This window comes from Pseudorasbora parva, chromosome 17 (genome assembly GCF_024679245.1).
Source record: "Pseudorasbora parva isolate DD20220531a chromosome 17, ASM2467924v1, whole genome shotgun sequence".
In the NCBI taxonomy this organism is placed as follows: domain Eukaryota; kingdom Metazoa; phylum Chordata; class Actinopteri; order Cypriniformes; family Gobionidae; genus Pseudorasbora; species Pseudorasbora parva.
The window spans coordinates 38,583,285-38,727,463 of record NC_090188.1 but is presented as its reverse complement, the minus strand read 5'-3'; the positions used below and the strand labels follow the sequence as shown (position 1 = coordinate 38,727,463).

The 144,179-nt window shown below is 38.5% G+C and overlaps 5 protein-coding genes across 5 annotated transcripts in view; 3 read left to right on the top strand and 2 right to left on the bottom strand.

Moving 5' to 3' along the window:
* lrrc1 (leucine rich repeat containing 1) overlaps nucleotides 1-26,569 on the bottom strand; it is a 72,355-nt gene extending 45,786 nt beyond the window's left edge. The window contains exon 1 of the mRNA XM_067421369.1: nucleotides 26,029-26,569. Coding sequence (XP_067277470.1) covers nucleotides 26,029-26,187 — 159 coding nt within the window. The 5' untranslated portion in view covers nucleotides 26,188-26,569. The remainder of the gene's footprint in view (nucleotides 1-26,028) is intronic.
* Nucleotides 26,570-33,377: 6,808 nt separating this feature from the next.
* On the bottom strand, nucleotides 33,378-51,607 carry eloal (elongin A, like). Its single transcript, XM_067421592.1, has 11 exons — nucleotides 51,184-51,607; nucleotides 46,762-46,818; nucleotides 46,545-46,657; nucleotides 45,831-46,449; nucleotides 44,404-44,506; nucleotides 44,153-44,314; nucleotides 43,971-44,068; nucleotides 36,640-36,820; nucleotides 35,234-35,357; nucleotides 35,048-35,151; nucleotides 33,378-33,649 (listed from the first exon to the last, which is right to left on the bottom strand). Exons 1-11 carry the CDS (start codon nucleotides 51,253-51,255, stop codon nucleotides 33,588-33,590), a joined length of 1,695 nt encoding a protein of 564 aa, XP_067277693.1. The 5' UTR covers nucleotides 51,256-51,607; the 3' UTR covers nucleotides 33,378-33,587.
* Nucleotides 51,608-52,363: 756 nt separating this feature from the next.
* klhl31 (kelch-like family member 31) lies at nucleotides 52,364-61,989 on the top strand. The gene is made up of 3 exons (XM_067421591.1): nucleotides 52,364-52,587; nucleotides 55,213-56,415; nucleotides 58,402-61,989. The coding sequence occupies exons 2-3, from the start codon at nucleotides 55,241-55,243 to the stop codon at nucleotides 59,132-59,134; spliced, it is 1,908 nt and encodes a 635-aa protein (XP_067277692.1). The 5' UTR covers nucleotides 52,364-52,587; nucleotides 55,213-55,240; the 3' UTR covers nucleotides 59,135-61,989.
* Nucleotides 61,990-64,376: 2,387 nt separating this feature from the next.
* Nucleotides 64,377-105,372, top strand: gclc (glutamate-cysteine ligase, catalytic subunit). Its single transcript, XM_067421010.1, has 16 exons — nucleotides 64,377-64,813; nucleotides 70,383-70,495; nucleotides 74,371-74,553; nucleotides 81,301-81,414; nucleotides 83,884-83,942; nucleotides 84,485-84,621; nucleotides 84,715-84,789; nucleotides 86,113-86,229; nucleotides 89,903-90,041; nucleotides 93,943-94,055; nucleotides 94,178-94,270; nucleotides 98,420-98,524; nucleotides 98,723-98,804; nucleotides 99,218-99,330; nucleotides 99,442-99,562; nucleotides 104,483-105,372. The coding sequence occupies exons 1-16, from the start codon at nucleotides 64,664-64,666 to the stop codon at nucleotides 104,662-104,664; spliced, it is 1,896 nt and encodes a 631-aa protein (XP_067277111.1). The 5' UTR covers nucleotides 64,377-64,663; the 3' UTR covers nucleotides 104,665-105,372.
* Nucleotides 105,373-108,454: 3,082 nt separating this feature from the next.
* On the top strand, nucleotides 108,455-133,485 carry elovl5 (ELOVL fatty acid elongase 5). The gene is made up of 8 exons (XM_067422627.1): nucleotides 108,455-108,872; nucleotides 110,838-110,902; nucleotides 114,475-114,662; nucleotides 122,859-122,936; nucleotides 126,369-126,540; nucleotides 130,682-130,806; nucleotides 132,453-132,587; nucleotides 132,676-133,485. Exons 2-8 carry the CDS (start codon nucleotides 110,845-110,847, stop codon nucleotides 132,793-132,795), a joined length of 876 nt encoding a protein of 291 aa, XP_067278728.1. The 5' UTR covers nucleotides 108,455-108,872; nucleotides 110,838-110,844; the 3' UTR covers nucleotides 132,796-133,485.
* Nucleotides 133,486-144,179: the final 10,694 nt, after the last annotated feature.

The following is a 144,179-nucleotide window of genomic DNA, read 5'->3' as shown; positions in this document are numbered from 1 at the left end:
CAGTAGAAATAAATGTAGAGGTTTCCAGATCAAATAGCCGGCAGATACGGCTGGGCTTACACAGTCTAGACTTCCGGTACAGTGCATGTGTGAACCGAAAAGTACCAAATGCAATCAAACAGTTAACAGGCTTGTTTTATGCGCAGAAAAGACTTTTAATCCGAGTTCCTAAATTAACATATTGAGTATTCTGTCCATTTCATCACAAAATTCAAACAATAAATGCTGTTTTGATGCTCTTTAATGTGGCGTGACAGATCACTGTATACGCACGTCAGTTCAAGCGGTTGGCACGGCGGGCAGTGAACGTGATCATCTCGTCATAGTCAAAGAATAAACATGAATGAACATCTGAAGGTATATTGAGGATACATCACAACTGAAACGTATCATATGTTGTGTAATCGCTCAATCAGTGTTTCAACAGCAGAAAGACGTCAACATGTAGCATCACATTTACCTCAGAAGTCATTCAGTGTCCACAGCTGTTAGTCCACTAGAGAAACAAACTCTTTCACTAAATATATACACTATATTAGCTTATATATTCATTATATTCTACTGAACCTGTTAGTGATATCTGGATTATTAATGTGCGTTTAAATCTGTCATGAAAATGACAGCCACTGTGTATAAATAATTATATTTTAACAATGAAAATAAGTTTATAATTAGATTCAACTTAAAAATACCTTATGTGAAGTTTACATGTTTGCATTCAATGTGTTATTTGAGTGTTGATTATATCTAAAAATAACATAGCAACTGAATTTAGGCTAATTTGGGCTCTGTTGTTATATTATAGTAATGTGTAAGTAAGGGCTCCCTATAGTTTACAGCATTATCTTTAAGAAATTTCTAGTTATAATTGAATTCAGGGACAGCCATAGCCTGACAAGCCAGACCCACATCAAGATGTTTGGTCTGGAAACTCACCATTGACAGCTCAATCCGAGGGGCGGATAAACGGTTGTCTTTCAAACTCCCTCTGCACGCGATAGGATAGCGCTACAACCAACCAGAGCAACGAAGGTGAAACAGAGCTCGCTGACAGATTAAACATTCACCGTATCCGGTCGGCAAAACTCCGAACAAATCATCCCTTTTTAAGAATGACTTCAGTGCCGTTCTTTGTTCTTTTCTCAGCTTAGCTTAACTCCAAGTCTTCCAGAGTCGCAGTCAAAGCTGATTCGAAAGACCGCCGTTCGCCAGCTTCTGTGTTTACTACAAGCATGCAAGCGCAACTCGGCCGTCGTCATTATGGCCCCGCCCACCGACTCTATACACGATGTGATTGGCCCGGCAAGATTTTGGCGTTTACAGCTCAGAACTGTATTGAGAGTTGCTAGACGACACTCGCGAACAGATTAAATTTGCTGCCGCTAGGGTGCGTCTAGATTTCTAGGCTAGGACAGACACAATTTTTTCAGTAAACCACTGTTTAATAGAAATAAATTAAAAGCAATTTTGTAAAACTGTTGTACGGAAGCGTGACTTCAAAACCAAGGTACAAACTGAACCATCAGTTTTGTGTACCATTGCACCCCTAATAGAAACTAATTCCAGGTCTTTTGGAGTCGACTTGGACTCCCATTGTGGGAGTGGATAGAATCGACTCCTCAACTCCCTTTACTTTAAATCAAAAGAGGGTCAGAGATAAGACAAGATGGCAGTCATTACACACAACTTATTTACCCCGACACAAGGTCACTCTCCATTCTTAAAAAAAACACACATTTAACGTGACTGTTCAAATTAGTCCAATTTAGCGATGATTTGAATAGCTATCAAAGTTAATACCAAGCTGTTACCAATACATAAGAAGAAACGAGAAGAAGGTATTCTTTAATGTTTTATTCCTATTATAGGCTAATGGTCGGGTGATGGCGCTAAATGGTGCTTTGACAGGAGAGTTAAAGATAATAGAAATGAATACATACGATAACGTACACTTATTGATATATATTCTCTGTGTGACTTTATGGTTAGCTTAATGAACACGATTCCAAGGTTAACCATGGAATAAAACAAAAACAAGCATCTCAGATATTTTGTTGTAACTTTAAAAGTAATGTGTTAGTTTAGTAACTTGAAAAAAGTAATCTGATTACATAACACATTATAATGTGTTATTTATAACACGGTTTTATACATTTTAGTAATGCGTTTAAATACCTTTAGTTTTTAAGCTGAATTGCTGCCATATTTCTGTGCCCTACTGTCTGATGAATAATCTGCACAATCAATCTTTTGTTGTCGTTTTAGGTATATTGTATTGTTTTGTCCTGTTGTGTAACATTTCATTTTTTGCTTGATTTTCTCATACTTTCCATAAACTATTCCAGATGCATAAAGTTCATTCTGCTTAACAATAATACAATCTTATTTTTCACAGTACATTTAGAGTGCATTAGTGCCCGTCCACTTTTTCTGGGATGATGGTCCAGAAAGTGGGTCTTTTTTCATAAATTTTCTGCAAAGGGACTAAAGTTTTTGTTAAAGTTTTAAAATCATAAACCCAAGATATTCGAGGTGAATCAAAGCACTGCAAAGTTTTATTTGGAGCAAAAAAGTATTTGAAAATCAGAAAAAAGTAAAAAGGTACAAGACTGTGTACATAAAGGCTTTAATGAGGGAAAGAACTACAATCCCATAAAGCATTGTGAATGACAATCAAACTGAAAACAATGGAGAAATTTTAAACTATTCATTTAAAGTTGTTGATTATATCTATTATTATTAAGTTTATTGCAAAACAATATGCGCAATCCATACAAAAGATTTGCTTGTCGTAACTATGATTGAGGGAATTTTCTGTACAGCATCATGGGTAATGTAGTTTTTCACCACAAATTCCAATGTGAATCATTTTTAAAATAAATTTGAAATAATGTCGGCTGTCGGCTTCAACAGAAACATATCCCTTTGATTAAGAACCTCAGAGCTCTGCTTCAAAGGTTTAGAAGTTAACATTCAAATCAATGTTCCTTATGGAGAAAATGAATGTAGGTTTGGAAACTGACGGTTTCACTCTGTATTCATAAAGATCAAGTCATCTTTTGCCCTTCTGCTCTCTGGGTTTCTGTCCTTCTGCCTTAGTGAGCACTTTCTGTCAATGACAGTGACATATATGTGTTTAGTGTCCATTCAGGACATCTGTAGCCTTCTTTTGAGTGACAGGAAAAAAACTTTTTAGTATAAATCCTTTTCCATTCAGGTAAGCTTTACATCTCTGTTGGACAGCCAGCAGAGAACAGTGTGAAACTGACTTCAAAAGATGTGACTGCTCTTTGAGTTCATGTAATAAATGAATAATGCATTGCGTTTCACAGAATCTGAAGACCATCGTGGTGATTTAAAGGAAGCCACAACAGAGAGGAGCAATTTTAGACATCAGTGTCAAATAAAAAAATGCAAATAATTGAATATGCCTCAACTTGCATGGACAGTTCAAACTAATCTATGGTTCACTCAGAATGAAAAAAAATTATAATTAAACTCATGTCGCTCCAACCCTGACCTGTACTTTACTTTCTTCCAAAAAGAGAATATCAAAGCTGCTCTTTTCAATAGAAACAATAGATGGTCACTGCCAAGCACGTTGAAGTTATACAATAGTCACATGCTAGTCACTTTCCACTGTTATCCTGATGATACTCAGTTATACATCATCTCTAAAATATCCAAGTTGACAGTGTGTTTAAGATATAAAATATTGGATGACCTGTAATTTTCTTGCATTAAATTTAAATAAAACTGAGCCTGATGTATTATTTATTAGACCAAAAAACTGCACACAGAATATCTTAGAATACAAATATTTTTTTTTCCTACTATGGAAGTCAATGGCTCCAGTTAACTGTTCGGTTACTGACATTCTTCAAAATATCTTCCCTTGTGTTCAGCTGAAGAAAAGAAATTCATACAGGTTTGAAACAACTTAAGGGTGAGTAAAGGATGACAGAATTTTCATTTTAAAGTGAACTATCCCTTTAATGTAAAGAGTCGCTTCTAGTGACTAAATCCTAAGATTATTAGAAAAGTATTAGAAAGGTCTGCGTTCTCTCTTAAAATTAAAGAACAAACCATAAGAAAAAAGTAATTCAGAAAGCAACAACTCTTTTCCCGCTAGGGTAAAAAAAAAAAAAAAAAAAAAAAAATTCTAGCTTCATGCATTCATTTTTTATCAACACTTAAATGTGGGTAATTTTAGTTTAAAAAAAGGAACATTTTGACCAAAAAGCTGAGAAAAATCAAGTTTTTGTGAAAGATGGTACTGAGAATAACTATTTTGTGTTTCCAGTGTAAAATCCTTTTTTTTTTTTTTTTAAGAAAACGGGTGAAATAGTAAAATTCCAATGAAATTACACGTGCCAAAATTTACATAGTTAGCATTAACGCAGGCAAAATGATACAATATTTTAAAAAACGATTTCTCCATAAGGTCACACAAGGGTTAAACTTTGATTTTGGGTTTACATTCGACATAAGAACTGGAGAAACCGCAACACAGTTGCCATCAGACGCAGACATCCAAAAACAGACAAAATGACAAATTCAACTGCACTTGACACTTGACCTCCTACACTGGCTAACTAACCCAGTCCCAAATGAAGTGAAACTATGCGAGAAACACAAACAGGCCATCATCAAAAAGAGAAAGACCAAAAAACAAGAAGAGTAACATTTGTGTTCCTCTTCTCACTCTGTAATAAACACATTAGGTGTGCACAGGAAGAGAACATCGTCTAGACAATAGAGAGACAGAAACCTCCCAGACTGCAACAGGTACGGCACACAAAAGAGCTCTTTAGATTCGGAAGTTCACACCACATTCATCTCAATACTTCCGCTACGATGACTGCTATTGTTTATTAATGAATCAAACCTGCAATCCATGAGAGGACAAAACCATCAAGCGGTATTGGCGAGGCGGAACACTGAACCCGTTCTTCCTGTTAATGAAGCTTGGCGGCTGTCGCCCCTCCTCCACCCTTCAGCACGTTCACATTAACCTTTTTAACCCCTCGGTCAATATTTGAAGCCTGATTGGAATCAAACACAGTTAGACACAAAGCTAACACAGTCACAATGACAATCCTCAGAATACAAGATGATACACATACAACTGAAACTGTGACCCATTTCCACCCATTGTAAATCATTAAATTATTCCTAAATTTTTAATACAAATGAACAAAATGACTGCCGTGCAAATTTACTTTAGATAAAAGGAATATAAAAACCTAGGTTATAAAGAAAATGAACTTGGTGCTTGTCAGTGCCACTGTGCCGATTCAGAGCGACTGAATCATCTCGGAGCGACTGAATCATCTCGGAGCGACTGAATCATCTCGGAGCGACTGAAGCATCTCGGAGCGACTGAAGCATCTCGGAGCGACTGAAGCATCTCGGAGCGACTGAAGCATCTCGGAGCGACTGAAGCATCTCGGAGCCACTGAAACATCTCGGAGCGACTGAAGCATCTCGGAGCGACTGAAGCATCTCGGAGCGACTGAAGCATCTCGGAGCGACTGAAGCATCTCGGAGCGACAGAAGCATCTCGGAGCGACAGAAACATCTCGGAGCGACAGAAACATCTCGGAGCGACTGAATCATCTCGGAGCGACTGAAACATCTCGGAGCGACTGAATCATCTCGGAGCGACTGAATCATCTCGGAGCGACTGAAGCATCTCGGAGCGACTGAAGCATCTCAGAGCGACTGAAGCATCTCAGAGCGACTGAAGCATCTCAGAGCGACTGAAGCATCTCGGAGCGACTGAAACATCTCGGAGCGACTGAAGCATCTCGGAGCGACTGAAACATCTCGGAGCGACTGAAGCATCTCGGAGCGACTGAAGCATCTCGGAGCGACTGAAGCATCTCGGAGCGACTGAAGCATCTCGGAGCGACTGAAGCATCTCAGAGCTATGGGAAGCCAAACAATCCAAAAGTGGGACGAGACAGCGGGCTGTTACAGAGCTCGCGCCGCGCGGACATGTCATCTGCGCGGTTCAATAGACCGAGCCGCGCGGCCGACTCGTCAGCGCAGCGCGGACGTGTTTACTAGCGCTACCCAATGGGCAGCGCGGCGCGAACCATAAATGCACTCAAATATAGGCTACAATAAAGAAACCCCTCATTCCTTACAAACATTGGTTCTCTGCTGAAGTTTAATTGTTTTTCCCTACAGTAGATAAATGAAATCGGGGATGAAATGCATTTTCTTTTGTTTATTATCTTGAGAAGTCAAGTCAGTGTTGTGTCGATACTGAACTGCACGCTATATGGAAATATCTGTAAAGCAAACGTTAATGATTTTCAATATCATATTCCTCTTGAGAAGCGCCAACCTCCTGGTAATTATATCAGAGTTTATATGTTCAGGTAATTAATCTTATTAGCCTATTGTATGAAGTTTTGCATTCAGCTATTATTTGTAGACTAAATTAAATTTTTTATTTGCTTCCGACGCCCATGACTGTAATACTTAAGCTTTTTATATCTGAATTCCATAATTATAGATAGATAGATAGATAGATAGATAGATAGATAGATAGATAGATAGATAGATAGATAGATAGATAGATAGATAGATAGATAGATAGATAGATAGATAGATAGATAGATAGATAGATAGATAGATAGATAAGGCTATATCATAATATCATAATATTGATAACAAAGTCATTGAAGTTTCTGCTTCAAATGAACTTGTATCGGTTTAAATTGTTCATTACAGCGCTGGTGAGGATTAGTTCCATAGACCGTGAAAAAAACGGATTAATTCGCGCCGCGCTGCCCATTGGGTAGCGCTAGTAAACACGTCCGCGCTGCGCTGACGAGTCGGCCGCGCGGCTCGGTCCATTGAACCGCGCAGATGACATGTCCGCGCGGCGCGAGCTCTGTAACAGCCCGCTGACTCATCCCACTTTTGGATTGTTTGGCTTCCCATACAGAGCGACTGAAGCATCTCAGAGCGACTGAAGCATCTCAGAGCGACTGAAGCATCTCAGAGCGACTGAAGCATCTCAGAGCGACTGAAGCATCTCAGAGCGACTGAAGCATCTCAGAGCGACTGAAGCATCTCAGAGCGACTGAAGCATCTCAGAGCGACTGAAGCATCTCAGAGCGACTGAAGCATCTCGGAGCGACTGAAGCATCTCGGAGCGACTGAAACATCTCGGAGCGACTGAAACATCTCGGAGCGACTGAAACATCTCGGAGCGACTGAAACATCTCGGAGCGACTGAATCATCTCAGAGCGACTGAATCATCTCAGAGCGACTGAAGCATCTCAGAGCGACTGAATCATCTCAGAGCGACTGAATCATCTCAGAGCGACTGAAGCATCTCAGAGCGACTGAAGCATCTCAGAGCGACTGAAGCATCTCAGAGCGACTGAAGCATCTCAGAGCGACTGAAACATCTCAGAGCGACTGAAGCATCTCGGAGCGACTGAAGCATCTCAGAGCGACTGAATCATCTCAGAGCGACTGAATCATCTCAGAGCGACTAAAGCATCTCAGAGCGACTGAAGCATCTCAGAGCGACTGAAGCATCTCAGAGCGACTGAAGCATCTCAGAGCGACTAAAGCATCTCAGAGCGACTGAAGCATCTCAGAGCGACTGAAGCATCTCAGAGCGACTGAAGCATCTCAGAGCGACTGAAACATCTCAGAGCGACTGAAACATCTCAGAGCGACTGAAGCATCTCGGAGCGACTGAAGCATCTCAGAGCGACTGAAGCATCTCAGAGCGACTGAAGCATCTCAGAGCGACTGAAACATCTCAGAGCGACTGAAGCATCTCGGAGCGACTGAAGCATCTCAGAGCGACTGAAGCATCTCAGAGCGACTGAAGCATCTCAGAGCGACTGAAGCATCTCGGAGCGACTGAAGCATCTCAGAGCGACTGAAGCATCTCAGAGCGACTGAATCATCTCAGAGCGACTAAAGCATCTCAGAGCGACTGAATCATCTCAGAGCGACTGAAACATCTCAGAGCGACTGAAACATCTCAGAGCGACTGAAGCATCTCAGAGCGACTGAAGCATCTCAGAGCGACTAAAGCATCTCAGAGCGACTGAAGCATCTCAGATTGACGTCGAACAGAAAACATCGAGCTCTGATGGCATTTGCCCTCGCTGTAAGGCATTTGTATTGCGATTAGAACGCGGTTTGCAGTATTTTGAAAATAAAATAATGTTGATGAGTCTATGAAAAATTGTGTCTCAATTTTTCAGACTTGAGCACGCTAGTTATATATTTACAATTTTTTCATGATTACCAGATCGAGTGTGAGGAAATAAGCACAGAAAGGTTAGATCCAGAGCTGGTGTGTGTGTTAGCACATGATCACACACACTCCCCATCCTCCTCATCACAGTAGCCGGTGTAATCCACATCTGGTAGCCGAGTGTTGTTCTTTGCTCGGGTTTTAACGAAAAGGAGAAGTTTAAAATCTCTTAAAACAGACACGATAGCCGATTCAAACGACTGATGTTCCACGGCGGCATCCATCTTTGTAATGTACAGTCTTCTACACCGTCGATGCGCTGTCGTCATCGTGTAAAGCCCACGCCAACGTTTCTGGTTGGTGCCGCAATTTTGACGAAATGGGTTTGAATGAGCTCTTTGCCAGACTACTTGCAGAGCAAATCTAAATTTGCTGGAAGTTATCTAGGTTATCCCAGGCTAGGTACGATGAGATCTCTTGAGATTAAAATGTGACGAGATTTCTCGTCGAGTGAAAATCTTTCTTGCGATATTGCCATGATAGCGCATGAGGGTGAAATTAGCACTACTACTTTTACATTAAAGGTGTCATGAACTGGCTTTTTTCTTTTTATATATATATATATATATATATATATATATATATATATATATATATATATATATATATATATATATATATATACTGTTGTCTGAGGTCTAGGGTTGGGCATCGAGAACCGGTTCCAACTTGGAACCGTTTAAAAAATAACGATTCCATTGGAATCGTTTAGAAAATTTGTTTTCGGTTCCGATTATCGGTTCCAAACGCGCAAGTTTTGGTTTCCATGGCCACCTGATTTCCGGTGCTTGCGCACCCGCTTGTTCTTTTAGCCATGGAAGCCCGGTAAATGGCGCTATGAAGTGTGGATTTATTTCACTTTTAAAAAGCCTGGGTCGGCACAGTGCAACTAGTGTTGTCAAAAATATCGATACTGAAATATCTGAAAAGATACGATAGCCTGCTCAGTTACTGCAGTATCGATCCCAGCTGCGCCCTCCTCTCCTCTCCTTCTCTGACCGACAGCGAGTTGACGCGCAGCCGCATATTCTCACTCAGCCCGGTTACACGGCGAACGCGCGTTCTGCTGGACTTTTCCTTACGACAGCATGTTAGTGTTAGTGTGTGTGATCGGTCTGAATTTCGCGCGGGATTGCACATAATTCTACGAATCCCTCAGATTTCAGGCTCACATCTGAAGCGCACACTTACACATAGCCTACCGTAATAAAGCCCCCTCTGACATACAAGTGCAAATATTTGCTTCTTTTTCCAGCTTATTATTGGTCAAATACAATCAACCAAATTGTCAGTGCACATTTTGAAGAGTATTAATGTAAACACAGCCGTAAACAATTCAGGAAGAAATGAAGAATGAGTAACAGGAACAGTGTTCAGGAGGATCCATGAGTGCGGCAGTTCTTAAAGGGACAGCAGTTATTTGTTCAAAGTCAAACTACAAAAAGACAAACGATCACACTGCTCTTGACTGATCAACGTGTGTAACTTTAATGGTTTTATATGAAACTATTTAATTTTTTGCAAAAAACATTATCCAATGTTATTTTAAATTTATTTAGCCACTTTGCATTTTTTAATTCAGTTTCTTACCTGAATGTTAGACCTACCTGAAAAAATAAAGCAGTCTTTCATTTATATATTTTATTCTATTATTTACTTATCTACTATTATCTACTTATTTATGTGTGCTATTTTTTGTAATATGTTTATTTGTTCTTATATAATTACTGTTTAGTCGTCTTTTTTAATTCAATTTACCATTCGAAATCAAGCTTCCTTGTGCTGTGTTTAAGCTATTGCAACACAATTACCCCGTTGTAAAAAATACATTGAGTTAGCAAATATTTGTGAGAGAATTTTAATAGTAATTGATCAATGTTTATATAGGATACTTTCAAAAGACAGACAAAAAAAAAAAAATTATATAAAAAATATCTAATTGACAGTATATGCAGCGTTTTTCCCCCCGTGGTATTGAAAATAGCATTGAATATCGATGTGACACGTTTTGACTCCACCCCTCAAAGAATCGGAATCGAGAATCGAAAAGAACCGGAATCGAAAGTAAGAATCGGAATCGGAATCAGAATCGTTCAAATCAAAACGATGCCCAACCCTACTGAGGTCAACTAATGACGTTTGTGTGGTTTTTACATTCAAAAACATTATGATGAATAAGTAATAGTCTATTTTCTACACTGGATTTGAGGCTCTCTACAAAACGCTGGGTTTTGATGGGCGTGTCGCACTGAAAACTTGGAAGTAAACGCCCACGGCTAGGATTGGATAAGATTTGCATATTTAATGAGCTTCAGCTCCCCTGTCAATTACATGAGAAAGGAGAGAATGAGGGACAAGCGGCAAACAGAATGATTCTCTCGACCACAGGGCTCGTAAACGTCTTTATCAAACAAGCACAATGATTTATTTCTCATCCACCCGCGATTGATTGGACTATTATTTTTATATTACACAAAGCCTGCAAGATCGGACGATATAAGCGCGAAACGCACACACATACATGTTCGTGCGCGCCCCTCTTCAGATGTCATCTGAGAGACTGAGAGAATATCAGAACAACAACGGAATATAATGAGATTGATCGGCCTACCAGGCTTTGCGAGCCCTGGCCCATACGTGTCTGAATGCAGGCTTATTGTACACGCAAGTTAATCATCGCGCTAAACTAATGCGTGCTGCATTGGAACACACACATAGCCGATCGCACATCACGTGGAGATCGCGTGCCTCACAAAACCATTCAGTAGCGCAGAAATCTATTAAGTTCTGTGATCTATCAGTAAAAAAGCTTAGAAACTGAAAAGTTTTATCATATATTTCTTGATAACTAAAACTCACAGCTTCACTATTAGTAGAGAGACGCTGCAGGCAGAATTAATTCACACGCATTCACTCATTAATGCACTATATACATGTAATCTTTATTGTGCTACTTATCTGTATCTTTTTCAGAAAGAGCAGAAATATGTGAGAAATATAACGACCATAAGACAAAAGAACTTATAAAAAAGCTGTTATGTAGGACCAATAACCTTATGGGCAGTGCTGTGTCATATGCCATAGCTGTCCTGTGCCCAAGAAGACCCGAGTTCGAGTCTCAGCTCGAGGCTCAGTTTTATTTGTTCATTAATGACGTCATCAGCGACTAGGTGACGTCGACTCGACTTTCATCACATAAATGTCGACTTTAAAAAAACGGAAGTCGTTCAACCCCTAGTTCACATAAGCAAAACGATATATAACAATGCAATACTATCACATATAAAAACATGTTTTACTCACATACTTGTGTTGCACCGTTACTGTCGGATCCAAATCCAGCATCGACCGGAGCTTTGTTTACGAATGATCCCGCAGTGAACTGAAGTGAACATGTCTTCCCCACGTGAGCTGGAACTTCATTAAAAATAAATGAAGTATCACACATTCCTAATATTAGGATACGAAGGAAGCTTATGCAGCGACTGTTCTTCCACATTATCTTGCTTGCTATCTTCCACATGTTTATTGGTGCTGGCTTGTGATCTATACCTGCGATCGACCGATCGCCTCCATGAGTCGGTGGGCGGGGCTACTGAATTACACGTTCTGTAGAGGTGTGCGTTTCGTCGCGCACTGACGTCAGTATGAAGCACAGGACCGTTTGCTGGGCCTGGTGTCTCGAAAAGCTTTTCTTTGACTAACAAGGAAGTTTTCAGCTCTGAAACTTACAGGATATTCTTATATTACCATGACCTTTTATATATCAAAAGCTGATTTCTCAATTCATCACCCCTTTAAGTAAAAAAAATATTGATTTCATGATTTTAATCGATTCTCATTTTTAAAAACCAATATCGATTCTTAAATCCCAAGAATCGATTAGTCTATCCCGTTTCCAGTTGATGAATGAATAGAACATCGTAGCGGCCTCATATCTAGGGCTGCAAAAACGAGTCGATAAATTGATAATGAAAATCATCGATAATGATTCTCATTATGGATTAGTCGGGTCTGCCCTCTGTGCACGGTAAGCTTCCACCGGTCACACCGAATTACAGCACTGAATAACGCATTTCAATGGACAAAACCCATCTAGAAATTAGGAGTGGAAACAGACTGAGCTGATGCGGCAAAGGCACATGATCCAATCACCCAAAACATGAGAACTGTTCATTTTAAGCCTCAAGGGAATGCATTATTGTTTAATACATTAGCATTTTTGTGTGTAAGTGTGTTCTCAGCGCAAAACGTTAATTTAAAGGTTATATAGAGAACAGTAGTTATATCCTCATCTGTAAATGTTTCAATTCACGCAAGTATTTCCATTTCACATTAAAGCGCGTCCTAAAACTCTGTGTTAAACTTCAAACTGCACTGAGCGGCCATCAAACCGAAAGAACACAGTCGAGAGGTAGACCACAGTAAAAAAAGTTTTAGTTAACTGGACAATTAAATGCAAAAAATTTGGCTTAACCAGGGAAAAGAAGTTGGTTCAACAATTGTTTGACCAACCTAGTATTAATTGTAAATTCGATTTCTAAAGGCAAGTTAAAAAGCATGCAAGTTGCAAAAAGTTAATGCATTCTGGGTGCATCATGCAAAACTCATCCATGACTCCCAGAATGCATTGCCACATGAAGCATGTCACCATTGTTGAGATTCATGGGCTGATTCTTGATGTCTGTGGGAGGAAATCTCACAGAAGGTCAAAATGCTTAGTGTTCACTCTGTTTTGAAGCTTAGTCAGCTTTTTTTTTGACTGAAACCAGGGTGGATCTTTTCTAGAATCACAATAAAACAAAGTCATTGGTATATTGCTCATATTAAACTCAGTCATAAAGTACGAGAATTAAGTCACAAATGATTATATTAATCATCGAGCAGCCGACGGCATCTGATAGTGTATCTTCTTGCCAAGCATTAAAAGGTTGTCAAACTGCCCAACTAAAGAAAACACTTATCACCGGTGACATAAAAAAAAGATTAAAAACTCAGCTGAGCAAAAGATCTTAAATTGGGAGACGTGTGACCTTACTCAGTTAATTGAGTTGAGTAAACTTTTGTATAAAAGTTGAGTAAACTCAAAAAAAGCTGTGCAGCAAGTTGCCTTACAATTTTAAGTTTTAATGTAATATTAAACATTAGTTTAGCTAAAATATCTGCTGTTGGATGCTAAATTTAGGTTTTAAAGTCAACATGTAATTCAAGCATTTTATGAGCGTAGTAACAGCAAAGGATAGTGTGTGTGCGTGTGTGTGTTGCTGCAAAACATTCCTCTGCTAACACAGAGTTTGTTTCCTATAATCTCATTTTAAATGTAGGGATTTAAACTCCTTTTTTACACAATGTATAGCAGAAACATACCCTTACGAAAATTAAACATGGTTTTATTATAGCGTTGTGCCGAAAGGTGATATCATGGATGGCCACCATCGTGATGCCACGGCCCCCGTTGAGAGTCTTGCGAGTGCGACAAACATCCTAGTCTCTTCAGTTAACCTTAAAACTTTGCAGTGATTGCTCTGTAAAATAAAATTGAGAATATAAATACTGCATATATGCCCTTTGAAATACTGCAGTCTATGAGAGCTGTGATGTGTTTTAGTCTGTGAAAATACTGACAGGCAGGCTACACAAATATTGATATTGACATTGTTAGCCTCTTGTCTTTTTTTGCAGGTCTTACACTGTGCATTTAACTTCAAATATTATTTTTTGTACAAGAAAACAGCCCGTATTAATGATTTATAATAGCCTATTGTAGTGTCTCAGGAAATCGTTCTCAGTGTCACAGCTCTTCTGTGGCTACTGCTTTGAAGTGGCAGTTTAAGAAAAAATTCCCATTCTGATTATAACACAAATTTATTCAAACACAGAAGAACAACAAATCAAGAACAAGAAAACGGGAACTCAAAAAATCTGGATTTACATTTCACTTTTAATCTACCGCACAATTCACTTTTTGTCATGCAAAGCATAGCATAGGCTACAAAATAAATTACGTTATTGAAATATTGTAAGTTGGTCATAAACCTACTAGCCTAGAAAACTAGACGAACCCTAGCAGCAGCAAAGCAATTCGCAGCGAGCAACTCTCCATAGACTTCCGAGCTGGAACAACCAAACTTTGGTCAGGCCAATCACATTGGCCCTCATTTATCAAAATTGCGTACACCAAATTTCCAGCGTACACCTTGCGTACACCCAAACCCACGGTGACTTTGAGATTTATCAATATGGACGTTGGCGTACGGCACGCTCAAATCCTACGCCAGCTCAGGAGGGGGTGTACGCACGTTTGAGTTAGTGGGAAAATGCGCAGAAAAACAATTCCTAACACCACAAAATGCACTGACAAGATATGCTATATTATGACCCACTGTTAAAAACCACAACAACAACATTCAGTGTTTATTTTTGTGCAACATGAACGTCAATGTTTAATTTGTGTGACTTTACCAAAGCGTTTGATTTGTAGGCATAGCATATGTATTCCTCCAGTCGCGAGCCTGTGCGCTTTATCTGACGTTTCAGGCCCGCCTGGCCCAGCAGCTGCGCACGGACTGGGACTAAAATAATTCAGACTGACAAAATAATAAAAATGACCTTCTTCTTTTAAATAATAATAAAATCAACAAAAACGACATTCTTCTTCTAAATAACAAGCGTCATTAAGAATAATAATCACCCCAATACATGTGCCGTGATACGAAATTAAATGCTATTTTTTTCAAAACGTGCTGTAAAATAATACAGTGATGGTAATTTATCATCCAAACAGCTTTAAACTGCTGGAGTGCGCTTCTCAACCCCCACATTATTAACAGTACTCGTAATTTGGGTCCATATTTTGTTTTTGTAGGTGCCTTTAATTCCACTCTTTAAACTCCCAAATAAAACAATTTCAGGTTTTTTTTCCACTCTCCTGGTGATGGTCTCAATGGGCGCATCTCAATCATCTCAATAGTTCAGTAGTCAGAGCACTGATCAGGGATCAGCCCATTGACTTATGTCCTAGTCACTGCCCTGACTAGTGGACTAGTGAGATGATTGAGCGCGCCCGATCTCCACGTCGGAGAAGTTTCGCTTCTTTGCCGTCTTCTGTTTGTCCATGGCGTAAAATGAGGGCGTGGGGGAGGCGGAGACTTGAATATATAGGTGCGTGTTATTCTAATGACGATCGTTTTCAGCCGCCGCATTTATAAAGGGCAGGTATTGCGTACACCTGGATTGCAGAGGTACGCACAGCTTCATAAATCAGGCGATAAGAGGAGTGTAAGCATAATCTTACGCCAACATATACGCCCGTTTCTACGCAAGATTGATAAATGAGGGCCATTGTGTATAGAGAACTTTTTACTGCGCCGAGTCGAAGTACTCTCAGAAGTGCTATTCCGCCATACATTATAGTTCTCCTTTTTAATCCGCTTAAAAAAGTGTCACGTTTTATTTTATGTCATCATTCTTGATTGTTCAACTATTTGTGTAACTGTATTTAAATAGGGAAAATATGGAGGTGTTTGGTCGCTTCTAACTTGATCTCTGTTTGGTACCATAGTGAATGAACTGGGCTTAGTGGGCTAAGATAAATGCTATCAGATCGTCACCGCGCGTCAGAGAGATTAACTGCACGAGACGAGAGAGGTATGTATCAACTCGTCTTAGTTAAGGGAATAACAATTTAATATGAAAAGTATCCCTTTAAGTAAATAATATTGAAATATGAAATTAAACATGAAAATGGTTGAACAAAGCCAGTGTCTCCCTGTCTAAATATATCTCATCTACAGTATATAGTACAAAAATGCACAAAGAAAGTAGGAGAAAAGTCCTGGATGACCTTCTTCTTCCATCAAGATTCTGAGGTGTGAATTTGAAGGACGTCAGAGCACATAACTGGTCTGCTGTGGCTTTGTTTGACAATATTAGGGGTGTGCATTGGCACTGCCTTCACGATTCGATTCGATTACGATTCACCAGGTAACGATTCGATTCAATTCGATTCTACGATGCATTGTGATGCATCAAAATTCTACTGCACACAAAGCTAATTTTTCATCAGTCATGAGGCAATACAAGCAGATATTAAACAACAGGTTGTATTGGCTGCTATGTGTCTCCTGTATCTTTGACATAAAAGTTATTAAATAAAATAAAATGTAATTAAATGTAATTAAATAAAATGCAATTAACCCTTAAATGCATGACTGTTTCACCAAACATTCTTACATATTCAGGCCGCTAGCGACCCAGATCTATATTTAACATGGATAGACCTCTACCTGTCGTGATAATATATAAAACTCCTGATTTTAGAGTAACAGCTACAGAAGAATAAAATAAAACCTATTTCGTTACCTTTTGGAGCTTGGAAGGATTCAGTTTGAGCAGATGTTTAATACCATCATCATCTGTCCTCGTCAGAGCTCGTTTACCAGTATATTCAGCATCTGCCTCATATTCGCGATCTCCAGCATATTCTCCAAACTCATTTTCAACGTCTTCAAAATCAATATTTTGATCACTGACAGCTTCTTGACCACATCCATCATCAAGAGACAGTGACACTAACATATGATTGTGTTTAGTACTTGCTCTCTGAAGTAAATCACTAAGCCATTTCAAGTTTTGCAGATTATAATTATTATTGTTTCGTTTTCTGTCAGAGGTAACTATGAGTGAAACGTCACTTCATCATTGGGTATCAGACATTGCCACCTTGTGGAATAAAGGTGAATTGCGCCGTATTTCGTCATTATAGATTAATTTATTATTGTGCAAAAAATATATACGTACAATCCTACACACCTTGGGTCGTTAGCGCGTTTTTAATAACCCGTCTATCGCGGTCATCTCCCTCCGCCTCAGCCATCTTCCTTGTTGTTGTTGTTATTCTCCCGGAACCGGAAGTTTTTGAAACTTCACAACTTTATCGTCCGCCAGAAAATAAACAGTGACATAATCGATTATGGCACTTTGCCGCATCGATGCTGAATCGTTCATGCCCCGCATCGCGATGCATCGCCGAATCGATTATTGTTGACACCCCTAGACAATATTGTGTTTAAGAATGTAAGTGAGCATATTCAATTTTATTTGTTTAACTTCTGTATAAAACCAATATCAGATATCATATCACAATTGCAATCGTGCTGATTGTCCGGAAAAACAACCTTCTTACACGTTATATTGCTTCAGTTCAACTATACATTTAAGAAGAAAATTAAATAAATTTGCCCCGTATTTTGAAATTTCCAGGGCATTCTAGCTGCAATCTAATAGGCTTTTTTAGTGTGGAATGATGTCAGCTCACAGCCTCACACACTGGTAAAAAAACATTATTGCAGATGATACATATCAGCCAGTCCTACCGTCTAACTGTGTATTCGACATAAAAAAGGATTAGCAAAGCTTGCTGAGAGAGCAATGATTCTGACTAGCATCAGACCCCTGATCCAGACTGTGACTCTGACCAACAGGCATCGGTTCCCCCACACACACATCTTTCGTCACGATTAACTCTCCTCACTGCATTCCTCACATTTTAGGCCAAACAACAGGTCTCAGATTCCAGGAAATCTCCACGATAAGAGCATTCGCACATAAACCGACAAGAAACAGGCTTTAAGATATGAAACCGACAAAAAAAACAGGCTTCTCTTCCCAAGAATTTAACCTGTAACAGTAAGTCTAAACTCTACGCGTTTGGTTTTAATTTGGGCTCTTGACTAAATGCCCTACGGTCACATTGGGCCCACATGGTAGGCAAAGGAGAGTTAAATGTCCAACCATTAACGAAAGTCTCTCAAATAAACTCCTGAGATGTTTATATGAGTCTCTGGAGACTCTAGAGAGCACTATTGCTTGCTCTCACAACAACAGTCCTACTTGACTGACTTTGCCAAACAAACAGCAACACAAACAGAGACGTCAAACAGGATGACAGCACATTTTACAGGAATTGCAATCATTCAGAGCATTCAGAGGTTGTGTTCTGGTTTAAAACCTACACTTACAGCCTCAAGAGTATTTTAAGAAGAAATGTTTCACGCTTCAAAAAGGACAAAACTAACGTGGTTATTCACTGATGACCACCACTGAACTTTTGTGAAGTGCGGCAGATCGATTTGTTTAATAAAAGATCCAACTCTAAAAAGAATGATTCATTAACCTATTGAACATCGCTACATTTCTCAGGAACTGGATAAAGAAAGACCAACATAAAAGGCGATGAAAGCCGAAATATCAAATGTAATGGCTATCTAATGACTGAGTAATCCAGGGTTTTTTTTCCGAAAGGGTCAAAATTACAAATTTCGTCTGAGATTGACAGGGGGGTAAAATAATTTTAGAAAGATGGCAGCCTCATGTTTTTACTTTTACACAGAGATTAGTAGGTTTATTAGTAATATCTGTTGACTTGAGCAATCTTTGTTGCATTATACGCCAATGATGACAGATCAAAACTGGGGGAAAAAAGGCACTTTTTGTGGTTTTCATGTTTTCATGCCTGTAACACCGTAAGATATCTTAATATCCTCTTTGATTTTTCTTTTGTTATCTTCATTTTACAGGCCGTATATGTTTAATTCCCCGAGCTATGGAGATCTTAATGTGGCTCCATGAGTAAATTGGTCAAAAGTTCACATTTTCAGTGGTCAAAAACCTTTTCACAGATAATACCTTATTATGTTTAAAGAGGAATGCCTGAAGAACCAAATCATTTGGCTCCAAATCTTGACCAGATAGTGGATTACTTTCTAAATATGCATTTCTGAAGAATAAATTTAAATTTTACCACACTGTAAAAAATGTTGGTTGTTTTTTGTTGGTTTAACTTAAAAAAGTAAGTAACCTAACCAGGTTTTTAACATTTGCCGTCAAATTTTGAGTTTATTGAAATTAAAAATTTGAGTTGATACAATGAAGGAGATTTGTTTAATAAATAGAAACTCAAAATATTTTTGTATCTGAACCACATAAAAAATTGTTTAAATTATGAAAATAGCACTATTTGGCATGTTTCACTGCGTCATCAGAAATAACACACACACAATTACCCAATATGCTTACAAAATCTTTTAATATTTTTTAATAAAGGTTGTCGAATCTCAAAAAATTGTCATTGTATTAACTCAAAATTTTAATTTCAATGAACTCAAAATTAAGGCAACCAGGTAACTTTTTTTCTAAATAATTTTTTACAGTGCAGAAGAAAAAAGAAAGAAAGAAAAGAGTTGACATGGAATCTCACACAACCTATTGTATACTTTTAGATAAAACACCACTTTTTCTTTTGGCTTTATAGTAAAAGCTTAATTTATTCTATATGCATTTAAAAAAAAGAGCGGTCAGAACATTATTCAAAGTTCTGTCTATTGTGAACAACACAAAAGCAAGTAAATGTCGAGGTAATTACAATAAATGTGCACAACAAAAGGGGTTTTCCACTATAAAGAAACTTTTTGTGGAACGAAAAGGTTGGATGTTAAAATATTCTTCCTGGAACCGTCAAAGCCAATACAGAACCTTTATTTTTAAGAGTAAAGGTGGCATTAATTGGAAAGTATATAACAGAGCCAATGGAAATCGAGATGAACATGCTCAGACACGAATAACGGATATCTGAATTCAACAGTTCTGTTTGTAGCTTCCAACAATAAATGGTTAAAACCGGAATGCATTCAGTTCATGCACTCAGTCCTTAAAGGGAAAGTCTGATACGTGGCCAATTTACTGGCGTTTCATGTTTCCACATGTCTGTAATAAAACACAGCTTCAGCTTTTTTTATCCCAGCAACGATACGGTGGAGACCGATAACAGCTGTTAATTATGTTAATTGTGTATTGTGCTAATTAATTGAGATTTCTTACAGCTCTTACAGGTTTTTGGCCTTTTCTGTTCCGTTGCTTCTATTACTCTCCCCTTTTTTGTAAGTCGCTTTGGATAAAAGCGTCTGCTAAATGATTAAATGTAAATGTAAATGTAATTAGACAAAATGAAGAGAATTAGACAAAACGGTGTAACTGAACTTTAGACGCTGTTTTGATCTCTTTTCTCATGTTGCCTTGTGGCGTGAAGGAGCATTTATCATGTTCACGCCTGACTTAATTCTGCATTGGTGTTTGATGAAACTGGATCAAGGACTTTATCAGGCACACTTGCAAAGGAAATACCCTGGAATTCCCTAAAAAAGATTATCCCTTGAAGAGAAGCCACGCAGATAAGCTCAGACATGATAGTCTTGAATGTTTTATTGCCTTAGAGAAAGAAGCGCTGCAGTTGATGGGCACAGCATTTGAATCAGTCATTGATCTGGAAGATTTAATTCATTACATGCTAAAGAATCACTTTGAGCAACACGAGCTCAGTAAATCAGATTTACTGCCTTAGAGCAAAGCAAATGTGTTCTTTATCAAACTTATCGAAACCCTCCACCACTGCTCTGTTCTGAGAGAGTTCTTCTGTCCTCCAATTGGTTTTTCCTTGTTTAATCTTTACCGCATCTTAGATGTGTGGTTGAAGTAAACGAGAGGGGAAAGGAAGTAGCTTGTCTGGCTATCACCAGACCAAGCTCAATCTTTAAAGACTGAACATTGATCTGGGGAGTCTGCTCTGTATTTATTGCTGCACAAGAGGCGTGATCAACGAGCATAGTTCAAATCACTCTGTAAGCAATTAGATAGTCCTTCAACCAATCAGACCAACGAGCCAGCTCTTCTCTATCCGTTATCATGTTAAACCTGCCAATAGTGTGCCAGGTGTATAAGCTGGTTTGTGATTGGTCCCCTCAAATTTGTAACAGAAGCAGGATAGAAGTACAGGTTTCCAGCTTGAGTTAGAGGTTAGATCGGGCTCAAAAAATCAAGCCCGACCCTACCCGAGCCCGTGCACGTTGTGTCCGAGCCCGGCCCAGCCCGACACATTTAATGTAATTATGAGCCCGAGCCCGATTTAAACCCGACCATTGTTCAATACGTGGGCGTTTTGACCAGAACGAGCCTGTGACTGGTGAGGCTCATGATTAAACTACATTTAGTTTTCAGTTTTCTCCACAGCGACTGTACAGCCGAATAACATTTTGTTGCAATATTTTCATGTTTAACACTTTGAAGCTGCTTTGAAACAATCATCATTGTAAAAGCGCTATAGACTATAAATAAAGCTGATTTGACTCCGCTCAATAATCCGCAGGCGCGCGCTCATGATCCGCTCACCGGTAACGGATGTTTGCTCAAATCCAGCTCAGACATTTATCTGTAGCTTACTTTGTTGTTGCCATTAAACAATGTGTTTTTTCCTTCATATTTATGTTTAAATATTATAATATTATTTTTACATTTCACCTGATTACGATGAGTGAAAAGATGCGAGTGGGTCAGAAATGATTTTGGTGGTTATATTTAGTCTAATATTAAGTTTTGTTTTGTAGAAAGCATTTATTTCGTTTTGTTTAAATTGTATCTTAATTTTAAAAAAGGTTTCTTGGGCCAATTGCCTGGATTTAATAAATAAAAAGCAAATAGCAGACTATAATCGCGAGGTGAAGTCGTGGGAGTGATTGCTTTCATTTCATCTCATGAACTGGAGCGCGCGTCTCATAAATAAACCGAAACTCAGCAGGCTATACTTGCCTCACAGACATGACAAATATGCATATAGAAAGCTTGAAATGTCCACTTTTAAACGAAACGATTTGAAGATATTTAATTAAGCAAAGTGCAGTGTTCACGCGAGCAGCTCTTGACACAGAGCGTTTCTGTTTATAATGCTGCGCTCCATCACTGCTCGAGCTGTGAGTTTAACTCGCATTTTTACACTAATCCTGACTTGTGCAACTTTGTAGCCTACACATTTGTTTCTTAGTTGTTGTATTAGTTCTTACTTTGCTAAATATATATATAATTTCTGATTATAGCATAGCTTTCTGCCCACCCAATTAGACTAGTAAAGTAGGCTAATGATTAAAAAAACAAACGCTTGATCACGGGCCCGGCCCTACCCGACCCGAGGATAGTGCAGGGAAATCTCATCCCGACCCGGCCCGCGGGTCGGTTCGGGTCAGGTTCGGGCTCGGGCTCGGGTAGAGAATCTAAACTCTAGCTTGAGTTACAGAACGAAATCAAATCGCCAGCAGATCTGTCTGGTAGGGGTGTCAACAATAATCGATTCGGCGATGCATCGCGATGCGGGGCATGAACGATTCAGCATCGATGCGGCAAAGTGCCATAATCGATTATGTGCAATTCCCCTTTATTCCACAAGGTGGCAATGTCTGATACCCAATGATGGTGACGTTTCACTCATAGTTACCTCTGACAGAAAACGAAACAATAATTATAATCTGCAAAACTTGAAATGGCTCAGTGATTTACTTCAGAGAGCAAGTACTAAACACAATCATATGTTAGTGTCACTGTCTCTTGATGATGAATGTGGTCAAGAAGCTGTCAGTGATCAAAATATTGATTTTGAAGACGTTGAAAATGAGTTTGGAGAATATGCTCGAGATCGCGAATATGAGGCAGATGCTGAATCTACTGGTAAACTCTGACGAGTACAGATGATGATGGTATTAAACATCTGCTCAAACTGAATCCTTCCAAGCTCCAAAAGGTAACGAAATAGGTTTTATTTTATTCTTCTGTAGCTGTTACTCTAAAATCAGGAGTTTTATATATTATCACGACAGGTAGAGGTCTATCCATGTTAAATATAGAACTGGGTCGCTAACGACCTGAATATGTAAGAATGTTTGGTGAAACAGTCATGCATTTAAGGGTTAATTGCATTTTATTTAATTTTATTTTATTACATTTTATTTTATTTAATAACTTTTATGTCAAAGATACAGGAGACACATAGCAGCCAATACAACCTGTTGTTTAATATCTGCTTGTATTGCCTCATGACTGATGAAAAATTTGCTTTGTGTGCAGTAGAATTTTGATGCATCACAATGCATCGTAGAATCGAATTGAATCGAATCGTTACCTGGTGAATCGTAATCGAATCGAATCGTGAAGGCAGTGCCAATGCACACCCCTACTGTCTGGGTTTACACAGTCTAAGAAGTTGCTTCATGGTTATGAGCCATTAAAGGAATATAAGATTGTGGCCAAAACTGGTACTGCAATCACTTTCAAATGACTCTAGAGCGGCTCAACAATTTTACCTCCTACTGACCAAAATACAAAGTACTTACAAACATGACTTTTTAGATTTTGGAGGGTTAAAATCCTCTGTTTTCTCTGCTGCGGTCGAGTTGGGCTCTGCACTTTCTGCCATCTTCCATGCAAGACACATCAACTTCAGCATTGACGCTGTGCCTGACAGCGCGAATCCAGAAATTTGTTTTTTTAAACTATTTGAATATATATTCAAATGTATAATATTCGTTGACAGCCCTAGTTGGTTATGTTGACGAAAGTTAGCCTATTTTCATTCGCTGCATATCGCAGGAATGAGAGTAGTTCCTAGCCATATCGGTCTATAAAATCACTTCTTTTTTCCCGTTGGTCTTAGTACATGATGTAACTATATTATATCGGTCAGTTGGAACCATGGGACATTTAATAAGAGGAAAATATTTACATTTTCCCATTACATGTTTTTTTTTGTTGTTTTTTTGCACATTACTGTTGTTAATAAAAGTTCATTTTATCTGCCTTTTTAATTTAAGCTCAGTGCTTTACTGTCAAATTCCAAGAAAAAAAAAACATGTAATATTATTAGTAACTGCACTTATTAATGCAAAATATTAATTTCATGATTAAATTAGGTTTATGATTAAAAATCCCCCCTGCGCGTCTCCATCTGTAGATCTGAGCGGCACCGGTGCTGCTCTCGAATGTTAGACTGGAGCCCTGCTGAGCATTGTGTTCGTTTCTCAGCCTTGGTGATATGCAGCACTGCTAGTTCTCATTGGAGATTCCACCTCTTAGCCCTCCTTTTTACACTTTCAGTCACATAACTTAAGAAACAAAACAAAAACACAAGCTCGATCACAGCATTCTCCAGTTGTTTAAATGATAACTGTCAGATGGCTGACGTCACTTCGGAGTTCCTACTGGCCATGCAAATTCAACCAGGAGAATAGCCCTATGGGAAACGTAGTTCTCAGGGGAACCACTCTGCTAGATAGTTTCTTTAACTGAGAAATGGTTTTGTTCATGGTGGCAGTTCATGAATCATTCCTTGTGGGGTTTTTGAACTTAAAACCTTTCAGCTATTTGCACAAATATATCCCCACTACATCATGTAATGCAGGAAGAGTTCGCTGCTACCTGCCATTGATATTTCAGGCCCGCAACGTTTTTCTCAACCGCATTCTGCTGAGTTCTAGTGTTCTCAGCACAATGACAGTGGTCGAGTTTCAGAGCCTAGTGAGCTACCTAACTAGACAGCACTTTGGAGACTCATAGGAGCATTCATAAAACATCACAATTTTGGGCACCATAGAAGTGTTACTCGTACAGCTCGGCATATGATGTCCAAAAAATATGAGAACATGTATATGATGCCCAAAAAAGCTACTGATTCAAATTATGTCTAAGGCACAAACAATGCTCCCAACGAGGCTATAAAAGCCAAAACTACTGAAGGGCCATTCCACGTCAAATCAACCAAAAATTTCAGGGATTTCCTCGGCTCAAATTTTTTATTTTGTTTATATTTTTTCTGAATTCCAGCATAGATAGCGATGAAAGCCAAAATATTAAATGTAATGGCTGTATATTGACTGAGCAGTCCACCGTTTTTGCAGAGTAGGGTCAAAATGACAATTTTCACATGAGATTTGGAGCCAAATTACAGGGGGGTAAAAATGACTTTAGAAAGACGGCAGCATAATTGTTTTATATTTACACAGAGAATGGTAGGTCTATTAATAAAACATCTTGACTTTAGCAGTCTTTGTTGCATTATACACCAACTGTGACTGTTCAAAAATGGGAAAGAGGCACTTCTTGTGGAAGTGTTCGCCATGTTTTCATGCCTGTAAGTTCAGAAATAATAAAGATATCTTAATATCCTTTTAGATTCTGGTTCTTAACAAACTTTTCGTTTCTTATCTTCATTTTAAAGGCCCTCAATGTTTCATTCCCAGGGATATGGAGATCTTAATGTGGATCCATGAGTCAAATGTACACGTGTGTCAAAAAGCAAATGTGGGTCACCTTGCACACAGCTTTTTTCTTTTATAAAACAATTTTAAAACAACCCAATTAAATAGAATAATGTTTTTGAAAACAGTAATATTGCATAACAATTTATAATAACTTTTCTATTTTAGTACGTATGGCTATTTATTGAATACCTGTGATCAAAGCTTAATTTATCCTAAAATGCTGATTATGAATGTGGCCACGAAACCTGCTGCTGACTGTGAACTCGAATATGAAACTTCAGCTGATGCGCCACTTTTGATACACAAAACTGAGATTTGGAACATAAAGCTAAAATTGAGTCCTAATGCCCCATATGGTTCGTGGAAATGTTGACTGACTCCTAAATATGCTGACTCGGCATGTAGGCTACATATGATGGCCGAAACTGATGCTGACTAACTCTCACACACACACTCACTCACTCACTCACACCTGCTGACTCTGTCTGAGGATACACAGTACACATACCGCGCTTTAGGGTTTGAGACACGGCCCATAAAATGCTCTCATTCATTTGAGAAGAGCAGCAATGGTCCCAGGACAGGCGTCCTCTTACCTTGGGCAGATCCCGGAGCTGGTTGGCGTCCAGCAGAAGCTCTTCCAAACTGCCTCTGTAGCGATAGATCTCATCCGGGACGAAGAGGAGCGAGCAGTGGCGCTTATCGATCGACTCGATGTGACGGTTGCACCGCCACAGGGGCATACAATGAAACATCACGAGCCCTGGATGAATCCCGAATGCTGGAAAAGTTCGAAACTAAGCGCGAGGAACTGGGAACGGCGAATGCGCGCCGGAGCAACTAGTGTCGGTCACAGAGTATCGATCCCCGCCGCTAATGTATCGCGCGCAGAAACATGGGATCATAAACACGTCGCGCTGCACTTCTACTCTGATCCCTGGAGTTTTTTCTTTCCGCTTTTTTCACCTTTCTCGCAACATCTTTCCTGGAAGGCTGAGAAGAGTCCCGGATGTTTCTTTGCGAGCGGTTACATGTCTCTTTCTGCGTTTATTTCGTATTTTTCTTATCCCGGAGTTTATTTCCTCTTAGTCCAGTTTCTGACCCGGAACATTCACTCCCTCATTCCAGGTCGACGTCACGAATCCCATCGGCTCCTCCCTTCTTTTCTGTCGCTCCCTCCCTCCCTTCGCGTAAACAATAACACACACACACACACACACACACACACGCCACAATCAGCTGAATTACAGGAACTACACTTCCCATAACACACCTGGCTGAAATGTTATGTGACATTCAACAAGTTATCGTTATTCACAAATCAATCAATCTATCAATCCATCCATCCATCAAATGATTTTAGAAGTGAATGCTTATTTGATTTTGATTGTAACATGTCTTACTCATTTAAGCCATAGCTTTTTTGTTTTGCATTTTACAAATTGCGAATTCTTTGTTTATTTTCAGGGAAGCTCAAGCGTGTGGTGCAACGGTTTATTTCTTCACAGTTTGATATTTCTGTCTTTTTTATAAAAATGTTATAAAAAATTATGTTTTATTAGATATTAACTACAAAAATGTAGGCTTGTACATTTCTACGTAGGAGAAAGAACAAAAACGTGTCAGTAGCCTATCGTCTAATCTGAAAAGTCCACAAACTCTGTCAAAAATCGTAAATTAAAGGGATAGGCCTAGGTCACGCAAAAATGAAAATGTGATGTTTATCTGCTTCCCCCAGGGCATCCAAGATGTAGGTGTGTTTGTTTCTTCAGAAGAACACAAATGAAGATTTTTAACTCCAACCGTTGCTCGTATAATGCATGTCGATGGGGTCTAATTAGAAATAGGAATTATATGAGGAACAGTGAAAAGTGTAAGTTAATTTTCCATTGCTATATTTATCAGCATTTCTTCCTATATTTGGTGCACACACACATTTTGTTGTCAGAATAAACATGGCCTGTTCCGTCTTATTAAACTGGATCTCTAATGTATTTCGTCTTTTTGCCATTTTACACACTGCATACACTCTCTCTGATCTGGACGATACACATTATCTTATTGAAAACATATTCCATTTGACACTTGATATGACACTTCGTACAGAAAATATTATATTGTTATGGCTTGTAACACATTGTGATCCATGAGTAACAAATTAAATTCATTTAAATATTACCATTTGAAAAAAGAAAAACAAAACAGATTTTGAACACCAAAAGTACCTGCAATTTTAGAATCACCCACACACCGATCAGGCATAACATCATGACCATTCATATATTGTGACTGTTGATCCCCCTTTTGCTGCCAAAACAGACTCCTGAAGGTGTGCTGTGGTATCTGACACCAAGATGTTAGCAGCAGATCCTTTAAGGCCTGCAAGTTGTGAGGTGGGGCCTCCATGGATCAGACTTGTTTGTTCAGCACATCCTTCAATACATGCTCGATTGGATTGAGATCTGGGGAATTTGGAGGCCAAGTCAACACCTCAAACTCATTGATGTGCTCCTCAAATCCTTCTTGAACCATTTTTGCTTTGTGGCAGAGTATTATCCTGCTGAAAGAGCATACCGTTTCCATGAAAGGCTGTACATGGTCTGCAACAGTGCTTAGGTAAGTAGTACATGTCAAGTAACAACCACATGGAAGGCAGGGCCTAAGGTTTCCCAGAAGAACATCGCCCAAAGCACTGCCTCTGCCGGCTCGCCTTCTTCACGGTGACGCATTGCTGCCACATACATATTTTTTTCACTCAATGATGTCGTAAAAACGACAATTTTCTCGTTAAAACGACATTTTCTCCTAGTAAGGACATGTATTGTATGATGTGCACAAAATATGCCTTTATCCACATTAGAGAATTTATAAAGCATATGTGCCTTTGTCACACTTCCATGTTCGAAAAGCAGAAGCAAGCTCAGCGTAATCTTCCGCTGCCTGTATTAGTGGGAGTGCCCAAAGCACAAAAATGTTGTACTTTATTGATGTAGCTTACAGTTCATAACAGATCGCCATCTTCTAAATGGACCACTCGTAATTTTGACGGACCCCGGTGTAGCCACGAATATCATAATGATCTATAGGCCTGTAAGAAATATATTTAAGACATGTATTAAAAACAGAAAGACATTCAGCTTCAATGCTAGAAACAGGCCAGTGGGTTCGTTACGCACGTCGGTCCATTCCCGGCGTTCTTGGTTTACTTCTTATTTATTAAATATACCGGCAATTATTGACTAAACATTGATCAAAATAAAGAAAGACCAAAAACCAAAAAAAAAAAACTAAACAAAAGTGACCAAAAGTGGTCAAAATCAAGTCTGACCCTACTCGATGTCCTCACATATATTGCGCATATGGTATCTTATGCTGCTCACTTTTCATAATCAACATGAAATATATATATATATATATACATACACAGTCTTGTTCAAAATAATAGCAGTACAATGTGACTAACCAGAATAATCAAGGTTTTTAGTATATTTTTTATTGCTACGTGGCAAACAAGTTACCAGTAGGTTCAGTAGATTGTCAGAAAACAAATGAGACCCAGCATTCATGATATGCACGCTCTTAAGGCTGTGCAATTGGCCAATTAGTTGAAAGGGGTGTGTTCAAAAAAATAGCAGTGTCTACCTTTGACTGTACAAACTCAAAACTATTTTGTACAAACATTTTTTTTTCCTGGGATTTAGCAATCCTGTGAATCACTAAACTAATATTTAGTTGTATGACCACAGTTTTTTAAAACTGCTTGACATCTGTGTGGCATGGAGTCAACCAACTTGTGGCACCTCTCAGCTGTTATTCCACTCCATGATTCTTTAACAACATTCCACAATTCATTCACATTTCTTGGTTTTGCTTCAGAAACAGCATTTTTGATATCACCCCACAAGTTCTCAATTGGATTAAGGTCTGGAGATTGGGCTGGCCACTCCATAACATTAATTTTGTTGGTTTGGAACCAAGACTTTGCCCGTTTACTAGTGTGTTTTGGGTCATTGTCTTGTTGAAACAACCGTTTCAAGGGCATGTCCTCTTTAGCATAGGGCAACATGACCTCTTCAAGTATTTTAACATATGCAAACTGATCCATGATCCCTGGTATGCGATAAATAGGCCCAACACCATAGTAGGAGAAACATGCCCATATCATGATGCTTGCACCTCCATGCTTCACTGTCTTCACTGTGTACTGTGGCTTGAATTCAGAGTTTGGGGGTCGTCTCACAAACTGCCTGTGGCCCTTGGACCCAAAAAGAACAATTTTACTCTCATCAGTCCACAAAATGTTCCTCCATTTCTCTTTAGGCCAGTTGATGTGTTCTTTGGCAAATTGTAACCTCTTCTGCACATGCCTTTTTTTTAACAGAGGGACTTTGCGGGGGATTCTTGAAAATAGATTAGCTTCATACAGACGTCTTCTAACTGTCACAGTACTTACAGGTAACTCCAGACTGTCTTTGATCATCCTGGAGGTGATCATTGGCTGAGCCTTTGCCATTCTGGTTATTCTTCTATCCATTTTGATGGTTGTCTTCCGTTTTCTTCCACATCTCTCTGGTTTTGCTCTCCATTTTAAGGCATTGGAGATCATTTTAGCTGAACAGCCTATCATTTTTTGCACCTCTTTATAGGTTTTCCCCTCTCTAATCAACTTTTTAATCAAAGTACGCTGTTCTGCTGAACAATGTCTTGAACGACCCATTTTCCTCAGCTTTCAAATGCATGTTCAACAAGTGTTGGCTTCATCCTTAAATAGGGGCCACCTGATTCACACCTGTTTCTTCACAAAATTGATGACCTCAGTGATTGAATGCCACACTGCTATTTTTTTGAACACACCCCTTTCAACTAATTCAACTAATTGCCCAATTGCACAGCCTTAAGAGCGTGCATATCATGAATGCTGGGTCTCATTTGTTTTCTGAGAATCTACTGAACCTACTGGTAACTTGTTTGCCACGTAGCAATAAAAAATATACTAAAAACCTTGATTATTCTGGTTAGTCACATTGTACTGCTATTATTTTGAACAAGACTGTATGTATGTATGTATGTATGTATGTGTATATATATATATATATATATATATATATATATATATATATATATATATATATATATATATATATATATATATATATATATATATATATATATATATATATATATTATAGGCTAATATTTAAACCTATATGAAATTAAATAGATTTCTTTAACCCCCTCTCTGTCCAACAAAGGTGCAGGCAACAACTTACAATACTCTAAGTAAAGTTAAATAAAAGTTAATAAAAATAATAACATATAAAAGTGTACACTCACAATAACAGCATGCACCCTAGTCCAAACTAGTCTTCATTTTAAAAATAAAAATAAAATAAAAAATTAAAAAAACGCAAACATTTTCATTTCAAAAGGCATTTCTAAATTAAGTTCATATTTCCAACAAATGAAATTCCAAGCCAAAATAATGTTGTGGTAAAAAAAAAAAAAAAAAAAACATGCAAATTCAGACATTTCGCCCTTAGCGGTGACTACCTACAACCCAGGGGCACAGTTATTAAAGCAGCACCAGGTAACTTTTCAACCTTCATAATATATTTTTTAAGACTCTTGTGATGATAAATCGACTTACAATAGGTTGAATGACACGTCTGCCATAGCCTGATGGGGTCTGTATCGTTTTTAATCGTACTTTTAAACTTCGGGTTTCGGGTAGTAACCCGTGAACAAAAAGAAAAGAACTACAATATTCGACTGCTTTATGGCATATACGTCACTTCCACCAACACACACACTTCCTTACATTCAGACGTGCGAGCCCAACTTTGTTCGTCGTCATGTCTGAAGCAGCACAGACAAATAAAAAAAGAAAAGGTTTTGTTGGAGGAAAGCAATAAAAGGAAACGAAAAAGTGATGGGATTAAAGGCAGGACGAGGATCAACATGTGACCAGCGTTTGCTCGTCGGCGTGAGCTGAAGGAGGCGAGCCCGACCGATGCTGTCCTGCTTGTTACGGTGATCTACCACTCAAACATTGAACTGAAGTATCATATAGATTCTGTAAAACGCTAACCAATAGACTACTATAATGACGCTGGCTTGTAAACGTGAGCATCGTGATTATTTGGCGTTTGAAAAAAATAAAACCCATGAAATTATATTCATATGACATGCTGAAACATGCCACTGACTGTACCTGGGATGAAGACATTTCACACGCGCCGCCAGAAGAACACCTGCACGTGAACTCCTCCTGCAGTGTTCAGGGGAACTGTTAGCGCTGCACCGACCCGCGGGGCCACTTTTATGAAATTATTTGGCCCGCCCCGCACGACTGTATATATTTTTACAACCCGCCCCGCACCCAAGACCATTAAATAGACATATGGGGTCCGCAGGTTATGAGACGACCCGCGCATCACTAGTTCAGGGCTATCGGGGTTGTCATGTCAACAAATGCGTGTGCGATGGCATCCCCTGTTGTAGGATGACGGAGCTTACGACAGTAGTTGAGGACATTATTTTTTTTTCAAACTGTAGGGGGACCCCGAGAGCAAAAGTAGCCAAGTGCTGCTTTAATTATATCTTATAAATAAATATGAACATAGCCTACTAGTAATAATAATGATAATAGCTTAATAATAATGGGGGAAAAAACACACCATTAATAATAAATAAACTCAAATATGCTTCAACACTATACCGTAACTCAGGAGTAGGCTATTTTAAGTTGTTACACTGCTATAGGTCTACAGGGAAAATCCAAATTTCACAGTCTATACATCATCAAACTGAAAATGCAGTCAAAAAAACACAATCCGTTATTTGGCTAGAGTTATACAGTCACGACTGCCGCTCTAGTGGTGTTATTCCAAACACGTTTTTGCTCATGTGAATGTTGTTTTAGACTGGGACATACAAATCTTTACCATAATACATTGTTTAGCACCCAAGTGTGAATATAGAAATATTTGGAATGGATTTGTGCAGAATGGTTTCAGTTTCGTTTTAGGCTGGCCTAATTCGTTTATGCTTTAAAATAAAAATAGTCTGAAGGCTTAGGAATGGCATAAGTTATGTTTTACATTTATATTTTCATTCTTGTTGTGAATGGTTACATTTTAAGGATTTGTTGTGGAAACAGCCTAAAATAGCTACATTTTCATAATGTTTGTAAACATTTTGTTTTTCCCAGTATTTTTAATAAAATGGGAATGACACACCAATGCTTTTTTCCTGGGTTTATTTCTTAAGTCTTACCCAGTGCATATACTCAGGTGCAACTTCGTTACAAAGGCACATATGCTTTATCAATTCTCTAATGTGGATAATCTATTTTGCATATTTTGTAGCTACACATCATAAAACATGTCTTTATTAGGAGAAAATATATGTTGTTTTAACGAGAAAAGTGTCGTTTTTACAACATAAGATCTCGTTATTACGACCTAATGGAGTGGAAAAAAATATGTAAGTGGCAGCAATGCGTCACCGTGCTTCTTCCCATAGTGCATCATGGTGCCATGTGTTCCCCAGGTAAGCAATGCACCTGCATCAGTGAGCCTTGGCCACCCATGACCCTGAGGCCGGTTCACCACGGTTCCTATCTTGGAGCACTTTTAATAGATACTGACCACTGCAGACCGGGAACAGCCCACAAGAGCTGCATTCTTAGCTGCATTTTTCCTGCTTCTAACACGTCAACTTTGAGGGCAAAATGTGCAAACATTTGACTTCAACAACTACTAATATACATCTGATATGCTCATTTTAATATTTTCCCATCATAACCACTGTATGTATGATTATATGCTCAGTTTGGTCCTTTTATCATCATTTCCTCCTGCTGTCAGAACAGCTGACCCATCATTTCAGAGCTACACTTATCCACTAGATGGAGACAAACAAGCAGACGACAGGTTTTGTGGTCATTATAGTTTTAATTTCAGAAGTCATATGGTGTCTGTCAGGATAGAAAAAAATCAATACAAAGAGACAGCTTGATTTCAAAAGTGCAATTATTCTTCATACGAATAAGTGCTACGTTTCCATCAATCCTGTAAGCATTTTGTGGAATTACAAATAACATTGAAAAAAAATCTCTATAAACAATTTAGACGATAAGGCTTACAGCCAACATTCATCTGCGGCTGAGCTGCTTTCTGAAGGCCTTCAGGGACTTGGCCATCATCGGCGCCACTCCTGTCAACACAGGACAAACTACAAGAACCTGCTCCAATAGAAGCTGTGGGTGTTCCACATACATGAGCCTTATCTACTTATAATGTTTAATTAAAAATGCCAGCTAAAGCTGTAAGGAAACGCTGATGTCACAGCTTGAATGAGAGCTTTATCATCATTAAACCACGAGTCAAAGTTCAAAATAATGTTAATGAAAGAGTCTTAGCTGCTTTACATTAAACGGCTTTAGCCTTATCTATGTGAATATATAGTCAAGTGTAATTTATCTTCAGTGTCACATGATCCTTCAGAAATCATTCTAATGTGAGGATTTGATCAAGAAACATGTATTATTATCAGTGCTGAAAAGTACAGTAAAAAAAAAGCTTGCATTCAGAAGGGATGCAGAAATTGATCAAAAGTGACAGTAAGACATTTATGATGTTTCAAAAGATTCCATTGCAAATAAACGCTGTTCTTTTGATCTTTCAATTCATCAAAGAATCCTGAAAACAAATGCATCCGTTATTTAATCATATTTGGCAGCAAAAATTGTTTTCAGAATTGAAAATAATAAAGAACCATTATTAATAATTAAACAGCGAATCAGCATGTGACCCCAGAACACACCAGTCATGCGTCTCATGGGTATATTTGTGGTAATAGCCAAAAGGGTCAAAATTATACATTTTTCTTTATGCCAAAAATCATTAGGATATTAAGTAAAGATCATGTTCTATGAAGATATTTTGTAAATTTCCTAACATAAAAATATATATTTTTAAAAATGTCGTAATATGCATAGCTAAGGACTAAGATTTAATCAATATTTAGATTTTGCCCCATCAGATTTCATATTTTCAAATAGTTGCATCACTGACAAATATTAAAGAAATTACCCGTATGAGGGGTTTTGTGGTCCAGGGTAACATATTAAAGTGATTTCTGAAGGATCATGTGACACTGAAGACTGGAGTAATGATGCTGAAAATACAGCTTTGCATCAACATTTTACTATATAATTCACATAGAAATCAGTTACTTTAAACGGTAATATTTCACAATATTACTTATTTTACCATATTTTTTGTTGTCTTTTATCCAGTCTAAATATCTACATTCTTAAATCAAGATGCCTTTACTAGACACGTAAAATTGCATAAGATATGTCTTGTTTGAAATAAAAAGATTTTGAATGAAAGATTTTTTCTAATACCATTTTCAGATCATTTCGCTAGTTTTAAGCAAAAACTCACCTTTTTTATTCCCCCCCCCCTACCCACACACACACACACACAAACAACACCTTCTGCCGTTTTACTTATCTAATAAATGCATCTTGATTAAAGAATGTTTAGATATTTAGACAGCAGTTCCTACTTGTTTTCCTAAGCAAGAAAAGATCCACGAGAAACTCACGTTTAATCTTGCGAGGGTCTTGGGCTTGGCTGGAGTTGTTGGTGGAGGGTTTCGGAGGCTCAATGAAGCCGGATCTTCCCCGATTCTCATTGGGTTTCGCACTACTGTGGGCGGAGCGACAGGACAGACGTTCTTTGAATTATTACCTTTGACTGAAATCTAAAGCTCGATCTGGTCTGAACGGACCTGGCTCTGTCCGTCGGGTGAGGCTGTGTCACGGGGCCGGCCGTGCCGTGAATCTCCTGCTGGATCCGCACATTTCTAGGTGGTTTAGCAGCGGAATGAATAAACGCCATTTTCACCTGCCTTCCTGAAAGAGAAACAAAAGCCCAAAACACAGCAAGTGTGACATTAGGAATCAACAGCAGAGTTTCAAACATTATCAAAGTGGGACGGCAGTGTTAAAGCGGTTATAACGCTGGCCTGTCAGGGCTCCAATTCAGTTCTTACATTTGAACTATGAGGAAAACAAGATGCAAAGCTACAGAAGCTCATTTCCACCGAGAAATAAAGAGTTACGGCAACTTTTTATCTTGCAACTCTGACTTTATTCTCTACTGGCGAATTGCTCAAAATCCTGAGGAAAAAGAAGTCAGAATTGTAAAATAAAAACCAGGGTCACATTTATATAAATAAATAAATAAATTAATTAATTAATTAATTAATAAAGACCTTTGCAGGAGACTTTAATGTTTGTATCCAACATTAATGTCAAGGAAAAAACCTGTATACCCGAGCAGCCACATATGAGAGGTGTTTCTGGGTATTTCTCCCTCATATACGCATCAAGGTCTTGTTAAATTATGGCATTTCTTTGTTGTCCATAATTCTCATAATTCTTTTGTCTTTTATTAGTTTAATAAAGAATTTGATCTCGTCCAAACATAACGCACCATTTTTAAAGTATGATCATGTGACTTATGTACACCAGTTATTCCTTTTTTGAACTGCCTGAAAAACCACCTTGTGAGTGTAAAAACTTATGATATTTGGGAGTTTTTGCAAAATTGGCCTAATTCCAATTAAGGCAATTTGAAGGGTCATGGAAACACAGCTATGTGGTTGAAATGACGAGAACAGCTCTCTCTGGATCAGAACACAGATCTGAATGTTCGCTGTGAACGCAACGCACTCGTCAAAGGTTTGATAGACCGAGCCGAATCGCTGTCATTTAGGAATCAGGTCGCATGGGTGTGTGAATCATGATCTGTTAGAGATTGCATCTCCAGTATCAGTTCATGGTTTGCCATTAAACCCAAAGTCACAGTTGCTCTTCAAGTCTATTCATAGTCTGAGCAGACAGATGGTCAGAGCAGTGTTACACAGAGGACAACTGCGTTTGTGAGCCGTCAAGCGCTCGCTCTAGAGACACACTTCAAGAGAAGGCTTGCAGATTACACAAATTATCCCCCAACAGTTACTGAATTACACACATCAGCTGACAATCTAAAGTATGAACACAAATCAGCTAGGACTGACATTGTAGACCAATAGAGTTTGTCACTTATAATTCATACAGCATGCATAACACTGGCAGGGCTAGTTGGGGACAGTGACGTGTGCGAGGAAGAAACGAGGAGTAAGGTGAAAACCTTTGGGCTTCCCGGAGTGAGCGGAGACGATGCTCTTGGTGAGCTGCTTCAGTTTCCTCTCTCTCTCCTCGGACATGCGCAGGTACATCTCTCTCCAGGACTCGTACTCCATCAGCCGGGCGTTTCTGAAATCTTTCTGGCAGTGTTTCTCCCACAGGTGGTCCGTCACCCCGACATACACCTGTGACAAAACACAACCACAGTTCAACATATACAGTCACAAGTTTGGGCACAAGTAAATGTGTATTCCTCATGACCTTTTTGAACTAAAGGCTTACTCTTACGCTAATGCTTGCATTGTTTTGTAGACATAATTACAAATGTAAAAAAAATTGGTTGAGAAAAACTTGAAGTTGGTTTGAAAAAGCCTGCCCAGAAAGTTTGAAGATGTTTTAAAAGCTTTGGTGCAGTTGATGATGTTAACATGACTGCTAGCATGAATTGACATGTTTTAGACATGAATTAGAACATTGTTAATGTGCTAATGTGTTGCTAGCATGGTTTAACAATTCTAACAAGAATTAGCATGTTTTTCATGCTGCTAGCATTAATTAGCACATCGCTAGCATGAATTAACACATTGCTATCATGATTTAGCAGGTTGTTCAGACAGAGAGAGAGCGAGAGCGAGAGAGATTCATAATAATTATTATAATAAATAGCATGTAAGTCAGCTCTCTTAACTAACTTGATTTGATGTCATTTCATATTTTTGATGACTTGAGTATTATTCTATGCTATGTTCACAGTAGCCACGTTTCCATTACCCTTCAAATTGCACAAATTGAAATTGATAACGGAAAATGGACCCAATAGGAACTCGTCAATTACGCAAAACTCCCATATAAAATCGCAAAAAACTAATGTTTACACTCACACAAGGTGGGTTGATGAAACACTGATCAAAATTAAAATACACTTTATAAAAAACGAATTCACTTTAAAGAAAGACTTTCTATAAAACAAAACGCAATGAAGTGGTCAACATCATGTCTGACCTCGCTCCATGTCTCCAGACATATGCACATCGTAATGTAGCCTCTCTTACCCTTGCTGCTCACTATTCATAATCAACATATGAAATAAATAAATATATAATATAGGATATTATTTAAACAGCCTACCTATAAAACTAAATGGGCTACAATTTCTTTAGCCCATGGCTGACGAAAGCGCTGGCGCATTCTGATGGATATTTTCCTTTATGACATTGGATATAACTTACTGTGCTCTGTCATTTTTAGCCATAAAGATAAGTTAAAGACAATTATAAACTATAAACTGTCTACTTTTATTTGTGTACACTCACAATAACAACATAGGCAGTGAATTCAGGGAACGAGTTATTTTGCACTCCACAGTCTTCACATAATTTTTTTTTATTGTTTATTAAATGCAGTTTTGCTCAATTTTAATTAATGCTTGAATAACACACCAATGTCTCTTTCCATTAAAAAATATTGGCTATTATGGTGGCTGGGATGTATATAAACCTACCAACATACGTGGCATAATTTTTGGAATGACTTCTCATGAGAGGGAAAACATTTTTTTAGGTTGCATCACATCGGTTAATGTCATGTCGCAATAGTTTTTTATCGACATTTAGAAAATAGCACAAAAGTTTTGCGCAAATCTAATGAAAACGGCTACTGTCAATTATCCGTGTATACCATTAGAATGCACAAAATGTAAAAAAAAACAAAAAAAAAAAACACTGACATTGCGATTTTCAGCTTTCTGCGATATTAAAACAGTTTCACCAAATATATAGCTCTATTTGTAAATAATTAATCATTCTAGAATAACTGTGTTATTCACAGAATATATAACTGTGTTATTCACAAAATATATAATATAACTGTGTTATTCACAAAATTAACTGTGTTAATTTTTGGGGTAGAAAATCTTCATAGAAAATAATAAAAATAACAAGCATAGATAAATACAAGAGAACAAAGATACAAATGAACAGTGCTTTGTGTTTTTCAGGGCAAGTCTCACAGTATTCAGGTACAGAAATGTAATAATCACTAACATTGTATAGTCTTTACTGTGTAATATATATAACTAATCTTAGTTAAAGCCGCAAAAGTGATTATCTCTGTCTTTTATTTTGTTGTTTGATTAACATGACGGACAGCAGTAGGTTTATTAGACTGCTGTCACTTTAAGAGTATGCACGGATCTAATATGATGATACGCATCCATTTTTTTTCTCAATAGTTTTTATTCATCTAAGTGACTGAAAGAGAATGAAAGGATATGAAATTGTTTGCAAACAGCGCGAGTTCCACTCAAATGGTTTCAAATCACTTGACCGACAGGACTGAACACACGTGAAAATGATAAACTTTCCATCTAGGATGGTTAAACTTTGCCATCAATCTGAGAATCATGTGCATTTCAAACCATGGGGCCAGGGCTGCGTTTCCCAAAAGCATCGTAAGCCCAAGTTGATCATAGAGACTAGAGATGCACCAAATGTTCGGCAACTGAAATCATTGTGAAAAAACAATACATTTTACGGATCAATGACATTTTTGATGACAAGATCAAATATAGCAACCAGCACGTGAGAGAGAGGCGCACATGCTTCTATATGCAGCAAACATGTCGGAAGTGTGGAAGCATTAAAGTGTCTGAGAAAGACGCAAAAACGGCCGTTTGCAGACACTGTTGGACTGAATTGTCCAAGCAAGCACCCTCAAATGCAAGCTAGAGCACCGTAGTTAATACTGCAATAATATACTGGCAAATGCTCCAGTGCATATTTGTGTCTGTAGAACGTCGAATGTATCCATTTACAGTGCGTTTCAGCAGTGGTGACATAGTTGATCTCTTGTGTGCAATGGCCAATGTGTCTAAAGTTAGTCAGACTCCACTCACAGCTCAATCCGACAGAGGTTTTATGTATTTATTCAGTTATACAGGCTCGCAAAACCTCTCACAAACAAAGTGTAGACACGAATAGATGCAAGTAAGATATTTATTGTGCACTGTTTGCAATTTCATTGAACTTTGTGAGATCTTGATGAACTGACATAGCGCAGCATTTAGTGATCGTAAATGGAGCAAACCGAGCCAGTAGGCTTGACTTGCTTTCGAGTCTACAGTCTATAATCCATTTTCATGTTGAAAAAAGGATTAATGGCCAATTGCAGGCTGCAAAGTTTCGGAAGTGACATAGTAACACGTTAAAGCAATATAAATGCAGACTAATAGAAAAATATTTGTTGCAAAATATTTTTTAAATTCTAAATAATCTTAAGTGTCTCACTGTACACTCACTGCTGCGGTGGAGCCGTTAGCCTACAGCTGCACTTTAATTGAGTGATTGGATTATGATAACTCTAGGCATTCCGGTATTAGGCCAAAGATGGCATTTAATGGCCAAATAATAATATTTATTTAAATAATTAAAAATAAAACAATTAGTTATATTGTGCTTTGTTTGTATGTTTGCCGGATTGCAAAAAAAAAACATTTTTTAAATTGTAGTTTTTTTTTTTTAATCAATTTTAAGTTTAAAACCGAGCTAATAGTAAAACCTAATTTTACTATTTAATTCACGCAATGGTGGGGAAAAAAAATTGGCAAAACAAATGGCAACATTTAAAAAAAAAAAAACACATTTGGTATTCGGCTTTGACCAAGTGTTTTATTATTCCTCGGCATCCCTAATAGAGACCACTGGTGGCAATTGTTAGAAAATCAACTTAGGCTTACGATGCTTTTGGGATTAGTCTGTATGGATAACGTTTTAACTACAATCCCTACCTGATGTCGCACACGCTGCATATCATGATATATCAGTGCTAAAACGATAAATTGTGCTGCCGTACTCGACCGGCACTTTGCAACAACACAACCTTGTTTCTGCAACAACTTCCAGCGTGTGTCCTACAACGCCTAACATTTACTCTTTACATGGCGTGAGAGTCACAAACTAAGTAAAATCTGATTAGAGTGGTCAGACTGAAAAGATTTCCAGAATTTCAAACACATGAAAGCAGATCAATGATTGGATCAGATATATGCACACAAATCTAATTTGAACTGACAGTTGAACAAAAGTGGAAATCGTAATAAAAATTGAAAAAAAGTTGCGTGCAAAAGCAAAACTAGTAATATACATTTTATTTCTTATGATATTTTTTAACTAAAGGCTTAAACTTGTTTTGTAGACAAATAAACTTAGCAAACACATTTTAAATTACAAAAAAAAAAATTTTTTTTTAAATGGACAGATTTAAATGTCTTGGTCATTATATAACTGACACACTTTGACTTCACTATTATTATAAAACATTAAAAGGCATGGCTATTTGAACCAAGTACAAATAGCAATAGATTCTATTTACACCATTTAAAAACACCAGTATTTTTCTTTGCAATAGGTTAAAGGGTTAGAAAGGGTTAAAGATTCAAACGGGTATGAATCAGTGAATTGATTCATGATTCGGATCGCGTGTCAAACTGCTGAAATCATGTGACACTGGCAATCCGAATCATTGATCAATTTACTGATTCATAACCGTTTGAATCCTTATTTGAGGATTGAACAAACCCGGAAGAGAAGACACTGCTGAATAAAGTCGTAGTTTTTGTTCTTTTTGGACCAAAATGTACAACCCCAAATCAGAAAAAGTTGGGACAGTATGGAATGTGCAAATAAAAATAAAAAAAAGTGATTTCTAAAATTACTTTGACTTGTATTTCATTGCAGACAATATGAACACAAAATATTTCATGTTTTGTCTGGTCAACTTCATGTCATTTGTAAATATGCATCCTTTCCTGTCATTCAGACCTGCAACACATTTCAAAAAAAGTTGGGACAGTAAAGCGTTTACCACTTTGTAATGTTGCCATTCCTTTTCACAACACTTAAAAGACGTTTAGGGACTGAAGACACCAAGTGATGAAGTGTTTCAGGTGTAATTTTGTCCCATTCTTCCTGCAAACAAGTCTTAAGGTGGGCAACAGTACGGGGTCTTCGTTGTCGCATTTTGCGCTTCAAAATGCGCCACACATTCTCTGTTGGAGACAGGTCGGGACTGCAGGCAGGCCAGTCAAGTACCCGTACCCTCTTCCTCCGCAGCCAGGACTTTGTAATGTGTGCAGAATGTGGTTTTGCATTGTCTTGTTGAAATATGCATGGACGTCCCTGGAAAAGATCTCTTCTTGAAGGCAGCATATTATGCTCCAAAATCTCTAAGTACTTTTCAGCATTAATGGTGCCTTCACAGAAGTGCAAGTTACCTTTGCCAAGGGCACTGACACAACCCCATACCATGACAGACCCTGGCTTTTGGACTTGTTGCTGGTAACAGTCTGGATGATTCTTTTCTTCTCTGGTCCGGAGCACACGGCGTCCATTCCTCCCAAAAAATACCTGAACTACTGATTCATCTGACCACAGTACACATTTCCACTGTGTGATGGTCCATCCCAGATGCCTCCGAGCCCAGAGAAGTCGACGGCGCTTCTGGACACTGTTAACATAAGGCTTCCTTTTGGCACAGTACAGTTTTAACTGGCATTTGTGGATGTAACCACGTATTGTGGTACTTGACAAAGGTTTGCCAAAGTAGTCCTGAGCCCATGTGGTGATATCGCTTCTAGATGAATGACGATTCTTGATGCAGTGCCGCCTGAGGGATCGGAGATCACGGTTGTTCAGCTTAGGCTTGCGGCCTTGTCCTTTACGCACTGAAATTCCTCCAGATTCCTTGAATCTTGTAATTATGTTATGCACTGTTGAATGTGAAATATCCAAATCTCTTCCTATCTTTCTTTGAGGAACATTGTTTTTAAACATTTCGATAATTTTCTCACGTATTTGTTGGCAAACTGGCGATCCTCGGCCCATCTTTGCTCCTAAAGGATTAGATCTTTCTTGGATGCTGTTTTTGTACCAAATCATAATTTCAATCACCTGTTGACATCACCTGTTTCAAATCACATCATTATTTAACCCTTTTACCTCATTACTAGCCCTAAATTGCTCCTGTCCCAACTTTTTTTGAAATGTGTTGCAGGTCTGAATGACAGGAAAGGATGCATATTTACAAATGACATGAAGTTGACCAGACAAAACATGAAATATTTTGTGTTCATATTGTCACAAAACAATAATACAAGTGAAAGTAAATTTAGAAATCACTACTTTCTTTTTTTATTTGCGTTTTCCAAACTGTCCCAACTTTTTCTGATTTGGGGTTGTATTTTTGATGCTTCAAGAGATTCTAACCCACTGATGTCTCATATGGACTACTTTGATGATGTTTTTATTCCCTTTTTGGACATGGACAGTATAGTGTGCACACACTTAGATACGCTCTCAGACTAAATATAAAATATCTAAAACTGTGTTCTGAAGATGAACGGAGGTCTTACGGGTGTGGAACGACATTAGGGTGAGGAGTTAATGACATCAGTTTCATTTTTGGGTGAACTAACCCTTTAAGTGCAAATACTATAGTAGGCCTATTCTATTTATACTTATAAAGAGTGGCAGATACTATTTCCACCTTTGTGTGTACATTAAATGGTATGCAATAAAATGTAAATTATTTTATTTATTACAATCAGTCAAGTCTTATTTATGAGGATCTATTGACAAATGCAATATAATATACATAACTATGCTTTCAGTGGTGTATAAAGACCTGACATAAGGTACCGTTATTTTTTTATTTCCTTAGAACGAGCTATTTCTTTCTCCATACATCGCGGGTCGCCTTATAGTAAATTCCCCGATTTGCGCTGTCATGTTTCTACAGTAGCCCTAAATGGACAAACTGCTCTACAGAGCGCTAGCTGCTCTCCGCAGTCTCCAATGATGACATCTTTGTCCTGTGTGGGCCACCATAGCTTCTCTATGTGCTTCGAAAGGCCACTCAAATTTACACACTGCACCTTTAAATGGATGCCACCTAATTGGGACAATACACTTTCTCCTTACCGATAAACACTTGATTACTAAACACACTTTATTTCCACTTTTCTTCATTGTTATTGAAAATAAATGCCTTTTCGATCTGATATGATATGATGGGAAAAGGGATTAAAGGGAATTCAGGAAAAGGCAGATTCAAACTCGAGTCGATTTGTCATATTTCATCCACGTTCCCCCAACACTATCCAAAAAATACAGTGCCTTCTGTAATTCTGGCCCAATCAGACGTAAGTGGGCGGAGTCGGTGTAAATAGCCTCTGCCAACAAGGCGGGATATCTGCACTTAGAGTAAATAGACACGGCGAACATTGAAACCGTAATAAAACAAGCATTCTCACTATGAAAGACTTCTGAAATGACTTCTTACTGGATTATACTCCTCGATCCGCAGAAGCTGCTCAGGCGTGCAGCGCTCCAGCACCGGCTCCAATATTTCAAACGGCACACCTCCGATTTCATAGAGCGCTGCGGAACAGCCACATCTTTAAAACCGGACCCAACTCACCTCGTGCAAACATAACATCAAGATCATAACGTCAGGGAACGCACAGTCGATGTTGTTCTGCAGCGCTCGGATGCACTGCTGGTACAGCGTCATCATCGTGGGCAGAAACGCCATCTTACTGCCAGAGTACACCTGCATCTTATTCTTCAGCCGTTGACCAATGAAGAGTGGAGTCTCTTCACAGACGTCAGCGATCTTTCTATCAGCTAGAGATTTAGTGACCAAAAATTAATGTATTATGGCAACATCAAGCTATAAAATAAAGACTCCCAGTAGATGCAACGCTTTGACCAACCTTTCTTTTCACTGAAGTACTGATACTGAGAAAGGTCCTCACATTCAGGAAAACTCGTTGGTAGAGGAACGTTTAACAAGTCCATCACTGACTGCTCAGGAACCTAGAGTCAAATGTAAAAAAAGAAATAAAAAAATCTATAATTCTGGAGCTTTAGAACCCCAGTCTACATAGAGGATTCAAATGATTAAGGCCTGGTTTTGCAGACAGGATTTAGATTAAGCCAGGATTAGCATTATATATTTAAGTAGCTTTTCTAAACATGCACCAGAAAATACTGGCATCTTGAGACAAAAAGGCCGGTTACAGTCAGTTAAACTGGCTCAAACATGCATTTTGTGACTAGGCTTAAGCCTGAAAGCAAATATAATAACATAAGTGCATCATGTCAGGTTTGATTTCAATAACATCAATTATCACTGGTTATTGTACGTCTCACAAACTGATCCATAGGATCAGGAAGGGTGAAGAAGGGCTAAAGAAAATTATATGGGCTCTGAAATAGATAAGGTAACACTTAACTTCAAGGCTCTATGTATAGATCCATGGCCTAAAACTAACTAAGCCACACCTGTCAATGGCCGGTGACTTAAGAAAATTTACCGTCCATGAAACCATTTCTGTACCAGTGATACCACTGAAAATTCACAATTCCAGTTTCAAAACCACAGCTAAAACTGTTAATACAACTTATAAACATTAAAGACTGTCAGTAATAAAGTGAGAATGAATAATCAAATTAGACGCAAACGCACAAATAAGCGTAACAAAGATACAAATTAAATAAACAGAGCTTTTGAGGTAGAAGTTTTCAGGTACAGAATACTAAAGTAGCCAAATGTAAAATGGCACTGCATATTCTTCACTGTATAAATGAAACATCCTTATTAATCGTTACAGTTACAAATAATAAGAGCAGCGAGTGCTTTTGTCTTTTGTTGTTTGACTAACATTAACAGACAGCTGCTATAGTGGTCAGGAATATTACGCTGCTGTCACTTTAAGAGCGAACGCACAGATTTAATATGTGTTCAATTTCTCAACTGTTTACACTTAAGACATATCCGACTAGGTTTACCAGGATATTAGCCTTGTTTTTTTTTGTTTTTTTTACATCATTGTGTGTGAAATTGTCCTCTCAAGTGCAAGACGACGTGAAAGAGCTCAGTTTATTTTCTGCACACTGTCTGAGATGTGCTTTCTGGGCAAGCATGTCAGACGTTTGGCACAAAATCTTCCACACAGCGAGCTTAAGTAACAAAATGACTTCTGTGAGTCTTTCATGAATATTTAAGAAAAATCATTTGAATATACTCCAGGGTTTCTACTGATACAAAACCATATGCTAATCGCTAAAGTAACCCTTTAAGTCATAATGTTATGCCTGATTGAATATATATATATATATAGAGGAAAAGTGTTTTTACCATCATCATTGGCTCTTCTGTCACAACCTTGCTCGCCTTCACCAGAGACACACAAGAGTTCTCTTTGTGTGCAGTTTTGTGTTTCTTTTTTGGACTTTTAGTAACGCTGAAGCATCTTTTGCGTTTGGGCGGCTGGAGGTCATAGCTCAGGTACGCTTCAAACGACATGGAGGGCGTTTCAAAGCCTTCCTCCTTCAACACTAGCTTGTCTTTGGCCTTCTCCAGCTTTTCTTTCTTGCACGAGTCTCCACTTTTCTCTCTCTGCGTTTGAGCTGCTTTCAAAGATTTTTCAAATTTCTTTCCATGCTGTTTTATTGTAGCAGAAACCTTTGTCTGCGCGGCACTCGTCTTTTCCTTGCCATGGCCAGAGTCCTGATTCACACTTGAATCTATTTTTGGCTCGTCCTTTTTTTCACCATTTAAGTAGAATTTGGACTTACTGGGCTTGATTTTGCATTTATTGTCAACATCATGTGAGATTTTCTTTTCAGCAACACAGTTCTTCTTTCTAGAAGTGGTGCCCTCTGAAAGACGGCTGTTTTCCCGTTTACTCCTCTCTTGAACTTCTCCATCGAGCGCTTCATTTAGGCTAAGGCCATCATCAGGCTTCTCTCTCAAGCTGCAAAAACAAGACGAGGAGACTAAGAACACAACATGCCACATGGAGAAAGTCACGCTCAAGTAAAAATGGGGTGGATTACAGATTTGTAAGACCTTAAAGAGTCTTTTGGGACAAGCGATTTCCATCGATTCACCAATATTTTGGCCAACTTTCCCGCCTCATCATGCTTCCGGAAGGAGTTAACGACTTTTCCAATTCCAGTTTCCTACAAACAACACACAAACAGTGAAGGTTCACAAAAGTTGATCAAAACAGTCACATCACAATTTAAATATTATGATCAATAAAAACTACATTAAAATCTCTTACAGCGAGGATTTCAAGTGTGATGTCCAATGCTTCAAGTTTCCTCAAGATTTTCAGCAGCTGAAAAGGAAAGGGCAAATTAAACAATCAAACTTGTTTAGGTTTGGGCAAATCTTTGCCTGTTTTTTCAATTCATGAGCTGGAATTTCAATTCCAACAAGCTGGTGATGTATAATGACAATTAAAGCTGCAAGCAGCAATGAAAGGGCCCTCGCACCCGGGACCACCGCTACCCGATGGACTCGTGAAAACAGCGACTGGTTGGCAACATGCATTTAAGCGGGTATATACAGGTCCTTCTCAAAAAATGTGCATATTGTGTTAAAGTTCATTATTTTCCATATTTAATATATTTTAGAGTCATTGCACTCCAACTGAAATATTTCAGGTCTTTTATTGTTTTAATACTGATAATTTTGGCATACAGCTCATGAAAACCCAAAATTCCTGTCTCAAAAAATTTGCATATCATGAAAAGGTTCTCTAAACAAGCCATTAACCTAATCATCTGAATCAACTAATTAACTCTAAACACCTGCAAAAGATTCCTGAGGCTTTTAAAAACTCCCAGCCTGGTTCATTACTCAAAACCGCAATCATGGGTAAGACTGCCGACCTGACTGCTGTCCAGAAGGCCATCATTGACACCCTCAAGCGAGAGGGTAAGACACAGAAATAAATTTCTGAACGAATAGGCTGTTCCCAGAGTGCTGTATCAAGGCACCTCAGTGGGAAGTCTGTGGGAAGGAAAAAGTGTGGCAAAAAACGCTGCACAACGAGAAGAGGTGACCGGACCCTGAGGAAGATTGTGGAGCAGGACCGATTCCAGACCTTGGGGGACCTGCGGAAGCAGTGGACTGAGTCTGGAGTAGAAACATCCAGAGCCACCGTGCACAGGCGTGTGCAGGAAATGGGCTACAGGTGCCGCATTCCCCAGGTCAAGGCACTTTTGGGCTACAGAGAAGCAGCACTGGACTGTTGCTCAGTGGTCCAAAGTACTTTTTTCAGATGAAAGCAAATTTTGCATGTCATTCGGAAGTCAAGGAGCCAGAGTCTGGAGGAAGACTGGAGAGAAGGAAATGCTAAAATGCCTGAAGTCCAGTGTCAAGTACCCACAGTCAGTGATGGTCTGGGGTGCCATGTCAGCTGCTGGTGTTGGTCCACTGTGTTTTATCAAGGGCAGGGTCAATGCAGCTAGCTATCAGGAGATTTTGCAGCACTTCATGCTTCCATCTGCTGAAAAGCTTTATGGAGATGAAGATTTATTTTTTCAGCACGACCTGGCACCTGCTCACAGAGCCAAAACCACTGGTCAATGGTTTACTGACCATGGTATTACTGTGCTCAATTCGCCTGCCAACTCTCCTGACCTGAACCCCATAGAGAATCTGTGGGATATTGTGAAGAGAAAGTTGAGAGACGCAAGACCCAACACTCTGGATGAGCTTAAGGCCGCTATCGAAGCATCCTGGGCCTCCAGAACACCTCAGCAGTGCCACAGGCTGATCGCCTCCATGCCACGCCGCACTGAAGCAGTCATTTCTGCAAAAGGATTCCCGAACAAGTATTGAGTGCATAACTGAACATAATTATGTGAAGGTTGACTTGTTTTGTATCAAAAACACTTTTCTTTTATTGGTCGGATGAAATATGCTAATTTTTTTAGATGTTTGAGGGGTGATTGAGGGCTTTCATGAGCTGTTTGCCAAAAATCATCAGTATTAAAACAATAAAAGACCTGAAATATGTCAGTTGGTGTGCAATAAATCTAAAATATATCAAAGCTTAATTTTTATCATTACATTATGGAAAATAATGAACTTTATCACAATATGCTAATTTTTTTAGAAGGACCTGTATAGGAGAAACACAGCAACATCATTTTAATGTGCCACACTTCCTGTTGCCAGCAGGTGGCGCTTTGACTTTAACTGAATATTGGCATGTAGATGTCTGTAGAGGTCAGGACTCTGCAAAACAGACACACACAACAGGTTTAAACAATATGGTAAAATTGAGTCCAAAATAAGAGGTTGAATTCAGAACAGACTGACATTGATTAAGCTGGGATAAGGCATACCTTTTTATTGTTACATTTCATTGAATTTTGATGTTATGTGTAGCAAAATGTCCTCCTCTGTGTTCAGGTCTGACAGTAGAATTACTACAAAAACTGATGCTCCAAATCAACATTTCAAAGACACAAAAACTAAACCTTTAACAAAAATGTATAAGTCATTTTATATAGAGCTACCGTATATAGGAATCTGGTTGTCACGCCAGGGCATGACATCAGTTTTTCTCTTTTTACTCCCAAATTGTGTATTATTTTCAATAAGGAAAAATAGCTCAAAAATGTTTTTATAAATATTGCATCACATCATGAAATCCCCTGAATAATCCAAAAAATATATTCTTGAACAAAAATTACATTGCATTTCTTGTAAAAGAAATAAGTTACATTTCAAGGCTTCGGTCACTTTTGACAGCAAAGGAGCCATGTGTGAGCTATAAATGAGGACCAGAGGGTTAAACGGCATTTCAAACATTATGATATACTCAATACAGCTGTGAATGTTCTATGTTTGTCAATGTTTATTTATGATTTTTTAAAATGTTTTTTAAAGTTTCTTCTGCTCACCAAAGCTGTTTTTTTTTTCATAAACCAAAAAAAAACTGAAATATTATTAAAATGTATACAAATGAATGTAAAGTATCATTTATTCCTGTGATCAAAGCTGTATTTTCAGCATCATTACTCCAGTCTTCAGTGTCACATGATCCTTCAGAAATCATTCTCATATGATGATTTAATCCAGAAACATTTATGATCATTAACAAGTTAATTTTTTTTAGGATTCTTTGATGATTAGAGAGTTCAATAGAACAGAAAATGAAAGATTTTGTAACAAATGTCAACCGCCACTTTTGATCAATTTAATGCATCTTGATAAATAAAAGTATTAATTTCTTTCAAAATACAAAATTCTTACTGACCACAAACTTTTCAATGGTAGTGTATAATGTTACAAAAGCTTTCTTTTTACCTTTCTTTGCAAAGAATCATGAAAATCATTGCACAACATTGATAATAATCATAATAAACATCATCTTAGGGTCATGTGACACTGAAGAGGTCATAAAAATGATGTCACGGTCAATCAAACAGAAATTAGAAGTTCTAAAAAGGGTTAAAGAAGTCCCACCCATTTCCACATGGCGGTCTAAAAAGCTGAATTTGCTGACCGGGCGCTCCGGTCAGACACTATGTATGGAGAAACCCTAGTCAAGGCACTATAAATGGGCGATGCAACAACAGTTATAACACACCCACATGTTTGTGAAGTTCAGAGCGGCTGATGAACTGTGCAATCACATTAAACAACAGTATGTTAATGATGCACTACAAGAGTCACCAACACACCGCGTGGGGAGTTGATTAATCGAAATAAGCAGCAGCACATCGCCTGAACTCACACACAGTCAACATGAGAGACAACTGCAGTGTTATTTTTAGAAAGAGCCCCTCTCAAGGGCCAACCATCTCTTTCCGGTCAACAGCTGCTGACATGACACCTTTTTTGCCTATTCACGGGCCACCATTACTTTTTATTTCAGTGGCATTTCTGAGCACATACACAAATCAACAGCCTTAAAAACAGCAAGAACACTTGTGATAATCAACAAAAAAACTATAAAATAAATTTAAAAATGCTTTGATTTCTTAAAACAAATAGCATTTAAGGCTGAGTGAACTCATGGTTTGTATTGAATAGAAACTATTCAAACATGGACACACGTGACCCCAACCTCACGTTTGAAAAATATTTATATAAAAAGAATTCACCTTCATTATTACTATTAGCATTTCTGTGCAAATACACTTTTTTTGTGTAAATCAAAAAAATTAAAAAAATATATTGTGGCTTTGATTTCTTAAAACAAACAAAAGCATATAATGCGATGTTTAGTGAACTCGTGGTTTATGATTAATCGAGCATTAGGCTGAAGTAAACCGGGGCTAGTTGTCATACGTGCATTATTGCTTTTAAAAGTAATTTAATTACTTGTAAAAAAAAAAAAAAAACGTACAGGTAAAAAACGTCATGAAAAAGGTAAGCCACACTGACCCCAACCTCATATGAAAAAATAAATAAATAAATAAATAAAATAAAAAAATAAACACCATAATATGGCTGACTTGTTTAAATGCATCCCAGTTCGGTTGTATTGTGTTCCCCTGCTACCCAACAGCTATCAAAACATCTAAGTTCCCAGAAAGTCTTAATTTAGGTGTGTGGCTTTAATAGGGTCATTGACTGAAACGCCTGAGATCAAGCCTGTGTGCCAACTTGCCCCGGCGGCTTTATCCTGTAGCCGTGTAATGACTGAAATGATGTGTGTCGTCGACAGACTGAACCCTACCGTGTGTCCTTCACAGGAGTCTTTCAGCTGATGCTTCAACTGCAAAATCTTTTTCACATCAGCTTCGGCCATGTCACCTCCTCACGTGCGCGCGCATTACCTGCACTTATCAAAGTCTCGCCATATTTTTTTCGTCACCTTTATATGGGCGGGACGATATAAGAGTGGATGTTGTGTTTTACCGTTTTTACTCTGTGTGAAAGCCTCCCGCGCACAGCTTTAAGTTGGAACATAAAACCCCGCCGGAAGGTCCAAAACGCTCCACAAACGCAAGTAATCACACTTTTAAACGCTGAGCACTAAATGCAAGTGATTATTTACAACTGTGATTAAATGTGCAGTGCACCAAGAGATGAAAACACTCTTAACTACAGCATTTAATTGTTGGCGGTGTAACTTAGCCTCGCGATATGCGCGCGTCTGTTGCTGTCCTTCCAAACACCTATAGGCTACTAACTGGAATCATTTATTTAAACATTGAAAGGGGGAAAATGGTCCTTGGAACAAAAAATGCTTTGTCTGTAATAAAGTGTATTTCAAAATAATAAACTGATTTACCCTACCATGACTGATATTGATACAAGATGCTCATTTTGCCACTCAGAAACTATTTTGGTTTTGTTTCTATACTGAACAAGTATAGAAAATTTGGGAAAATATTGACACCTTTATTAAAAATAATTTCTATAATTTTCTTAAAATAGCCTACGTTAGGCCTATATTTTATTTTTGTATACTTACAGAAATAAATAAGTACAAAAAACTTGTATTTGGCTAATTCCCATTATTATAAATGTTAGTGGTTTTTTTTCACTTAACATTTGCTTGTGTATTTGTTTGACGAAATTAATGATGCTCTAGCTATATAGATAAATATAGATAAATTTATCTATATAAAACAGATAAATTCATCCATTATGCGTATTGCATTGTTCCTTGTGCACGTTAGAACGTTTAACTAACGTTTCAGCTTGGTAATTTTTTTTTACGGGAACCAAATTCTAGTCCTATTCGATACGCATTGAAATTTGGTGTTCATATTAGTTTGGTGTGTAAAGTTAAAAAACCTTTGGAAACGCTTCTGGAGACGCCTGTTCTGTTCCGTTCATCTGTACTCAACCCAAACACACGCGTCCTGCCTTTTCTTTTTGATGTGTTTTGATGTTCATCCTTCCTGTAGAAGCTGCCTGACAGATTCAGTCCATCAGTCGCTCTCCCGTAGATGTTTTATTATGGCCTATTTCTGAGATAACGGAGCAGCAGCTCTTTGCGCAAGCGCCTTTAGAGGAGGAGTTACTCGGCTCTGTACTCGGACCTCTGACGGGACGTCTCTCTCTCTCTCCTGCACACCGACTGAGGGGTGCAAGTCTGTCCTTCTCTTGCACACACTTCATTTCGACATCGGTAAGTTCATTATTTATACTGTCTTATACAAACAGTTTTCGATGTTTTTTTTTTTTGCAGCACCTTAGTTTCAAAAAAGCGCATCTTCGCACATTTGGCTTTGTTGAGTTCTTGAGTTGACTATAGCGGATTCTTGAGGGGTTGCATTAGGTCTCAGATCAGAGTGTTATGGGTTATTTACAGTCATTAAAGTCACACTGTGTGAACCTGGTACAAAGACAGCAGCACTTATATATCCCATGAGTGTAAATGATTTAATTTGTACAGAGAAAAACAGAAAAGTGTCAGTGCTGAAATGACAGACTGGTTTCAATGACTCCCAGTCTATAAAAGGACCAGCAATGATACACTGCCATGCTATTCTTGGCCATAGTTGTTGTGATAACTTGTGACAGATGCGAAGAGAGGAATGCCGAGGTGATATGCTGTGATTACAACTCTTAACATTTTCTTTTAGTACTCAACAAGCACTGGTATAAAGCTTTACACTTCTTAGATGACTTTTGGTTTACCTATTTTTCTCTATGTTTGCTTCTTGTTAGAATGACCCTAATAGTTAAAGGGATATTTTCTCCCAAAATCCCATTAAGTTGTTCCAAATCTGTATGAGTTTCTTTCTTCTGTTGAACATAAAAGAAGATATTTTAAAGAATGTTGATAAAGCCCATTGACTTCCATAGTAAGGAAAAGTAAATGGGGACCATAAACTGGTTTCATTTAGAGGGGAACTATCTCTTTAAGCAACACAACACATGGTTTTGAAAAGTGCCACTACAGATTATGCTGTTTTGTTGCTGAAAATACTTGAAATGTTATGCTAAATTGCCTGATAAATTGTAAAATGTGACAGTTTTGCTCAAAACTGAAGAGATTGTTTGCATAAATTGCAGTTTTCCAAAAGTAATCTGATGAGATTTGGGCTATTGGATTGGGTCAAATCTTGAAAATGGGTTGAAAAGAAAAGAAAAGAAAAGAAAAGAAAAGAAAAGAAAAGAAAAGAAAAGAAAAGAAAAGAAAAGAAAAGAAAAGAAAAGAAAAGAAAAGAAAAAAGAAAAGAAAAGAAAAAAATATATATTCTGAAATCAGATTAGATTTCAAAATCCAATCCTGGATCTGGATCAAACCATCAGTATGTGTTGTTCAAAACTTTTTAGTAAGATTAAGATACCCTTGATAAATATATATTTTTTAATTCAGCAGAAGAGTATATTTCAGGTTAAAAAATTTAATAAAAATGTGTTTAAAAAAGTACAACATTTGCACAGATATACACAGATTTATATGTATATATTTTTTATTTTGCTCTTGATCAGTTTAATTGTTAAAATAATAAAGTAGAAGTAGACAGTTTATACTTTAGTTAAGAGAACTTAACTTAAAATAAGAAAATATTATTAATAATAAAAATGATCCCCCAAACATCTTTTAATATCTACGGAGCCCGCACCTACAATCCAAAGTTTCTCATGCAGAGGCTCAAAAGCTTTGGAATAAACAAGTTTTCTCCCATCACAATGTCTTTTTAGTGTCTCGTTGTTTAACCCCGACAGCAACATAGTGTCTGCCCAGATCCAGTCCACATCTGGTAAGTGTTGAATCCACATGTACCAGATGTGGCCCGGATCTGGGCCAACACTATAGCAGCTTTTCCACTCCCGGTTCTCATTGCATGTTTTATTTCTTACCAGCTGATACGGTTCTGGTTTCATTTTCCACTGTAGGGCTAATAACAGCCGTTCTTTGAAATGTAATGTAAAAGTGTCAGCCATTGCCTTGGCAACACAACTGTTTACTGATGAAATGAGATGTAAATATCGACCACATCATGGAGGATGATCAGACATTTCTTTTCATTTTATTATATAATTTGTGTTTCCGTCACTCAAATAGAGGGCATCGCAGCTACAGAGAAACTGGTAGCCAGGCAACAGACAAGTGACCAATCTTGAGTGGTGACTTCACTTAACAGATTCTACCAGCACAAGGTTAGATAACCATGCAGAGAATTCAAGAACGGTTTGTAATCTTGCCGTACCAGGCTCAAGTGGAAACACAACTGGAACCGTTTTCCTTAGCGTTCTGAGAACCGTTCGGCCTGACCGTGGAAAAGCTGCTTATGATGCTGTCTGAAAAAGGAAATTAAAAATGGAAGGGGATGTTTGTTTGTTCATGTTGTTTTTTTTTTCTCTTCACATAAAGCACTTAAAGATACCCCACTTTGACTATTATACCTGTTATTCTTAGCTAGCAGCCTATATTGTAAAGTGCATCCCCATTTGAAACACTGGTAATCTGAAAGAGTGTGTATCTGAATCAAATCCAATCCAATTTTGCTTTGAAAAACCGGCTAATGGGTTATCTGATCCTGGATAGCAAAACATAGGATTTCGAAATCTAAACTATTCTGATACAGATTAAATTTGGACCCAGTCTGTAACCGCTATACAAATTTATGTGGACAGATCCTAACCTGCTATTTTTATATGGTCAGTGAACATGGCTTTTTTTTTTTGAAAATCGATTCTTAAGCTATTACCTTTGGTCAACCCAGTCTTGGATATTGGTTAACATCCATTGTATATGTAAAAAATAGGTTTAAATGTTCTCTCCTTTTGTCAAAATTAGGTCTTGGCTGTGACCCATCACTACAGTCATGGCACCTAAAAAGAACAAGACCGCTAAGAAGAACAAAGGCGATATTAATGAAATGACAATTATAGTTGAGGACGGTCCCACCAACAAAATCAATGGGCTCAACACTCTCCTGGAATGTGGAAATGGCTTTAGTTGTATCTCAACGGAGGTCACCGACCCTGTCTATGCACCCAACCTCTTGGAGGGTCTTGGCTCAATGAGGCAAGACAGCTTCCTCTGTGATCTGACAGTCGCAACCAAGTCCAAGTCCTTTGACGTTCACAAGGTTGTGATGGCTTCCTGCAGCGAGTACATCCAAACCATGCTTCGGAAGGATCCATCCCTCAAGAAGATTGAGCTCAGTGATTTGTCCCCAGTTGGTCTTGCTACAGTCATCACATATGCCTATTCTGGAAAGCTCACCTTGTCGCTCTACACAATTGGTAGCACGATATCAGCAGCCTTGCTGTTGCAGATCCATACTCTGGTGAAGATGTGCAGTGATTTCTTGATGCGGGAGACCAGTGTGGAGAACTGCATGTATGTTGTCAACATCGCTGACACGTACAACCTGAAAGAGACGAAAGAGGCAGCTCAGAAGTTCATGCGGGAGAACTTCATCGAGTTCTCCGAAATGGAACAGTTCTTAAAGCTCACTTATGAGCAGATCAACGAATTTCTCACGGACGACTCGCTTCAGTTACCCTCTGAGCTCACAGCCTTCCAGATTGCGATCAAGTGGCTAGACTTCGATGCGAAGAGGCTGAAGTATGCTCCTGACCTGCTGTCCAACATTCGCTTTGGAACCATCACACCCCAGGACCTTGTTAGTCATGTCCAAAACGTTCCCAGGATGATGCAAGATGCAGAGTGCCACCGTCTTTTGGTCGATGCCATGAATTACCACCTGCTGCCATTCCAGCAGAACATCTTGCAGTCCAGAAGAACCAAGGTCCGCGGCGGCCTCCGAGTGCTGCTCACAGTGGGTGGACGGCCTGCGCTAACCGAAAAATCTCTCAGCAAGGACATTCTCTACAGAGATGAGGACAATGTCTGGAACAAGCTGACGGAGATGCCCGCAAAGAGTTTCAATCAGTGCGTGGCTGTTTTGGATGGCTTCCTTTATGTGGCCGGTGGTGAAGACCAGAATGATGCAAGGAACCAGGCAAAGCATGCCGTCAGCAATTTCAGCAGGTAAGATTTTACATCCATTTTTTTACAAAGGCTTTATTGTCATCTGATACAAAATAGGTGTGCACAGCCGAAACCCAGGTTGAGCTCAGGGGCACAGGACAATAAAATATTGCATGGACGTCTGTACTCAGAACTTAAGCTCTAGGAAACTTTATTTAAAAAACGATGGTCAAAATGTTACACTTTTTAAAATACATTTCTAAAGCTTAATTTGGCCTGAAACGGAAGTTGCACTCGTCTTTTCTTCCCTATTGTGATGTGTATATCTGAGTAAAAAGGCTTCTCGAACAAGAAAAATGTAGGATGGGGCTTGATTGGATGGTTGTAGTTTGACATTGGTTGATCTCATGTGAGTGACAGGTTGTCCCACCCTCGCACCAGTAAACATAAGAGAAGAGAAAAGATGTCCCTGTCCCAAATGGCACCCTAAACACTTGATGTCCTCCTAAGGATCCGCACTTAACAGTCTGTGACGTAACACCGCTCTGACGGTCTGGAACAAGTCTGCAAATCTTGCTTCAAAAAGTGCACATCGAGGTTGCATATTGACACAAAGGGGGGTGCTCATGAGCACCCTTCTGAAACCTAAATTACAAATGGGACACCCTACAGTCTCATGGACTTCATAATCATATGGCGGACATTGTAAGCCCACCAGAACGTAAGGCCCTGTCCCAAATGGTACCCTAAGCTCTTGAGATCTTGAGTCTGCCCTTTTGTGATGTAATGCCGCATCTGCTATGGATCTTGCAAGCGCATCAAGGGCGAGTATTGACCCCCAAAAGAACACTCCTGAGCACCCTTCTGAAACCTAAAATGACAAATAGGATACCTTACAGTCTCATGGACTTTATGATCATGTGCACACGCCAGTTTTGGTAAGGCCCTGTCCCAAATGGCACAGCACCTGAGCACTTTCGGTCTTGTGGACTTACAATGGCCATTGCGTGCGCGTGTCCGTTAAGTCCACAATACCGTAGGGTGTCCCATTCATCATTTAATCTTAAAGAAGGGTCCTTGTGAGCGCCCCCTTTGCAGCTGCTATGCGCCCTCGATACGCACTTCAGCTGAGCCCGTACGTTTGCGAGCTACGCAGAGGACTTCTACCTGGCAATCAAATCGGCATTACGTCGTGGAAGTGCGGACTCAGAGGAAGACCATGAGGGTTTAGGGTGCCATTTGGGACAGGGCCTAAGTCCACAAGACCATAACAGTCTGTGCAAAATTGAACCCTGAGCCCTCGTAACCTTCCTCCAAGCCCACACTTTTGTGACATAATGCCTCTTTGACAATCGAGAAAAAATCTACTGCAGATCTAGTTTCATTGTGGGCTCTGCAAAAGTGCACATTGTGGGTATATATCAACCGCAAAAAAAATGCAGTCTGAAACCTAAAATGACAAAAGAGACACCCTACAGTCTTGTGGACTTAATGGGCACTCAGTGGGAAGTATAAGTCCACAAGACTGCAAGTCCACATGAAGTGTGCCATTTGGGACAGGGCCCGTGTCGCTTCAAGAGAGGGGAGGGGAGATTATGGCCATGTCCCAAATGGCACCCTAAACCCTGGGGGTCTTCCTACGGGTCAACACTTTTGTGACATAATGACGCTTTGACTGTCGGGAAGAAGTCCACTGCGGAGTTCACATAAGCGTGGGCTAGGCAAAAGTGTATATCTAGGGCATATATCGACCCCAAAGTGCTCACAAGCACTCTCTGAAACCTAAAATGACAAATGGGACACCCTACGGTCTCGTGGACTTAACATACACATACTAAAAGTGCACAAGGCTGAAAGTGCGTATAAAGTGTTTCATTTGGGACAAGGTCACATGAATAAAAAAAATTTTTTTTTTTAAATTTTTAAATAAGAATTGTCAATGTTGAATTTGTGGCTTTTTTTGTTTATTGTCAACTGGCAATATGTCCACTGGCATGTATGTTTTCGAAGTAATGTTGTAATACTTACAAATATTTCTCTCATCAGATATGACCCCCGATTTAACACGTGGATCCACCTGGCTAACATGATTCAGAAGCGCACTCATTTCAGCCTCAACACCTTCAATGGCCTCCTGTTCGCTGTAGGGGGGCGCAATTCTGAGGGCTGCCAGGCGTCTGTCGAGTGCTACGTGCCATCCTCTAACCAATGGCAAATGAAAGCTTCAATGGAAGTCCCTAGATGTTGCCATGGCAGCACAGTTATCGACGGCAAGATCTTGGTTAGTGGTGGTTACATTAACAACGCCTACTCTCGCGCCGTATGTTCTTATGACCCATCCACCGATACCTGGCAGGATAAGAACAGCCTGAGCAGCCCGAGAGGATGGCACTGCTCTGTGACCGTCGGGGATCGCGCCTATGTCCTCGGTGGCAGCCAATTGGGCGGACGTGGCGAGAGGGTCGACGTCTTGCCAGTCGAATGCTACAACCCTCACTCCGGCCAGTGGAGCTACGTCGCCCCCTTGCTCACGGGGGTGAGCACAGCTGGAGCTGCTACCTTGAATAACAAGATTTACCTCCTAGGGGGCTGGAACGAGATCGAGAAGAAGTATAAAAAATGTATTCAGGTGTTTAACCCCGATCTTAACGATTGGACTGAGGATGATGAATTGCCAGAGGCTACGGTTGGCATCTCATGTTGCGTCGTCACGATCCCCACGCGCAAAACGCGAGAGTCAAGGGCCAGCTCTGTGTCATCCGCACCTATTAGTATATAAGCAGCGAGAGAGCAGTGGGAAATGTTGCTAGATAGTACATTTTTTTTATTACTGTTTGTTAATGGTCAACTTTTCTCACAGATGCTAAGATTGTCAGATGGATGTCAAATCACAAAAAAGTAGGGGTGTACCGGTACACAGAAGTCACGGTTTGGTACGTACCTTGGTTTTGGGGTCATGACTGCTTAAAATATTATGGACTTGTTGATTTGTTACTCTAATTGATATATTGAGCAATTATGTGTGGTAAAATGCAACGGCTGTTTTCAAACTTTATAGGTTTGATCAGGGTTCCCACTCGTCCTGGAAAACAGATTTGTCCTGAATTTGTTTTTAATTTTTTTCAGTTCTTCGGTTTTTCTTTAGCCAAGGACAAAGAGTTTATCACTGGCTAGTTGCAGAAAGTGCGATGTTCAGGAAGGAGTTATGACACGAGATGAGTGTTTTCAATGATGATGTTTAGTCTTGTGTGCTCAAATGTTAACTGGTAACCAGCTACCTAATCACATAATTTTGATATAAAGTCACAACTGAATGTTATAAAGGCCAATTTTGAGTGGGAAAAAAGTTTAGATTATATCTCACAATTCTGACTTTATATTTTTTTTTAAGCAATTGCGAGAAAAAAGTCAGAATAGCGAGATAAAACGTTGCAATTACTTTTTTCTTTTCTTCTTATTCTGTGGCGGACACAAGCTTCCAAAGTCATAATATATGATTTAGAACTCATATTAAAAACTGATTTTATAGTTAATTAATTTCAATAAACTGTATACCTTTTAAAGACTTATATAAGACTTATATATAGACAATATTTGGCATGGTCCTTGTCCATTATTCCTGTTGTAGTAAAATTTTAAATAACCTGTAAAAGTCCTGAAAAATTATCGCTGAAAAAGAGTGGGAACCCTGTAGATTAAAATGTTGTGCGTAGCATATGCCATCATTTTCTTTGCGCGTGAGCGTTCATTAACATGCGGTGATAATGGCGAAAGCACAAAGTTCAATAGTACGCTTTTTCAAGAAATCAAGGAAAGATGAGTGAAAAGGAGGAGAAAACACAAGGAGACGGCGAGTGAAGCGGCACCTTAGGCACATATTTCATCACTGGACTGAAGTGAGACTTACTTCTGGTCATAGAGATAAGAGTAAAATATCATTTGTAACTGTAAAGGTGCACTCACAATAAAAAAACTACAACAACATTGAGCTTTTGTAAAATAAAGAAAACAAACAGGATGCCTCTTTGCCAAAGTTTTTGGGGTGCGTCACGAAAATTAACCGAAACTCAGCAAGGCTACTATCAGGCTCTTGCGTGTGTCAGGGCCAAGCGGCAACCTCCCTCAGTTTCTGTTGAAGCAAATACGGAAGTGACTTAAACTGCAATTCCTCGACTGGCCACTGGGTACAGGCTTCAAAAGGGAGCAGAATCTCATTGAGCCCCATGTTAAAATGGCAAAATTTACAGCAGAAAAAAAACATGTTTACAGTCTAATACAAAAAGTGTGTGTGTGTGTGTGGGGGGGGGATTATTTAATAACTCATTCATTTACATTATATAAAGCCTTAAAGTTCTACATAATTAAGGGCGTGGCCAGATGAGTGACAGGTGGATTGCCGTTTGTCTGCTGTCTGTTAGTCATCGCATCACCTCAGCTCTAGCCATGTCTCGACTCTTTGCCGATTGTCAGTTATCCGGGCGTGATGCGCAATGACGGGTTAATGAGATGGAAACGGCCGGCTTTGAGGCTTAAAAACTGCTCTTCAGAACCCTATAGGTTGCGTCACAGACATTATGTCCGCTTTTTAGTCTGTGATCTGAACTCTTGTTATGTTGCAAAGTGTTGAATAACCACAAGCGCCCCCTTCTGGACTGAAGTGTGGATCGCCTGTGACCGACCGCATTCGGCTTCACCGAACCGTGACGTCCGTACCCTGACAAACACACGTACCGTTACACCCCTACATCAAAGAGAATCACAAATACAAACAGACAATTAATTATATAAGCCACTATGTTTAAAATTGAAGCATTTTGATTAGACAAAAAAGGAATGATGTTTATTTAAACAGGGAAAGAGAGAGATTTGTTGAGAGGTAGATTTATTGTTTATGGAAAAGGAAATGCATGCAAACAACACATATCTGTAAAATCAAGTTTACAGTCGCCATTTTCATTGGGAAAAGTGGGGCCAGTTCTCATGATTTGATTAGTCCCTTAATGTGAAAAAATAGGTAATTACAACATATTAGACATTCTCCTTTGATTAACAAACAATGATGCAGATATTTATTAAAGAATTAGTTTCCAATGTTTCCATTTTTATTGCACAGTGAGCTTCATATTTATGTAGGATAAGCCAGGTTTTTCATTTCGTTTAAACGTGTTTTATTTAATCATGCAATACACCAACAAAATTACTGCTGGTTCTTGGAAATCCATGCAAGTCCATTATAAGCAGAAGGAATTGATCGTCCGGCTGCAGGGATAACAAAGGTGTTTATAAAAGTTTTCACTGTAAAAATACAAAAACAGAAAGGGTGAGGATGTGAAGAACACTGGAATAGGGAATAAAGGGATTTACAGTGGTGCCATTTTTTTTTTATTTTTTGAAAATTGAATGAATAAATAATTGTGAAAAGGTTTTGGCCTGAACTGTCTAAAGGGACAAATAATAGCATCTGCTCTGTTTCCTGATGGTTCATGAACTCTAATGTTCTGGTTAAAAACAGAAATGTGACAACTGGACACACTACTGATCTATTACTTTATTAAGACATTGGATTGCATTTAGAGTATACCTACTGTAATACATGTTGTCAAATAATAAAGCCCTGCTTATTTATTAAAACTTCCTAAGAAATGTTGCTGTTGACATTTTTCTATTTTGGACAATTACTATATACAGTACACACACACACACACACACACACACAAAATGACAAATGACTGAGTAAAGTCAAACAAAAGTTTTAACGTTCACAAAGTAAACCTGCTGATGGGCGTTGGAGCTGGGCAGATAACAGACAGTATGACCATGCAAAATCATAATTATCATGATGACAAAAGTTAATGTACAGGAAGTGACTTCTGAGCTAATAATAAGAGCCTGACCCCATTTGCCCTTTTCTTATTCTTCAGGAGTCACACAGAAGCATGTGCAATGGTTTAAAGGGATAGTGCACAAAAGAAGATATTTTGAGGAATACGGGAAACTAGACAGTTGATTGGCCCCATTGACTTCTATAGTATGGATAAAAATACTGTTTGGTTACACACATTATTACACACATCTTCTTTGTGTTCAGCAGAATAAAGAAACTCATACATGACGGTGAGTAAATGATGAAAGAATTTTCATTTTTGGCTGAACTTGCGCTTTAATAGCAGTTATATTACATGGTTCTGAATATAACACCTAAAAATAACCATTATCAAACGTTTTGTATGAAGCTTATTAATGTTTTTTTTAAAAACATAATATTAACAAGAAAGAAAATATACATTAGGTAAAATGCTGTTATAAAAATTTAAAAACAATGAGTTCTGTATAAGTTATTAATGGTTATTTAATGGATATATATATATATATATATATATATATATATATATATATATATATATATATATATATATATATATATATATATATATATATATATATATATATATCCATATATATATATATCATATATATATATATATATATATATATATATATATATATATATATATACACACACACAAACACACACTCGGTTTTTAATGTTTTTTTTTTTAAATATCAGGGAACATTCTGTGAAAATAATTATTAAAATAAATAAATACAGAAAATAAATAAATACAGAAAAACCATTATGGAAGGTTATGTATAAGGAATTAATGTTTTTTGTTTAATTTTAATAACGTTCTGTATAAGTATTAATGTATTGTATACATACATATACAGTACAGGCCAAAAGTTTGGACACATTACTATTTGTAATGTTTTTGAAAGGAGTTTCTTCTGCATTTATTTGATCAAAAATACAGAATTATTTTTAAATATTGTGATATATTATTAAATTTAAAATATTTGTTTTTCAATTTATTATACTTTAAATGATCATTTATTCCTGTGATCAAAGCTGAACTTTCAGGATGGTTTCTCCAGTCTTCAGTGATCATGATCCTTCAGAAATCAACAGTTTTGCTGCCTAATATATTTGATGAATAAACAGTTCAAAAGAACTGCATTTATTCACAATAAAAACATATTTTCAAATAATATAAATCTCCTTTACTATCATTTTTTTTATCAATTTAACACATCCTTGCTGAATAAATTATTGATTTATTTCAAAAAAAGAAAGGAAAAAAATGAGACCCCAAATTACTGACCAGTGGTGTATATTGTTGTTACAAAAGATTTCTATTTCTAAAACATTTGCTTCCTCTTTTTTTTTTTTTTTTTTTTACTTTTTATTCATCAAAGTGTTATAGAAAAGTATCACAGGTTATGAAAAAATATTAAGCAGCAGAACTGTTTCCAACTTTGAAAATGAATCCTCATATTAGGATGATTTCTGAAGGATCATGATCACTGAAGACTGGAGGAACGATACTGGAAATTCAGCTTTTATCACAGAAATAAATGATCATTTAAAGTACAATAAATTGAAAAACAATTAATTTAAATTGTAATAATACATCACAATATTACAATTTTTTCTGTATTTTTGATCAAATAAATGCAGGCTTGATGAGCAGAAGAAACTTTTTTCAAAAACATTACAAATAGTACTTTATATACTTTTGGCCTGTATATATATATATATATATATATATATATATATATATATATATATATATATATATATATATATATATATATATATATATATATATATATATATATAAATGGGAATGTTCTGTAAAAGTTACAGTATTTGACTTAAAAGTCATGCAGTGATTTATGGTTCCCCAAAATATAACCAAACGGGAAACAAAAGACTCCTAGCGTAAAGGAAATGTTCTTCAGTGTTTGCTGATGTTAGTGTCGCTCCAGACCTAACCATAATAATTCACAGTCAGCATTTTCCAAATACACGCAATTAAACAATTATTTGCAATATTGTCAATATTTTTCTGCAGCGTCATGATTACAAAAGCACATTCGAGCGCTGCGCACGTTACCTTGACCACGCCATCAACAACAATGAGGCGGAAGGGACTGCTGAGTCACATGATGACGACACTGTCACGTGCTCTCAGCGCAAGCAAAGAGCCCGTGCGGGAGGACGGCACTGACATAACTCGCGCACTCCGGTCAGACGCCAGACGCTCGCAGCTCGAGGTCGCGCGATTCCGTTATAACACGAGGTGTAAGTTAGCGAAACCGAGAAGCGCTCGGAAGCAAAGGGCGAAGCCTTCCGCGTTTAAACCGAGTAATTTAAAGGCCTAGCGCGCTCGCGAGCTTTGAAAAGCGCGTTCCGCGGCGCAGGAGAAGCTGAAGTTGAACTAACGATAACAATAAGTCGGTTTGTGACATGGGCTTACTGTCGCAAGGCTCGCCGCTCAACTGGGACGAGACCAGGAAACACGCGGACCACGTGAGGAAGCACGGCATCCTCCAGTTCCTCAACATCTACAATAAGGTCAAAGAGCGGCAGAAGGATGTGCTCAAATGGGGAGACGAGGTGAGTGAGGCTGCCTCGTTATAACGGCATGATTTGGGGAAACACGTGATGCAATGATGCAATATTTGGATGCTGCTCGTGAGCAGGTGCACCTTCTGTACCTTCTGTACCTTTGTGTTATGCACTTATTTTAAGACACTCTTGACTCAGTTTTTAATCACTGTAAATGCTAATGCAATCTTGCACTTGTGTTTTGTGCTAAATGCAGAAACTTTATATAAGCTGTCAAGGGGGGGTATTGTAAAACACTTGTGCTGCTGTTGATCTAGACACGGGTACGGTTAGAGACGGTGTGGATAGGTTTAAAGGGACAGTCACAGTTCACCCAAGAATGAAAATTACCCCATGGTTTACTCACCCTAAAGTCATGGTGTATAGGAAATTCTTTCAGACGATTACAATCATGTTTATAAACGTCCTGACTCATCCATGCTTTAAAATGGAAGTGAATGGCTGTTTTAAAGCCCATAAAAGTGCTTCTATCCATCATAAAAGTGCTCCACATGGCTCTGGGGGTTAATAAAATGCGTTTGTGTAAGAGAAATATCCAGATTTACAAACTGTAATCTCTAACTCTGGTCTGTGGTCCTCTAGCGGTGGTCCTTACGAGATACTGGCCTTCCAGTTTATGACAGGATTGTAGAAGCCTATGCAAACAACATCTATCAACAATTAAAGAGGTGATAAATTGAGAAATCAACTTTCTCTTGAGCTTTTGATATATAATTTAAGAATATCCTGTTAGTTTCAGAGCAGTTTTTTTCTCTCAGTGAGAACTAGCATATTATCACCAGTGCCCTGCCCCATACACATATGATGGAAGAAATCACTTTTATGATAGATGGATGGATGAATGGATGCACCTTTATGATGGATAGATGTACTTTTATGATGATGGATGGATGCACTTTTATGATGGGCGGATGGATGGATGAATGCACTTTTATGATGGATGGATGGATGTACTTTTATGATGGGCGGATGGATGGATGAATGCACTTTTATGATGGATGGATGGATGCACCTTTATGATGGATGGATGTACTTTTATGATGATGGATGAATGCACTTTTATGATGGATGGATGGATGGATGGATGGATGGATGGGTGCACTTTTATGATGGGCGGATGGATAGATGAATGCACTTTTATGATGGATGGATGGATGGATGGATGCACCTTTATGATGGGTGGATGGATAGATGCACTTTTATGAAGAATGCATGTACTCTTATGATGATGGATGGATACACCTTTATGATGGAAGGATGGATAGATGCACTTTGGATGAATGGATGGATGTACTCTTATTATGATGATGGATAAATGCACTTTTATGACGGATGGACAGATGGATGCACTTTTATGGACTTCAAAACAGAAACAGCCCTCCCACTGCCCTGGATTAACCAGGGCATTTAATAATATAATGATTGTATTCGTCTGAAAGAAGAGGATGACTGAAGGGAGAATAAATCATGGGGTCATTTTCATTTTCTTCTAAGCTTTATAATGGCAGTGACTGGAGGGTGAGATTTTGAAAACCCAAAAATGTATCCATCCATTATAAAAGTGATCCATATGGCTCCATAAAGCCCTTCTGAAGAAAAATATCCATTAGGGCTGCTTGATTATTGAAAAAAATCATAATCACGATTATTTAACACGATTATTATTGTAATTTATTTAACACAATGATTATTTAACATAATTATCGGTGGCACCGTGGTGGTGCACCAGTTCGTCCTCCTACAGAATGTAGTCGCAACAGCAGGAAAAAAGAACGCAAAAGGCCACCAGTCTAGAGCCCTGAGTAATATCCATATTTGTAACATATTATAACTAGGGGTGCACCGATCCGATAATAGGATCGGATATCGGCCGCGATACTGACGACAAAGCTGGATCGGGGATCGGAAAAATGAACAGATCCACAGGCCGATCCAGGTTTTTTTTTGTTTTGTTTTTTAAACTCAGCAGAACCCTACGTCATTCGTCAGCTTCACGTGTGTCGCATGCTCGAAGCAACATGGAGCGAGCCAGAGAGTCGGATGTGTAGAGATATTTTATGCTTGCCACGCCAACTAGTTCATCTGTCGGCAATAATACTACCAATTTAATCCAGAAACACCATGTTAAGGAGCACGCTGCATTCCTGCAGCTCAGTAAAACTAAAGGAGTGGACAATACAGCCCAGGAACTAACTTTGCAGGATGCAAAGAATAGTGTAAGTGGTGACTGATAGTGGATAATGCTAATGTAATGAACTGACGGTAACAGCGCGCTGTTGACGCTCGCGCATCTTGAGGAGAAATCAAAAAAGCGCCACTCACACATAGTAATTGCGGTAAACATTAAAAATGTTACGTTTTTATCTTTATAACATATGATACAGTTAAACAACTTCACACAACCAAATGTGCTGTTTCCCTGAATACCATCACGATTGAAAATGTCACTGATTTCCTATGACAGCTCCATAAACAATCATTAACATTAGTTACTTACATTTTAGATGCAATATTGAGTCTTTTTGTTCTATTTCAGCTGCGAAAATAGTTCCAAACAAAGATTCCAAGCAACAAAGTTCCAAAAAGCAGAACCATAACATGTCTCACGTGTTCGGAATGATTCAGTGGCTGAATCAAAGATTCAATAACCTGTTCGTAAACGACGGTCTCATTCTTAAAGGGGGGGTGAAACACTCAGTTTCAGTCAGTGTCATGTCAATCTTGAGTACCTATAGAGTAGCATTGCATCCTGCATATCTCCGAAAAGTTTTTATTTTTTTAATAATTATATAAGAAAGATGCGCTGTTCCGAGTCTTTCCGAAAAAAGCCGAGCGGGTGGGGGCGTATCGTGTGAGCGGAGCTAAATAATGACGTGTGCAGCAGCGCGCTGTGTGTTGAGTCGAGCGTCATCCCTAACAGCGGAAAAAAACTTTATTCAAAATAAAAATATGGCTTTTAATCAGATACAGCCATACATCTATGATCCGGAATCAGACCCAGAGGCTGCAGTTGAACAGGAGCAGCAGCAAAAACGACTAGAGCAGGACGTCTCTATGTGGTACAAGTTATACACTAACTATATAATATGCTTAGCGGCTTGTGTTATTTACATATTTATACTTGAATTATATCGTCGTATTTTTGTCTTTGAAGGTGTACATGTGGGAAGTGCAGTTGTGCACGTGTGTTTGTGTGTTTACGCGTGGTTTGTGTAGACAGTAAGCGGACTAAAAGCAGTCTCACTCACCCTTCTAACGTTGGGACTGCTCCATCCTTCAGCATTAGGCGATTGGGAAAATTCGGCGTCGAGCTGGGCCTTGTTTATGAAACAGTCGGCACCGAAATGCAGCGAACAGATATAAACATTCGCGCAACTCAGTTGCTGATCCGGAAAAGCAAATTACATCCACTGTTGCCTTAACGCGGGGTTTTTGGCGAATCTGTGCAGGACTGTCTTGGTCTGGCAACCAAAAACCCACTTTTTTGGTGACATTGTTATGTGCTATGTGTAATTGTCACCTGTCCAGCATCCTACAAGCCCCGCTTTGATGGGCGTAGGCTGTTGCTCTCTCTCTCCCTCGCTCTCTCTCACGCGCTTCCGGTAGAATTGTCCGTAAGGCCCATACAAGGAAATTCCGCCCCCACTAACGTCAATGGGGACGCATGATCTCAAAAAACTTGCCGAAACTTATGACTAACCGGAAGTAGTATTTTTGACAAAGAAATACTCCCATCAAACGTCCACCTTAACTTTTGAAACTTTGTCTATGTTTAGTATGGGATTCCAAGTCTTTAACAGTGTAAAAAGATCAGTATGCATGAAACAGCATTTCACCCCCCCTTTAAAGGAATCAGTCGTTTGAATGAATCATTTGAATTAATGACTCAATGACTCACTCATTAAGACTCACCTACTGGTGGTTTAGTTTCCTATATTTTTCAACATTTATTTTGTTTATTCAAAAATACAAATCTCATAACATCATTTAATGCAGTAGTAATTTTTCTGGGTAAATAATTTAATTTGATTGGTAACGTCCCTATAGTGTCTTATTTGAATTTAATGTATAGATCAAATTTAAGAATATAATATAAAACCTGAAGCATAGCTTATATTTAATAAGATTAGGGGAAAATGCCCTTTAAAATATAATAGTAAAATATCACTAATATGCAGATTTAAAATATGTCAAAGCTGATTGAACACTGAGAACATTGCTTCAGAATAAGTTATATTTACAACACACACACACACACACAAATCTAACTTTTTTCCCGGACAAGCACGACAAGTGAATGACCATTTTACTTATCCGAAGGAGAGACCGGAGCATGCTTAATGTTGAGTCCTAAATTATATTTTAGATTTGAATGCACAATTGTTTTTTAAATAAATAAGAATTCAACACTTTGCATACATCTGTTATTTTGTCTTATTATCTTTATTTAGTAAAGTCTGGTGCCTTTAGTCTCTTCAAGGAAGGTATACAGTTTATTATAAATTTAACAATAGTATCGGATCGGTATCGGGTATCGACAGATACACAAAGCCCAGGCATCGGTATCGGTATCGGGACTGAAAAAGTCGGATCGGTGCACCCCTAATTATAACTTAATAAACTGTAATCACTGGCTTCTGGTAATGGCTTCAAAATCTCACCCCCTATTCACTCCCCTTATAAAGCTCGGAAGAGCCAGAGAAAATTAAGTCATATTTTGTTTGTCTGAAAGAAATATAAACCTAGGATAAGTAAATCATGGGGTAATTTCTTTTTCTTTTCTTTTTTTCTTTTTTTGTGAACTATCCCTTTAAGAGATTGTGTGGAAAGTCTAGGCATAGTTTTGCTTTTGATTTGACTTCATATTCTCCCATTTCATAGTTAGGGTTATTATTTCGACTGTGGGAAATGGGTGGGCGCGTGCAAACGTTCCACTGCTATAGGGGACTCACTGTATACAGTGCATGTAAAGATATGACCTCTACCACAGTCATTCTAGTGCCAAGATGACAATTACAAAATCCCTTTTGCTTTGGTTGGCTGGCTGTGCAGTTAGTCATCTTTCAGCGAGCACTTGCTCTTTCTTTCCCTGTTCTTAAAAGAGTACTAAACTAAACATGTGGCGCCTAAAGTGTTCGCATGCACAGGCTTGCAGGATCAACAGGCTAATGTCGATTTCTGAACCTCCTATTGAAATGGCTTTTCATTTTCTTCACCTTTGACCGGCTAGAAGACGCCAATGGATTTACGATAAAACCTGCTGGAATGTTGTTGGTTTAGGTGAAGCCTTTGTTCGGCGTAAAAAAGAATGGAATGAGGAAAAAGATGAACGGCATCACAGTAGGATTGTCTCACTGCGAATGTTGTAAGAAGAATAATACTGTGCTTTGTCATTGTTGAGTTTGCAAGGCAAATTCTCTCCCATAATGTGCATACAATACCTCAGCCAAAGCAGCGGTGCTCACCAAAGCTATTTTTACTTGTGGTCAATGTTTTGCAGCTTTGCTACAGTAGTAACATGACCCTGTGTAATCAAAGGTCTCTGAACATCCTGCAGGTGGAGTACATGTTGGTGGAGATGGATGAACAGCAAGAAAAAGTGCGTCTGGTTCTGAACGGGAAGGATGTTTTGGAAATCCTTCAGGAAAAGGGTGAAAAGATTGACCCCAAGTGAGTAACTGACCAAAAAACGAGGTCAAATTTGTCTAATTAGAATATTATTATTATTATTATTACACTCTTAAAAATGCTGGGTTAAAAACAACCCAAGTTGGGTTGAAAATGGACAAACCCGGAAATTGAGTTGTTTGGACCCATTCAAGCAACCCAATTTCTGGATTTGTCAAATTTCAACCCAACTTGGGTTGTTTTTAACCCAACATTTTTAAGAGTGTATGTTCATATTGTTACGTGACATCAAAAACAGCATTTTTTGCTGGAAGTGTGTCTAAAAAGCCAGAAAAAAAAGGAGTTTGTCCTTTTGTACACTTTAACCTCCTGCGTGGCTGTAAAGTCTCTCAGCCAATCCCTCTTTTATGCATGTGTCTAATCAGCAATAAGATCAATAATATCTTTTGTGTTTTCTATCCCTCTCACTTTAGTATTACGTGTCCCCATTATGCTATTTAAAGGCTCCTAATGTTGTTTTGGAGTCTTCTGTACAGTAATAGGTTTACGTGCATCAAAGGTCAAAAAACACTTTCATTAAATTGTATCCATTTCAGTAGGGCTGCCACGTGTGATTATTTTGATGATTGATTAATTGGATGAAAAGCACCTTTTTTAATTAACAAAACACTTTTCCACGTCCTGGCCAATGCTGTCCTTCAAACAAATCTTATCTGAGTGCTATGAACACACACATAGTGAATATATCTACCATAACATAAATTAACCATGGTTTTGCAACAGAATAAATAAATAAAACATGGTTATTGTAGTTATTCCACAGTAACTACAAATGACCCGTGGTTTTGCTTCAACTATGGCGTTTGTGTGGTTTAGGCCATGTCCACACTAATACGTTTTTGTTTAAAAACGCATCTTTTTCTCCGATTTGGCCTTCCGTCCACACTGAGAGCTTTTTAAGTCAACGAAAACATGGCTTTTTGAAAAGGCTCTCTAAAGCGGGTACATTTTTAAACGCCATCTTCATGTCGTAATGTGGACTGTGAAGACTGAAAACGATTACTTCAAAGATTCATCATCTCTAATCCCCGCCTCTCTGGGAGCTGCTCTGCTCTGATTGGTCAGATGGCCCAGTCTGCTTTGATTGGTCAAAAAGCAAATCAATCAATCAGTCAAATCAATCTCAGCAGAAAACAGCATTTTCACATGAACAACACCAACCAGACTCTTTCAGTCTCAGATACAACTACAATGTGCGAGGGTGGGGCAAAGACATGCTGTTCAGCCAATCAAGACCAGAGGCAGACATTATGCAAATGAGCTGCAAACTTGCATACCCTAGATCTGTTACAGAAGTGAGAAAAATGTGGTATTGATCTGACACCAAGTAAATACAGGTTTGCTGGGCAAGAAATTGGCCAAGAAATGATTGCGATAAACGATATTGTCATTCTGAGAGCATTTTCATCCTTAATAATGATAATGGCATAATAATGCAGGTACACCTTTTCAAAGATCCATCAGAGCTTCACGTCAGCATAACTACAAAATGCTACTTAAGATTGTGGCGCTTATGATGCTTATATAGGAAACTTATATATTATTTGGACAAGCGCTCAGGCTTGGGAAAACAGAGCTTTTACAGTCACTAACACAGCTGCTATATTACACACTACATGAAAAATAATATTAGAAAATGCATAATAGGGGCACTTACATTTGTTTTTGTTTTTTTTGTTTTTTACGGGCTCATCAGAAGTTAGTTTGGATAGCATAATTATCTGAAGTGTGATAAGTTATATGGGAGTGAAGAATGTGGCCTTATTTCCCCTGATGTTGTGTAGGGGATATAGCAGTGCGCTTTGGGAAAACGACAGAACTGTGGCATTCCTCATTACTGCCTCTCTACTGCACATACTGAAGAGCGCACGCCTGTCCCAGCACAACCCTTTCAAATAACATTTAAATATGAAGTCTGCATGATGCTCACACACACACACACACACACACACACACACACACACGTTGGTCTATGTGGTTTACAGGGACTCTCCATAGGCGTAATGGTTTTTATACTGTACAAACCGTATTTTCTATCCCCTTACACTGCCCTTGCTCACAGTCGAATCTTCAAGGGTGTTATGAAGTGTGGATCATACCATTTTGGCAATATGGGGGTGCTCAATATTTTAAAGACGTGGCGTGCCGCTGAGTTTCGCGTCAGGTGTGCGACTCCTTTAAGGCCTAAGCTAAACTCAGCGCAGCGTCTTTAAAATTCGAACACATCCAATGAGTTTACACACAGCGGCGGCGGCATTTGGTGCCTGTCCACAGCGACTCAGGAAGTTTTTTAAAAACTCAGCTCCGCGCCGTCTCAGGATCTCACACCAGACTGAAGCTCAGCGCCGCGTCTCAGGATCTCACACTGGACTGAAGCTCAGCGCCGTCTCAGGATCTCACACTGGACTGAAGCTCAGCGCCGCGTCTCAGGATCTCACACTGGACTGAAGCTCAGCGCCGTCTCAGGATCTCACACTGGACTGAAGCTCAGCGCCGTCTCAGGATCTCACACCGGACTGAAGCTCAGCGCCGTCTCAGGATCTCACACTGGACCGAAGCTCAGCGCCGCGTTTTAGGATCTCACACTGGACTGAAGCTCAGCGCCGTCTCAGGATCTCACACTGGACTGAAGCTCAGCGCTGCGTCTCAGGATCTCACACTGGACTGAAGCTCAGCGCCGTCTCAGGATCTCACACCGGACTGAAGCTCAGCGCCGTCTCAGGATCTCACACTGGACTGAAGCTCAGCGCCGTCTCAGGATCTAACACTGGACTGAAGCTCAGCGCCGCGTTTTAGGATCTCACTGGACTGAAGCTCAGCGCCGTCTCAGGATCTCACACTGGACTGAAGCTCAGCGCCGTCTCAGGATCTCACACTGGACTGAAGCTCAGCGCCGCGTCTCAGGATCTCACACTGGACCGAAGCTCAGCTCAGCGCCGTCTCAGGATCTCACACTGGACTGAAGCTCAGCGCCGTCTCAGGATCTCACACTGGACCGAAGCTCAGCTCAGCGCCGTCTCAGGATCTCACACTGGACCGAAGCTCAGCGCCGTCTCAGGATCTCACACTGGACTGAAGCTCAGCGCCGTCTCAGGATCTCACACTGGACTGAAGCTCAGCGCCGTCTCAGGATCTCACACTGGACCGAAGCTCAGCTCAGCGCCGTCTCAGGATCTCACACTGGACTGAAGCTCAGCGCCGTCTCAGGATCTCACACTGGACTGAAGCTCAGCGCCGCGTCTCAGGATCTCACACTGGACTGAAGCTCAGCGCCGCGTCTCAGGATCTCACACCGGACTGAAGCTCAGCGCCGTCTCAGGATCTCACACTGGACTGAAGCTCAGCGCCGTCTCAGGATCTCACACTGGACCGAAGCTCAGCGCCGCGTCTCAGGATCTCACACTGGACCGAAAAAAGTCATCAACAACAGAATTTTGGAGATTTCAGTTTTTGGGTTTTCAGAATCGATTTTCCTTGACATTTCCAAAATGAAGAATCCAAACTCTAATTATTCTGTAATAATGTATGATGTCTGTTCAGATATTTTAGTGATTTTTGATATTTTAGGTTTGTCTTCAGTCTGTATTTCTGCTGCTTTGTCATTTTATTAGCCTCAATGCCAAATGGCCATAGCACTCTCTTATCATTATTGGCCATTGAAAAGCTGTATCTGTTTACATTACTAGAGCAGAAACTTGACGAGTACCAATGCAAAATGGATTCAATGAATTGCTTCCACTAGTAATTCCTATTTTCTGCACAAGTTCCTCTTTATTAAGCGACAGTATATTGATCTCTTGAAATGCAATCCTCTGGTTTTTAACAGTTGATTGACTGTCAGCCTTGCTTGTTTGCAGCCACCCTACTCTGTGGAGGCCGGAGTACGGCAGCTACATGATCGAGGGAACGCCGGGACAGCCGTACGGAGGGACGATGTCGGAGTTCAACACCGTGGAAGACAACATGGGAAAGCGGAGGAGAGAGGCGTCGTCTGTGCTTGAGCCGAACCAAACCCTCCTTACAGTCACATCGTTCCCCAGGTACTTACATCTTCACTATAGCCAATGCTTCGCTGTTATACAGTAATAATATCCATATCCACTTCAAGTTGTGTACACAAACAGATTAATCTAACAGCAATAAATATACGCAACTACAGCCGGTCGGTGAATGTCACTAATGAGGATTTCCACGTGTTTCTGTGTGAATGAACTGTGCGGTTTCGTCTGATACACAAGCTCACACACACACACACACACACACACACACACACACACACACGGGATGCTCAGTGTTTTCAGCATCTGCCACCTCAATATATGAACACGTGAACATTATCTCCAGAGCTGCTTTCACGTTTTCATTTGAGGAAAAACTTCCGTCAAATACACACTGAAACTGAAAGATCTTAATGACAGCATCAAATTCAAAAAATTATGACAGAAATACAGGTCTGGAAAAAAATAAGAGACCTCTTAACATGGAAAAATCAATGTTAGGTGGTCTCTTAATTTTTTCCCGAGCTGTATATATCATAACTACTGTATACTAAAATGTACTTCTCAAAGTAATAGTAATAATATTAATATTTCTAAGGAATATTGTAGAACCATATTTTTTCATCCATGTTTTAAATGGATACATTCCTTTTTTGCAGCGTCTTACAGATCCTTTCTGACGCTAACGTCACAATTGCATCACATCGTTACTGTATGTTCACACCACCAATGCTGTAAAGGGCTCTAGACTGCGACCAATATATTCGAGAATGCAATATTTGTTTGATAATGTGAGAGTTAAAATTGAACACGGTCATATTGTTGTGAGGCTAGCTGTAATAGTCAGTGTTGTATGGAAGTAAAACTGTGCCACTGGATTTTGAATTCTAATTTTTAGCATTGAATTTTTTTACATCGAATTTTTAACACTGAATTTTATTTTGCATCTAAATCAGACTTTGAATTTTTAAAGCCATCGAATTTCTAGCTGTTTTTTTTTTGCCTATGACATTTTTTCAATGTTTTAAAAAAATTCAGTGTAAAAAGAAATTCAACGTCTCAAAAAATTCAGTGTAAAAAAATTCAACGTCTCAAAAGATTCAGTGTAAAAAAATTCAACGTCTCAAAAGATTCAGTGTAAAAAAAAAAAAATGTCTCAAAAGATTCAGTGTAAAATAATTCAACATCTCAAAAAATTCAGTGTAAAAATATTCAGAGTCAACATCCGGGTAACCAAGGAGAAGCAATCGATCCCTGTATCAAATCATCCAACATCCAGCCAATCATTTACGCTCCATTGGTCATGAGTAAACTCACTGAAGCGCCATCGTGTGTGTTCTGAGCCATGCTGCTGAGCTCTGGAGCTCACCTGAAGTGAACTTCCCCGCCTTCCTGTTTCAGCGTCACATGACCAATGGAGCGTAAATGATTGGCTGGATGTTGGATGATTTGATACAGGGATCGATTGCTTCTCCTTGGTTACCCGGATGTTGACTCTGAATATTTTTACACTGAATCTTTTGAGACATTAATTTTTTTTACACTGAATCTTTTGAGACGTTGAATTTTTTACACTGAATTTTTTGAGACGTTGAATTTGTTTTTACACTGAATTTTTTTTAAACATTGAAAAAATGTCATAGGCAAAAAAAAAACAGCTAGAAGTTCGATGGCTTTAAAAATTCAAAGTCTGATTTAGATGCAAAATAAAATTCATTGTTAAAAATTTGATGTAAAAAAAATTCAGTGCTAAAAATTAGAATTCAAAATCCAGTGGCACAGTTTTACTTCCATAGTGTTGCCAGTTACTTCACTTGTCCACCGTGGCACCACCCCACCGTTGTTTTAAATTATTATAAATTATTAGCATTTTTTTTAATAGTAATTAAAATAATTTAGTTTGTACAGACACAAATTAAAAACTGAACGTGTCTGTTTAAAGCTTGAGCCGAACGAGAGTCTCACTGTCATTGCCCACTGGCGCTTTTTCAGTTCATTCCTTTGGAAGCTCAACTTTGTTTTGCTCTGCTCGGTTTTTCCTTGAGCGGCTGTGCACATTTTACTTTCGGTTTAGAATTAGACATTTAAAAGCCCCTGCCGGTGATACCAGTATTACCGGTGTTGTCATAGGTTGATTAACCGATCTGACAATTTCCTCACCGCCACATCCCTAGTGCAAGTGCACTATGCTTTCACACTTTGGCTGGCTGAGCCAGAGACACATTTAAATACACAAGTACTAGCTAACCAAGACATTTATAGTTTGTAAAATACACCGTGATATCTATAAAAGAACCATAACATTCTCTAAGTAACTATAAGGTTTACTGTATTTCTCTCCCAATTTACTGGTCACTTATTTTTATGTATTTCAGAAGAAGTGGATGAATTGATGTGTTATAAATCTGACAGAACTGAACTGAACTGCGGCGCAAACTAACATGGCGATGCCCATCGCGCATTATAGATCAACTAACATAATTATTATATTTTCAACAACAAAAAACGTTCACTTAAATAATCAGAATATCAGGTAGTTGATGACACGGCCAACAACCATTTGTGAATATTTTGAATAGAAATTTAAAAAAAAAAACTAAATAAAAGCGTATCTGCCATACAGCGCTATTGTGGCTGCATTGTGTCACGTGAAGGGCATTACGTGTTGTCATGGAAATATTACTTCATAATAATATTTATTAAAATAATACCACCCATGGCAATAAGGTAATTATGATTCATATAAAAAAGGCTTGACCAAATTGTAAGTTGGTGCGATCAACTGAGAAAGTGGGGGAAGAATGAGTCTATAGCCCTGCTGTAGAAAGATATGTGGACGCTCTGATGTAGATCGAATGCCTGGTCTTTTTTTTTTTTTTTTACTTAATTGAAAGCAAAGCAAATAAACCAGTTGATCTGCTGCATTTGTGCAGAAAAACCACAACCACAGTACAAGTTAACCTCATGAAAACTTTTAAATGTGAAAGTAAGAAAAACAATTTGATTGGAAAGAACTTGACTATAGTTAGATGTTTGCTAATGAAATAAAGCAATTTGTGTGGTGTAACTTCTGTGTTCATGGTTAAGTTTCAACATTCAGTTTATCGGAGACGTTTACTAGCCGTGGTCTATAACTAACTTTAACAATCATTTGTGTGCAGCCTACATTAAAATTACTGTCCCAGTTAAAGTCTGGCCTTAATGCAACTGGTCAAATCGGTGTTGGTTAAAGCAAATGAGTTGCATTCCTGCTGGAAAACAAGCGCTATATGTTGCCTATAAATAGTGTTGCATGCATTCTTTTCAAAACCACCACAGAAATGATACAATTCTTCTCCATTTTGCTTGGTAACTAATGTGGTGGGAACCAAAGTTTACCGCACTGTTCTCTGGATCCTCAAGCGGAGCACATCTACATTTCCATTGGCTACCGCTGCTCATTAGCATAATGTTGAACTGACTTCAACTCTCCTCGACTCCCAAATCGGCCAAGATGCATCATCCAAGAAGTTGCTGTCAGGGGCGGTGTGTGCACACTGCACGTGGTTAGCTGGAGGCAAAACAAAGGGAAAATGGAGGCGGCCAATACAAACCAGCACAGACAAGATTATCCCTTAAATGGTTAGTTCACCCAAAAATGAAATTGATGTAATTAATGACTCTCCCTAATGTCCTTCCACACCCGTAAGTCCTCCATTTATTTTCAGAACACAGTTTAAGATATTTTATATTTAGTCTGAGAGCGTATCTAAGTGTATGCACACTATACTGTCCATGTCCAGAAAGGGAATAAAAACATCATCAAAGTAGTCAAAATGTGTCATCAGTTACTTAATTAGAATCTCTCTAAGCATCGAAAATAAATTTTGGTCCAAAAACTACAACTTTATTCAGCATTGTCTTCTCTTCCGCATTTGTGTTCAAACCTCAAATAAAGATTCAAACGGATATGAATCTGCGTATTGATTCATGATTTGGATCACGTGTCAAACTGTTGAAGTCACGTGATACTGGCGATCCGAATCATTGATCGATTCCCTGATTCATAACCGTTTGAATCTTTATTTGAGGACTGAACACAAACAAGGAAGAGAAGACAATGCCGAATAAATTTCTTATTTTTGGACCAAAATGTATTTTCGATGCTTCAAGAGATTCCAATTAACCCACTGATGTCTCATATGGACTACTCTGATGATGTTTTTATTCCCTTTCTGGACATGGACAGTATAGTGTGCATACACTTAGATACGCTCTCGGACTAAATATAAAATATCTTAAACTGTGTTCTGAAGATGAACGGAGGTCTTACGGGTGTGGAACGACATTAGGGTGAGGAGTTAATGACATCAATTTCATTTTTGGGTGAACTAATCCTTTAATGCATACCTCGGGTCTTCAGTGACCCGGGACGTCATTCACTGATTCTTAAATCCCAAGAATCCATAAGTCATCCTGTTTTCAGATGAATGAATGGAACATTGTAGAGCTCCTCTCATCCAATTAATTGCAATAATCTTTGTGCTGTGTTACTGTTGATATGAAACAGTCTCAGATTTCAAAGGACATCCATTTTATTACGAAAATTCAAAAACAAATACAGTTTTGGCGCTGTGGTGTGTCAGATCAGCTCAGCTCAAGAGAAGCGCCATATGAACTGATAATCTCCTTCGCTTTAACACCAGTTATAGCGAGAAATAAACATGAATTAGCATCTAAAAGTGTGTTAAATGATGGTGTACAACTTACCCAAATCTGTATCGCATCTCATGGAATCAATCAATCAGTGTTTCAAACGTGTAAAAACATCAGTAAAACCGCTCGTAATATCACATTTACCTCAGATAAACCATCTAGTGTCCATAAACTCATTTGTCAGGAAGAAAAACTAACTTTAGAGAGGAGCATTTTAATCAACATGCACCATATTACATATCCATTATAATAATGATCTTCAATATTTAATCTAGGTGTGAATAAATCTGACAAGTTTTTTTTGTATGGCAGCCTCTCTTTTAAATGTGATTCATGTTATCCTTTGTTCATTAATTGTGTTATAAGTTTATTTTGTGCTGATTCACCAATAGTGTGAGGATGTATATGACGCCATGAGTATGTATTTGAGTGAACTTGAATGTACATAAATGGCATGAATAGCTTGTAAATAATTAAGTTACATAATTCAAAACTGTTTTGAAAAGTGTGAGACTGTGTGTGTTTTTGTTAATGTACATACTTTGTGTTCACCAATGTTAAAATTGATTCGCATAAAATAACAATGGCAAAGAAGCATATAATGATCATAAAACATGTAGATGGTTGCTCTGAGCACCACAAATATCAGATGAAGTGAGTCGCACTGTTCTTATCCACTTTTAACTTAATATTTGGTACGTCCACCTTTTGCAGCAATTACAGCGGCACATCTCTCTGGCACAGTGTCCTAAGACTCTTGCATCAACATCAATTTAACCACGATCACACCAGACAGTGATTACACAAGTCATTGGGCGTCTTCTGTGAAGCAACGGGATTGTGTGACATTGACAGCGAAATAAGTCTAGCTTGTTTTTTGTCAGAAAATTGACCTAAATCTCCTCATTTTGGCTCTAATCAGGTATTTCATTGCTTTTGTGGGTATTGTAATGGCCAATTCAACAAAAAAACAACAACTGAAACCTCTTAAATATGCCAATGGGGTAAGAAAAATAATTTCTGTTTGGGGCAGAAACAAGTTACAAAATTTCAGACAGAAAAACAAGATTATTTTTCTTACCTCACTGGGAGATCATTAAGCTTGTTCACTTCATTACCTCATTTATTTATTTTTAAGAAAATAAGAACAAATATCTTATGTCATTTCACTTATCTAGTCTTAGATATTTTGTCTGGAAACAAGACGCATATACTAAATAGGAAAAGCAGTGTGTTGTAATAATTTTGGCCACCACTGTATGAACAAACGTGTTTACATTGATTCTGAAGATTTAAAAAAATATGTGGAAAACATGTCCTTCCCCATTAATGGTAAAATAATGTAGTGATAAATATTGATATCGGGAAAAAAGTGTTGTGGTTTTTTTTGGCCGTATCGCCCAGCCTTTATGTCTGTCGTTTCATCCATGTCTGTCCGTCTCAAAATATGTACAATTACAGGAATTTTATTTTAATTTGGAATAATCAAGAAAATAGCAAACAAGTCAATTATCAACATAGCTGCTGCTTGCAGTCTTACACTTCATCAAAAATTGCTGGATTAGCTAAAGTATAACTGTATAGTATAAGTAAGAATAACTGGTCACACAGCCCACTTTTAGTATCTGAATGGCATGTTTATTTCTCCAATATGGACTCTTCACCCACATGATTAACAACTCCAACCCATGTTTTGAGTCAGGATAAAGACCCTGCAGTCGCATAATTGTTATTCTATATGTGTATGGCGTGTGACAAAATAATAAAAATAATAAAACATTTGCTTTTAATCAAAAAACGTCTGTCTGTCTGTCTGAGTGAGTTGGGTGTGCCACATCTGTGGAGATAACATTCACCCTTTAACCCCACAGGCTTTACTAACCCTGATAAAAGATGCAGGCTTATATTTGCCTTTCCAAGCTATTAGTCAAGTCACCTTTATTTATAAAGCGCTTTTTACAGCACAGATTGTTTCAAAGCAGCTTCACAGTGATAACAGGAAAATAATGAAATCACTTGTAGAGATGCTAAATGTAAGATGCAAATGTGTTGCAGTGCATGGCATGGCTATAGTTTTGTTTGTGTGTTTTGTAGGTTAGGCTGCCCAGGCTTCACACTGCCAGAACACAAACCCACACCTGTGGAAAAAGGTGTGTCCAAATCGCTTTTCTTCCCCGACGAGGCCATCAACAGACACCCTAGATTCAGGTGAGAGATCATGTGTTCCAGGCCACTGGCAGCGATCAGTTTCATGTCCAAATGGGACGTTGGGAGTTTACATTGGGCTGAAAGTGTTTGAAGTGTCATCTGACGCAGAACAATGTGAAGTTGTTTGCGTAAGCTAGAGCTCAGAGGCATTTCATGGGGATTATGGGAACCCAGTTCAACAGACAATGATCTTTCACATGCCAGTAGCCGAGAGCCTTAAAAGTGCTGTTCATCTGATCACTCTGGAAGTGTTGGCGCTTCCATAATGGTCGCTCATAGTTACAGTAGGGATGTGGCAGCGACTAATTTCACAACAGGTTTTGTTGTTCGTTACCATGGCAGCCTCTTGCATGTCTGGCTTTGAACCATAGACTGTAAAAAAAATTAAAAAAAATCACCCATAGGGTACTGAATGCGTCTCGGCACGTCACTCCCGGATAACTGGAAAATGGGCAAAGAGGAGGGATATGGGCGGAGCTTAGGTTTGACAGCAGATAAATGGCTATCCACCTGCCACTCAAAGTGGCCACGCCCTTAATTATGCAGAACTTTAAGGCTTTATGTAATGTAAACGAATGAGTCGAAAAATTCACCTCCTCACAGTTGTCATGAAGGGCTAAATTAGCCGTATAGACCAAAACCACAATTTGTACCAGGCTGTAAACATGTTTTTATTTTCAGCTGTAAAGTTGGGCATTTTTAGCCTGACGTGGGCATACTCAATTCCAATGGGGTAATCTAGCACTCGGAAAGCGTTCCACCCATAGGGGCGGCCATTGCTAACCAAGCCATCACCTGCTGTTAGCATCCCATTGACTCCCATTCATTTTTGAGTCACTTTGACACTGAATAACTTTACATCTGAGGCGTTTAAAGACTCCATTTGTCCATTGTTTATTTATAAAGAAGCACGACAATGTATAAAAGGCTCCATTACCTTGTATCTTACACTATCGCCCCGTAGAAGCTGTTTTTGTAAAAATAGGCTAACGATTGCGTCATAACCAACGCGCCTCTGCCGCACAGATGAGAAATTACCATATAGACAGGAGGAGATGCTCAGAAGCAATCTTTTACTGTCTATGAGACAGTCGGGGGGACATGGAGACATAAAGTCTGATAAAGTCAAGGGAGAAGAATGGGGAGAAGCCCATAGTGAGCCAAAAGCAACGGGAGAAAACATTTAAACAACATGATTCAGATTTCACTTTCCACAACTACTAGAAGACCTACAGCTGTCAGACAGGAGGCTCACGTCACATCTACGTCGTCGAGCTCAGTCTGAGCCTGCGCAGTTCGCTCAGCCATCAGGAAGTGAAGTGCCTCTGATTGGCCTCATTTTTCCGCCGTTGAAGTCAATGGGATAGCTCTGTCCATTTCTTTTACTGTCTATGCTCAATTCTAGTCAGAATATGAGTCTGATTCTGCTCCATTGAGCCGTGATTATTGGGGCGTGTTTCAACCGAACCAGGAAAGACCTTAATTGGATAGACCTACGACCAATCAGAGCGACGGATAGTAGAGGGAAGTTCGGATCATTTTACAGACTGCATCTTTGAATTTCGTTCAGCAAAATGAACAAATCTTGGGAAAATGAGCAAATAATTTTGTTCATTTCATCAGAATATTTTCATTTTTAAAATATATTAATATTATATTATATTCATATAATTAAAATGTCACAAGTTAAATTCCCCAACACATCTACTTATGCAAAGCAAACGTTGGTCACATTTGGAATAAAAAATAAATGATAAGCTAATGCAGCCAAGGCCAAATTAAGAAATGATTAATTAATTGCTCAGCTGGGTCTTCAGTGCAGTCTGTTAGAATCGAATCCAAGTCGTTCTTTCTTTTGTTACTTCACATTTAATCACGTCTGTTCCCTGGAAAGGTTAGTAACCTTACAGCTCTCCTGTCTTTGGGTTTGAGTCGTTAGTTTCGTCATCAGTGTCTGATCTGGGCTGTGCAGACCCCATATGCAATACGTGCTGTATTTTCTTAACGTTAAGATGTTGCATTAGCTGCTGTTCACAAAAATCACAATGTATGATTTTTCTAACTATTTATTTGTATGATACAGCTGCAAATAAGTTTTTTAACACCTGTCTATCAGCTAGAATTCTGACCCTCAAAGAGCTGTTAGTCTGCCATTTTCAGTGTGTCTGCGTGAGGTTATCAGAGCTATTAACATGAGCTCTTGAAGCTCCGCCCCATGAGCAGCAGTGCATTTGCTTTTAAAGGGACGCAAACAAAAACAGCATGTTTTTGCTTACCCTCAAAGTGTTATTAGTCTTCATATTAGAATGACAATTTTAACATGAAATAAAAAAATATCTGTGGGGTATTTTGAGCTAAAACTTCATATACACGAAATCACTACATTGTTAAAAGGGGCAATAAACCACCCCTTTAATGCATCTGAATGAGGTATGGATGATTATTTTAATGCATCACTATGTGTTACAGCACGCTGACCAGAAACATACGCCACCGGAGGGGCGAAAAGGTGGTGATTAACGTACCAAGTAAGTCTTTTGATTTGTTTTGTAAGTGTTAGAAATTAGTCTACCTTGTTCTGGAAATAAAATAAGCAGTGTCTGGTTTCATTTGATTTACTCCTAATATGTCCAAAAACTTTACAACACTGATAATAATCATAAATGTTTCTTGATCAAATCATCATATTAGAATGATTTCTGAAGGATCATGTGACACTGAAGACTGGAGTAATGATGATACATTCAGCTTTGACCACAGGAATAAATTACACTTTATTATATATTCACATTAGTGTTGTCAATTCGATTAATCACATCCAAAATGAAAGTTTTTATAAGCATAAGTGACGTCCAAAAACATTGTTTTTGGACAAATGAGATTTCGCAGTGGGCTGAGCTGACGTAAAGAATGCCCCTATTCATATTGCATTAGTTAAGTATAAAGATTAATGTGGGAGAGGAAGCTTTTATTATTTCTCGCAAGCTTAGTGGAACAAACTGCAAAAGGTCGAATTTGTTTGTTTTTTTGATTCCCACTTATATGTGTGGTGTTTCCGTGTCCTTCACAGTTTTTAAAGATAAAAACACCCCATCTCCATTCGTGGAGACGTTTGCAGAAGATGACGGAGAAGCTGCCCGGGGTGCCCTGCCGGATCACATCTACATGGACGCCATGGGCTTTGGCATGGGGAACTGTTGCCTGCAGGTAAAATCCTTTTTACTCTCATCGATATGCATTGAGAATATTCGGGTCATGTGGTTGACGTGAGATAAATGTTGTCCACCGCTGCCGTTGCAGGTGACCTTCCAGGCTTGCAGCATCAGAGAGGCGCGCTACCTTTATGACCAACTGGCCGTTTTCTGTCCCATAGTGGTAAGAGAACACGGGTTAGAGGGAATTATTTTGTCAAGTGATTTAATTTTATTATCTAATTAATCACACATCAATTTCAGCGGAGAAATCACGGCCCAAACATTAGAGACATGAAAGTAGTTTTAGAAAGACATATTCTGCTTTAAAGGCACAATATGTAAGAGTTTTGGATTAAAATATTGTTATTTTAAAATATTTTTGATTATTAAATAACAGACGGCCAAAATCGCACTGTGTACCCGGCTTTATGTGAACGTTTGGTTAATTGTTGGGGGGAAACGTCTGACGTGTGACATTATATTAGATCCGTGCATTCCAGTAGGTCTTAATATTATAACAGTCCAAGTTATTCTAAACCAGGCTTGCTACAGTAAATGAGGGGGAAATCAATGTTGCACACTACCCTTTTTGATACGGTGTTCATGGTGTGCATATATCAACAAAAAGGAAAATCTTTTGCACCATATATTGAATCTTCTGGTAAAATAATTCACCTGTAAACCCCCAAAGCTGATAACCACTCAAACATTAAATAAAACACACAAAGTAATGGTGTAGATGGATGCATTTGAAACTTCCCATACAGTTGAAGAATATGGGCTGTATGTTTCATTAATGTTAATCAAAAAATCAATTCGTGGTATCATTGAAAAAAGTTGAATATATATTTTCCTATAGATATGAGTTTTGACTTGATGCGCATCTAATTTGGTGTTATTTAGCAGGAATTTTAAGGAAATGTTGTTTTTGAACCTTCAGAAAACTTTAACTTGATTTTTCTCAAAATTGCCTTTGCTCACCCCGTCGACGTCAAACAAGTGTAGCTTATTGTCCAATTCAAACAAACATAACTTCTAAATGATTTTTTTTTTAATAGAGAATGTGAAAATAACAATAATTTTTGAAAATTTGCTCGTTGGGACTAATTTTTCCAGCACAGGTCACATATAAAGTGGGACGGCAGAGAAAGTAAAACTACTCAGAAAAAAAAATGATGCACCACTGTATGCAAATTCATACGTTTAAACTTTATACTGTAAAATAAAATGTATATGGACTGGGGATACTTTCATATATGATAGGATAAATAAAATAGAAATAACATTCCGAATCTGAGAGAAATAATTGTAGTTTTAAAACAGGATCTTCTAACCCTAACCCTAGTTGAAAATGTACCATCTTTACCATACATTAAGTAATATATAACCGTCATCTTTTTCACAGTCTTGTGTGGTTAGCAGTTGTACACTTTTTAAACGTGTTTAGTTCATGTTTCCAGAAATGCACAGTATTGGGTTTCATGATTGATGTGTGTTTGTGCAGATGGCTCTCAGCGCCGCCTCTCCGTTCTATCGTGGATTCGTGTCAGACATCGACTGCCGTTGGGGTGTGATCTCTGCGTCTGTAGACGACCGAACCCGAGAGGAGAGGGGCCTGGAGGTGAGAACAGGGTCCACCTGCACTCAGACAAAACGCTTATTACAGTCTTTTGGCCATATTCATAAAGGAATAGTCAAGATTTTTACTCCTGTTCAAATTGATGCTGCCTGGGTTTCTTGCACAATATATGGAGCAAATAACCTATTTTTTTGATTTCTCAATTCCTTCGCTAAATTATATAAGTGGTTTTATAATTACAGTCTGCATGGTGTTCCGTACACCCTCGTCCTAACTATAGACAATCACTCCAGTAATAATTATACAGATCCCAGTCCTGTGTGAATCATACATGAAGCGACTCATTAATCATTTAAAAAGAAAACTAATCTCATCCAAATTGTGTTTTTTGACAACTTCAATGACAATAAAAGTTGCATGTGTCATAATTATCAAGGCTGTCGGGCGATCTCACGGATCTGAGATCACATGGGTCTACAGCCAGAATGCTCCTGAAATAAACATTACTCATTCTGGGTCAATGAGACGGAAACATGATGCTTAAAATGGCTGATTGGCTCTAGTTTTCAAGATATGCTATCGGGTCTCTATATACGACCCCTGGCAGAGTAATAAACTGAGTCTCAATCTCAATTTTAACCAGAAATGACTAAAATACATCTTTGACTGGAGTTTGGACATTGCTGTAAAGTGAATGATGCAATCTGAAGATGGCATTGCATCATACATGATATGAGTTGTGTCATGTTATTCCTAGAAGTCATGGATGATGCAATCATAACAAAGCTTACATCACTCCACTGATGCAAACAATCGGCCTATACTGCAGGGTACTGTTAACACAATACACAATACAAGTTTTAATTGTCATATTTGAATTCAGAGCAACAAAATACATAATTAATACTCCAGCCGCAGTGGGAGTGTCAATGTTTCTGAACTCCCTGAAACACCTCTATTGTAGTCTTGCGTTTTCTTCTGGGAACCAACACGTCACACATCCTCATTTAAATAATTAATATGCAGAATAAAGGGGCGGGCCTGATTGAGATGGTTAGTAGTGTGTTGGAACTGGCGGTTATGGTAAGAGGGCCGGACATTTCCCAAACACACAAGAAAATAGAGACAGGAACTAAACAGAGAATTACTGACAGACTGAGAAGAGAGGAGCCGCACCAATGGTTTGCAACGCAAGTGTTTTGCTAGTTTCAGCCCACTGCAGTTATCATTTTAACCTCCAGTGCCACGTTGTTTAAATAGCAAATGCACTCGTGCCCATCTGTTTGCCCATGTCCATGCTGCTCTGAACACCAGGTGTGTAGGCGCATTGTTGGCGTGTTGCTATTTTGAGGAACTGAATATGACCGCACCATCGACCAACAAAAACCTGCTCTAAAGTCAATGGCACTATTTTATTTAGGGGTTTATTTAAAGGGTGTGTTAGAAATGTGTGTCCATAGGTGGTGCACAACGCGCATACACTGATGATTACACAACAGCACACACATGCCAAAAGTAAAAAAAATAAAAGGATTCCTTTCTGCTCACATGTAAATAGCAAATCCACCATGACGCGGGTGCAACTGGCTTTTAAAGGGAATTGGAGATGAGATTCGAATTGGTTTATTGAACGTTATACCCAAAACACGCCCATGACCCCCTAAGAGACTAGGGCCAACCCTTTGTGGACCAACACCTGGCGCACAGACCGCCTTTCTGTCATTAAACTAGCAAAAGTGGATTCGAATACGTCCTAAGTGTGTTAAAATATGGCCCCAGAGGTTTGTTAGGGGCCATTCACGTAATGTCTAAAAAATTGTTGTTTCTCTATCTTGGTTGAGTTTTCAATGTCGTTACGGACAGGGTAAAGCTGACTGGATGGTTCTTGTCACATGACCTAAATATGGACACTTCTGAAAAGTTTAGTTTTTTCATCTAGCTGTGTTGCAGAAAAAACGAGCACGTCATGACGGCTTCGCTCGTTATCATGCACTCGTCACACATCTACATGAACTTAAAATTAACTTAAGTGCGCAATAAAAATATACGCCCAGTGATGCTATGATTTACAGTGAATTTATAACCGCTAAGGGGCATTAGGCATGACGCGAGCATTGTTTAGTTGTTTAGTTGCATTGTTAGCATTTGCACAGTTGAGAAATGACCGTATAGACAGGAGGAGACGCTCAGAAGCAATCTTTTACTGTCTATGAGACAGTCGGGGGGACGTGGAAACATAAAGTCAAGGGAGAAAAATGGGGAAAAGCCGATAGTGAGCCAAAAGCAACGGGAGAAAATATTTAAACAACGTGATTCAGATTTCACTTTCCACAACTACTAGAAGACCTACAGCTGTCAGACAGGAGGCTCACGTCACATCTACGTCCTCGAGCTCAGTCTGAGCCTGCGCAGTTCACTCCGCCATCAGGAAGTGAGTGCCTCAGATTGACCTCATTTTCTGCCATTGAAGTCAATGGGAACGCTCGGTCCATTTTTTTTTTACTGTCTATGACTGAAACTTGTGTGAACACGGGTACAACTGACAAATGAGCGCTGTCAGTGGCAGGACACGGGAATACCTCTTTACTGTTAAAAGGACAAGATATCGTAGCGGACATTCAACAGATTTTTGTATTATGTCCATAGGACTAACCTGAGGAATATGCTAAATCTGAATGCATGTAAAACACTCGGTCACTCAATCTCTCACAATAATACAAGCTTCAATGAACATCAATTGACAGCAAACATGTTTACGCTGCTAAGAGTGTTGTGTAGTGATGCACAGAACTGTTGGGTGAAGAGATCATAGTTGTGCCTTATCGTGAATAAAACAACTGCTATTGACCAATCAGAATCAAGGACTGGAACTAACTGTTTTGTAACAGAGCATTAATATGGCCTCTTTAAAGGATTACTTCAGCGATTAGCATATGGCTTTGTATCAGTAGAAACCCTGGAGTATATTCAAATGATCGTGCTCCCCCCTCTTATATCCCCCTGAGACGAGATTTATGCATTTTATTTCTGGAAAAATTCCTCTCGTGACGCAAATTGACGATATTTGCATCACGAGAGGAATGTTTGCCCAGAGGCTAAAGACTACAGCCAGCAGAGGGAGCCATTTCCGCATGTTTTCAACTCGTGCATGGGGAATGGAGATCACACTCACAGCACAGCTCAGCTACAGGCATTAATTTAAACGGATGCTAAGCAATGTAAGTGTTTTAACTTCTCAAAATAATTTCTATGAAAGTTAAGCTTCCAAAGGCATGAACTGAAACGCGTTGTGAATGTATGCCGCGAATGTGGTCGCGATTACCTCAGCTCTCATCACGAGAGCTCATTTATGACGTTAAATGTAATCTGACTCCTAATCTGAGTCTGCTGTGAGACTCACGCGGCAACTCGATCGTTATATTGAACACACACATTCAGTATTTAATTGTACTTTCTGAACTCAGTCTCTGTAATCCAGTAGCGGCGGCTTTGGGAATGGCCTCACAGGGCAGCTAAGCATTCTGGGAATTGTAGTCTTTCATCCCCCTTGAGACAAATACATTTTCTGTCTTTTCTCAGTCTAGAAACCACAAAATTCAAAAATAATTTCACATTTCTACTACATTAATGACCCAGTTTAAATACAGATTCATCTTCCCAGCGCTGAAGTACCCCTTAAAATTACTAATGTTGTGGTGTATCCGTTTCTTCGCAGCCGCTGAAAAACAACAAATTCAGGATCAATAAATCGAGGTATGATTCGATTGACAGCTACCTCTCCTGCTGTGGTGAAAAATACAATGACATTGAGCTGACCATCGATGAGGAGATCAACACACAGCTCCTGGATGCAGGTAAAGACACACACTCACACCCTGTCTACAGCGGACACGCCGAAGCAAACCTTCACTAAAGATCGAAGATTGAGAAGACGTTCCTCATAGGGATGATCAGAATCAACATTTTAAAATCCCGATGGTTCTTGTTTTTCTACAGTACTGAGCTATTGAACCAACTTTAGTGCGCATGGTTTTATATCATGCTAATTTATAAATTCAAGCAATTGTAAAATATAAAGTACTCGCATGCTTCTGAGACGGTCTTCAGTCAGTGCATGCTCAACCAAAGCACACATACATAGTCGCCTCTCGCGCAAGTGTCAGATTTTTGCGGCTCATTAGCCTAATAGGGGTGTAATAGTACACAAAACTGACGGTTCGTACCTCTAATAAAAAAAAAAAAGCAATTTTAAATTTAACAATCAGTGGTTTCCTGAACAAATTGTCGGTTTTTAAATTAATTCAATTATAACTAAACGTTTCTGCTTATGCTTTAAGTTGTAAACTATAGGGATCCATTACTATAATATAACAACAGAGCCCAAATTAGCCTAAATTCAGTTGCTCTGTTATTTTTAGATATAATCAACACTCAAATAACACATTGTATGCAAACATGTAAACTTCACATAAGGCATTTTTTTCATTAACTTCTAAATGTAATTACAAAATGTGTTTTTTTTTTTTTTCAATTCATTGTTGAAATCTGATCATTTATACACAGTAGTTGGCATTTTCATGACCGTTTTAAACGCACATTAATAATCCATACATCACTAGCAGGTTCAGTAGAATATAATGAATATATAGGCTAATATAGTGTATATATTTAGTGAAAGAGTTTGTTTCTCTAGTGATGCTACATGTTGACGTCTTTTTGCTGTTGAAACCAAGCGGCAACCTCCTGTGATCTCACCTGAAGCCAATACGGAAGTAATGTAAACTGCAAATCATCGACTGGCCTCTAGGGGCAGGCTCCAGTAGGAGTTTATTGAGCCCCGTGTTAAAATTCCCAACTTTACAGCAGAAAAAAAACATGTTTACAGCCTGGTACAAAAAGTGGTTTTGGCCTATACGGCTAATTTTGACCCTCATGACAACTGTGAGGGGGTGAATTTTTTTATAACTCATTCATTTATGTTATATAAAGCCTTAAAGTTCTGCATAATCATAAGGCTATGAATATAATGAAAGTATTGGCAAAAACAAAATGGGGAGCAGATTACATTGTTCTTTTGAGACTCTATAGAACACTAATTCGTTCCCATCTGGACTATGGAAGCATAATATATGGCTCTGCCAGAAAATCATATAAGCAGATGCTTGACTCAGTACATCATCAGGGCTTACGACTTGCCTTGGGAGCATTAAGAACGTCGCCAGTGCAAAGTTTGTACATTGAAGCCAATGAACCTTCCCTTCAAAATAGACGATTGAAGCTCTCACTCCAATATGCTGTCAAAATAAAGGCAAATAAAACCAATCCTGCCTATTCTAGTCTTCAACCCACAATTTACTACTTTGTATGAGAGCAAACCTAAAAGCATCAGATCCTTTGGTATACGTATTAAACCACACTTGGAGAACTTAAATACAAATTTGAACATTTTAAATCAAATACAATTTAATTCTATATCTCCCTGGAAATTAAAGAAGCCTAATATCAATTTGGATTTGGCTCATCAGAAGAAAGGAGTGACTCATCCAAATGTATATAGACAGCAATATTTTGACATAAGAAACCAATTCCCTTTTCATATACCTATATTCACAGATGGTTCGAAGGTGGAAAATAGTGTAACAGCAGCAATGGTGACTGGACATCAACGCTATGGAATACGTATTCCAAAACAATGCTCAATTTTTTCTGCTGAAGCACGTGCTTTACTTTTAGCTTTGGAACATATTGAAAATACACAACAAAAAAATTCTATAATTTTTACAGACTCGAAATCTTGTCTTCAAGCATTGGACACTTTAAAAACTGATCATCCTTTAGTGGACTGCATCTTAACAAAAGTGGATTATCTATTAAATCAGTTCTTCAGTATCAACTTTTGCTGGGTTCCAGGACATGTGGGACTTTCAGGAAATGAACGAGCTGATGCAGCTGCTAAGGACGCTCTTAATCAGGAGGTTAATGAATGTCAAATTCCTCCTTCAGACATCAGACCGATTATTAATCGATATATTTTAAATAAGTGGCAAGAAGAGTGGAATATATACAAGACTAATAAATTGTATGGAATTCATCCAGAAATTACAGATTTTTTCAAAATTTTAAAACTAGACTTGATCAAGTGGTTTATACCAGATGTCGTATGAGTCACACAAGTTTGACCCATGCTTTTTTGCTTAAGGGTGAAGACCCAATTTTATGCATGTTTTGTAAAATTCCTTTGTCTGTTAAACATATTTTATTGGATTGTCCTGGAATTATTACAAGCAGAATGCTTTTTTATGAAGTTACTTCACTTAAAGACGTATTTAATGAGATTATGCCTGAAAAGGTTTTGGATTTTTTATCATATGTTAATTTAAAACATCTTGTATAATATGACTTGCTGTTTTGTTTTTTTATTGTATTTATATGATACTTGTATTTTTGTAGTTGAATTTTTGCCATGAAAATAGCTTTGAATGCTCACATGGCATTAAATAAAATAATCTGAATCTGAATCTGCATAATCAAGGGCGCGGTTACTTTGAGTGACCGGTGGATATTCGCTGTCTGTAGTCATTGCGTCACCTCAGCTCCGCCCACATCCCGCCTTTTTGTCCATTTTCTGTTATCCGGGAGTGACACGCGATGACTCGCTCGCAAGATGGCGACGCCCAGCTCGCTCCTACTTTAAGCTTCAGAACGGCTGATCGGAATCCTATGGGTAACGTCACGGACACTACGTCCATATTTTTTTACAGTCTATGGTTAAAACACTGATTGAGCGATTACACAACATATGATGTATTTCAGTTGTGATGTATCCTCAACATACTTTCAGATGTTCATTCATGTTTATTCTTTGACTATGACGAGATGATCACGTTCACTCGCGCGCCTATAAAGTGAATCAGTCCTCCCACATTAAAGACATCAAAACGGCATTTATTGTTTGAATTTCCCGATAAAATGGACAGAATACTTAATATGTTTGTGTAGGAAAATGACAGCCGCTGTGTATAAATATTTATATTTCAACAATGAATTGGAGAAAAAACATAATTTTATAATTAGATTTAGAAGTTTGTGAAGTTTACATGTTTGCATTAAATGCGTTATTTGATTGTTGATTATTATTAGCAGAGATATTTTTTGTTTATCTTTAAGAAACTTTTATTATTTTTTATTATTAGTGTCATACACTATTAATCATACACGGTGTGATAATAGGCCAGAGGAGAACTGGCACCCCGACTGAGTCTGGTTTCTCCCAAGGTTTATTTTTCTGCCTCTGGCTTGGCTTGATCAGTTGGGGACACTAAAATTTTGTTATTCAACTAAATATACAAATAAAACTAATTAATTAGGTCTTATTTAATTCTATAAACTATAATATTGATCTGCCAACATTGCCACTATGATAAATTAAAATAAGCTGATTTTATTTAGTGTTCTGTACCAAACCGTGACTTCAAAACACGTCAGTTTTGTGGACCGTTGCACCGCTATTAAGTATTATTATTATTGTACCGTATCGTGTACTTTTGGTGGTGTCAGTATTGACTACTAGATGTTTGCCATTGTAACAGCCCTAGTTCCTCACTTCTTTGTCCTACTGTCTAAATAATGTGTTCGGTTTGCTTTTGACATGCCGGACGCTCTGTGTGGACAGGGTGTGTGTATCACTGAAGCAGGTCCGTGTGTCGTCAGCTCAGTTTGCAGTGTTTCTGAGCACACTGTGTTGCTCTGTTGCAGGCATTGACAAACTGCTGGCACAGCACATCGCACACCTCTTCATCCGCGACCCGCTGTCGCTCTTCCAGGAGAAGATTCATCTGGACGATGAGAATGAGTCGGACCACTTCGAGGTATTTAAAATGAACACAGATGAACAACAACAAAAAGAAGCGTTAATATTAGACCACATAGCTGGAGCGATTTGTTCAAATAGCATGTGAAAATGAAGCACGGTTTGTTTTGCGTGTTACAGAATCTTCAGTCAACCAACTGGCAGACAATGAGGTTCAAGCCCCCCCCTCCAAACTCTGACATCGGATGGAGAGTCGAGTTCCGCCCAATGGAGGTATTAAACAAACACCTGTCTGTGTGCCAAATGATGCAAGCAGACGCGGCTTGACTCACTGTGTGCTTAGCAAAGCATGTATATACACACGGTGTGATCTGTGGAAAAAAGCAGAGCGAGGGTGGTGTTACTGAAACGCTTTTTCATTCTTGAAAATAAATCATGACCCACAGTGGGTATTTCATGCGGCATTATACCACGATATAATGTTTCATATCATTCTGTATGACAAATAATTGAAAAGGATTTGTATATCCTTTTTAACCCTTTATCTGTCACATAACCCCCACCCCCCCCCCCCCCCCCCCATCCCTTTTTTGAGACTGCACTATCCAAACCTAAATGGTTGTAATTCAAAAAAGCTTTGGACCGCAGACCTAAGTTTAGTCTTGTTTTATAGATGACACTCCGCTGATTATTAAGCACTTTAAATAATGAAAGTATGAAGTTTATATTTGCTATAAATTGAATGTAATGTACTATTATATTGCTATAACATCAAAGCCATAATATGTCTAACAAAGTGGATATCACATTAAATTGTAGCTCTTATGAGATTGTTTAGGCATAATACCAGAAATAGCCACCAGGTGACACACACACACACATACACACCAGTTAATTCCTTTTTTCTTTTCTTTTTGATTTTTTTGCATTCTGCTGTAACAAATTCACACATTTCACAGGATGCATTTTGAGTTTGTAAGCTTTCTAATAATACCTAATTTATGATAATTACTAAAATATGTAATCTAGAAAGGTAATAAAAAGATATATATTTTTAGACAATAATATTTTTTTATACATTATGGACAAATACTAGAATATATGTTTTATTATTAACCTTTAGCATGAAAACCAAAGTTGTAATGATTAAAAGTGTGTGCATCGACGTTTAGAGCCCAGTACTGAAGGTCAGACCTCCTGTTATGATGGAGATTTCTTGAGGTGCACTCTTGTCATAAGTTAATCTGTTACTGTTCCTACATAATTTGTAACAAAACAGTGGTGAAATATCTAGTCTTAGATCTTTCCAACAGTATATTAGATGAGGATTTAATTGTAAGAAACTAAAGTAAATGTAGGTATCCCGCTGTCGGTTTAGGAGTTTAACCTATGTATTTTTAGTTTACCCGATTTATTAAGACAAACAACAAATCATTTAAATAGTTCTAATAGTCAAATACAAAATAACATTTAAACAAACAACTTGTATATTATATGATTAAGTGTGTTAAAGAAACATTTGGCTGTCTCCTGAGGCCACAAGAGGGCGCAATGAGCAAAATATCACTATACAGGATTAAATTGATTATTTAAAGCAATTCAATTGCATGACCTTTAAACTAACAATAAGTTTAGGGTCTAATTCTCACTATTAACTACGATGTTTGCCTCAATAAACTCCTAATGACTGCTTATTAATAGTTATTAAGGTAGTTATGTTTAGGTATTGAGTGGATTAAGGGATGTAGAATATTATGTTCATGCTGAATAAACCATTACAGGTTATTTTATTTGCTTTGGTACTATTTTCACAAGTAAGGTGTACATTTTCAAAACTCTTGGTACAAAAATCCAAACTGATCACACATTCCTTCAAAACCTGATCTCATGCTTTTATTCAGTCTACATTATCATTGTTTTAAACACAAGATTATTGTAAAATGTAATGAGAACATTTGGTTTAATCACCGAAACACAACAGTATGATCATCTTTCAGTTTAGTAATTGTAACAATCAGTTAATCCAACAGCAAACAATGCAAGATACATAATTTTGTAAATGTAAAAAAAAAAGTGTAAATGTTAATAATGTAAAATACCGTATTTGATGCCATCTTCTGGTGCATTTCTGATCAGTCTGTTACACCGTCATTGTTTCCTCTTCCTTATATGCTATTCTACACACACACACTAACCCTACCCCTAAACCTACCCATCACAGGAAACATTCTGCATTTTTAATAAAACATTGTTTAGTATGTTTTTAAAGCTATTTGGCTTACAGGGACACAGGAAGTGTCCTCATAAACCATGTTTACGTTGTAATACCCATGTCATCATTACACACATATGTGTCCTCATAAACTACATATACCAGAACACACACACTAACCCTACCCCTAAACCTACCCATCACACACAGCCTTCTGCATTTTTACATTTTACATTAAAAGAAAATCATTATGTGAGAGTTATGAGCTTGTATCCTCATGGGGACGAAAAAAACATCCCCATAGGGACAAGGATTTAGGACGTTTTGTCCCCAAAATGTAGAGTTTATCAGGCCACACACACTTTGAACAGTAGTTGAACAGTAGGCCACACACACTTTTCTAGTCTAAGATCTATTGCTTATAATGTAAAAAAAATATTTAATGTATATGGTTAACCCTATCGGAGATTGCAAACAGAGTAGAAACTGTCTATAGAATCAGTATCTATAGAAATCTATTGGTGTACCAAATGATCCATAAACCATTAAGATCAGTTGAATTAAATAATAGACACATGTATTAAACTGAACGAGAAGAGATCAAAAGTTTGATAGTAAGAGCTTTATGAAAGACAGCTACTGTGAATGAAACATTTATAAAGATGAATATGATACTTGTGTATTGTACAACACAATTGAAAATATGCTGACCTGTGTTGATATTAGCACAAAGTTTTGAAAATGTTGGCCTTCCTTGTGAAAATAGTGCCAAAGCGAATAAAAAAAAAAAAGCATTATATGAGCTTTATATACTAATTAACAGAAAATATCATAGTAATATGCATGATAATAAGAACTAGTTCATAGTGAGAATTGGACCCTAAAATAAAGTGTTACCATTTTATGAATTGCATAAAACAATTATGAACAAAACAGCATCATGTATTTATGGAAAGAGCCGGTCACACAGATTGCATTTCGAAACACATGAGATGCGGTGGAATGCGATAAAACCCCACAAAGTCTCGGCAGATTTTCTTTCATCTTTAAATTGCTTTCTAAACACGCAGTGCTCTTGTCTGAGACGTGAGTGCAACTTCCGTCTAGAAAATGTGCTAAATATGCGTTCTGTGTTAATGGCTTGGCTTCTGTCTCGACGTAACACAGATCTTCTCCACATTGAGCTTCTCTATATCTCTAATATTTTCAGTCAACTGGATACATAAACATTAAAACACAGCTATGACACTTAAATCCCCATCATCTTGTGCGCTACTGATAAGGCTCAAGCTAAAATTCAAATGCACAGTTTTTTCTTTATTCATCTTTTCATCTCATGCAGGTTTGGCACTCATCTCAGCAGTGTCCTTGTGTTCTGATGTCACATGGCACAACCAAACCCCACAGCAACGCAACTGTCTGTCTGTGTGCTTGTCACAAAAATGTCTGAGTATTTTAAGTTAATATAAGGATCAAATTCCTGTCGCGTCCATCGAATGCTAATTTAACCTGTCAGAAATAAAACCTGATTTTAGAACGCAGAGTCATCTCTCATCACATGCCTGGAGCCAATCAAAGAACATTTCTGGCTACACTGGTGCCTATTGAAGCTTTTTAATTAGTCATCCATCTATTCATCTGTTTACCCATCCATCCATCCATCCATACATCCACCCGTCATCCATCCATCCATGCATCCACCTGTTTGTCCATCCACCCATCCGTCCATACATCCACCTCTCATCCATCTGTCCATACATCTATCTGTCCCTCCACCCGTCATACATACATCCATCCACCTTTCTGTCCATCCATCCATCCATCCATATGTCTGTCCATCCATCCACCCACCGATCGACCCATCTGTTCATCCACCCGTCCGTCTTCCATCCACCTACCGATCGACCCATTTGTCCATCCACCCGTCCGTCCATCCACCCACCAATCGACCTGTCCATCCATCCACCCACCGATCGACCCATCTGTTCATCCACACACCAATCAACCCATCTGTCCATCCACACACCGATCAACCCATCTGTCCATCTATCTATCCGTCCATGCATCATCCATCCACCCGTCAGCCATCCATTCACAGGACTTGATATTGTGAAATTTGCCCTATTATTGTATGTAAAATCGTTGATTTATTTTTCATATAAGTCTGTAATACAAAGTGTCATGTGTAACACTTTTTTTTTTTTTTACAGGTCCAACTGACAGATTTTGAGAACTCTGCTTATGTGGTGTTTATCGTTCTTCTCACCCGTGTGATCTTGTCCTATAAGTTGGATTTCCTAATTCCATTATCAAAGGTATGTGTGCGTGCATGCGTGCGTGCGTGCGTGCGCGGACAACATTTAGCATTTTAACCTTTTTATGCAAAGCTGAAGTTTGAATCTGAGAATGATTTTAAATGTCAAAAATGCTGTGCATATTCTTAAAAGTATGACGAAATGGAAATGTGCATGCATGACATTTTTGTAATTTTTTTGCAACTTTTTTTGGTTTAGGTTGATGAAAATATGAAGGTTGCTCAGAAGAGAAATGCTGTGCAAGAAGGCATGTTTTATTTTCGGAAGGACGTCTTTAAAGGTTAGTTTACAGTCAAGTTAATGCAGCTCATTATCATTCATATCAGTGTTGGACTGTAACACATCTTTATAAAGGCACAACTGAAACCATGTGGATGTTTGTGACAGTGCATGCTGGTTTCACATTTATATGAGGTGAAATAACATTTAAATGAATCATTTGATGCAGTGCTACATGTAAAAACATGTATTTAAAAATACCTGCATGTAATTGATTTCTGTAATGACATCTTTAATCACATTGTTGATCAGGGCTTGAGATAAACACTTCTGCTCACCAGCCACTGTGGCTAGTGGTTTTCCAACATTACAACTTTTTCATTGGCCGCAGTTTTGTTACTGAGTCTGGTCTTTTAATAAACGTACTGTGTGACCACATTTCTTTATTTCTTGCATGCTTTTCATTATTTTAAGGCTGTAACCCAGTGTTAGACCCGCCCTCCAGCACTCAGAATGGGGTGGAGAGTGAAGCGAGTGACGGTGAAGAGTTCACACTGATGAGCATCGACACCATCATCAACGGGAAGGTGTGTTTTTCTCTGCTCTTCGATTTTGACAGTAATATTAAGGGGGTCCAACGATACTTGGTTCCTCCATTTCACTTTGGTGGTGTCTGTATTGTTTGTTTTTTTGTTCAGGAAGGGGTATTTCACGGGCTGATACCGATGTTGAACAGCTACCTTGAGAACATGGAGGTGGACGTCGACACAAGATGCACGATCCTCAACTACCTGAAACTCATTAAGAAGCGTGCTTCTGGTACATAAATGTCTTTAAGTTAACAATGCTTTTAAAGCAAATCAGTACTTTCCCCACATTTTTCCCCCTCAGTTTTAGTTTTTTTAGTGAAGAAAAGCGAATTGAAACAGAGAAAACGGAGGAAAAGCTATTGTCTTCCCTTTTGCCAAATAGGTTTGAAAACTTACCAATGATGCACTGGGTATGTTGCCATCCAAGGCCACTCCCACCAGTCTGCTGTGGAGACGCTTACCAGAGTCAAACAATGTCTTGCAGGAAATACTTCCTAGCAAACTTTTAGTTATAATGCTGTCGTATTTTTCCCAGTGCAAGAATTCAAAGAGTAAACTTAGGCTAAATTTAGTAGGAGTGAGTTACTGGGACTCGCGAAACCCAACGCATATCGAGTGTGAGGCGTGGAACTAGATGTGATGGCCGAGTGCAGGCGCGGGTCGGAAAGGTGTGTGTGTGTGTGTGTGTGTGTGTGTGTGTGTGTGTGCGCGCGCGCGCGTGTGTGCGTGTGCGCGCAGGTTTTGGGGGAATAAAACTTTTCACAGGATTCCTGCAAAATAAAACTATCTAAAACAGACCTGCAAACTTGTTGTTTTCGGCAACAATCGCCGTTTTCTTGGTCAATTGGGTCATTTAAGTGAATCGCGTAGAAATGGAGAGTTTTTGTTTTGGGGATGGGTGGGGGTGCGCCTCTGAATCCCAAGATGCACGACTTTGAGCCAAATCTGCCCGAGCAGACGGCTATTAGTACATCTCATCACACAGGCAACCAGTTTGCATGTCTAAATCAGTGGTATGATCTGGTTTTCAGTCTGAACGTCAAGTAAATGCCTCGTCCGTTTGGGGAGATGCGCGCACAGTCAGTGGAGGCTCGTACTGCGGTGCCAGGCGAAAGTATAAACAAGGCTTTAGGGAGTCATTCATGATGTGGGTAAGAAGATAAATGTGAGTGTTTACTAGGGTTGGCTACCGAACTCGGTACTTTTAAGGGTACCGACCGAATTATGTCGGTACTACAGAGTACCGATTCACATTAAATCAATCAGTAGGCTACAACATTTCGGTACATGAGATTGAGAACGCATCTAGTAATATAGACTAGTGTCAGAATATTAAACAGCAAAAATACTATTTACGAATGTGTGTGATGAATGGTGCTGACCCTCAGTTTATTCACCACACACACACACACAATTGCGCTTGACAATCGCGTGTTTCCTTCTCATACGAGGACATAAACACATGTCCGTCATCTCCAGAGCAGCTCTGAAAGTTAAGTCAATTCATCAGCCTTTTACCATTTCATTTGAAAAAAACTACCATCATGTCATAAACACACAGAAACTCAAAGGTATTCACGGCAACCTGTCAAAACTTGAGAAATATATCACTATTGTACAGTAGAGTTCAGAGATGTCTCAGTGCAATAATAATACTAACACTAAGGTAATAATTTTAAACTATCAAAACATTATTTTTAAGTAATATATCAATTTTTCTTCCATGTTTTAATTTTTACAGTATAAAGTTGAGTTGTGCAGCTTTAATTAAGTATAAATTATTATCTTCATTTGATTACCAGAAAATACACAAAACATTTTTTTTATAGAAATTCAAATGAAAAAAAAATAATATGGTTGTTTATATGTGCGCTAAGTAGCTATAGCCTATATTTACTGTTAAATATTACAGTGAACAAACATCACTGACAATGGCAGACCACGGTAGCTCTGGCATAATGACAATAACACTTCTATAAATAACTTAAGTTACCGGTACCGATTACAATGTGAACGGCACCCAACCAACCCTACTGTTTACACAATAGCTGATGCGAGAGTAAGTGTAACATAAAGCAATTTGTGTTAATTTGTTCAGTGCTGAATTCTGCGTGCTAGCAAATCCTCTGATTATAACACAGCAAGTGTAGACATTATGAAAGTCATTGTGCAGTAAGCTTCATAACGGAGGTATGTGAGATCGTGATGAACTGAGATGTCAGCTTTTTAGGGATTATTAAGCGAGCTCACTTTACCTGCATTCTGCCACACTAAACCATGCATGCACTTGCTTTTATGTTAAATTACCTCAAACTTATTCACAGAAAAAAATCTATTTATACTTTAATGTGGGCTTTTGTGGACGGGAGTGGGACAAAACATGAATGTTGCGGGAGAAGGTAATGTATATAATCTGTCCCGCGCAGGTCTCTACAGTGAAGATCCAGAGCGTTGTAGGCAGCACTTAAAGACTACAAAGAGTCGTGCATATGGAGAGAACGCCGGGACAGACAATCTGAAAAACCTCCATGTTTGTAGTCAACATTTCAAACTGGATAACAGTACATACTACCAACTAGTGTTGTCATGATACTATATTTCCAACTTCAATACGATACCGTAAATAATTTTTGATTCCACAGGGAAAACTGCGATGCAGTTAATTTATCGCCTCATAAATATCTGATAATTTGGGTAATTTTGATGTAATAGCTTACATCAGTGCAGGGAAGCTGTATTAAATTTAAGCTACATTTACACAAAAAAAGCGACCAGCAAAATAAATACAATTTAATAAATAACCAAATTAAATTACCATGGCTATTAGTTTTTCAGGTAAGAAATAATACAGAAATGAAAGTTATCAAATGTAAAATAATACTGGATAGTCTATAAATACAGATGTACAGTTTATTAGGCTGCTGTCACTTTAAGTTGTATTTGTATTTGGGGACACTAAAATTATGATCAAAGTTATTCAACTAGTTATACAGATAAAATTTAGGTTTTAATTAATTCTATGAACTATAATACTGATCTGCCAACATTGTCGCTCTATGATAAATTAAAATAAGCTGATAACATCACTGTTTTCTCCAGAACGACTGTACAGCCAAATCTAATTTTGTCGCAATATTATCCTGTTTGACACTGTGAAGCTGCTTTGACACAATCGTGATTGTAAAAGCGCTATATAAATAAAGCTGATTGATTGATTGACCGTTTAATGGGGGTGGGGGGTGAAATGCTATTTCATGCATTCTGAGTTTTTTTTTTACACTGTTAAAGAGTTGAGTCTCATGCTAAACATGGACAAAGTAAAAAAAATATATGTTGGACTTTTGATGGAGGTTTCTCACAAGTTTCGGCGATTTTTGTTTTTGAGTATGGGCCATACTCGTATGTGACAACAAGGGCATCATTTCCTTGTATGAGCACTTCTCCTAGAAGGGCGCGCACTCACACATCAACCAGAGTGAGAGAGCTAAACCACATCGCCATCAACGCGCTTTACTCGGCTTTAGGGAAGTCTTCACTGCGCTGCACAGGTCGCAGGACTTCACCAAATCAACAGTGTCACCATAGAAGTGTGTTTTTGGTTGTCAGGGTAAGACAACTCTGAACAGCTTCCCAAAGAACCCAGTGTTAAGGTGACAGTGGGTGGAGTTTGCTTTGACCGTATAGTTTATTTATCAATGGGGCATGCGATGTATGGTGTGTTTCAATACATTTGTTTAGCTGCCACTATAGGTGTGTGTTTGTTTAATGTAAAACCACTCCAAACAGCATTACATAAAGAGTGAAAATATGTTTAACTAAATTAATTTTTTCATATTAAACCTAGTTTAACTTCATTCACACAATGTGCGCTTATTCATTCAAATGTGCTACTATTCCATTGTTTTTCTATGTAAACGTGAACTAGTCTGACGTGCAGAACCGTTCCAATTGTAAAACACTGCCCTCAAATTAAAATCATTTCAACTTTTTAAAAAAAACTAATCTCGAGACCTTGCGTTTTCAAGACTCAAGATTAACATGAGATTGTCAGAAACTGTAATATCCCCCGAAAAAGTAGACTGACGTGGTCATACTCAATACTAGTCAGAATATGAGTCTGAAACTGCTCCATTGGGCTGTGATTATGGGGCGTGTTTCAACCGAACCAGGAAAGACCTCAATTGGGCAGACCTACAACCAATCAGAGCAACGAAGCGACGCATTGTCAAATGGCAACAGAGTTCAACTGCACTGTGTTGCCAAGTCCGCATTTTTTTCCCCGCGGGTTGAAGTGACTATTATGTGATATATAGACCCATGAGTGCGAATTTTAGCAGGCCACCTTGCCAAAATAACACACATTTTACCCCCCAAACGCCATTTTCCCCCCGGAGAACCCCCTGAGAAGCTTTTGTTTAGGTCTAGTATTTGGCATGTTTTGTTGTAAAAACTTGGCAACCCTGTCTGCTCGCGCGCTGGTATCAGGCTGGAATACACGATCTTTGCCGGTGTTGTAAAACAATAAAATAATTTAATGATACACAGAGTACTTACCCAACATGATCATCATTTCTGAGAGAAATTGTGAAGGTGAATGCAGATACAAACAAGCTCTCCGTTTAGGATTTGAACAAATATAATCCAAGCCCCTTTGATGACGTGATGATTACGTTACTGTTGATCATCTGTCCGTCATCGTCTAAAGGCCGCCCTGATGATTTCATTGGTCCGAACAGTTTCTGTTCAGAGATAATGACTCCTCTATGGAGCAAGGCCAGACCGAACCGCCTGACCTAAAAATGTTGTGGCCGGGGCTAAGTTCGGCTGGCATCCAGGCTAAGAAACTGTAATACCTCCCAAAAAAGTGCAATTAGCCACAAAAAAATAAGTCTGGTCCTCGCAAGCTGTTTGAGAGGCAGCTTTATAGTGTGTGAGAGCAAAACCTGCTGGAATGAGTAAAATTGTGCAATACAAACACTATTCAACGTGTGTGCCACTTCACCGTCGGAGAGAAGAGCGATGTATTAATACTGCAGGAAATTAGTATTGGACCCGTTTCAGATGATAGTATTGATATTGAAAATGAAATATCATGGATTATTTGTATGATTTGGCTCGTATTTGTTTTGACTTCCATGTGTTTTCTCAGGTGAGCTGATGACTATGGCCAAGTGGATGAGGGAATTCGTTGCCAAACATCCTCAGTACAAGCAGGACAGCGTCATCACAGACAAAATCAACTACGACCTGCTACACAAGTGCGACAGAATCGCCAAGGGGGAGGAGAAGTGTCCCGAACTGATCGGAGAGCCGGTTAACCGAGCAAAATAAAGCCTGCTCCAAACATATAAAAAGCCCCTTTGCATGGGAGCGAAAGACCAAGTATGTGGCACAGCAGTCCAGATAAAAAACGAAGAGAATATTTAATAAAATAGCATGTGGTGATTGCTTTGTCAGCCAAAGGTTTGTTGAATTTGTAAATAGCAGATTTTTTTTATTCGCAAATTATTTTAATAGCTTAAACAGATCCATGATGCAATTGTACCTGAACGTGTACATATTTCACGCCCGGTCTGAGTGTGGGGGAGATTATGTAAATGTAGCAAACACTAAATTGTACATTAGTAATATTTTCACTGTTGGAATGTAAATACTGTACTTCATCTGGCATTAACAAGTGTACTTTCTTTCTTTTTTTATGGATGGAACTGTTGATTATTCTTATGGCATTTAATACTGTACCCAGATTGACAGAACTGTGCCGAACTTTAGGGATTTAAATGCAGAAGACTAGTAGTGTGCAGTGCGGTGTGTTTTCCACTAACAAATCATGCAGAATCATTTTATTGTCTAAATGATGGTGACATTTATAGCATCTTAGTAAAGGTTATTGCAGTTGTGTTGAGCCCTGTGAACCACTAGAGGACGCACAGGCTCTTTTTAATATGGGGGAAATGAATTCGATTAACATTTATGCTGTAGTTTATTAGCTTTGATATCTGTATATGGCTTGAAATAAAGTGATTCCTGTACATATCAGCTTGAGTGGCCTTTTCTAGATCAACATTCAAACATTGCTCCTACAACTCTTAAAAGCTACACTGTGTAACTTTTTTAGTTTATTCTTAGCTAAAAACACTGAGTTCTTTCAAAAATAAATGTGCTCATTAATGTATATTTACTTCTTTCAAGTAATAAAGTATTCTCGTAAGTTTATAATATGCCATTGAAAATACATACGGGTGAGGGGTTCGAATGCTGGTCGCCATGTTGCCCCTCCATCTTGACATCTTGATAGTACATTAGCGAAAGAGGGCCATACCCATAAATTCAAGCTTCGCCTTTAGCGTTTTAACACTCGATGGCACTCATGGATGAGGTCGAACTGGAAGCCATGTTAATCTTGGACTAAATCGGCCACCATTTGCGGGTTTTGTTGTAAAAACTTGTCAACCCTGTCTGCACACGCGCTGAAATCAGGCTGGAATACACGATCTTTGCGGGCGTTGTAAAAAAATAAAATAATTTAATGATACACAGAGTACTTACCCAACATCATGATCATCATTTCTGAGAGAATTAGTGAAGGTGAATGCAGATACAAACAAGCTCTCCGTTTAGGATTTGAACAAATACAATCCAAGCCCCTTTGATGACGTGATGATTATGTTACTGTTGATCATCTGTCTGTCATCGTCTAAAGCCCGCCCTGATGATTTCATTGGTCCGAACAGTTTCTGTTCGGAGATAATTACTCCTCTATGGAGTGAGGCCAAACCGAACCGCCCGACCTAAAAATGTTGTGGGCGGGGCTAAGTTCGGCTGGCATCCAGGCTGGGCCACCATAGGATTTAAAACTAAATCAGAATTAAGAGGAACAGAAATTAATATTCACTGAATTGTCATATACCTTAAATTAAAGGGGGAAAATATCACAGTGTAGCTTTAAAGCTTGAATTTACGGGTATGTCCCTCTTTGGCTAATGATTTTCAAGATGGAGGGGCAACATGGCGACCAGCATTCGAACCCCTCACCCGTATGTATTTTAAATGGCATATTATAAACGTACGAGAATACTTTATTACTTGAAAGTTACACAGTGTAGCTTTAAAGGTGCACTATGCAACTTTCCGTCCACTGGAGGGCGCCTATTCTAAACAAAGGCGTAGTTTGATGAAGCCAAGCGTGAGCACAGCATCTTGGGACATGTGGTCTTCACCTCACAGCCGGTGGAAAATAGGACTCGGCCAGAAATCACGTTCATGGATGCGGTTATTAACGTTACTGTAGTGTAACGTAGAGCAGGACCGAGTGTTGTGGAGCTGAGCACGGCCGCTGGAGCGATTGTTACACAAACACACGGCTTGCGAGTACCGGGATTTTTATTATGACAGGACGGGACACAGTCGCCGGGCGCTCGCACTTCCGCTTTTTCCGGTCAGGTAAAGCAGCTATTTTTATCATATCAGATACATTTAAGGGGCCATGGGCTTCGGCCATCCGTCCGCTCTCTTCCCTGAACTGAAATGAAGTAGTGAGCTGTACTTTCCACACGATTGACATCAGGTTCAAGAACGCCCACAAGCCGTGCGAGTTATTGGTTTATTGTAGGTTGGCTGGTGGTTATGTTGCCCGCATACCGCCTCCCATGGCCGAGACTGGTATTACGACACCTGTCGGGCTGGGGCTAGTAATGCTACTGTTAATTAAGGGTTGATATCTCTGCAGCACTATAACTTGACATTTTTTTAATGACATCATCACCCTTATTTCTTCTCATTATATATGAGGATATTTTTCCTCAATTTTTACACATGGCACCTTTAAATGTGGTTTGTGTGGAATAAATTCAATTTATTAAATCATTTATTCAGCATTATAATACTCTGTGACAGTGCCAGCTACTGTTTGTGTGTATTAAACGTTCCAGATTGTGTGAAATTAATGTTTGCAAATATGATGTAGTGAATGTTTAACACGTAATAGGACTTTGTAGAACTGCATCTTAAAGAATCAGCACACTGAACTATGGCCAGAGATCAATTTGATTCATCTTTATGACCTTACTGACATACACCGGTCTGGCATAACAATATGACCTAATATTGCGTTGGTCCCCCTTTTGCAAAACAGCCCTGACCCGCCGAGGCATGGACTCCACTAGACCCCTGAAGGTGTGGATTGGATTGAGATCTGGGGAATTTGGAGGTCAAGTCGACATCTCAAACTCGTTTTGCTCCTCAAACCATTCCTGAACCATTTTTGCTTTGTGGCAGGACGCATTATCCTGCTGAAAGAGCCATAGCCACCAGGGAATACCGTTTCCATGAAAGGGTCTGGAACAATGCTACGTGTCAAGTAACATCCACATGGATTTCAGGACCCAAGGTTTCCCAGCAGAACATTGCCCAAAGCATCACACTGGTTTCTTCCCATAGTGCATCCTGGTGCCATGTGTTCCCCAGGTAAGCAATGCACGTGCATCAGAGAGCCTTGGCCGCCCATGACCCTGTGGCCGGTTCTCCACTGTTCCTTCCTTAGAGCACTTTTGATAGATACTGACCACTGCGGACCGGGAACAGCCCACAAGAGCTGCAGTTTTGGAGATGCTCTGACCCAGTCGCCTAGCCATCACAATTTGGCTCTTGTCAAACTCGCTCAAATCCTTACACTTGGCCAGTTTTCCTGCTTCTAACACATCAACTTTGAGGACAAAATGTTCACTTGCTGCCTAATATATCCCACCCACTAACAGGTGCCGTGATGAAGAGCTAATCAGTGTTATTCACTTCACCTGTCATAATGTTTTGCCTGATGAGTATATTTCTAATACTTGCCGGTGTTGAACGAAATAACATTAACGTTCACAAGAGCTAGGGGAAATGACAACATCTATAAACAACCTATAGAAAATAATAATTATTAACCAACGTTTTAAAACATGGCCACATGAGCAGTTCTGGTGGAATCTGTGACACTTCCTGAGATTGTCCCCTTCAACATGGGCCCCGATGCATGAGAACAGCGCTGTGATTGGCCCGCTCTGGATCCACATGAGAGCAGCGCTCTGATTGGTCTGTTCTAACTTCAGATGAATGGGGTGACTTTAGTTCCTGCAACAGTTCACGCCTGGTAACAAAATTATTAAAACGAGCTGCCAGAGCGCGCGCTTTTCTCTCAGAACGCCGCAGTGGCACTGATACATTTACGTTCTAAATACACAAGTGGAGTGTTATGACGACATTTCGAATGTTATCGCATCACCACTTTTAAAAAAGTTTGTTTCAGCGCGTTCCAAAGGTTCTAAACGCACGCTGGAATGACGCGTATCTGAAGTGAAGTGCGTGCGCGCAGACTTTGCCCTGGCGCGGCAGTATAAGAGCGCGTTTCGGACGCGTCCCGTTATACGCATCATTTTTAAGGCGGACTACAGACGCTCATGACGCTCTTTAGTTCACGAGGGCTTTCACATTGACGACTCCACCCGCACAGGACTGAGCACCGAAGAAAACACAGCATATATCCGAGAAGACCACAGGTAAGATGCGCCACGCAAAAGAGATTTAAACACACGAATGTCATCTGAAAGTGCGCGGTCTGGGGACACAATGACGCGCGTGACCTCGCGAACGCGGATGTGTGATCATCATATGACTTTATGAAAGATATGATGGTGTCATGTGAAGCCTAGTTGATCGTATGAGACTTTGATTCATGTTTCTGAATGATCTTCAAATGTGCAGTTTTGGGTGTGTTGTTTAAAAGCAACATGATCTTAGCCTATCGAGTATCTGACATGCGACAGTGAAAGTGTGACATGCTATCATTTATATTATATCTCCAAATGGCAATCATAGTCATCATGCAGAAGTAAAAAATTAAGACTTTATAATGAATGCATGGTCATACTACATTAGTTTGGCATCAGGAGACTATCATACGTTGATGAAAACCTTTCAAGAAAGGAAATGAAGCCTATTTGTAAGGCTTTTTTTTTAGCATTATGACAATTTCCTTCCTCCCACATAGGCTGTGACATGTAATGGCTTCATTTTCATGAATATAATTTCTTATATTTTAAATAGTGTCATATACGTTACACTTTCTATGTTGCGCTGTAAACCTGAATAAATTGGCAAAAATCAGGTATATACAATTTAAGTTAAGAAATTGCAAGTGTATGCAGAACTGGCAGATTAAAATGCTGTATTGCGCTGAACTTTGAGTAAACTCATTCATTTAATTTAAAATTATCATGTAATCTCAATTTAAATATTTCTAGAAGGGCAAATTTAGCTATAACTACACAGTAGCCTAAATCAGAATGGTTTGGCAACTAAGCAAACAAAATTTTTTGTACATTTAACTTAAAATTATCATGTAATCTCAATTTAAATATTATTAGTAGCGAAACCTTGGCTAGCTTTAACTAGCTTATACAATAAATTGCTTAACAATGCTTTGATAGCATTAACATCAGCATAGTGCATTATAAAATATTGAACCTGTATGTACTCAAACTAAGCTCGTGCTCCAGTCGTCACCAAGATGGAAACCCAACCAACAGCAACAACAAAAAAACATTTATATCCCAAAAAACACATCATTTGAGCATTTACTCTCCCCTTTGAGTATCATGGCAAAGCATGCTGGGAAATAAAATAAAATAAAACCCAGCCCAGTTTCAGTTTAATTTAAGTTTGTCTAAATTAAAAGAAACTTAAAACTCAAAACAATGAAACAATTCAGATTGCTTAAAATGTGTCCGTACCATTAACTCAAAAGAAAAATAAAGTGCTAAACACTCATAAAAGTTCATTTGATTGAAATTTGTTTTATTTGAGTTGGCTCTACTCAAACCATTATTTTGAAGGGGAAAAAACACATTATGTAACATAATGTGAATTAAAACAACCTGAATTAAAACTGAATTAAAACAAACAAGTTCATAAAACTCAAAACAATGAAATGGTTCAGATTACTTAAAATGAGAGAGAGTTCTAAACACTCATAAAAGTTCATCTGATTGAAGTAATTTGTTTAATTTGAGTTGGCTCTACTCAAACCAGTTCATTATTTTGGGCTTTAGGATTTGAGTCCTCGCGCGCCCACCTGAGGGACGGCAGAGACGCTTGACCCGTCAATAAACACCCTTAGCGGAAGAGTGAAACATGCCTCATAATGATCTCCATTCCTCTACTCATGTGTTCTCAGCATTAGTCCTGCTGAGAAAGGGTTCTGGATTATATAAGCACCATGTCTTGACCTTTGCTGACCTGATGGACGGCCGTCCTTGCTGTAGGCAGCCATTGTTATTGCTGTAATCAATACGTGTTTTATTAGGTTAACTTCTATTGACTTTTAAAGAGGTGTGTGTGTGTGTGTGTGTGTGTGTGTGTGTGTGTGTGTGTGTGTGTGTGTGTGTGTGTGTGTGTGTGTGTGTGTGTGTGTGTGTGTGTGTGTGAACAGTTGAAGTAATCTGTATATGATTTTTCTCTCAAAGGTTGAAGATGGAGGCCATTAATCTCAGAGTTAACACTTATATTGAGTCTTGGATGGGACCCAGGGGTAAGTTCAACACTCTTAACTTTTCTTTGTTGTGTTCCCATATCAGAACATCAGCAAACGGAACATATTTCATCGTTATTTCCAAAGCTAAAGCAATATTAGTGCACACTGCTGATTTGAATAATGTCTCTCACAGCCGAGCGCTTGCTTCTGATTTGTTTGTGTATTTGTTTATTCATTTGGATCCCTATTAGCTATGCCAGAGAGCACGGCTAGTCACACGACACCTAAAAACATGCATTATTTATCATCACACACACAAAAACATTATAAACATGTCTAAACAAACCCCAGGTCTAACACATCCAATTAACCTCAGTGCATAACATCCTATAAATATGATAATCCGAGATGTGCCTTTAAAATGTAAATTTTGTCATTTTAATTAGTGATAATAGAGAATTTTCTGTTTTTAGTGCCTTGTATACTCCTGTACGCTTTAGGTGAGAACCTGCCGTCTGTTGCCTCTCTAGTGGCATAGGCGTACGACTCTAAATTGCATTTTAATTTATCGTACTGATGTCCAATGGGATTTTTAAACTCTAAAACCTTCCACGTTGCTAATAAAATTGCCTCCATTAGTCGTTCTTGCACTCTCAGACAATAAAGATGCTGTTAATAGTTGTGCCATATGGACACTGGAGAGCAAGGCCTTGTTCTGTCCTAGCTGGAGTTCAGCTGCATCTTTTTTTGGTGGCATTGGCCCAAATTATCTGTCAATAGTCTAGCTGTAAAAAGAAAAGTGTGCCTAATACTTTTTTCATTAAATACGTTTTCATTAAATCAGATGGTCTCCAATCAGCTCCCTGGTTTAGTCGGGTCACTGATCAGGACATAATTCAGTGGGCTGACTCCCTAATCAGTGCCCTGACTACTGAACTAGGGAGCTGACTAAGACGCACCTGTGAACTCGTACTAGATCGATGTACTCCAGTCACAAGCTCTGACGTCACATAGCCCGCGAAATAACAATGGCAGCCCCTACGGCTGCAGTGTGTATAATGGTTATAATAAAAGGTATAAAGGCTTCTCTTGCATTATGCAACATTTGTTTTACCTCCGTTTCCCTCAAATAAGCAAGGAGTAAGTACCTTTGGCGATTAAAAATAATTGTAAATGAGCAAATAAGCCCTGGACGGTCAGTCATTCTTTGTTTACATCTAGCTACCACAATTCCTTGCGCTCAAGCAGTTTGGCGTGAGTTTGCCTGGAACGCTACAAAGTCATGAGTCACGGGGTGCTTCCCAATTGTTATTTGTGCATCCTCGTTTCCTTTCCTAGCTTCCTTTCCTTGCGCCTTAGCTCCGCCCCTTCAGGATACGAGGGAAGGACACGAGGACGGAGGAATTAAATCAAGTGAAATGATGTATCCTCGCTCCCTTTAACGTCACTTTAAAGCGGCGTCAATTTATGATGACTGCACCGCTGTCGCTGGATTTAGTCGGGATTCTTGAACATTAGAGAGAACTATTTATATTGTAAGCTTCAGCCTCCACAAAATACCACATTTGTCCATATTTTAATTAATATTACCAGTTATTATTAACAACGAATTCCAGTTCCAGTAACTGCTTTTTATTCGTTGTATAGTTTTAGTTTCTATTTGTTTCTTTATTTGTTTCGTTCATTTTCTTGTGCTTTGATATAATTCTGCAACTGTCAGTTGTTGTTATTTGACAAACATTTGTGTCTTGTACATGTAAACATAATAATAATGATTAATAAACTGTGGCACGATGTAAAGAGGGAGGAGAATTAATGCTTGCGTCACGTTTAGTCGATAAAACGCTTCCGCAAAGGATACTCCAGTGTATCCTCGCTCACGACTCCTCAGGAAGCCTCCTCACTCCTCCATCCTCGCGGTGCAATCAGAGAATTGAGATCTCCTACAAGATGGCTGAGCTCCATAGGTTTCCGGGTCTTAGGATAGAGGACGGAGAAACAAGGAGGGATATTAAGAAGCACCCATGGTTTAAAGTCGCAACTTGCCTTAAAGCATGGGTGGGGAACATTGATCCCGGAGGCCAATGCGCTGCAGAGTTCAGCTCCAGCCTTAATCAAACACACCCGAAGATAATCAAGGTCTTCAAGTTACAGGCAGGTGACTGCCTCCAGGATCAACACTACTGTTCTCTTTGTTTTAGATGAAGTATCAGTTTGTTTTCTAAAATACTTTTATATCGAACTCCTCCTTCAAAATGCCAGCCGACGTTGGTATCAAACTGTAATATCCTCTGCATACATTGTTAATTTAGCACTTTCTAAAACGAGAGGAAAATCCTTTGTAAAAATATAATTCATGAATGGTTCCCTTGAGGAAATTTCCTCTGATATTCTCTCTGAATAGCTTCCATTAAAAATACTCTCTGTAATCGTTTATTAAATAACTGTCATCCAAGCAACTGCTGAAGGACTAAATCCATTACACTTCGCTTGTGATCAATAAGATCAAATGCTGCTGTGAAATCTAAATGCACTCCACATATCATTTTATTATCCAAATCCCCATACTGGTCATCTGTACTAAAGCTGTGTAGAGTAGAGTGTCCCTTTTTGAGAAATTGCCTTGTATTCAAATACAGCGTTCTCTAGGATCTTAGTGCAGGTAACACACTTACTGGAGAATTGTAATGCTATTTTCTATCTTTTGGATATGGAAAAATTTTTGCTTAATGGGTATCTTTTACCAATCTTTGACAAATCCAATTATTATTTTATCCTAAAAGTGCTCATTGTATCATTCCAGACTGAATTTAATATTAATAAGAAGTGATAATGACAACACCACAAACTGAAAATTATGTATCAACCGTGGAAAGACACTGATCAAATCCATTGAAGTAACTCTACTAACTCTCCTGACTACAAAATGGCGTATTCAGAGGACCGCGATTTATGGTTGGTCAGATCGCCACATGATCGTTTGATCAGATTGATCAAACTCCCGACGAAGGGTGAATTGCGAGTCAAGTCAGAAATGTGGGGTAAAAATTAAGTTACAAGAGATAAAAAAATAATAATAATAATTTCATGTTTATTCCATAGCAGTCTATGCGACACCAGGCAAAATAGTATTTGTGGAAAAATCAGCATTATAAAATTCTGATCGGATTGTTGTATGGATATCTGAACATATAATTTATCCACAATATGGATATATACTCTATAAAATATTCTAGCTTCATGCATCTTTTTTAATCAACACTTGAATCTGGGTAAGTTTATAAAAAAAGCAACATTTTAAGCAAAAAGTTGAGAAACATGTTTTGTGTTTTTTTTTTTTTAGTAAAATCAAAACACAGATGGGTCAACATTTAATTCAGTAACATTAGACAGTTTTGATTTAAGGCTGTTGAATCGTGTTCATTTACATGTGCGTCAGCAATGCTTCTATCCCTTGTTTCTGCTTCTTCTTCACCTGTGTTTTGATCAGGAGATTCTGTGCTCTTTCAGATGATGTGTAAACATGGAAATCAGGAAAATTCCGTCAATGGCAGGGAAAGGGTTAAATGCAGAGAAACGCACCCCTAATGTCCATATGTGTGAGGATTCTTGTGCTCTCTCGTTCGCAGATCCCCGGGTTAAAGGATGGCTGCTGCTGGAAAACTACATCCCCACTTTCACATTCACCATGATTTACCTTCTGATTGTGTGGATGGGACCAAAATACATGAAGAACAGACAGCCGTACTCCTGCAGAGCACTGCTCGTGCCGTATAACCTCGGCCTGACGCTCCTATCGCTCTACATGTTCTATGAGGTGAGTTTCTGACCAACAACACGCGTGTTTATTTGAAGGCGTCATATCATGAGGGATCTGATCAATTTTGAAGTACTGTGAAAGGAGATAAACTGTGAGAACATGTAATTTTCAGAAGTCAAAACAGTCCGTTCCCTTGACCATCCGTGTCAACGACGCCAATTGAGAGATCAGAAACTTGCCATTTCCAGTCATGGTGAGGTTTTATAATTCCTAAACATAAGAAAAACCAGCACGAGGTGTAATTTCAGTGCAGGTTTATTAATGAATCTGTGATATTTCACATGCAACAGGCCATCTGCATGCAGCAGTACAAAAAAAGGCATGTTTAAATCTAGTGTTTTGACGCACTATTACAATTTCTGTCATTTCTTCACCGTAAGCAATATTATAGGCTCATTAGAAGTTTTCCCCTTGAATGATTCACCTTGAATGAAAGACAAATTAGTATCTCAATGATATTAAAATAAATGAGTTAGTCATCCTATTCTGGAGTGCTCTCAAACGCCTTCCTACACACAAAGCTTGTATGTCTATTGATTTTATGCTGTAATGAGTGTTACACAATCTAGATATTTGATTGTGTGCTTGACTTTTAAGGACATGCACTTTGAAGCTGATGATTTGACTTTTTGGAAACTGAGCAGGTCTGATGTGTCAGTCCATGTGCACCTTAAAGTTCAGAGTCCTTTCTTGCCTCATTTGCACTCTCCACGCTGTCTGCATTGCAAAACTGACTGACACGCTGTCTGGCTTTTCAAATAAGCACACAGATACTGTATGCCAGTGATGAGACCTTTAATCACAGCCATCTATTCACTTAAAACTGTTTTACTGCAGCCTCATCAGAGAACAAACTAAACCTCTCGGCTGCAAATGTCCATGGTATAGTTCACCCAAAAATGGAAAAGAAAAAAAAACATTTTTTGTCAAGTGTTTAGTGAGATTTATCTCTCCATTGAAGTCTATTCACCCAAAACAATGCTTCAGAGTTCAAAAACTGTTCGTAAAAAGTAATCCTTATAAATTGAGTGGTTTAATCCAGAATGTTCTAAAGAGTCACAATTGCTTCATATGAACAGATTTAGGCTTTTATTCATATAGTAACATTGATCAGCACACATGCATTGAACTCATCAAATACGGTCAACGAAAGCTCAAATGTTCTTGTTTGACGCACAAAACAAACCTTGTTTGACAGGATTGTATCTGTTTAAAGTTATTTTCTTCTTAATGTGGTGAGATCAGTGTTTCGCCAGTTTTACATTTCACTTATTATATTTAGTTATCTCATATTTAACTCCATAAATGCATGCTGTTTACCACTATATAGATACATTATATGTGTCCTTGATCCACCCCTTTTATCGAGGTGACTTGAGACAGACCGGTATCCCAGAATGCATCTCGCACCGACCCGCAGGCGCCAGTTTGCCGCAAGCTCTTGCATCTCTGTAGTTGTTAAACATGAGATATAATTCATCTTGTGGACCTCTAATGGACAATTTTTCTCTCATAAATCTATAATTTGTTCCCTGCCAAATCGTTTTGGCTGAAGGTTTTATAACTTTATCTTTAGGATATTTAATTTTACCGTTGTAGCTAGCGCTGACTTTGACTGACTGAACTGTTTGCTTTATTTCTTGTAGAGATTATTATACCTTTTAATTATACTTTTATAATGGCTATTATTGATCACACATAAAACGACATTTCACTAAAAGAGACTGGATTCTGTTTTATGTCATTTTATTAAAGTTATTAATCATAAGCACACTTATTGTCTAAACCACATGTTTTAATATTTTTTTAAATGGAAACGAAAAGAGGCAGGGTTGTATTTTATATTTCGTTTGTTTTAAATATACATGCGTTGAAGATAATCTAGGTAACCATGTTTGTGTGTCTATTAATGTGTTTAAAAAAATGTAATGGGGAAAAAAAGAGAGGCAGAGACTGGTGTTTTATGACTCCTTCTGTTTTGTAGCCTAAAATATAGCTACATATAGAGAGAACCGGAGTGAGAGCGGGCGATGCTATCGAGAACACCGCTGTACTTTAGCAGAGTACCGGGCTTGTGTCCTCCCGTCCTCAGGAGTTCGTTCTCCAAATTTGGCATGTCTGCACTACTAATGACGCAAGTCACAAGTTTGCGCTCTTGGTATTGAGAAACGGCTCAAGTGACGAGTGAGTCATTGAATCATTCATTTGAGCGATTCGTTCAACGCACTGATTCATTCAGTAACGAAACATCGCTGAGTCTCACAAGCTCTACTGTGAGATTTGTTTGGAAAAGCAGACAATTTTCTTCTTCGAGTTTAAAACGACCATCATTTTTCTTTTTTTGAACTGTTATATAAAATTAATCACGTTTGCACTTGTCCTGATATTCAGGAAAACACCCTTGCTCATGTTGTATTGCTTAAAGGGGGGGTGAAACACTCAGTCAATCTTGAGTACCTATAGAGTAGTATTGCATCCTTCATATCTCCGAAAAGTCTTTAGTTTTATTATATTTGTAAAAGAAATATGGGCTGTACCGAGTCTTTCCGGAAAATACCGAGCACCTGGAGGCGTATCGAGTGGGCGGAGCTAAAGAATGACGAATGCGCATAGCGGTGACGTCCTCAAGCGTGGAGAAACCCTTGCTATCGATCTTAGCTAATAGATATGATCCAGAATCTAATTCGGAGGCTGAAATAGAAACAGCAACAGCAGGACGTCGGTCTCTGTGGTATGTACTGTATTTAGTGGCCTGTCAACATGACATGATTCGGTCATGATTGGACTATTGTATGCGACTAAACCTTAGCAGTAGCAAGCAAAACAGTTTTGCACGTCAGACTAGTGTAACGTTATACAGAGAACAGCAATGAAGTCCGTTAGCGCATTTGAATGACGAAGCACACGATCGTGTCGTTTACTGATGTTTACTCACGCGACGAGCCAACAGCACAGACATTTGAAGCAGATTTACTCACCGGCTGCTTCCAAAGCCGGACCGAACCTTTATCGCTGGAACGGCTCCGTCAAAAACACACTTCTTGGAGTGTGGAGATCCACTTTGCGATGCGACTGAAGCATTTCTGCGTTCAAATCGGTTCAAATGCAGCGCTGCCTTCCCGGAATGCTGTGCTGAAGCGTTGAAGTCGCTTGATGTCAAAGTGGAGGAATGAAGTGGAGCGCGGCGCGGACTATAACCGACGTTAGTGTTCACGGACGACTGCATCTGCACCTGAGTGTTTATTGGCGTGCATTTCCTCTCTCGCTCTAGTCACGCGCGTGCGCACCCTACCGGGAGAAAAGCCTGTACGGACCATACAAGGACCTTCCGCTCTATTAACGTCAAGTCGACCCATACTCGAAAAAAACTCTCCGAAACTTGTGGGAAACCGGAAGGAGTATTAACACAGAAATACTCCATCAAATGTCCAACATTAGTTTTTGAAACTTTGTCTATGTTTAGGATGGGAATTCAAGTCTTTAACAGTGTAAAAAGCTCAGTATGCATGAAACAGCATTTCACCCCCCCTTTAACTAGCTATATCCTTTAAAAATATTTAAAGTAAAAACGATTTTTGCCATTCACAACCATCCAGTTAATTCCCTACAGACAAAATCAAGCCCGTCCTAAATTTCCATGAATTCTACATGTTCCAGAAGCCATTTCACTCAGATATGTGTCATAATAAAGAAGAAAAGAGAAGTGCAACTTCCCTTTCATGGTCGAGGGAATGCCGTCTATAGGTTATTTCATTATGTGAGATGTGAGCCGAGTCAGAGAGCGAGTGTTGGGACTGTGCTTTAGGACGTTAGAGAGAGGCATTGGTGCACACCGTCCCGTGACAGTCTCTCTAACTGCAAAATCAACCCGCTGACCTGAGAAGCTCCATCAGGCCAGAGCAATTATGGTTATATGGGGACAGTTGAATGGCCCTTTATGTCCCCTGAATGTCCTTTTTAAGAGGTTGTTTAAAGGGGGGGTGAAACACTCAGTTTCAGTCAATCTCATGTCAATCTTGAGTACCTATAGAGTAGTATTGCATCCTTCATATCTCCGAAAAGTCTTTAGTTTTATCATATTTATAAAAGAAATATAGGCTGTACCGAGTCTTTCCGGAAAAAACCGAGCGCCTGGAGGCGTATCGTGTGGGCGGAGCTAAAGAATGACAAGCACGCAAAGCGGTGACGTCCTCAAGCGTGGAGAAACCCGTGGCTCAGCTAATACAGATAATGATCCACAATCAAATCTGAGGGAGAAATAAATTGAACAGGAGAAACGGCAACAGCAGGACGTCCGTCTCTGTGGTATGTAAGTTACTGTATTTAATGGCCTCTCCACATTTCTGTGTGTTTACTCGCAGTGTATGAGGACATGATTCGGTTTATGGACTATTGTATGCGACTAGACCTTAGAAGTAGCAAGTATACTGTAACGTTATACACAGAACAACAATGGAGTAACCGTTAGCGCATTTGAATGACGAAGCACGCGATCGTGTCGTTTACTGATGTTTACTCATGCGACGGTAGCCAATAGCAGAGACATTTGAAGCAGTTTAAGTTAACTCACCGTCGAAGCTTTATCGCTGGGACCGCTCCGTCAGAAACACACTTCTTTGGTATGATTTGGTGAAGTCCTGTGACAGCAGTGGCGTGTAAATCCATTTTGAGACGCAACTGAAACGATGTTGTCAAGCTTCCCGTCATTTCTGCGTTCAAATCGGTTCAAATGCAGCGCTGCCTTCCCGGAATGCTGTGCTGAAGAGTTGAAGTCGCCCATAGGAATAAAGTGGAGCGCGGCGCCGTTCACGGACGACTGGATCTGCAGCTGAGAGACTGTTTACAGCGTGCTATAGTCACGCGCGCGCACCCTACCGGGAGAAGAGCCCGTACGGCCCATACAAGGACCTTCCGCTCTTATTAACGTCAAATAGACCCATACTCGAAAAAAACTCGCCGAAACTTGTGAGAAACCGGAAGGAGTATTTTTGACACAGAAATACTCCATCAAACGTCCAACATTAGTTTTTGAAACTTTGTCTATGTTTAGGATGGGAATCCAAGTCTTTAACAGTGTAAAAAGCTCAGTATGCATGAAACAGCATTTCACCCCCCCTTTAAATAGAAATGCCCTCCTCTGAATGTCATCATCACCTGTGACATGAAGTCTGGAAATAATGAGAATTATTTTTAGGTTTAGTAGGATTTCATATATAGGGGACAGATGTGCAGCTTTCATTCTGCATTTTAGCAGAAAGAACAAGGACTTTATTCAGAATGAGACAATGAACAATGACACATCAGAGGCTCACTGGAGATTTTACTGAGGTCTGCACAGTGTTCAATGAGAGGTGAGAGCAAGACCGTTCAAAAGAATTAAGCACTTTTTATCCACTTTCTGGAGAAGTCAGCTGTAAAGTGTCTGCCTGCATCAGCCGCACACCTGCGAGCCTCTGGAGCTGCTCGTGCTCAGGAGAGAATGTTTCTAACCTTTACTGAAGGATCACCCTTGTGCAAAAGAGAGGTTCGATCCATTTGGTTGCCTGTTTCTTGAAATTGCAATAGATAAGCATAACATGTTTTGAACCATATGCCATAAGTTTTTTTGTTTGTTTGTTTTTTTAACAACAGTGCACATGAACACGTTACATACTAACATTCTCAGAACTTTAGCTAACATTGTGGCAATGTTCTCTCAGTCTCCAGTAATGTGCTCATTCAACTTCTATACTATGAAAATAGACGGATGAAAAATAGCCTTTGGCTAACACTGGTGCATTTACAGCAATGTCAATTAATGTACACCGTCCCTGTCAAATAAATATAATAATACATATAAATATCTTAATATCTTTTATAAAATTAATAAATCTGATTTTTTTTTAACCCTTTCCTCACCATTTTATTTTTATTTTTATAAAGTTGCCAGTCAGTGTCAGCTTTTTAAAATCATTTTCACAAAGGTTTCATGGCCCCCCAAAATATGTTGTTGATTATTGATATCTGAACTTGAAATATATCAAAATAACGAACAGAAAAATAAAGAATATATATATAATACACACAGATCAAACATGATATTAGCGAAGTGAATAACACTGATTAGCTCTTCATCACGGCACCTGTTAGTGGGTGGGATATATTAGGCAGCAAGTGAACATTTTGTCCTCAAAGTTGATGTGTTAGAAGCAGGAAAACTGGCCAAGTGTAATGATTTGAGCGAGTTTGACAAGGGCCAAATTGTGACGGCTAGACGACTGGGTCAGAGCATCTCCAAAACTGCAGCTCTTGTGGGCTGTTCCCGGTCTGCAGTGGTCAGTCTCTATCAAAAGTGCTCCAAGGAAGGAACAGCGGAGAACCGGCCACAGGGTCATGGCTCATGGATGCACGTATATAATATATCATATAATCAATATTATGTTAAATATTCTTTCTTCATTATTTTTTTTATCAATGCTTGAATATGTAGCCTGACGTGGTCATACTCAATTCTAGTCAGAATATGAGTCTGATTCTGCTCCACTGGGCTGTGATTATGGGGCGTTTCAACCGAACCAGGAAAGACCTCAATTGGACAGACCTACAACCAATCAGAGCAACGAAGCAACGCACTGTCAAATGTCAACAGAGCTCAACTGCACTGTGTTGGCAAGTCCACGTTTTTTTCCGCGGGTTGTTTTCTATGTCCGCGGGTTGAAGCGACTATTATGTGATATATAGACCCATGAGTGTGAATTTTAGCAGGCAACCTTGCCAAAATAACACATTTTACCCCCTAAACACAATTTTTCCGGAGAACCCCCCGAGAAGCTATTGTTTAGGGCTAGTAGTTGGCGGGTTTTGTTGTAAAAATTTGGCAACCCTGTCTGCACGTGCTGGAATAAACCATCTTTGCCGGTGTTGTAAAAAAATAAAATAATTTAATGATACACAGAGTACTTACCCAACATGATCATCATTTCTGAGAGAAATAGTGAAGGTGAATGCAGATACAAACAAGCTCTCCGTTTAGGATTTGAACAAATATAATCCAAGCCCCTTTGATGACGTGATGATTACGTTACTGTTGATCATCTGTCCGTCATCGTCTAAAGCCCGCCCTGATGATTTCATTGGTCTGAACAGTTTCTGTTCGGGGATAATTACTCCTCTATGAAGTGAGGCCAGACCGAACCGCCTGACCTAAAAATGTTGTGGCCGGGGCTAAGTTCGGCTGGCATCCAGGCTATTGAATATGAGGAAGTTTCATAAAAAGCAAAAACATTTTTGAACATTTGAATTTTTTGTCAAAGAATTCATCCACATGGGGTTCAGAGCGATGATCTAAACACAGATGGAGTAGATTGAGTCCTTTAACATCCCAAAGCTTCACAGTTGTTTCCTTCTGTTTCCTTATGTGTTAGAAATGTCAATCAGTAACGTTAGTCAGTTTTGAACTTTATATGCTGTTTAATTTTTGACGATTGTAATATTTTACTTGGGCATCAGCAATGCTTCTATCACTTGTTTCTGCTGCTTCTTCATCTGTGTTCTGAACGAGAGATGCTGAACTAGAATATGCATAACAGAGCCCAGAGGTGTAACGGTGGAAACATGGATTGCCAGGAAGTTCCATCAATGACGATGACATTATTATCTCAAAGTGTTAGCACAAAAGTAACACTCCAATGTTTGCAAAATGATCAAATTGAATGTTCACGCACATCCTGATTTTGCGGAGTTAGATGTGTTCCTGGGTCAACATTCCTGTCCAAAAATTGACTCCTAACCATATCCATTCACCTTAACCTAACTCTACCTATAAATTATCCCTAAAACCAGAGGGAAATGATGATGAATAACAGTGATGAACCGTGATTGTAATCCTAAACTGACATAAACCGTAAACTTGATTGGTTGATTGGAATGTGGAACATGTTGCATTTGATGAAATCAGGCTCTGTAATCCCCCACCCTAAATTTAAAATATTTGAAAACAAAAAACTGGTTGTTTGGAATGTTAAATATTGTTTTCATAACTTAATCAGTGAACATATTTTTTGTTCACTGGGTACATTGTATGTGTTGCTCGTGTAAACGGATCCTCTGCTCCACAAGCATTAGTGCTAATTCCACAAATGTGTTTCATATTGAGAGGGCTGATTAAAGTGCTGTTGAACGATCATTCACTCTGTTTTCCTTCTGTCTCTACAGCTGGTAATGTCGGTGTATCAAGGCGGATACAACTTCTTCTGCCAGAACACCCACAGTGCAGGAGAGGCCGACACCAGGGTAAAAGAACAAACTGAGCTTTACACGGATGAGATTTGACAATTCACAGATTCGGCTCTTTTATCACAATCCTCAGAATAGATACACTTCTCCACTGGAGAATATTATATACAATATTCTTATGTGTATAAAGAAAATATACAATATTCTCCATTCTATTGGAGAATGGCCCTGTCCCAACTGGAATCTCACAATGTTCCTACGAGTCAGTATAGCAGTGTGACATAACAGTGGGATCTCCGATGTTCTCCAATAGTTCTGTTCCCTGTGTTACTGTATTGTTAGCTGGGATTAAAAGCAGTGTTTCCAAATGAGTTCTTTGAATGCAGGTGTGGATCATCACCTTATGATCCACAGCACTGACCTATGAAGGTTATTTAAAGGGGACCTATTTTTTTTTTTTTTTACAATAATACAGTATATGGGTGCTTTCACACCTGAGTGTTTGTTTAAGAACCTCTTCATTTAAATCGTTTAGTCATATGCTAACACTCAATAGCGCTCAGATCGACACCAAAACAATCACTCTGAGACCACCTTAATGAGGTGGTCTCGGCCCAATTTCAGACAAACTCAGGAGCAGTTCTCTTAAAGAATGAAACCAATCAGACCCAACGGATTAACTGATAGTAATTTATACCGGGGGATGTGCTATATAAATAGCAGTCGTGTCTGATTCTGTGAGTCAACTGTGATAACTTAGTTATTATAACATTCGTATAGTGTTAGCGTGTGACAGAGATAACCCCTACACAGCGCTGAGAGATCCAGAGAGAGCGTGTTTGAATGTAGTATATCCTTTAAAGGTCCCGTTCTTCGCGTGTTTTTGAAGTCTTTGATTGTGTTTACTGTGTGCAATATAACATGAGTTCATGTTTCGCATGTAAAAAAACACAGTATTTTTCACACAATTTACTTATCTGTGTACCGGTGTTTCCTCTGTCCTAAAAACGGCCTGATGATTTCCTTGTTCTATGAAGTCCCTCCTTCAGAAATACGATAACGAGTTCTGATTGGGCCAGCTCTTCCCGCGCTGTGATTGGACAGCAGCTTAGCGCACGTTGCCCGGAAAGGTCCCACCTCTTATCATAACGGGGAGATACGCGCGCTCAATGTTATTGCAAAAATGTCTATATTGCCTTGTTACGGTAAGCTGTCTATTCAGTAGTTTAAACTGATCATCACAAACACCAACAATCGATGGTGTCTGAGTGAATTACTACACTTTTATATGCTAAGTTTTTCGGATTAGTTTCAATTACCATCTAACGTTAGTTAACAAAGCTAAACAGCGTTGCACTTTGTGTCATGAGTTACATAAACTGTTAAACGGACCATCTTAAATAATAAAATACACTTACCGGTTGTGGCTCATAAACAACGCCTTCTCCAGACAAAGAGGGAACTGCGTCATCTTTTAAGAATAATCTTTCTGCGAATCCGGCATTAAACTGATTGAGATTGAGGAAGCAGTCCTCAGCAAAATGTGCTGCACATAGTTTTAAATTGTGATTATAATTTTCCGGAACCGAGTTAACCATAAACTGTAGCCATTGATCTCGACGTACAGCGTCCGTGGGAAGGCCAAACAAAGGTGATTTGACTCCGGGATGAAAATAACAGCGTTTCAATGGCATGGCGACGAACACACTCTACAAAAACAACGCTTCCTATTCTCGACCTGCGAGAGCAAAAGGACAACGCCACCGAATTTGCGTGTTCTTGTGGGCGGAGGGTTCGTCAGCAAAGGTTTTAGTTGCGTCATTAAACCTGGAAGTGCAGCGGTGTAGTCCAAACCGGCCGTTCGCTGTAGGCTCTGAAAGGGAACTTCTGTTAAATAAAATATCTCGCTTGGCATTGAACTTTGAGCTTTATAATTTTACAGGTATTATTTATGCTCTAACAGCAACATTACACACTAACTAGAGTTTGAAAGATGGAATCGCGAAGAATGTGACCTTTAACAGCGGGAATGACGGCTATATTGATTGTATAGTGTTTGCGAGTGTCTTGACAGTTACAAATAAAGCCGCAATAAGCTCTTGGAGCAACGCTTTGAAAGGTTGCCTTTCGAACTTAGAAGAAAATGCAGCATTGTAACAAATGAAGTCCCTGTTTCAGAACAAAAGAAATGATCTATAGTTGTGAAAACTCCCTAAGTCTCTGACTGTGTGTATGTGAAGTTTTAGATCAAAATACCCCACAGATCATTTATATCGCATATTAAAATTACCATTTTGGGGGGTTGCGCAAATCTGGGAAAATCTGAACCAGCACGTTTGAAGAGACTACTTTTGATTTATGGAAATTATAAACAAATGAGTGAGTGGATTATTACGATCATAGGCTGGTTGTATTCACACACTGCGGATGGATGTTCAAACACCTTATGAAAGGGAATTTTGCATAATTATAAAAAGTTCCCTGATTATATCCAAATAGAAAAGAGCCGAAGCTGGTCTGATGATATAACGGTCAGTGACGTTTCTTCATCAGCGGCTTTAGTGAAGTCTTTTTTTAATGCTGTGAACGGGACGGAGCTGGTCAGGAGAGGAGGATCTGTCGGCAGCAAAGTTTATTTATATTTACAAACTAAACCGGGGACGAAGCAAACGGAACGGCTTTGAAAATCAAAGACAATCCACGACAAAGGAACTAAGGAAACAGAGGGCAATAGATACAAAGGAAAATGAGGAAGTAGAGCAGATACAGGTGAGCCAGATCAGTTAGCAGAGGAACAAAGAACACAGGAACTTAATATAGAAACAAAACTAAACCTAACGTACACTTCTAAAAAGAGTACTTATGGAAATATTGTACTTGAAAATAATACACTTGAGTGCGAACTGAATGCAATGTTTTTGAACACATGAATTATAACAAACTAGATGAGTAAACTTTGATGACAAACTTTAAAGTTAGCTTGAAAAGGCCAACAAATTAATAAATAAATAAAATATTTAAAAGCTTGAAGTATAAAGTTTGAAAGTAGAAATGTTGAATGTTTTGAAGGCAAAAGTAAAGTAAATCACAAAAACAGATTAACTAGCATGATTTTACACTTTGCTGGCATTTTTGTTTTTACATGCTGTTAGCATGGATTAGCATGCTGCTATCACGATTTAACAGATGGTAATGTTTTAACATGTGGTTAGCCTATATTAGCACATTTCCTGCATGTTTTAACACATTGCTAGCATCTCCTAAACTAGTTACTTAAATACTCTATTAGAGTTAGAGTTGTATAAAAAAAAATGTATCCCTCAATGAAAGCTTACGGGACATTTACATTTGATGTTTATGAAATTCCATGATGTTATGCTATTAAAAAAGCTTGCATTGTAATAGTTTGCACCATCTGATACTGCATGTCTGTAGTATGCCTGTAGAAATGACTTCTTGTGTAACTGATTCTCTTTAACCCCTCCTCAGATGATTCATGTTCTGTGGTGGTATTACTTCTCCAAACTCATCGAATTTATGGACACGTTCTTCTTCATCCTGAGGAAGAACAACCACCAGCTCACCTTCCTGCACGTGTACCATCACGCCAGCATGCTCAACATCTGGTGGTTCGTCATGAACTGGGTGCCGTGTGGCCACTGTAAGTTGTTTCTGAAGGCGCTTATGCTGCATGTTATATGCTGAATTATTCAGATGCATAAAAACAGACCCACACAGAACAGGGTAAAAGTGCTTGTTCAGGGGTCTTTAAATAACCGCTGGCATTGTGTAACATGGGATTTAAAGGAGTACATTCACTCTCTGGCAATTAAGGGATAGTTCACCCAAAAATAAAATTACCCCATGGTTTACTCACCCTCACCTCATCCTAAGTGTATATGACATTCTTCTTTCAGACGAATACAGAGGTATATTAATAAATGTCCTGGTAAATCCAAGCATTATAATGGGAGTGAATGGCTGATCCATCCATCTATTTAAAAGTGTCTTTGCATGCACTTTTATGATGGATAGATGTACTTTTATGATGGATAGATGCACTTTTATGATGGATAGATGCACTTTTAAGATTGATAGATGCACTTTTATGATGGATGGATGCACTTTTAAGATTGATAGATGCACTTTTATGATGGATAGATGCACTTTTATGATGGATGGATGCACTTTTAAGATTGATAGATGCACTTCTATGATGGATGGATGCACTTTTAAGATTGATAGATGTACTTTTATGATGGATGGATGCACTTTTATGATGGATAGATGCACTTTTATGATGGATAGATGCACTTCTATGATGGATAGATGCACTTTTATGATGGATAGATACACTTTTATGATGGATGGATGTACTTTTATGATGAATAGATGCACTTCTATGATGGATAGATGCACTTTTAAGATTGATAGATGCACTTTTAAGATTGATAGATGCACTTCTATGATGGATAGATGCACTTTTATGATGGATAGATGCACTTCTATGATGGATAGATGCACTTTTATGATGGATAGATACACTTTTATGATGGATGGATGTACTTTTATGATGAATAGATGCACTTCTATGATGGATAGATGCACTTTTAAGATTGATAGATGCACTTTTAAGATTGATAGATGCACTTCTATGATGGATAGATGCACTTTTATGATGGATAGACACACTTTTATGATGGATGGATGTACTTTTAAGATGGATAGATGCACTTTTATGATGGATGGATGCACTTTTAAGATTGATAGATGCACTTCTATGATGGATAGATGCACTTTTAAGATTGATAGATGCACTTCTATGATGGATAGATGCACTTTTATGATGGATAGATGCACTTTTAAGATTGATAGATGCACTTCTATGATGGATAGATGCACTTCTATGATGGATAGATGCACTTTTAAGATTGATAGATGCACTTTTATGATGGATGGATGCACTTTTAAGATTGATAGATGCACTTCTATGATGGATAGATGCACTTCTATGATGGATAGATGCACTTTTAAGATTGATAGATGCACTTCTATGATGGATGGATGCACTTTTAAGATTGATAGATGTACTTTTATGATGGATGGATGCACTTTTATGATGGATAGATGCACTTTTATGATGGATAGATGCACTTCTATGATGGATAGATGCACTTTTAAGATTGATAGATACACTTTTATGATGGATGGATGCACTTTTAAGATGGATAGATGCACTTTTAAGATGGGTAGATGCACTTTTATGATGGATAGATGCACTTTTATGATGGATAGATGCACTTTTATGATGGATAGATGCACTTTTATGATGGATAGATGCACTTTTATGATGGATAGATGCACTTATGATGAATAGATACACTTCTATGATGGATGGATGTACTTTTATGATGGATGGATGTACTTTTATGATGGATGGATGTACTTTTATGATGAATAGATGCACTTCTATGATGGATAGATGCACTTTTAAGATGGATAGATACACTTTTATGATGGATGGATGTACTTTTATGATGAATAGATGCACTTCTATGATGGATAGATGCACTTTTAAGATTGATAGATGCACTTCTATGATGGATAGATGCACTTTTAAGATTGATAGATGCACTTTTAAGATTGATAGATGCACTTTTATGATGGATGGATGCACTTTTAAGATTGATAGATGCACTTTTAAGATTGATAGATGCACTTTTATGATGGATGGATGCACTTTTAAGATTGATAGATGCACTTTTATGATGGATAGATGCACTTTTAAGATTGATAGATACACTTTTATGATGGATAGATGCACTTTTAAGATTGATAGATGCACTTTTAAGATTGATAGATGCACTTTTATGATGGATGGATGCACTTTTAAGATGGATAGATGCACTTTTAAGATTGATAGATGCACTTTTAAGATTGATAGATGCACTTTTAAGATTGATAGATGCACTTCTATGATGGATAGATGCACTTCTATGATGGATAGATGCACTTTTAAGATGGATAGATGCACTTTTAAGATGGATAGATGCACTTTTAAGATGGATAGATGGACTTTTAAGATGGATAGATGCACTTCTATGATGGATAGATGCACTTCTATGATGGATGGATGCACTTTTAAGATGGATAGATGCACTTTTAAGATGGGTAGATACACTTAAGATTGATAGATGCACTTTTAAGATTGATAGATGCACTTCTATGATGGATAGATGCACTTTTAAGATTGATAGATGCACTTCTATGATGGATGGATGTACTTTTAAGATTGATAGATGCACTTTTAAGATTGATAGATGCACTTTTAAGATGGATAGATGCACTTCTATGATGGATAGATGCACTTTTAAGATTGATAGATGCACTTCTATGATGGATAGATGCACTTTTAAGATTGATAGATGCACTTCTATGATGGATAGATGCACTTTTAAGATTGATAGATGCACTTCTATGATGGATGGATGCACTTTTAAGATGGATAGATGCACTTCTATGATGGATAGATGCACTTTTAAGATTGATAGATGCACTTTTAAGATTGATAGATGCACTTTTAAGATTGATAGATGCACATTTAAGATGGATAGATGCACTTTTAAGATGGATAGATGCACTTTTATGATAGATGGATTATCCAACTACTGTTGTTTTTATTTGAGCTTTATAGGTACATTTTGATTAGATTTACAAGCCATTTTAACAACAAATTAATAAACTAGGGGTGAGGTGGGTCGGCGCAGGAATCATTTTGTCTGGGGTTTATGTTGCATTGTGTCATTACACAGAATTGAGAGCAGGCACAGAGCAGTCTTAACTCAGCCGTATCACTTTATCATAGGGGACCGAAGGGATTTAGGAGAATGCAACAGCTATGCATAAAGCGTAAACACAGACAAAAGAGGCACAAACTCAAACTGAGGGCTTAAATACAATTAAACAAGACAGGAAACCACAGAAAAGGGAACTAAGATACAGGCAACAGAACTAACAAACCAAAAGAGATCAGGCTACACGTACACATCACCAATTGTGAATATTATATATATATATTACTACAACTAAGAAACAAAGGTGGCACTCCAGCTCATGTGCAATGAAAGTGATCGCTCCAGTGCCTTCAGGTCAGGATTATTGTCTGCTATATTTGCTTCTTATTGATGAAATCCAGGAGATTGGCTGATGAAACATTGATTAAAATTAAGATACAGTTTATACAAAACAAAATTCACTTTAAAGAGGCTTTCTACTAAACAAAACTCAATGAAGTGGTCAAAGTCATTTCTGACTCTCTCACATCTTTGCGGTTTTAATAATCAGATGAATTTATAAAAATATAATATTTAAACATAAATGGTAGTACAACAAGACAAGTATAGTAGGCTTCAGTGCAGGTAAATGTCATATCTGAGCACGTCATTTTAGCAGTGAGCGGTTCATGAGTGGAGCGCGCTGGCATAGAGCAGATTATTGAGCTGACTTCACGTCGGTCCGCTCCGCTTGTTCTCTTCAAAACCCCACATATTAAAAATGGTCAGGTTTAAATCGGGCTCGGGCTCATAATTACAGTTAATATATCGGGCTCGGGCTCATAATTACAGTTAATATATCGGGCACAACATGCACAGGCTTGGGTAGGGTCTGGCTTTTCTTTTTTTTCTTTTTTTTCTTTTTTTTTTGAGCCCGATCTAAGCTCTACTCAGTATTGATATGATTTGGGATTGAATGTATCTGAGGCGAATGCATGAACTAATGCTGATATTACTTCTCTTCATCAGCGTATTTCGGCTCCACATTTAACAGCTTCATCCATGTTCTGATGTACTCGTACTACGGCCTCTCCGCCGTGCCGGCCATAAGACCGTATCTGTGGTGGAAAAAATACATCACTCAAGGGCAGCTGGTAAGGACATGCTTTACTCCATAAATGTTTCATTTTACAATGCTTTTTCTTTCTCTTTATTACAACACCAAATGCTTTGTTGTCGTGTGGGCACTGCTATAAGAGTCTGATAGATGATCCAGTCATCTTCAATTAGAATTTATAATAAATAGGTTATGAAGTCTTTGTCTTTAACATATGTCTTATTTTCCAGTTAGGGGAACTATATATTTCTCTAGTATGCTTTTTAAAGAGAAACCTCTTAAAAATACTTTTGGTTTAGGGTCAGTAAGATGTTTTTAAAGTCTCTTTTTCTCACCAAGGTTGCATTTATGTGATCAAAAATACAGCAATATTGTGAAATATTATTACACTTTAAAACAGCTGTTCTATATGTGAATATATAGTACAGTGTAATTTATTCTGCGACTAAAGCTGAATTTTCAGTGTCACATGATCTTTTAGAAATCATTCTAATATGATGAATTGATGCTCAAGAAACGTTTATAATTATTATCAGTGTTGAATCATATTTGTTTGTTAACCATGATCTTTTTTTCCAAGATTTTTTGATGAATAGAAAGTTAAAAAGAACAGTTTATTTAAAGGGGACCCATTATGCACTGTTCCCTTTTACATGGTGTTTGAACATAAATGTGTGTCGCAGTGTGTTACACAACCAGCCTATAATGGTAAAATCCACCCACCCACTCCTGTTTTTTTTATTAATCCCTATAAATCATAAGCCGTTTGCAGTTTCTATGCCATTTGACATCACTGCCTAGGCCCCGCCCACGACTGCTGACAGACTGCCCTATTAGCATAGCCCCGCCCCTCAGTGAGCTCTACATAGACCGCCCTGTTTATCTCCTCACCAGAGCATTCAAGTAAGAAATGTATTCTTATTAAAGCTACTAAAGTCCATTCAGTCAAGACCAGTGAGTGGTTTTCTGTTTGATTCATATTAACAGCAGCTATAGCACTAGGTACTGTATGTTACGCTGCTGTCGCTTTAATACACAGATCTAATACTACACACATGCCACACAGCCTTGTGTGTATTTGACCGTTTAAGCACAATAAGACGTGAAAGAACTTTGTTTAATAGGTGCTCCGTCTGACGCACAGCTTTGTGTGCGCTCAGAAAACCATAATATGTTTAATATACCATAATAACCATATATCAGATGTTTAGACTGATATGGCTTTAAAACGTATCCAGATCATAAACTCTCCTGATGATGAAGAACTGAATGTCACGTGAGCGCAACTGAGATGATCATTAAAACAAAACAGATGTTAGTTTTTGGCAGAGGTTCCGAGATTAAATCCGAGGTTAAAGATACATGCGCAAAAACAGCATGTTATTCCTTTCACTCAAAAATGGGCATTTGCAACATGGTATAATAAATAATCTGTGGAGTATTTTGAGCTGAAACTTCACAGACACATTCTGGGGACTGTGAGACTTGTAATACATCTCTAGAAATCTCTTGTAACATTTATAAATTTCTTTACTACCACTTTTGATGAATTTAATGCATCCTTGGTTACATTTGCCAGAATCTGGACTTTTTGCAAAGGAACTGACTGCAAGCAAAAAGTGAAAGAATCAACCATATACACGAATTATTAATAACAGATCACTGATGGCTGTTTTCCCTCAGGTCCAGTTTGTCCTGACCATGTTCCAGACGTCTTGTGCTGTGGTTTGGCCTTGTGGTTTCCCAATGGGCTGGCTGTATTTCCAGATCACCTACATGGTCACTCTTATCATTCTCTTCTCAAACTTCTACATACAGGTAAACACATTCTCATTTTGGCATAAAGAATGAATATTATGGAGAAAAAGTAAAACCACTGTAAACGTTCCCCTTCTTTGCTCCACAGACCTATAAGAGACACGCGGTATCTCGGAAATCCGATCACACGAACGGATCGATAAATGGCCACACTAATGGCGTGACACCCAACGAGAAGGTTAAATACAGGAAACCACGCTCAGATTGACAGTCCTGTCACTGATATCAACGCAGTAGAGGAGCTACATGTATGTGTATCATCTTACCGCGCTAAAGCCATTTAATCCTTAAGAGACTCCTTACATGTTTGCACACTGCAACCTCATGTTATTCATATTGAATCCAAAAAAAATAAGAAAAGAGAGCTAAAATTAGGGTCCAAGTTAGTCTACGTCTCAGGCGTCTAGAGTAGGTTTTTCATATATTTTTCTTGGAATATAAAGATGGCTAACCTTATTACTGTACTCATTTGCACTGGTGTTTTCACTAAACTTGTTTGTAGACATAGACTTTACCAAATATATAGCAGCATGCCACACTTATAAAGCAAAATATACAGTTTATTATAGCCTATGCAATGTGTCTGTACAGTACAGACAGATGACCTAACAGTCAATAGATGATAATGCATAACAGCCATGACTGCAAGACTTGGGGAAATAGGAGAAGAATGGAAGTGAATTAGTTTTACTGACTGTTAATTGGTTGAGTTTAGTGAATTACAGTTAGTTTACAGAAGAAAATGGACTGTTTATTGTGTTAACTCTGATTGTGCATAGTTTGTCGTTAGCGCTGTACTTTACAGATGAATCTCATGAAAACATATCCATTGTAGTGCTGTCAAATCAAAAAACATAGACATACGCGCACACACTATATATTATGAGTATGTATACACACACACACACACACACACACACACACACACACACGTTTTATCTAAACAAATTTTTTTGTTAGATGCGGTTAATCGATTTGACAGTACTAATCCATTTCATTCCACCGTAAACATTTTTGTGTATTTCTCATTATTTTGTTGTTGAAATATTACTTTGCAAATTTAACTGTTCTACAACATCATTGTGTTAATACTTTACAATTTAAATAATGTACAAGTGTTGTTTTTTTCCCATTACTGTAATGACAATAAGATTATTGGGTTACATTTTACAATAAGGATACAGTAGTTAACTACATTAGATAATATCAGAATACATCTAAAGCATTTATCAATCTTAGCAAATGCTCATTTCCAACCTTTACTAATACATTATTTAAATCAAAAGCTGTTAGTATTATTCTCTGGGACTGAGCTAAAATGAACAGTTGTATGTTTGATGAATAAATACTGTAACAAACATATTGCTAGTTAATGCATTAACTAAATGGGCCTTATTGTAAAGTGTTCCAGAGTCTTTCCCCAAATGTGGTAAAATGCCTCTTATACTTTAATAGCCAGACATTGAGATTGATCCAAACAGCCCTGTGCAATAAAGTGATGCATATAAAAGAACAAATCAGATCACTAATACGCACTTTTGTTCGTTGTATATGAAACTGGTGTTGGCACAGATTGTACTGGCATTGCAGTCTCCAGTTTTGAGATGCTGTGAATAGATTCTGTTTTATGTTCTGGTGTCAAAAACTGTCATAATGAAGCTGCAGTTCAGCATGTGGCTTCCACTGTAACGACAGCTCATGTATAACCTCTGTAACGCGCTCCTTTTCCTTTCTGTGAGGAACCTTGTAAAACCGCGTCAGTTAGTGAAGGAAATGAGCCTGTCACGTCTTGAGTCACCTGAAACGTGAAATCGGCGTGTTTCGACAGCGCACCGCTCTCTCTGCCAGCATTCCAGGCATTGTCAAGCAGCATTCATGCTGTGCTTTTGTCTGAACAGTTCCTTAATCTAGCCTGCTGTTACTTTGCCATTTAGGTCAAAGTTAAACCACTAGCATAGAACTACAGGAAAACAGTTAATACTACTTGTGTAACATTGGTTTTTCATTATTATATCCTTTTCAGTTATTGCTGTTAATAATAAAGCCATTCTCTCTGCTAGTGTTCAGTCTATGGATAAGTAATACTATCTTGCATTAATTGTAATACCTCCCTGATAAATATGTTAATATATACTGCTGTTAATAAATGCTTTTGGTGCAGGTACACAGACTCACCCATCCAATGTTCAAGATACAATTTGCTATTAACACAAGATAATTAATGAGGTGTCTCACAGAAAGATTAACACCGGAAGTAGTGTCCCTTGACCATTAACAGCCAAAATACCAATAAAGTGATTTTGATATGGTGATGAATTTGTGCCAGTGTGTAATTTAAAGGTGCCCTAGAAAGATTTGAAACAATATGTTATTCAAGTAAAGTATGTGGCTTATTTAAGGGCAAAAATTGTCCAGATAAAGTTTTACAGGTCCATTTACAACACTATAAATTGTCCCTCGGATGTAATTCTCTGTTTTTGCCTTATTTGGAAGAGTCATGAATATTAATGTTGAGCTCCGCTCTGATTGGCTTATTTCAGCAGCTCACAGCAGTTCAGTGAAGCGGCTCGTGGGTCCTGACAGAACACAGACCGACTGAATGACACTTTAAGCAGAACATCTCAAATGGAGATTGATAAAATGCAACTTACTTGTTTATTGGTGTTTTCAGATCATCCGCCCGCGAGAAAGAGCTTGTGTGCTTGTGGTTGCCAGATTTCAGTAATTTAAATCCCCCAAACAGAGCTTTTCTGTGAAAAAAAACACGTATACTATCCAGTGTTTTACCTAAACATGTCCAATCTGGCAACCATATGCACGTGAGATCTCTCTCTCGTGCACGGACGATCTGAAAACACCAATAAACAAGTAAGCTGCATTTATCAATCTCCATTTGAGATGTTCTGCTTAGTGTCATTCAGTCTACATTTTAGACTTGTCTTTTTTGTCAACGATATTGCATGTTTATATAACGTTAGTCACAATGTAGGCTAACGTTACGCAGTGACTGTGATGTACTCTGAAAGCATGCAAAAACATCATAGGCCTACTTCAGTTCTCAAAAATTTAAATATATAACTTATATTTTTACAAAATGAATAGACTTGTCAAATGACTGTCATTTTAACTTATATGGTGAAGGTGACGTTTGCTAGAAGGATCGAGTGAATGATCTGTAAGCAAAGTATCTACGGTTGTATTTTGTAATACAAAATAATATTACCCTTTGTCATTAGACACACTATTTCGTTTTGTATGGTTGGAGTTTCATATTGTTACTTTACTGGCATCTTGCGTCATCTAGACAATGCGGTCTCAAAGTGGATAAATTACTTACTGCTTGCAGGAATACTGCTGCCCCTTTCTTCAGTTTAAGACGCTGAGCGAAGCTTGCTTGAAATGGGCCAAACAAACAAACGATTTTGAAATAAATTGTTGTGGTATCCTATTATAATAAACCTCAACCATGACTGTTGACATATGAAAAGACCTCACGTCCCCTGCACAGCCTGAACATAACGTGTCATGAGAGCTGCCGTTTTCGCTATCCTCAAGTGTTTCTTGTTTATCTGCAGTCCAGATGATTCGACTCCGTCAGTTCCGCCTGGCAATGCACGTTTGGACATGCAAATGTTGGGGGCGTGCATATAAATGATCCCCAACGCTTACGTCACAGTTGGGTTTATGTTGAGAAGCACTTATTTTTCTGTTGATTTTTGGATTCACAAGATTTACATAAGAAATAGGAGGCAATGATGTTTGAGACTCAAAGTGACAGTATGTGATGTCCATGTACTGATCTCTTATTATTTCACTATGGCAAGGTTCATTAAATTTTTCATTCTAGCCTAGGGCACCTTTAAGGTGTTTGACACTTCATTATTTGAATATTAAAATGTTGTGAATTCTACTATAATAAATAGCTTCCTGCTGACAGCTATTAATATAATTATCTGATAACACGGTCAGTTTGTCTCCAGTGGCTGGCGGTGAGGTCACTAGTGGGCGTATATAATATAAAACTTGGTGATTTGATTCTTAATTGTCCATTTCACAATAAAAAAATGTTTTTAGTAAATTTAAAACTAAAGTCCAATTAAATGTTCGATTGTCCATCTGATTAGTAAAATAAATGTAGGACTGCAAATCAATTAAAATAATTTACAACAACTGCAAACAATTACAACTAATGAAAAGTAAATTATCTGCAGCAAAAGCACGAGCACTGATCCATCTGGAGTCAGCACAGCGAGTGCCACGGCCAGTACACACAGACATTTGTAAATCATTGGAAAGTTGCTGACCAATTAAATAACTTCTCCATCTTGACACCGATACTCTCCACCAAAGGATGGATCACGTGCGCTTCACTGACTTCAAAAATGTTAGCACAAGAACATTTAATTTCATTCACATTTTAAAGTGCACTTATTATGCTGTTTTAAAGTTTCCTGATTTAGTTTTGGAGTGGTGTATTTCAGAAAGCAGGTTGTGTGACATACCCATGTATTTTTAAACGTTAGCAGATAACCTCAACTTTCAGATCCAAAAACAGAGGTAACGTTCCAGGGTGTGTAAGAAGCCATAGCCACTCACTCTATGAACATATCCTGCTCTGCAGCAGCTCATGATCCAGGGTTAGTTTTTTAAGAGGTATTCAGATGTGTGTTATATAATTAATATAACCAAATTTGTTTCAGTTATATACAATATTATACAAACCCAAAAAAAAGTTATGACACTGTTTTGAATAATTTTGAATAAAAACAAATTTGCAATGATGTGGAATTTTCCAATTTCAATATTTTATCCAGAATACAACATAGATAACATATCAAATGTTTAAACTGAGAAAATGTATCGTTTTAAGGGGAAAATAGGTTGATTTTAAATTTCATGGCATTAACACATCTGAAAAAAGTTGGGACAAGGCCATGTTTACCACTGTGTGGCATCCCCTCTTCTTTTCTGCAAACGTCTGGGGGACTGAGGAGACAAGTTGCTCAAGTTTAAGAATAGGAATGTTGTGTTATCCCATTCTTCTCTAATACAGGCTCCTAGTTGCTCAACTGTCTTAGGTCTTCTTTGTCGCATCTTCCTCTTTATGATGTGCCAAATGTTTTCTGTGGGAGAAAGATCTGGACTGCAGGCTGGCCATTTCAGTACCCGGATCCTTCCTCTACGCAGCCATGATGTTGTAATTGATGCAGTATGTGGTCTGGCATTGTCATGTTGGAAAATGCAAGGTCTTCCCTGAAAGAGACGACATCTGGATGGGAGCATATGATGTTCTAGAACTGGGATATACCTATTAGCATTGATGGTGCCTTTTCAGATGTGTAAGCTGCCCATGCCACACACACTCATGCAACCCCATACCTTCAGAGATGCAGCTTCTGAACTGAGCGCTGACCACAACTCGTGTTGTCCTTGTCCACCTTTAACTTTTCCGGCCTATTATTGCTACTTGTCGCTACTTTTTGGGAATGTGTATCTCCCATGAAATCCAAAATGAGATAATATTTGGCATGACATTTCAAAATGTCTCATTTTCAACATTTGATATGTTATCTATATTCTATTGTGAATAAAATATACGTTTGAGATTTGTAAATTATTTCATTCCTTTTTTATTCACAATTTGTACAGTGTCACAACTTTTTTAAGGTCGGGTTTCAATGTTAATTCTAGAGAACTAAAACAAAAATTGAATTAAATAAGTTTAAACATTCAAATATATTTATTTTATTGTCATCTCACACATGCATCTGCATTCAAATAATTAGCATCAAGCAAACAATATAATCCTTATTCTCAGTGAATAAAGATTACTTATTAAAAGAAAACATTGAAGAAATGATTGCAAAGCCACCCAATAGGTGGTGGTGCATTAAGTAGGTTTTATAAATCGCCATTAAACAACAGAAGAAGAGAAAGTAAATGAACTTGTTTAAAAAACGATTTGTTTATTTGACTCAGAGACGACTATTACTTTTGAGAGACAGTAACTTTATACATGGAGAACTTTCAGATTTAAAACTTTACAGGATGTTTTCATTTACGTAGAGTTGTGTTACACACTACATGAAAGGTCCTTTTCAAAAGTGCATAATGGGAGCACTTTAAAATGGAATGTCCCTTCAATGTTCCTACCTTGCTGGTTTAGTCTTGTTTTGAGCATTAGTGCCCAGCCGTGCTTAACTAATTAATCCTTAAGTTCTGGTGTTGTTCCGGCTGCTTTAAAAGTGTCTGCTGTTACACATGTACTAAAGAAGCAAAACTTAGAATTTGGATCATTTAAATAGCTACCGACGTTTTCCAATCTTCATTTATCTGCAACAATTTGCATAATCCCATTTCTTCACAATCACTATAATCACTTTTTTTAATAATGTTTTTGAGCAGTTTCAATCTGGTTTTTGAAAATGTCATAGCACTGAAGCAACTCTGGTTAAAGTGACTAATGTCTTCTGATGCTGGATCTCCTTACACTCTTAGTCATTAGTTCTGCATTTAGCTCTGTGCATTACAACCTTTTACTTAATTGTCTTGAAACTGTTTTTGGTATTTCTGGCACTTTTAAACTGGTTTAGCTATTAATTTGACGGGACACAGACAGTTTGTTGCTTTAAGGGAATACAGGACTGATATTGGACCAGTTTCTACTGCCATTCCTGAGGGTTCAATTTTATAACCCTTACTGTTTAGTCTTTATTTATTCCTGCTTGGACTTTATTTTTTCCGATTTCTAGATATTAAGTATACTTTTTATGCCCATGACACACAGATTTATATTCATTGTAAACATAGTGAGGCTCACTATTTCATTGATCACTAAAGGTATTTCTGAGATAAAATCATGAATGCTAATAATTGTCTTTGTTTAAACAGTGATAAAACTGGGGTCATGCTTATTAGTGCTCCTCATCAGCTCCATAAAGCTGGTCAAACACTGCTTATCTGTACTTCAGTCTCAAAAAAAGTTGAGGAATTTGGGAGTGATCTTTGATTCTTTACAACATTTTGTACATGGGGGTCAAATGTCAGTAAAGACTTTTATCTTGACTCTGAAAAACTTCCACCTACCTTATCACAGGGGTTACTCACTTTATACCTAAACCTAACAATGATAAGATAGTGGCTTTGCTAAAAGGCTTAAAAGTGTTTTGGGGACAGTAACAGATCAGATAGGTCTGGTTTCATCCAAAACTCAATCAGGTTTCATCTCAAAGAGGCATATTGTTAACAATATAGGCCCTGTGTTTGGTTTGCTGCACTATCCTGAGCTGATTAATGAGGAAAGCTTTATTCTTTTTTTAGATTTAGCAAAGCTTTTGATTCCCTTGAGCGTGAATTTATTTTACAATCCCTGTACAAATTTGGCATTGGTGATTTTATTTTTCAAAACTGTCCAAATTGTATTGTACATTGAGTAACAGGCAACTGCTCAGTTAATCTTAAATCTGGACCCTCTCCCAGGTTTGATGTGTTTAGAGGGGTTGGCCTGGTATCGCTGTACTTGTTCTCAATAGCTGCTCTCATCTTTTTTGTTGAATAGTCGGTTACAAGGGATTAATATAGCTGATAAACATATTCTCATAAAGCGATTAAGTGATAACACTGTTGATCATATCAGTTTTAGCTAAAGCGTCTGGTCTAACTTTGAATTTTGATAAATGTGATCTGCTTTCTATAAAGACTTGTTCTGCCACGTCCCTGTACAATATCCCTGTTAAGTGCCAGGTGAGTTGTTTGGGTGTAATTATTTGCAATGATGGCAATGCAAATGCAAAGGCAAATTCCTTGCTCAAATAAGACTTATCTCCTTAAGATAAGTATTTCTAGACGTACCTTCCCTTCTCTTTCTTTGGATGTGGTCAGATCTATTTGTGTAGAGGTTGACGGAATGCGTCTTGACTTCTTATGGAAACACAAGAGACATTACATCAAAAAAGCAATAGTCAACTTTCAACTTTTCAACTTTATTTTTTATCGCGCTTTTACAATCACGATTGTGTCAAAGCAGCTTCACAGTGTCAAACAGGATAATATTGTGACAAAATTTGATTTGGCTGTACAGTCGTACTGGAGAAAACAGTGATGTTATCAGCTTATTTTAATTTATCATATAGCAACAATGTTGGCAGATCAGAATTATAGTTTATAGAATTAAATAAGAACTAATTCATATATTTTATTTGTATAATAAGTTGAATAACTTTAATCATATTTTTAGTGTCCCCAACTGAGCAAGCCAAGCCAAAGGCGACAGTGGCGAAGAACCAAAACTCCATCAGGGCATGATGGAGAAAAATAAACCTTGGGAGAAACCAGACTCAGTCGGGGTGCCAGTTCTCCTCTGGCCTATTAACACACCGTGTAAGATTATTATTCTGGCAACCTTACAGGTCAGAAATCATATTAGATCGGATTATTCAAAATTTCAGGGTATCACGGAAGAGACAGATTTATTTAGGATGGGGCGTCGATTACACGAGTATGAATACATGAAAGATCGGAATTATTGCGCCGAAGACGGGTTTTGAGCATGACGAGCCAGTGAGGCAAATTCAGAGGAGACGCCATTTGACACGGCTCAGCAGACACTCCAGGATGAGCTGGTCATGTCCAGGCAGGTCCACAATCTGATCCGGACAGGGCCCAGATCCGGGATAAACCTCGGGATAAACAGAGAGACTAACATTAGCGTAGATGCAACTCTTTTTATGATGTAACGAGTACATCAGGTGTTATGGGAAGTGTTCCCGGTTCCGGCTGACCTAGTTAATGCAGCCTAACAATCAGTCAATTGATTTGAATAATGAAAGTTAAAAATGTTCTATGTGTATGCCATAGTAAAGAGATGTGTTTTTAGTCTAGATTTAAACTGACAGAGTGTGTCTGCTTCCCGAACAATGCTAGGAAGACTATTCCACAGTTTAGGAGCTAAATAGGAAAATGATCGACCGCCTGCAGTTGATTTAGATATTCTAGGTATTATCAACTGGCCAGAGTTTTGAGACCGCAATAGACGTGATGGAGTATAATGGGTTAAAAGCTCGCTTAAGTACCGGGGGGCTAAACTATTTAGTGCTTTGTAAGTAATAAGCAAGATTTTAAAATGTATGCGATGTTTAATAGGGAGCCAGTGCAGTGTTGACAGAACTGGACTAATATGATCATACTTCCTGGTTCTAGTAAGAACTCTAGCTGCTGCATTTTGGACCAGCTGGAGTTTGTTTATTAAGCGAGCAGGGCAACCACCCAGTAGAGCATTACAATAATCTAGCCTTGAGCTCATGAACGCATGTACTAACTGTTCAGCATTTTGCATTGAAAGCATGTGCCGTAATTTAGATATATTTTTAAGATGATAGAATGCGGTTTTACAGATGCTAGAAACGTGGCTTTCAAATGAAAGATTGGTATCAAAGAGCACACCCAGGTTCCTCACTGACGACGAGGGCTTGACAGAGCAGTCATCAAGTGTTAGACAGTATTCTCGGTTACTACTTGTGGAGCTTTTCTGTCCAATAATTAAAAATTCAGTTTTATCTGAATTAAGTTGCAGAAAATTACTATTCATCCAATTTTTTATATCAGCTATGCATTTCGTTAATCTTCTGAATTGGTAGGTTTCGTCAGGGCGTGAGGAAATATAGAGCTGAGTATCGTCAGCATAACAATGAAAACTAACGCCATGCTTCCTAATGATATCTCCCAGTGGTAGCATATACAGGGTGAAAAGCAACGGTCCTAACACTGAGCCTTGCAGTACCCCATACTGAACTTGTGATCGGTGTGACATCTCTTCATTTACTGCTACAAACTGATAACGGTCAGATAAGTACGATTTAAACCATGCCAAAGCAGTTCCACTAACGCCAACATAATTTTCGATTCTATTCAGAAGAATATTGTGATCGATAGTATCAAATGCAGCGCTAAGATCGAGTAACACTAATAGAGAGATACAACCGCGATCAGATGATAAGAGTAAATCATTTGTAACTCTAATTAGAGCAGTCTCAGTACTATGATACGGTCTAAATCCTGACTGGAAATCCTCACATATACCATTTCTTTCTAAAAAAGAACATAATTGTGAAGACACAGCCTTTTCTAGTATTTTTGATAGAAACGGTAGATTCGAGATTGGCCTGTAATTGACTAATTCTTTAGGATCAAGTTGCGTTTTTTTAATAAGTGGTTTAATTATAGCCAACTTAAAAGTTTTCGGTACATATCCTAATGTCAAAGATGAATTAATGATATTAAGCAGAGGATCTATGACCTCTGGAAGTATCTCTTTTAATAGCCTAGTCGGTATAGGGTCAAGCATACATGTTGTTGATGTCCATACGTCTTGATTATTGATGTAAGCCCTGTTCCCTGATGGAGGGAATGGAGGCGTTATGTCGACTGACAAATGGGGTCTCACGTAGGAGCCCCAATCACCATTGGAATTTGCATGCCAATCCACTCTCCCATACACACGGGTAATTAAGATGGTGGCACACATCCACTCATCCACTCATTCAGGTTTATGCTGAGAAGCTGAGACTGGGTCCTGGCCATGTGGTTCAGGGTTAATGCCGGAGGGATATCATTTTTCCATTTCCTCCATCAGGGAATGAGGGTTACATCAGTAGCCAAGACATTCCCCTTCTGTTAGTCACTATAACGTTATAAGTGAAAAAAGGGTCACTATGGAGTGTGCCACAAACACTGAACTCTGTTATTAGTGTTGGAGATGCAGATGCTGGCAAGCTCTAGCATGCCCTATAGGCAACTGGTAAAACCTGAAATATAGTAATCCTCCATGCCAACGGGATGGAAGAGATGAGGCTTACCATGGAGGCGGCCATAGCTGCTGTTCCTTAGTATGTTTACTTTACGGGAAGATTGCTTTTGTCCCATATTTTTCAGCCATTATCAGTGTTGTTAATGCTGGGGAAGCTTACCTAATCCAATGGAGAGGGACACTACGCAGGCCACATCCCACTCGTAGGGGGGAACGTGAAAATACACACAGAATGACCCATGGAGCAGTTCTACATATGACAGATCTCTGCGGTAGGTCCTTCCTTAGACAGGGATGAAAATACTACAGAGATGGGGCAGAGCAGAATCTGCCCAGTGAAATACACAGGTTTACCTTCAGCGAAACCATACTGTGGAAGAAAACACATATGGGATTACCACACTCTAAAAAATGCTGGACTAAAAACAATCCAAGTTGGGTTGAAAATGGTTGTTTTTAACCCAGCATTTTTTAGAATGCAAGGGGGAATTCACAACAAATGGGGCATGTAGCCCCGTACAAGGGGTGACCAAACGGGCATGCTTCTCAAGTACTGGGCCTGGTTCACCAAGTGGGGAGCTCACCAACAAGAAGATCCATCCTTCTGATGAGACGTGATGACTCTTTGTGGTCATTAAAAATCACATGGCACTTCTCGTAAAGGAGTAGGGGTGTAACCCCGGTGTCCTGGCCAAATTCCCTCGATTGGCCCTTACCAATCATGACCTCCTAATAATCCCCATCCACTGAATTGTCTCTATCCCCCTCTCTCCTCTCCACCTATCGCT

Bases quoted from the DNA above. Each gene is read 5' to 3' on its own strand.
- eloal (XM_067421592.1), bottom strand. From the start codon at position 51,255: ATGGCCGAAGCTGATGTGAAAAAGATTTTGCAGTTGAAGCATCAGCTG. The intron at 44,315-44,403 runs GTTGGTCAAAGC...CTAAATCTCTAG, and splicing joins GTACTTCAGTGAAAAGAAAG to CTGATAGAAAGATCGCTGAC. The intron at 44,069-44,152 runs GTGCGTTCCCTG...GCTGTTCCGCAG, and splicing joins GCTGCAGAACAACATCGACT to CGCTCTATGAAATCGGAGGT.
- klhl31 (XM_067421591.1), top strand. From the start codon at position 55,241: ATGGCACCTAAAAAGAACAAGACCGCTAAGAAGAACAAAGGCGATATT. The intron at 56,416-58,401 runs GTAAGATTTTAC...TTCTCTCATCAG, and splicing joins GCCGTCAGCAATTTCAGCAG to ATATGACCCCCGATTTAACA.
- gclc (XM_067421010.1), top strand. From the start codon at position 64,664: ATGGGCTTACTGTCGCAAGGCTCGCCGCTCAACTGGGACGAGACCAGG. The intron at 64,814-70,382 runs GTGAGTGAGGCT...AACATCCTGCAG, and splicing joins TGCTCAAATGGGGAGACGAG to GTGGAGTACATGTTGGTGGA. The intron at 94,271-98,419 runs GTATTAAACAAA...TTTTTTTTACAG, and splicing joins TCGAGTTCCGCCCAATGGAG to GTCCAACTGACAGATTTTGA.
- elovl5 (XM_067422627.1), top strand. From the start codon at position 110,845: ATGGAGGCCATTAATCTCAGAGTTAACACTTATATTGAGTCTTGGATG. The intron at 114,663-122,858 runs GTGAGTTTCTGA...CTGTCTCTACAG, and splicing joins CGCTCTACATGTTCTATGAG to CTGGTAATGTCGGTGTATCA. The intron at 126,541-130,681 runs GTAAGTTGTTTC...TCTCTTCATCAG, and splicing joins CTGGGTGCCGTGTGGCCACT to CGTATTTCGGCTCCACATTT.